Raw genomic sequence first — 144,179 nt, forward strand, 5'->3', positions numbered from 1 at the left:
GTACTTCCCGTCAACGGAAATTACTCAAAATTTAACAGAAGGAAGAGAATTAGATCTTTTACTTACATGTGAAATTTCATTTATCTATCTGAAATAGTACTCAAGTTATAGGCTTTTAAAAAATTCAAAGTAGGAAATGTACCACTTCCGGTTATCGGAAATCGCTCACAAGTTGATACGGATCTACGATTTTGATAAAATACTTATATATGAAATTTCATCAACCTAGCTGTAACGGTACTCAAGTTATCGTGTTTACACACGGACAGACAGACAGACAGACACACAGACACACAGACATACGGACAAGATTGCAAAATTATGTTTTTCCGTATCAGTGAGGTGTAAAACGTCGAGATTTGTAAAAATCTTGGGGTTTTTTTATTGCACGATTACAAGACTTTCTCTATACTTCGTATATACGAGAAAGTAAAAATGTCAGGAATATAATCTATTATATGAAGTTCAATTATGTATGTTTGTGCCAGCAAACCGCGGATATCAAAGAAATATAAGAAAATAATAGACTTCTTAGTCATAGTGTTAAACATTTAAATTAATGGTTTAAAAAGTTTAATATTGAAGCTGTTGTAAAACAATTTTCATTTTTCAAACTTATAAATAGTAATAATTGTCGGCATGTCCATCACACAAAATTTTTAAAAATCTTGAGATGTATCACATTTCACAAAAATTCTAATTGTGTCTGAAAATTATTTACATTAAATCCTTTAGTTCTTATTACTTCCTCGATGAATTAGGAAAACACAATTATTTCCCTTTGAAAACCAATACATTGGGGGGGGGGGTTACTTTTTTAATGCTGTGGTGCATAATTTCGTTTTAAACAGTGCAATAGGCTATGGATAAAAGAGGTTACTATAGTCTTTAAATGAATCAAATCCGGGCGTCCTCATGCGCTATTTGACGCCCCGGGCCTTCCCGTGTTCGCTATGGCGCCTACGTTCATTTAAGTAAGTGCAAAAGACTATGAATAAGTTGGGGTACTACAGTCGTTTAGTAAGCTGAATAAGGCGGTTCTGCCGGCGTCCCAACATGGTGCGATTTTGCGCCCCGGGCTAGACTGTGAGCACTTTGCGTTGATGTTTGTGTTTTCTTTGTGTTTGGGTTGGGTTTGCGTTTGTGGTTGGGTTTGTGTTTGTGTTTACGTTTGGATTTGGTTTGTTTTCGTTTGCTTTTTTGTTTGTGTTTTCTTTGTGTTTGTGTTATCGTTTGTGTTTGCATTTGTGTCTGCGTTTTTGTGTTATGTTTGCGTTTTTTTTTTCGGTTTTGGTTGGTTGTGGTTAAGGTGAGCGATGCCAGGTATACGCTGATTACTAAACACACATGTCATGGCTAGTGTTGTACTAGTAACTAAACCAGAGAGGCAAGGGAAGCCCAAGGAAGAAACTGAAGAGCTTTACAAGAACTTTTTCTTTGCCTCTTCAGTAAAATGCTGGATAAGAAACACATAGAGAAGTTGGAATGATTTTAAACTCCCTACGAAATGCGATTTTACGTTGGCTAAACCCCTTCAACTATATTTTTATGTATCTATATTTATCTATATTATTTATCTATGACCCGTTGTCCGTTAGACCTTTTAGGCGCAACAAATATTCTATTGACTAGATGTCTTTATTAATCCCTGTCATCTACCATCCAAATGACTTCCCCAGTGATGAACCCGTCCATTCTTCGATGTTGTCTTCCCATCAGTTCTTTTAAGTGCCTCTTTTCCTTTACCTTGTAGGAAAGTCTTGAGACGTATTTAAACCATAGCATTCAATGTTTTCGTCCAGAGAATTGTCAAAAGATGCCTAATCTACATTGCCATACAAGATGTTATCGTGATGTTCAATCAACGTTGTAAGTCAAGATGTCATCGTGAAGCTCAATCATCAAAGTACTATTCAAGATGTCTTCGTTATGCTCACTCAACAATGCAATTCAAATTCAAGATGTCATCGTGATGCTACACCAACAATCTCATTCATGATGACATGGTGATGCTCAATCAGCAATGTCATTCAAAATGTCATCATGGCGGCCAATCAAACTTGTCAGTCAAGATGTCATTTTGACATTCGCTTTATAGCAGTTAATTTTATTTTTCACAGCCTTTTGTTTAAAAAGCAATACGCAATACAATGGGCGCGACGCAACGTATTTTCTAGTTCACAGTGCGAATATTGCAGGTGGTTATAAAAAAGCAATACAATTTAACTAATGATCTTTATTTGAAAATTAATGTTAGCAGTTTCCGTGGATCAGTGTTTCTTCCAGACTTTTTTCTCCCGGGTGGGGGGGGGGGGGGGACGCATAAAACTTTCCTGGAGAGGGAGGACTTAAATTTCCGAGGGGAGGGGGGAGGAACAATAATTAAAGTCTATTAAAGTATAAATTTTCTCCCTTAAGAGGTGGATGAAAGAAACTCTGGAGAACAGGGATTGTCAATGACACTTGAATTAGCCACAAAGGCTCTTATTTATATGGTTACCAAACATTGTCCCTGGCAGACTCTTTGAGGCATATCTTCGGGGAGGGGAGGGGGCTGAGCGAAAAAGGTCTACCCCCCACCCCCAACGAAATATAATTTACATAGAAAATATATACTTTTAACAGTCTTTTTTTAGTCCGCCCCCCCCCTCGAAAATTTCAATCGATTCGATTGTCTGGACGTTTTGTTTGAGTTGTTACATATTTTGAAACAGGGACGTATATATATTTTTTAAAAAGTAAGTAAACTCGATACGGCTTTTCACGTAAGCGTGGGTCTGTAGTCTTAAATCTTACACTCCGATATTGAGGGATAGCATAAATCTAGATCTATTTTAAATCAGTGCCCACCCATCCCACTAGTTGAAGTACATATTTGTTTATAAATTATATTTGATTTGAGGGGGCACCCCCCCATTCCCTCCCCAAAGAGATGCCTAAACAGTACCTTCCAGACTTTTTCTCCGGGTGGGGGGGGGGGGGCGGACGTTGTTAAAAGTATATATTTTCTATATACTAATTCGTTGGGGGCGGGGGTACATTGCCACCATGAAGAGATGCCTGAAAGAAACACTGTGCCTGAAATATATTGAATAATATATGATTTTAATACAACAGTTTTCAAAAACTAAACGCCATTATATAACTGCCAAAACTATATTTTAAACATAATTTCAATAGATTTATTTTTAAATATCCCATCATAATTTTCACCATTCTTACTCGACATAAGCCTCTAATGATTTCTAATAGATCTAGATCTATGTGTTTTTTTTTACTTATGAACTATGCATAAACAAAAGGTTTTAATTTTGTTCATAGAGGTCAGAGAGGTCAGAAAAAATACGAGTTTAACCAACCTGCATAATTTACTACAATTTATTTTAAAATTCTGTACTCCTCTCCCAATCATATACTAATGTATTATTTGGGATTTAATGATTTAATTATAAACCATATTTAAAATAAAGTTTAGTATTATAAGTCAAATATTTGTTTCACTTCTTCTCATAACTAAGGACACACGAATGCTTGCTGCTGATTGGTCGATCTATGTTTTTGTTCAAACTTAGTGGCGGTGGTAGAGTAATGTGCCCAGACACATCCAACCTGAGAAAGCGTCATAGCATTGTTAGTACTTTAGGTTCCTGTGTGTTGTTTAAAATATTTGTTTAACATGCTGACATAGCTTTGAATTCATTTGAAAAGCTTTATTGCTTATTCGTAAGTAATTCACCACACACTCTCACACGGAATTACAATAGTAACTAGACCTACAGTTATAACTAGACTTCTCACAACATTCACACACCACAGCCACAGTAAAAAAAACAAAAACAAACATTAGACAATAGACCGTCCTAAACATCTTAACATTTTTTGGCTTTTTCTTTTATTAAGTTAAATTAGATCTAGATCTAGACACTATGTTTATTGTTCAAGTTAACTGACTATATTATTTATTTAGGCCTGCAGTTTTAATTTCTTGGCCTTGGGCCATGGTAAACCTAGAGTTCTAGATCTAGAAATCTAGTGTTTTTTCTAAATCTAGCTAGATCTAGGCTAGACTTAGTTAGATCTAATCTAGGTGATCTAGATAATACTAGATCTAGATATATCTAGATCTAGTCTTTTAAAGTCTAACTATAAAATACTAGTGTAGGCCTAATGAATAAATGTCTGTCTACTAGTACTGGAGAATCTTGTTTTGATCTAGACTAGATCGAGCAAATTGTAAGCTTTTAGAACCTAATATTAAAATTCAAAAAAAGTATCTATTGACCTAGAGTGGCTAGAGGGTCTAGTCTATATTATATCTAACCAGTAATGACTAAGTAACATTAAGATCTAGTTTAGTGCAGCAGTCTGCTTGACAATTTTAATATACTGTTGATTGGATTACTTATGACTATAATTAATTTTAACGCCTATGATATTTGTTATTTCATGTATTTATAAACTAGCTTTGACTTGAAAGATCTAAATTTAAAAACTATTTAAAAAAATAAATGTTTGGCCTACAATGTTATAAATTAATATGTGCACACAGCATGCATTACCATTAGACTTAACTACACATCTTCTCTTAGACATTACCACTTAGCTTTGCCAATTTTAAAAAATTATTAGGCCTATATTACAAAACTAGACCAACCCTAATTGTATCTTTAATGTATGCATATTTATTTATTCCCATTAAAAATCTTAGGTTAATTGATCGATTCTCGTAAGATTTTTTTAGGTTAAATTATGTGCTTTAGTCCATACAAATTTGTGTGTTAATTTTATTAATTAGGCTTCATAACAACTTAGATGGCAGATCAAATGCTAATAAAGGCTTAATAGAAATTTAGCAAGGAGAGGCTTATATTCCAATTACATTAAATTCATATATTAATTAGAATTAATTAGTTCAAACAGGATGCATATTGAGCATTACATTTTGTATTACATAGTTTTATTATTACAAGATGTATAAAAAAAAACCTTTTGTTTTAAGGTGCTTATTATTTTTTCACTTTCAGTGTTGAATGTAGTTAATAATGTGACAAAGCTCCATCCCATTGGCAAATGTAGTATAGACCAGGAGGAGCTTTAAGTAAAAATACATTTGTAGATTTAATTAATAGCAAAAGATGTCAAAGAGAAGTAAAAGCTTTAACTTGCCTCTCAAGAATATAACAGCACTGCACTCTAATACCATGTCTTACACGGGTGAATCAGGATTTTCTAATTTGACCAACTCTCCCATGTCATCCCTTGCTTTTAACTTGAGCGAGTTGTCTACTGGAAGGTAATATGTCAACTTTTTAAAAAGTTACTTCATTTACATATATATACATTTATATATATATAGATACATAGATATCTTTGTTTTGATAGAGGTGTAATAGGTTGCATTACATTTGTTTTATTTTGACATTATAGAACAACACCAAGGCTACGAAGGAAGTTATCACTGAGTAGTGTGGATACCCCTCCTGGGGACAGTGATAAGCTGCGATCTGATTGCACAGTTTCCGCTGAATCAGGTAATTATTTTTGTTTCATTGCATAATCTCATGTAACTAGTTTCCGTAACAGTTTGTAAGCTATTTTTTCATTGCTTGATTAGCATGATAAGGTGTTGGACTGGTTGTAAGGCATCAGTCAGTGGTTTAATTAGTAGATCAATGTTCAACTTGATGGTAACTGATTCATTCGTCGTGAGGCCTATTGAAATATATTTGTTCAGTAACTGATTTATTTGTTGCAAGATCTATTGAAATACATTATTCAGTAAGATCTGTATCTGCTGTTAAAGTTGTCTTCTTTGTGAAAGAGTGTACAGAGATCATATATTTTTTTCTGCAGGATGCAACATAGTTGTTCTTATACAGTTTTGAATACTGTTGTTTTATTCTGGCACTAATTTTTTTTTTAAGTTAGCCCTAATTACTCAAGCAGCAGGCAGGCCTAATATAAAATGAAACACAATCTTTTCAAATTGAGAGGATTTGGTAGATTGCCCACACTTTATTAAAAGTTCCTGTTTGAAGTATTTGTCTCCCTATGTTAAACACTGTATTTACTAATCTACCTGAGCCCTGTTTAGTTGCTAGGCCATATACTGGCTATACCTTTACATTGTGCAACATTTATCATGTTATGCAGAAAATAAATGTCTATTATACCTTAATTAAAACATTTTAATTGATAGTTTTAAACATCAATTGTTCTGAGTATGACTGTTATGTCTTGGTATGTAATAGCTAATTATTGGGCGTAACAATAGATCAACAGTGTGGATTATTTTTTAGTATTGAGTAAACCATGTTTATTGTTTCTCAAAGCTGTCTTTATACTTTTGACAGTTAAATTGTAGCTACAAAGTGTTCTTCTAAATTTTATAATGTACTGTGTAGTTCTATAATTTTAGTATAAATTATCATTCTTGTGATCTCTGTGCTGTTGGGGCCACTTCAGTTTTTTAGGTGAATGATTTGTGCTTGATCATCTTTTTTTCTTTCATTGTGGGTTGTTTCATCATCACTCCTTACACCCCTCCCGCCCCCTCTACCTTCTTCTCTCCCCTCCACCCTCCTTCCCCACACCCACATGTAAAATGTGTGCCGTGAATGAATGCTTTAGGGGCCTCACAGCATTACAATGATCCCTGGGGCAGCTGCTGAACATTTTATTGGCATTTTGGGCTTTCTTTAAGCCCGCCCTACCCCCAGCCGCCCGTAGAGATAAGGTGGGGGAGGGAGGGGGGTGTCTGATAATGCCTTTGTTCATGTGGCGTGAAGATAAGGCAGATGGCGTCACTCTAGCTTGAAGAAAATGTATTTACTACATGTAAATCAAGACAAAATTGAATAGAACAACCCCGACCCCCTCTCACAAACCTGTCTCTACTCATTGAGAACTTAGGGACCTAAAGTTATGAAAGCGATATCACAAATAGGCTGTTAGTTTTTTGTGTCTGCTGAGCAGATAAATGGATGGTTTACAGTAGTAAAGTCATTCACCGAGATGGTATGCCGATAGGTTGGCTAATTGAGGGCGCACGGTCGTCTGTGCATGTGCGGCCCATAGTCTAGTCGTGAATGGAGACGTTGATGTATGGGGCTGTATAAGATAGCCCGGGTGAGTCCCAGGACGTTGAACTGTGTCGCTCACCGACAGGTGACGTGCAGTGTCCTTATGACCCCCCCCCCCCCTCCCATCACCCAGGCTACCCCGCGATTTTATTGGATCTATAGACTTTCCTTTGTGGCTAACTGAAGCCGTTTTATACAAGTTGGACATGTTACGAATACCTCGTATGTTTTTTTTTAAATACCTATTACGAATATCGGATAGACAAGTGACACACTATTGATACTTTGCCAAATATTCTACCATCACTACCCCTTTAAGTATAAACAACCCTCATAACCCTTGGATTTCATCAACTTAGGTAGAAAAAAAAGTATATTTAATATCTTCTGTTGGTGTCCAAATGATGTGCCCACTAATATCTATCTTTTAACCTGAACACACCACCGTGTTACACAACAAGCCTGGTGTGTTGGCCTCGAGAAAATTGAATTTCGACGTCACAGCTGCGGGAAAATCCCAGTGTTCTCATTGGTTAATCATGGTATTGATTGCCCACCTCTGCATAACCGTGCTGTGTTTAGAACTGACGCCCATATCTTTTAAAAAAATTCCTGTATGACTTGTACTCAGTCGCCCACATAGTTCCACACTAACTGGTCTGATTGCCAAGTTACCTTGCACATTGCCTTGATTGTAGTATTTTTAGATGTAGGTGGAATAACAGCCTTTGACTATAGGGCGAGGCCCTATACGTTGTTCAAACTGCTGACGCTTTATGGGAAATATCGATTTGCCCAACCCACACGGCCCTGTAAATAGTATCATGGATATCTATACCTCCAACACTAATTGAACCCTAGTCGCGGCCCTAAACTCTGTTAAAATATCGTCAGTGGCGATAGTGGCGATACGTTGGTATGGCTAATCTATAAGAGCAGTTTGGTATTAACATAAAATCTCTTGTAAAGGATGAGAGTTAAATCTCAGCACAAATATGCCCCCACTCTTCCTTGGGTAAACTGACCGTGTGGGTAATAGGGCGGTCAGATGAGTCTGACCATTACCGTCATTTTGTCAATCAAATCTTGTATTTTTCTAGGCTGTTTCTCAGAGTCCCCCATAGATGACTCTCCAACATTACACAGGTAAGTTAGTATTCTTGTACGTGTGGTACGTGTGGGGGGGGGGGGGGGGACTGTGGTCTTCATGTGTCCGTGGTCTTCATGTGTCCGTGGTCTTCATGTGTCCGTGGTCTTCATGTGTCCGTGGTCTTCATGTGTCCGTGGTCTTCATGTGTCCGTGGTCTTCATGTGTCCGTGGTCTTCATGTGTCCGTGGTCTTCATGTGTCCGTGGTCTTCATGTGTCCGTGGTCTTCATGTGTCCGTGGTCTTCATGTGTCCGTGGTCTTCATGTGTCCGTGGTCTTCATGTGTCCGTGGTCTTCATGTGTCCGTGGTCTTCATGTGTCCGTGGTCTTCATGTGTCCGTGGTCTTCATGTGTCCGTGGTCTTCATGTGTCCGTGGTCTTCATGTGTCTGTTTAAATATCACACCAACACATCTTAATTAATGGTGTGCTCTAAATGTGTCAATTAATTTGGCATGACTTTACACACGTATTTAAATTCTTATTTTTTCCCCCACTAATTATTTGGTACTTATGTTTGTTTTATTTCTGTCCCATGCTCTTCACCACGTCGCGAGGCTTATCGCGAGGTTTAGCGTTATTAAAACAAACCAGCCGAGTGGGAAGCGTGGATCAATCCAGGCGACTGGGTTGTGTTCACCTACTTTTTTACCTGAACGCCAGATGGCCTTTTTTAGGTCACGATTTGTGTTTCCTGTGTTAAGACCTTTGTTGTCGCTATAGTGGCGCCAATTTCAACCTGTTGCTTCTTTCTTAGCTGTTTTTTTTTTCAAACATGTATCACGGTCTGTCAAGGCAAATGCGGTCAAGTGTACCGTCTGACTATTCCAAGCCCTTCAACTGGTGGTTTCAAAGTTTTGGTACAGCTGCCTGGCCGGTTCACCCCCACCTTACAGCTGCTTGTTGGGTCCACCCCCCCCCACCTTTTAACCTTTCACAGCTGTTTATTGCCCCCCCCCCCCACCTTCCACATGAGCGAGACAAAGATGCAACAGTTAGTTGAACGGAAAACTCCCACACGCCATGTAGAGATGACACCAAGCCACACACTTGAGTGGGAGACACATAGTTCCTGGTTTATTTGAGCGTCGTATGGCACGCTGGTAGATCCTTCAACATTTCGTGGAAACTTTTTTATTTGAAAGTTACGAAACACAACACACCATTTCCCACACCTTGCCACCACAGTAGGCTACACACTTACTTTTTGCCATCGCTTTTATGCTTCGATGAGTGGGCCGACTATGTTTAAATTAATGATGGTTGATTCCCCCCACCCTCATATTATAATTATTTCACTAAAAAGATAATTTTTTTTCAATTATGTAATGAATGTGGTTTGTAAATCCTGGTCAGCTTGATAAACAGCGGTTGTGGTTTGAAAAATTGGCTTAAAATGTCGTGTCAGTGTGTGACACGGCAGACGGCCGTACGTGGCAGTGTCCGAGTCCTTTCTCCCCGTGTTTGCTCGGGCCGGCTAAAGGATGTCCTCGTCCCGTGTCGAGGACAACTGTTGAATGCCGGCTTTATCCCCGGCCGCCCTCGACCTATTGTACCCCACTGACCATCCTCCGATAACGCCTGACCCCCGAGCCTCGCGTTACGCCACGGGGCCGTCAAGCCCGCCCAGCAGGAAGTGGCTGTAAAATAAATCACACCCCCGCCGGGGGGAGGGATGGGGTGGGCAGACGGCGAGTGACCTCGTGTAACTCAGCTGTGACCCACTGACCACTCCTTCCTTGAGGGTCGGGCCGGTATCAGCAGCGCATTGTGTGACCGTGTGGGGCGGTCATCTGTACCATCTGTAATGGACACCGCCTCGATGTACCTTTATCTCACAGAATATCTAACGCTAGGCGGTTCATCGCAGTCAAGTAGTCTCTTTCATCTGAGGCATACTTCAAACGTTACTCTACACACAAAAAGATGGGAAGACGTTTGATATCTTTTTTATGCAGATGGATTCTATAAAAAACTCCTCTGCTTCTGTAGATATACGATGGGTTTGTCTGGGCAATTATTCAACATTAAGCCAAATGTAAACACGTGTTTCAAAGTTGTTTTTTTTTTTCGTGCCCCTAATCGGAGGTCTTGGTTTGACAATGATGGACCGTGTAGGTCTCTTTTATTGTTGTAATTGATGGCAATTTGATTAAAATAGTAACTTACAGTTTTCTTAATGGAACATCCTGGACATTGCAAATAATTGCAAGGATTCAGATTAAAGTGATGATATAAATACCCCCCCCCCCCCCCCGGACACACACACACACCCCGTGAACTTCTACTAAAAGGTTCTAATGAAGTCTTTGAGATACACGGACTAGATAGGCTCTATGTGGATGTTTCACTCAAAGCAAATGGTTTGATAGCGCCACCGGGGCGTGTCTGATTGTTGTTCCACCTGCTTGAACCTTTTTGCTTGCAGGGCTAGACGATTCTAGTAGCCGTGGCAACGGTTTCCTTTTGGCATATTTCCTGTGTCTCCCCCTCCCTCCCCCACTCATCGCTCGGCTTTGGTCAACCGTTGACTTCTGGCACGCTCCCCTCTTTCTTTATCCTCTCCCCGAGCAAGCCAGCCTGGCGCCAAAACGAGGCTCAGTCGCAGACGATGGAATGGTTTTGCTCACCTCCCCCAGCGGCGCGCCATATTAAATTTACCCGATGTTCTCGTTGATTGTTATATTTGAAATGTCCCTGTTTTTAAGATGTGTCCGACTTTAAATGTGTCCGTGTTCTGTATCAGTCACGGTGCTGGGCTGAGAACTTATGTAAAATAGATAACGCAACCCACTACCCCCCACCCCGCTCGCCCCCTGTTGTTTACACCTTGTAACGTTTCACGGCAACTACGTGCTAACGCGTGACCGCGAATACTTACCCAACAATGACCTAACGCTGACCAGCGCCGTGACGTGCCTGGGCTGGTCTGACCACACGTGAAACAGATTTTCTCGTCTGACCACTTGTGAAACAAGTTTCTCCCGGCCCCGTCCATTGAGACGTGCCACTGCCGGGGTTGTTGAAAATCGACACCTTTTTATCATCAGCACCAACAACCAGAGCTGATTGGCGATTACAGCACACACAGGACTGCCTGGGGCATCATCGCCCTGGTTATGTGGGTCAGATCCAGCATGGGCCCACTTGGTTACAGTAAAACATGGTCCGATGGCCCCTTATGTAAAACATGGTCCATGGCCCCTTATGTAAAACATGGTCCATGGCCCCTTATGTAAAACATGGTCCATGGCCCCTTATGTAAAACATGGTCCATGGCCCCTTATGTAAAACTTGATCAGATGGCCTTTAGTAAAACATAGTCTGATGGCCCCTTATGTAAAACATGGTCCATGGCCCCTTATGTAAAACATGGTCTTATGGCCCCTTATGTAAAGCATGGTCTGATGGCCCCTTATGTAAAACATGGTCTTATGGCCCCTTATGTAAAACATGGCCTCATGGCCCCTTATGTAAAACATGGCCTCATGGCCCCTTATGTAAAACATGGCCTCATGGCCCCTTATGTAAAACATGGCCTCATGGCCCCTTATGTAAAACATGGCCTTATGGCCCCTTATGTAAAGCATGGTCTGATGGCCTCTTATATAAAACATGGTCTGATGGCCTTTTGTAAAACATGGCCTCATGGCCCCTTATGTAAAACATGGTCTGATGGCCTTTTGTAAACATGGACTCATGGCCCCTTATGTAAAACATGGTCTAATGGCCTTTAGTAAAACATGGTCTAATGGCCTTTAATAAAACATGGCCTCATGGCCTTTTGTAAAACATGGTCTGATGGCCTTTTGTAAAACATGGCCTCATGGCCCCTTATGTAAAACATGGCTTGATGGTCTTTTTTGCAATCATTTTTATGAAAATGTTCAGATGTTTTAAGCATAATGATTAAAACACATGTTGACTTGAATGAGTTAACACATCAAAGTGGCTTAGATATTTTACTACTTAACTCCATCTATGTTATTAGTTTAAATTATTTTCAAATACTAACATACACATTAACAAGTCAATGGTGTGTCTTGCTGATTTATTTAAACAGTAACAAACCAGATGAGCTGTGGTTATATAACTTGAATCTGAAGAATACAATTATGGTTAATTAGCATATCCTGTAATCTCAAGTGGTTGCTTATCACTGACTTATGTAAATGTGGTACTCTCTGTTTACCCTCATTGTAAGAATTGATCAGCTGGTCAGAGCCAGGGAGATCACTCTGGTTACACAACACTGGAGAGTTACTAATTAAAGACATCAAGGCACTTGTGTTCTTAGGTGGTCCAGGACCCCAGTCTTTTATCACTACTACATATAATTTACCTCCCCCTGGGCTAGATTTACAACCAAGTCTTTGTTCAGATGTGAAGAGTGAATACACTTATTTCCCTTTTCATCTGCAGCAACTTACCACTACACTTCCTTTGTACATAAAAGAAAATGTATACTCAGTAGCTTTTAAATGCACTTAAATAGACCAAAAAGAAAATAAATATATATTTACTTTAAGGGTTGTTCACTAAAATGTATTGAAAAATATATTCTTTTAATAATACATTGAAAACCTGTATTATTTGCCCATTATAAGTGTCTTCCTCTGCTATAAAATTCATATACGTTCACAAGCACTAGTGTTAGGAATTGATACCATTAATTTTGCCTTTAATTAATGCATTGGTATTGGAGATACACTTTGGAAATTGTTTTAGTAGAATTTGATTAAAAGATTTGACCAAGCTCAAACGTATTAACATGGTGTGTTAATAAATAAAAACTTGTTAAACTGTATAGCAAATATGTATGAGAGTACATCATTAACCAATTGTTTTTTCTTCCTAAAGCTTGAGCATTAAAAGATACCACTCAGAAGTTCATCCAGATATCCCTTTGGAGGCTTTTTCTTTAAAGTAAGAAACTTGATATTTCAACTCTTGTTCAAATGTAAAATACATTTTTAAAATTAATACATTTAATGAGCACATTTCTACGTTATCTATTTAATAGCATAGGACTAGAACTATTTTCAAAAAAGTTTGTCTATATTTAGAAACACCCATTAGTAAGATAACAAACAAAAAAATCAATGACTTGTTTCAGAAAAAAGACAATATCCTTCAGGAGATTCAACTCTCAGCCTGTAAGTGTGTAACTAGGTGTTGATTGATTCCTTAATTAGACATAAAGCAGGAGGATAAAAACATGCTTAATTTTAAAATTGTCCTCAGTTGCCATTATGTTTTTGTTTTGTAGCTTCCAACATTGAGGCTTGACAGCCCGACAGATTTCCTGGAGCAGGACAAGGAGGATGAGGAGAACCTTCACCATGACATTGATGGCCACCATGAAACTGATGAGAATAGCCATTACAGCAACAGGTTGTACTCTGATGAGACAATGTCACAGGACAGTGGACTGGGGCTTGAGTCTGACAGGGTAAGCTCATATATCCTTGCTAGTTATATATCACACTCTGTTGGGTCATGGCTTCAACATGTGCTATTTGGATGGATACAGGGGTCGCTTTTTGTTATGTACAAGATCTTCTATTAGAAAAATATTTTTGAAATGAAAGTTCAAATAACATAATTTAAATCACCTGAAGTGAAACTATGTAAATACTTGTGAGCAGAAATAAATATGAAAGGTTCTCAAAGAGAAAGTTTACTGGCCACTATTTGGGATGAGCACTAGTGTATATAACTAACATGTTAGTATTATTTGAAATAAAATAATTTAATTGTTGTTTTTTTCCTCCCTGTAGCGGTGTTCCATGTCCAGCTTTGATGATGCTGTCTCTTGTGTGTCTTCACCCAACCAAAAGTTGAGGGGATCCTCCTCCACATTTGATGATGTCTCATCCATATCCTCCTCTAACTCTTCTTTGAATCAATTGGATCATCTGCCATCCTTAGAAGATATTTGGAATGTAAGTCTTTGTTTTCTAGATATTCATATTTATCATTAGCTTTAGACAATACATAAAACATTTTCGTATTTAATTTTCTCTTTTAAAAAAAAATATGGTTTAAAAAATGTAAATTTCATTATTTTTAACCCCAGGATTCACCCAGTTTTAAAGCTCCTAAAGGTAAACCCCCCAAAAGATCTCGAAGTTTGATGGAAGACAAACACTATAATGAAGACACATGCTCACCAATTAAATACTCCCCTGTCAAATCTTCATCACTTCCTCGCCCATCATTCTCCAAGGCGTTATTTGCTCATGTAAGTTGATTTTATGTTATTTGAACTTTATATCATTTGTTTATAAAAATCCCATGTCCATTGAAACTAAGATAAAAGGGAACAAAAAGTTCTTGATTTGAATTATTAACCAATGTATGGATAGAAACTTTGCAGTAAGCAAAACTAATTTCTGGTTGAATTGTAGTTTGCATATTATAGCTAAAAAGTATTAAGCACTTGACTTAGTAAAAAATTCTGTCTGTAGATCCCAGAGGTGACAAATGAAAGTTTGGAAGAAAATAAAGGCAAATCTGATGATGGCTTTCAGGAACTGTTTGAGATTGAAGAGGTGAGATCTGGATACCATTTTTTTATTTTAGTCCATGTCCATTTTATTTCTATGTTAGTGTAAGGCAAGTCTTGTTTGTGTCTTAACATTCAGTGTATTTTGTTATCCTTGTAGTTGAAGAATGAGGCACATGATCAGGTATCAACTTTGATTAGTGCTACCCTTCTACATCGACCCAATGATGATGTGGAGTTGGTAGAAAATAAGCGGATCAAGTTTACCTTTGGTGGATGTCAGATTGAGACTCCCTCTGTACGTAGTGAATTTTTTTAATCATAAATATCTTTTGTGGGGAAACTTTGCCTCAAGAATATAACAACTAATATTTTTTTAACAGAGTCGACCAGTTGTAATTAGACGCGGTTTGCATAGATCCCAGTCACTGGACATCCGACCGAGACCATCCTTTAAACGCAGTGAACCTCCAGAGGATGACACCACACCTGTCCAGAACAAGAGGTGGAGGGGAGAGCAGGACATGACTGTTGTCTGCACCAACAGTGCCATCAGTGAAGTTGAACTCTCTAAGGTTGAGGTAAGGCTTGTTTCAAATTTGACAGTTTTTATTAGTCTAAATATTTGATACCAAGTACTTAATTTTAATTTCATTATTTTTTAAAATTGGAGAATTTTGGCTCAAATTATGCAAATGTTGAGTTTTAAAATAAAAGATCAATTTAGCTTTTAATATTTAATGAACTGCAAGAATTATTATTAAAATATAAAAAATATTAAATATTTAATAAATAAATATTAAAATATGAAAAAATGACTTATTTAATGGTGTTAATCAGGCTAACCAAGTTTTAAAAAAGATCCAGTGTTGTATGAAAATTCTGTTTTAAAGGTACCTCTTAGTCGGCGTTTACACAGATGTCACTCTGAAACAGAGGCTATGATTAAATCTGCAGTGACTCGCATGTTTTTGGAGCCAGATCTTATTGGAGACTGTTCAAAGGTAAAATGAAGACACTACGTGCTGAAGGAAATATCCTTAAAATTTGAGCTAATTAAAAGTTCTTAAATTTTTCCTTTGTTTTTGTTTTTAGTGTCATAAGTTGTTGAGTATTTTTGAATAGAGTTTGAATCAGAAGATTAAAAAAAATAGATACTCTTTGCTAAATTGTTATATTTTTTTGCCAGCCATACTGTCTCCCTACAATAAAAGGCAAACATCAAGATCTCAAGTCCATCACACCTGAAACAGTAAGTTATGTTTTCTTGATTAGACTGGCTGTTTCAATCCATTTATGTGTAGTTGTTGAGAGTTAGTGGGGGGGGGGGGGGGGGGGCATGCACAAATGAAGATAACTTACTCTCCAATATAAATAGTTCCACAGTAATTTTTTCTAAATTTAGATGAGGGGCCTGAAAGCACAAATCAAGCACAATAAAATCATGTTTTTGTATTTTAAAACAACCTATTTCGCTTTCAGCTGAAAATGTAACTATTTATAATTGGAAAATGCTTTCTTTCTATCAGCTGAGTCGTCTGATATATAACGAGTTTTCTGATGTTGTTGAGGAGTATCATATCATAGACTGTCGTTACCCATATGAATTTGAAGGAGGTCATATACACGTAAGTTCTAATATCTTGATCTTCTTAAAATGTGTTCCATGTGGTTTTTATACACATAAACCAACAGCTTTCTTTTTATTTCAAAATACTGCTCTATATTCTAGAATGCCGAAAATGTCTACACCAAAGAGGACGTGATTGAAAAGTATCTTAGGAGACCACTAGCAGTAAAAGATGCAAAAAAGAGAATAATCTTGGTTTTTCATTGTGAATTTTCTTCTGAAAGAGGGCCTGGTCTGTAAGTATCACTAGAACTGTGCATCGTTCATTAGTAATTAATAATTAATTCAGTTTAGGTATTTATTAAAATAATATTTTTTATGCAAATGTTAAAAATAATATGCTTGCTTTTAGATTCCGGTTCTTACGCAGTCAAGATCGTGAGACAAACAAAGAGTTCTATCCCTTCCTTCATTACCCAGAGATTTATCTACTGGAGGGTGGTTACAAGAATTTCTTTGAAAATTATTCTGTAAGTCCTTTGTAAGCAGCGGCATTTTGATGTGCAAGTTTATTATTTACTTTTTAGCTTGTGACATTTCAGATCAATAGATAAATAATTAATGCATTTTTTGTTTTTTAACATTTTGTAAAATTTGTAATTTATTTACCAGCACCTGTGTGAGCCAAGAGAGTACAAGACAATGTTTGACAAAAATCACTCTGAAGATTTGAGAAAGTTTCGTGCCAAATGCAAGTCATGGTCTGAGGATAAGTCTCAGCAGAGAACTGGTGTCCGGAATCTGAAATTCTAAGTTATTTGATGTGATGGCATGAAGGAACAAGAAGTTCTTGCCATTCAAAGAGGTTTAGCTAGAGAGTTTTGTTTTAACTAGAGAGTTTAATTTTATCATAATGTTCTTAACACTTTCAATCAGTTTATTTTAATATGAAACTTTTAAAAGATTGTACACAAATTATATATATATTTTTAGAAATTGTATTTTAGTTATATATGACAGGTTTAAATTAACTTAAAAACTTTACTTGGAAAATTGTTTTAAAATTAGAACAGACAATTCAATTCTATATAAAAAAAAATTCATGTGTTACTATATTAAAGAGAAAATGTTTCAAAAAGTTTGAATGGCAAGGCAATGCTCTTAACATCAAAAATACTTTCATGCTTTAGTATGTACATTTCATGGAACCAGTATTTCAGATGAATTTAATGTGATTTATACCAATTTCTTGTCACAGTATATATTTGACATGGGGTTTTAGGAAGATTTTACCATATATATTTACATATATACCCTGAAGTTTGGAACATTTTTTTGAGTTTTTATGAATGTGTTATTTAAGTTTGTCTGGATGTGTGATTGTTTGCTTCCAATTCTTTCTGACAAAAAGGGCTTAAAAGTAGCGAGGAAATATAAAACCCAAATGTATTCTACTTAGACTGTCTCATTGCATTTGATACAATTGTATGTAGTTCTTTAGTGGCTGGATGAATATAAAACCTGTTAACAGATTTATCCCCCCTTCCCTGTATGTCAATCATTTAGAGCTGTGTAAATCTGTGAGAACACTAATGATTTAGGGTGGAGAAGAGTGTATAGAATGAAGAATTGAATTACTTTTACAGCTTTTTAATATTTAATGTCATTTTAAAAATAAATTATTCAACACTCAGAAGTCTTTATTTTAAAATAAAGTAATTATTTTTAAAATTTCTTTCTAAATATTGTTTTATGTATTTACAGATTTTTATTCTAGTATTCATTTTCCCATTTTAACTGTTTGTGCTTCTTGATTTATTTACAACTTGGTGGTTAAAGTCAGGGTATTATGAATGCTTTGTTTAAAAAATTTATTTTTAACTCAATGCTGACAAGCAATCACTAGTTGCAAAAAATCCATTATATCATATTTACAACCATTAACAGTAAGTTATTCAAATTTTAATATTATAAAATTTTTTTTAAAAAAGGTGTTTCAATGAAAAATTTGTTATTTAAATTTAGATTTGCAAAGCATGCACATTATCACACAAATTAAGATTGGATTATAATTTAATTTTTGCTGACAATTTTTGAAAAACAGAAACATTTTTACTCGCCACCCTATATATTCTTTCATGGGTTTGAAAAACTTGTACATAATTAAATCATGTAAGGTTTGTAAAATTATATTAATTTATGGCATTAGTTGCTTGAATGTACATTTTTCATTGCTGCTTATTGTAGGTTCTTTTATTCCTAATTTACAGGGGTAAATTTGGACGTACATCTATTAAATCTGCTTCCAAGTTGTAGCTCTATATCTAAGTTTGATTCTTTTATGTAAGCTTATCTATTATATTCTGCTAGTAAATGCACCAACTAGGCTATCTGTAATGTAATAAAATTGTTATCTACAATCTAAACTGTTGTTTGAAAGTATTTCTTCAAGTCTAAACATTTTTAATTAACAATCTATACTGGTAATGGAGGAAAAAACCATCAGTTCCTGGTAGAAAGGGTACATCTAACCCTCAGGCCCAGACTAATTAATGCAGATCCTCTATACAAGTTGTGCTGTGATCAGTGTCAACATACTTAGCAGTGATGATTTACTAAATGTGCTACTGATTTAATGCATTTGTTTTTGCTCATTTAATGCAGTGTACTATTCAATTTTCTGTTAAATTAACAGGATTTTTGTTTGGTTAAATTTCTAAAATTTGTTAATGTTGATCCCTCTACTGATTATAAGTCGGTCTAGATTTTAGTCCTGCCAATTCTCTTGACTGCAGTTTATATAAGTTGAACAATTATGGCCTGAATGTTCTCTTAATTGAAATTTTTAACAAAACAAAAACACAAAAAAAACTATTTAGGAAGAAGCAGTGTATTTAAACTTTTTTTTTTAATTTGCCATATAATTTGTAGATACCAATAAATGTGAATTTGTATTATTTGCATGAGGTGTTAATACAAGACAAATTACAATAGTAAAAATGGAAAACAGCCAGTTACAAGCAACATGTGAGTAGGAAAAAGTTTACTATATATAAACTCCATCCACTTTACATTAAAATTATTCCAAATCTGTTTAAAGTTTTCCCCTACAAATAAAAAAAACTGCTAAATGTACAAAAAAAATTAGAAAAATCCTTTTTTTCTCATTAAAAGTGATTGCACAATTAAATAAGCTCTTATAAATATTCAAAATGTTTCTTTAAAAATAAATCGTATTTACTAAAAATAAAACATACAATTAGGTATAGAATTCATTAACTTTTATTCATTAATTTTTAATTTTTTTTTACAAAATCTACAAGTCAAATTGCCCATGTAACAAAATGGAAGGCTTTAAATCTTAAGAAAATTCAACAAGAATTCTTATCTATGAATTAAAAAGCTTCTTAAACAAAAGTAATTAAAGTATCAATTATTTCAAAACCCCAAAGTCTAATTTAATGAATGATCTTGATTATAAATAAAGACAACTATCCCAGGCCTTGGTTGATAGTGTAATCAAATGCAATAAGAAACTATTGTCAACATTTTGTGCTGGATATTTCTCAAAGCAGCTGTCAATGTAAACTATTAAATCAAGTGAGAGGGATTTTACCACAATAAATTAAGCATCAAGCAACAGAAAAAACATTTTCTGTGTAACTGTTAATTTTCTATTGAACTTGTTTAACACAAAAATGTTATGATTCTAAAGATTCATTTTCAGAAATAAACACAAAACTTAAACAAAGCTTATTAAAAATATGAAACCAAAGGTACAGATAAGGAGGGTGGGGCGTAGGAGTGGGAAAACAACTAGGATAAAAAAAAACAACTAGCAACTCATTTCCTTTTGTTTGTGTTAAGTTGAAACAAGCAGGGTTGTAATTTGCGAGACCTTTTTGTGTGTTTAGTCATTTTAACAAATCAGTTATTTGGAAATTAGCTGTTCAGGTACGCTAGTAGTTTAATTTTTTTTTGCCTATGTTTAACATCTTTCCAATACTAGGGGAAGGAGGGGAGAAGAGATAAATAAATACATCTTTCCCAAAAAATTGTGACCAAAATGGTTTCTGTAAGTCAAAAAAAAAAAAAAAATTAAAAAAAAAATTATAAGGTAAGCCATAAAAGCTAAGAGGGAAAAAAAAAGTTTGTAGGACAACACCTGAGATGTAAACAGTGAAGGTAACTTACAGGTGAATTAGGTCTGAAGTTGAAATGAGAAGCTAATGTGAGGTAGTCAGGTTTTTGCAAGCACTTGAGTAAATCAGGACAATTCTAAGAAATATTTTGAGACAGTATTTGAACACAGAAACTACTTTGTGCTGATTTCAGTTCTGGACATTTTCCTGTTCCCACATAGTGTTGTACCTATAGTTTTAATATACTTTAATTACAAAACGTCTTATTAAATTATTTAATTTTTTTATTTGCAAAAAAAAAAAAAAAACAACTTCAGAAACTGCATACATCTTTTAAGTAATTAAATAAAATAAATAATCTAAATCATCCTGATTTACGTTATGTTTAAAAAAAAACTGCAGTTTTTGTAGAAACGGACATAGGGGGAACATACCTTACACTACAGCTTATATATTTGGAACGTGCACAATTATAAAGTAAAATTTTTTAATACATTTACAAAAAAAAAACCATTCCACAAACTTGTTAATACAAACTGTACACTGTTGCTTCAAAACTGCATTCCAACAATTATAATTATTTCAAACAGAAACATTTTAATTATAAAATATTTGTTTACTGTACAAACTGTATGAAATACAGAAACAATATAACAGTTATTCAAAAATGTAAAAGCCAACAAAAAAAAATGAAGCTCTAGATGTAGGATAATAGACATGTAATTTTACCAAGCTGAATACAACCTTTGACACTTTACAAATATTTATAATGCAAAAATTGTAATAAAAATCAAATCAAATACTAACTTAAAAGAAATTAAAATTCTGCAGGTGGATGTAGGTAATTATATTCAATACCTGCTATTTTTTGCAATGCAATATAGAGAAACATATAAAGGACCTTAGCAACCCATGCCAATTAAGATGTTATCTTGTGATGAAGTGTTTGAGGACTATACAAGTACATACATGTAGCTTAAAAACAAAGCAAAATCCTAGATCTACCTAACATGTTCATAGTTCAAAGGTTTTGGATGAAAAATCTACATAAGAAATATTCATAAACCAGATGTAGCAAAACATGTATTATTGCTACTATTTCTATACTTTATTGCTCTCAATATAATTCATTAGCAGTAGAAATACTTTCACCTGACAAAGAATGCTAAAGGCTCTCAATTCAATACATGGGCACAAGCCTCCCAGGTCAGCCTCTGATAAAACTATGTTTATAATATCTGGGCAAGTAGAAATAAAAGTGAAAACTGTATGCCAGTTGGGGCTCTAGGATCAAAGGACCACAAGGATTTGGTGTCCTATCCTTCACCCTATCACTGATAGTCTTTAAATGATATCACTCAGCACAACTGTACAGGCCAAATTATCACTAGAAGCAGCCTATAGTTCTATCTCCTTTATGTTGTACATATCTCCTTCAAGTTCCTTTATGTTGTACATATCTCCTACAAGTTCCTTTATGTTGTACAAGCGCTAAATGGTTGTTGTTTTCGCCATGGACGATAAGCTTTATCATTAATAATATTGGTATCACATAAAATTATATGGCTACGTTAATGCAACATACACTGGACAGAACAAGTATTGCTCAGCAAAGATGAAACCAGACTCACAATTCCAGATGTCTATTCAATTAATAAATGATTTACTTAAGCCAACATTTTGTTTGTGCAATAATAATGACAAGACAATGTGGATAAAACTATAGTAAAAAAATTTTTTCATAAAAAAACGTACTGAAGAATAATCAAACATAAGTTTTTCAAATGATCTGGCATTTATTTAAAGTATATAAACTGAATACAGTATCAAATAATCAAAGCTCTAGTTAACAACCTAAGAGAAATACAGGATACAATCTTTTTGCTGGTGATGTCAATAATCTTCAAGTCCATGTAATTGATTAAAGAAAAAAAAAAATCTGCAGCTTCTCCAGTGCTGGATAAGGTAGGCAATATACATGTATGTATAGTAGTCACTTGATGATGTAGTACAACTTCTAATCAAATTTATAGATGGGGGGAGGGAGTTATATCAGACACTAAGTGTGGTAATTACAATGAAGATAAAAATTATACTGAATTATTGAGGTTTTAATAGTTAGAGAAAAGCTTTGTTATAAATCAAGCATCATTGTAGCAGCAATATTTTACCAATCTGACATTGTTATTACTTGGGTGAATACAACTCCATTCAACCACTCTTGTAAATAATGAAATGTTACAGATGTTTATGCTTATCACACTTAGATGCATTCATCTGGTTATGAACTAACAGAAATTATGCCAATATAAACTCAATCTCTATCATAATACTACACATTTCCACTACTAAACTAGGTATATATATAAATGTGTACTGCTTTGGTTACAATTGAGGATGTTATACAACAGAAAATTTAACATGCACCAATGGCTTGAAAATGAGGAACTGATACTTTCATAGAGGGAAATCATTATTCCCTACAAAGAATATTGAAGCCTGTATTGTCTAAAGATTTTATTCATTCTGAATACTGTAGTTTAAAGAGGTTAAATGTATTATCCCATTCAACACTACACAAATCCTCACCCTAGCTAAAAATCTTGGAAAAGATCTGCCTTAATATGCAGGTTGTGGTGTTTCTCATGATGTGGCCCAGATATAACAAATCACGGCAGTATTGAGCAATGAAGATGAAACAGTTAATAGACATCATCTAGGCACATGCAGACACCAACAAACAAGTGGAACAGTACTAAAATGAGCACACAAAAAATTATTTAAAAAAAAATTCAAGATGCAACATATGTATGTATGTTTGAGAATCTTTCAACTGGCCAATACATGTGAATACACAGGCACTTTATAAACTTTCCTGTGCATTGGTAAAGTCAATGTTTCCGTCTCAAGGAACAATGGATAGAGCTTGTGTTGATGGGTAATTAGGATGTCAGATGGGATCAACTGCATACTTAATCAACAGAGAGCATTTTCATTCTCTTCAGCAGTACTGGCTTCAATAGCCCATGGCTGAGCGGCCTGAGCTGGCGGGCTTTAGACCAGACAGTACAGTTCTAAATAGCTCAATCTCACTACGTTATATGGCTAAGACAGGGCTTTTGAATCAAGTATCCCAGGTCCAATTTTCACAACAAATAAAATGGATCATTACTTTTTGCCTAAATAGTACCACTAGCAGGCTCAAACTCTTCCTAATTTATCATGTGCAATATACATTTCATTTTATAAGACAAATACTGACTGACTTTGTGATAGACCAAATGACACTTCAAACTTTTCTGATAGCCCTGCTTCAACTGTGCCATGGAGGTGAAAATAAAAATTTGGTATGCATATCAAACAGTTTAGAATGGAATGAAAACAGTAGACTGACATGTGCACACAACCAAGTTGTGAGCAGACCACTGGTGTCCCCTTGGTGAGTGCACTAGCTCTAATCAGCAAAAAACAGTGAGGTTTAAACTATCATGGCATACAGCAAGAAAAATAAAGTCACCAAACTTTAATACTACATGTTTTCACACTGTACAATTTAAATGTGTATGAACACTCCATCCTACTTTTGTCAATGTTTAGTAGAGTTTTCGCACTCAATTCTTCACAGAATCAACAAACACAGTCCTAGAAGTAAGCGCAGTGGGTGCTATCAGTTTGTCAATAGATTTTCACTGTGCTATATGTTTTTCCATCATTAAAGGGGGAAGAAAAAAAATCACTAATGGTGTTTTCCTTGAACTCAAAATACTGATCACTTCCATCTAATGTAAAGAAAGGTCACAGAATTTTTTCATGATATCCTGTTTGGTATTTTAGAATTGTATAAAATGAACAAGCTCTTTATGGCATGCAATGTTCGTATTTGAATTTTTTTTTATCCATCTAAGAAAACTGGTGAAATTTTCCCACTTCTGAATTTCCCCCCCCTCAAAACTGATTCCATGAGATCCTCTGTGAAGAATGAACTTCCATCTTTGGCAAACTGTGAAGGTTTGTCACTCTCCTGTCAGGCTGTACAAAAAAGTATTGAAATGCTCTGTTTTAAAGAATAGATTGTTTAACTCCAACAGAACAGTCCCTGATTATGAAAAATGAGTAGCAATGGAATCAAATTTCTGTGAAGCCCTGTATGGGGGTGCACAATGTCAGCTCTCTGGTAAGGAAGGGTTCATCTTTCTGGGTCTACATCAGTACAGAGCCTTCAGTCTGTGCTATTCTACACATCCACTGGATTCTGTGGCATCTTGTCGGCAGATGGGACAGGTACGATTTGTCTGAAACATACATTCATTCAAAGGTTTAATTGGAACCATCATGTATTAAGGTGAACAAAGGTAGTTGAAAGAATGAGGTAACAATCTGAGATGAGTCATATACCACAAGGAGAGAAAAAAACTGTCTCAAGGGACAATATCACCCAGGAAACAAATTGACAAAAAAATAAACATTAAATTTTTACCAAGGTGATTATGTTTACACAGTTATAAAACAGCATTTAAATTTAGGCCAACTGTATGATGCAAAATAATTTTTAAAATTTGACTGGTTAGTTTTGTATGGACAAGTCTTCAAAATACCAGTCACCATTTATATGAAAAAAGTCAAAAGCTGGGTTACATTATCTATAGCTGGAACTAAAGGATAACATAGTAATGAAGTTTGAAAATATATGAATGTTTCTGACCTAACTATAAAACCATAGGTATTAAAATCTTAGATTTAATTTAAAAAAAAGATTAACTTTTCAAAATGGTACAGTTTAGTTCCAGTCTTTGCAAAATTTTAAATGTATTGGTTTGAATTTTTAAAATTGTTTATATAAAAATGTGTTCCAATCATTTAAATTTTATTTTGGCTTCATGCATGCCTACATTTATATGCTGTTTCATAGCTGTAAAATGTAAAGGTCTAACAGTTGTTTTAGGGTGAATTTTTTCCCCCCTTCGTCTAGGTGATGCTGACCCTTAAAATATGGAGAAAACATACAGAGTATAAATCAGAAATCAACGCACCTTGAGCCATTTATCCACACATTTTGCATGAAATTCATGAGAGCAGGGGAGGACACGGAGCAGCTGTTTGGCCTCAAAGTCACACATGCAGACCACGCAGGAGGTCTGGTCGGACTCGGAGCGCACGGCCTCACTGCTGAACCTGTACACAGGCAGCTGGTCAATGTCCGTCTTGGTCAGCCCTTTTTGTTTGGCCTCGCCAAGTCGTTCAGCCAAAGACAGCAGCGCCTGGGGAAGTCAAGCAAAGTTAGTATAGAGTCAGGTATAACGTCACAGTTTAATGCTCTATGGTTGGGGTTATTGAGTACAGTGTATCAATGACAAATGAGTTGATGGTTTTACCTCATAGTTCTCTACTTCCTCTGGGTTGTCCATATCCCGCCCATATTGTGGCATAGGAGGACTACCCAGCATGGCACTGTGGAGACAGGAAAACAGATTAGAAATGTGTTTTTAAAAAAATACTTGTGATTGTTTATATTTACAACAATGTTTTACATACTACACACTTAAGCCAAAGAAAAAATCTTACAGGAACTGCAGCAAAAATCCAGAGCTGTACTGCTGTTGCATGCGGACACGGCTTCTGGTGCTAGATCGCCGTGAATAGTAGCGCGATAAGGTTCCCTGTGGCAGCAGAAGGAAAAAAAAAGTTTGCTCAAGATAAGTTTTAAAAAAAATTTAAACGATTGAACAAAACATGTTAAAATAGTGGATTTTAGTGTATGATGAATGAATGAATGAAAGATGTTCAAGTTTGTTGACTTACATAAATGTCTGGCGTAGGATGAACTGTTGGCTCTTGCAGGATGACAGACTGTGATGAGGTGATGGGGTGGGGAAGGCTGTGGGGGTGACCAGTGTGTGACGGGTGGGAGGAGGCCAGGGCAGCAGCCGCGGCCGGGTGGTGGTGATGGTGGTGGTGATGATGGTGAAAGCTGGGGTGGAGGGGGTACACACTGGCACTCCTCTGGTCAGACAGCACTGAGTGGACATCTTCTTCCTGTGTACAAAGTAAAGCATCAATGAAGAACTAGGAATAAAAGAAGGGCGTTTTCATATTACATGGCATGAAATGAAATACAAAGTGAATTAGAAGGGGGTTCATCATATTACATAACACGAATAGAAATATAAAATACATAAAAAGGGGTTCATCATTTTACATAAGAATGGAAATATAAAATATATTTAAAAGGAGGTTCATCATTTTAAATAAGAATATAAAATGTTTTAGAAATGAGTTTATAATATATATATTTATAATATTACATATGAATAGATATTTAAAATGTATTAAATTGGGTACTTAAAAATAGGACTTCAGCTAAATCATAAAAAAATACATAAAAATGCTAATGAATAATTTAACTTCTCTTATTTCAATGGAGATTTGATCAATATGAGAAAAAACAAATCTAGTATTACCTGTGTACTTTGTCCATGACGTTGTTGTTGCTGGGGTTGTTGGTGAGGGTGGTGGTATGGTCTGTGCTGATGCTGGTGATGCAGTCCTGGGATGTGAGGGGGCATTGGTATGTGAGCCTGGGGGGGAGGCGGTGGTTGATGCTGGGGGTGGTGACTGGACGGTAGATATTGGGGGATGGGGTGAGGGAGGGTGCAGTGGGGGAGGGTGCAGGACTGAAGCCTCACTGGGAGGCTGGCCAGAGACCAAGAAGGCATCGCAGCTGAGCTGCCCATGTGCATCTGGGGCATGGGTGCACACATACTCAGCGGGTGGGGTGTGGCTGTAGCACACAGGGGTACATAGGGACCCATTTGCATTGGACCAGACATTGACACCTGCAGACAAACAATTTATCCTTAGGTCGAAAACATAATAACTGTTGCGAGTTTCTCATCATACTGAGTTCCTGAAGATCTTTCAGATCAATATGACTTTCTGGTTGATCTTTATGTTATTATACGATCTAGTTGATCATTGTGATCTGGTTGATCCTTAACTACAACAAAAAATGATGTTTGGCTGATCTTAGTGTACTACAGAAAATGGTAATATATGTTTGGTTGATCAAGTACAAGAGAAAATGGCAATGTCTGTCTGGTTGATCCTAAAGTACAAGAGAAAATGGCAATGTCTGTCTAGTTGATCCTTAAGTGCAAGAGAAAATGGCAATGTCTGTCTGGTTCATCCTAAAGTACAAGAGAAAATGGCAATGTCTGTCTAGTTGATCCTAAAGTACAAGAGAAAATGGCAATGTCTGTCTAGTTGATCCTTAAGTGCAAGAGAAAATGGCAATGTCTGTCTGGTTCATCCTAAAGTACAAGAGAAAATGGCAATGTCTGTCTGGTTGATCCTAAAGTACCAGAGAAAATGGCAATGTCTGTCTGGTTGATCCTAAAGTACCAGAGAAAATGGCAATGTCTGTCTGGTAGATCCTAAAGTACCAGAGAAAATGTCTATCTAGTTGATCCTTAACTAAAAGAAATGGCTTGGCCAGTGTAAATACCTGCTCAAGGTGTTCTAAGACAGAGGGTGGATGTTGTGCTGACAACATGGCTGGGTGGATCTGTCTGGCCAGGAATGCAGGGTTGGTGGCCACATGGAGGTGTGGTGGGTTGGGGGGCTGGAAGGCTCGGCGCTCATCAGGTGTGGCCGTGGTGGAAGATGTGGGGACCCTGTCGCGAGTGCGGCGGCGTGTGCTATTGCTGGAACACAAATTTAAATATTCACATTAATTTAACCTTAATTATTTTAATATAAGCATATTATTAATAGAAGTATTACAATTCTTAAATTTGACAGACAAATTAAAAACTTTTAAGTCAGTATAGTATAATTTAAAGCTGAAAAAGATTCATAAGATTATTTTTTTTTATACCATAACTAGCAACATGACAGTAATATTTACGCTCAAGATTTAGTAATGTTCAAGAGGGATGGGCTAGTCCAGTAGAGTTTGTGTTCACTAGCACAAAGTTCCCAGGTCATGCCAACAATTTGACATCCTTGAGCCAACCCAGCTCCAATGGATACCTGACTTTTTTGGGAAGGGGGTAAGTAAGGGTTGCTGGTATCACAGGATACCCTCACATGATGTGGGAAAATCCACCAAGTCTGCCAGGTAGAGGGACCTACAGGTAGCTCTAGCAATAAACATACATGTTTAAAGCAAGAATCTCTCATACACTGAGCATGTAATAGTTACTAACTAAAACACTGGTTAATTATTACATCTACAAATATCTTTCATAATGAACAAGTTTTAGCATAATTTCCTCATATCAATCAATTTATTCAGAAAATGTACAGAAAATAAACAGGTGCTTAGTCAACTACACATGAGCAGTGAATTCTATCTATACAAAAAATGTGTGTGTGTGTGTGTGTGTATGTGTGTGTGTGTGAAAACTGCATTTAAAAAAAATGAAATAAGCCAGACCTAAAGCCATATTTAAAAAGTAGATAAGTATACAAGCACACCTGATAAGTCTGTAAGAAAACTAGAAATGGGGAGGGGTAAATGAGTCACCCCACCTGTCAGTGAATGAAGGTGAAAACAGCACAGGACACTACACAGGTAGTACAGTACAGGCTTTTCAAAACAGGTTGTTGCTCACTAGGGGTTACAGTACAGTATAGGAAATGTACACAGATATCTTGGTTGGAAAAAACAATATGAATGCTAAATATTTTACAGAATTCCTAGAAAAAATGTTAAAGTATTATTTAAAACAGAAATTTGATTTTTAAGTTGTTGAATAGGATTCAAATAGTATAAAATCTAGAGGGATTGAGCTTGGGATGAATAAAATTTTAAAGTTAACTTTTTTTGTGATCTGATTCAGATCTAGGTTGGGCTATAAGTCTAAGATAGTCTAAGAACAGCATGATAAATTACATTTCATGAGTCAGAACCTACACATTGTGGATATTTTTATTAGGACATTGTTCAGTTATGGTAGGCTTACATATTACATATAATTCAATAGTAATGATCTGATTGTTGGCCATTTCTGTATCTAAGACATTCATAGAATTACATCATTAAGTCAATAATAATGCTCTAATTGATGGCTCAATGTTGATGACAACATGATTTAACTTTAAGACTATACTTAACAAATCCTCAGTAAGACTTACTGTAACTAAATCTATAGGCAAACTAACTCAACTCAATATTGAATATAGCCTAGTTATGTAGATTCTATGACTATGAAGAAACTCTGTAAAAAATAATATCCAAGGCCCTAATACTAGTAAATAAAAAAAAAACCGTCACAATAGTTACAATTATAAAAGTTGATTAAAATTTATAAATTAGTAGGCTATATTACTACCTCACTTTAAATGTCTGTAATTAATTAGTCCCAATATGTCGATTATTTCCTCCTAAATAAAACGAATTGTACACAAACCTATAAAATATGAGATAAGCCTACAATGTGCTACCCGGATTGTTGATAGGCAACTTGACATGAGTTAACCGAACCATTTACACACTACACACTCAACAATAAACACCAATGACTAAGCCTCTCTATCCTTAGCAAGCCCCTCCCCTCAAATAAGTCACCAATTAACTCCGTTTACCATATTCATAAAACAAATGCGACGACAACACGCATTTGCTCCAATTATTTAGCCGATTTTATCCTCAAGCAGCTACAAAACCCAAATACTTTCCCGAAAAAAACAACACATCATCTCGTCTTTCTTACCGCATCAATCCAGTAACACAGAACACACCGTTGTCCGTGTGTAGCGGGGTCGGACACAACTGTTCACAACGCGCCATACACGTTTACATGTTCCAGTGATCAATAGGATCGATAGGCTGACACAAGCAGAAACATGGCGATATCCACGGCTCCAGCCCAGACTGTGTACAAGCCTCGAGCCACTGAACACAACACACCGACTGACTGCCGCGGCCAGCACACGGCGTGTAGTCAGTCCAACGTCTCCTTCGCTCTTTCGTTACCGTCCTCTAGACTTTTTTTTTTCCTCTTAAAGTTTGAGTGACAGGATCGCCTAGGGATCTATCGACTGGCTTGAGCTAAAATTAACTCTCAAGGGTACCCCCGCTATAGTTGAGCTAGTCTAGCTCAGGTTGTGGACACACCAACCGTTTCCATCTGTAGGCCTAGCTCACTGCTGGGGTTTGGTTTGGTTGCAAGATTTTAAAAAAAAAATCAGCCATGTAAATACGAAACACGCAGAAAACACCCAGTTCAATACTGGCTCATTTTAATAACATGTGCACACGAGTTACGCCTCTCCCCTTTCCAAATTACACACTCCGTTTCCCTCCCTTGTCGAGTGGGGGAGATATTGCACTGGGGTACGCGCTCAAGGCTCCACCACAGCCAATCTCCCACTCATGCCAGTTAGTTACGCCCTGTCGCACCCCTCCCCACTCGGTTCTGCAGCTCCCAACCCATCCCTCCCCACCTCTGAACAAGGCCGCGTAAAGCCCTCAGAAGAATTTTTTTTAAAAATTGGAATGACCAACGAAATTTTGGATTGACCAAGAACGAAAATGTCGCATTGGCCAAGAACGAAAACTCGTACTGGCCAAGAACGAAAACTCGCATTGGTCGAGAACGAAAACTCGCATTGGTCGAGAACGAAAATTCGCATTGGTCGAGAACGAAAATTTGGTTTGACCAAGACAAATTTGAACTGACCAACCGATAGATGTGTAGCATCGAGTAGGTAATACAGTGAATGTTAAGAAACAGAACACCTGTTACTGTCGGCTGGTATGTACACCAGCCACGGCTGTACACACTACTTCAACTAGCAACCAATCCCTTTCATTTCCTCCACACCGCTACACCCCCCCCCCCTCTTCATCCATTAATCAAAAAACTAGCCTGGGGCTCGCAACATTTCTAAACTTTACCTTCTGACAAAAAAAAAACCCTTCCCTTAATTTTATTCCTTTTAAAACACAGGCAGTAGTCGAAGCCCAACCTCCCCCCCCCCCCCCCCACTTCTTTGTGGGTATTATTGGTCCTTTTAAATTCCTTCTCTCCATCCCTGGACGAAGAGAAAAACGACAGACGATCAATGGGCCCTTCACTTGCAACACACGGCCCTTCCCATTTACTTGAACAATCCGCTTGGGGAATTCGTCACAACCAGAGGCGTTGGGGGAGGGAGGGACACGGTGTGTATGTGCACGGGGGGGGGGGGAGAGAGAAGGAAAGGGGGGTAACAAACAGTACAGGTTGTACGCTGGTAGTGGACAATGGATGACCTCACTCTACGGTGACCTCACTCAGGACAAGCGGCAACGTTACGTAAAGAAATGACGTCGACCTAGATTACACTTGGCCTGCCGTCATCACTAAAGGTTATCCAGGGGCGTGTCGGGCTGTGGTGACCTTAAGTTTTCCTGACACAGTCAGGCCGACTGCGCGTGGTCCTGTTCGATGATTTAACACACCAAAATAGATGGGGACAGGCCGGGTTGGTTTTAACTCTTAGAGTGTATAGATTTTTAGGCGCTAGGGAAATAGGTTCAACTAGAAATGTAGAAGGGGAGTAGCTAGCGCCTAGATATGGTAGAATTTTATCTCAACATTTATTTTTGGATTCCTCATGCGTGTGTGAGAGAAATATTGTGTGGGGGGGGGGGGGGGGGGGAGAGAGAGAAAGATAATGTAAATGTAATGTCACCTCTACTCGTTGGCTTTCTATGACTATATTCTCCACGTTGACTCCTGAGGCCAACCACACAAACCATGGAAGTTACACTCACACAGTCCTTCAAATCGACACACTCGCACAGTCTCTCAGTCGCACACACACTATACCACACACACACACACGCCATCTTCAAGCTACACACCCACAAAGTCCCCAAAGCCACACACACACAGTCCTACAAATCAAGCACACACCCACATAGTCCCTTCAAAGGTTGAGCAGGACCCAAAATAGAGGAGAGAGAGAGAAGGCCGCATACAGTGCATGAAAACTGAGATTTCCAAAGATCTAAAAAGCAGCTTTTGGGTGTTTGAAGACGGCCTTTGTACACGGCGGCCTGGGACTGTTGGTATGGGGACGATGGAACGTTCGTCTGTGTGCCATGTTTGTGGAGGAGCAGGGGGGGGGGGGGTCGTTCTCATAATTCTCTACCCCGCGAGGGGGGGGGGGGGGGGGATATAAATTACACGAAATTTTGGAGCAGAAATTACTAGCTACGAAGTGAAGTAGCTGAAAACTGCATACGAAGTGAGGGAACAGTAAAGTATACATACGATATAAATAAACATATTTAGCTACAAGCGAAATGAACTACGTAGGAAGTGAAGGAGCAGAAATAAAATACGTGAATTGTAGCTTCATTATTAGAAATATACATCAGAATTGTACAGTTATTATGGCGAGAGAGGACGTAGATATGGACATTAAGAACTAAGGTTAAATGATGAGGGGAAAAATAATTCACAACATAAAACAATTACTAGTGTAGTTGATTGTGTGCTAGCCGTCCCCACTCTTCATTAACACGAGTACATTCGAGCTAAGAGAAACTCATTGATTAGGTGTCCGGTGCAAGACCTAATTAATTGGGCAGGGCCGAGTCATGACTATCAGAATAAAACACGCGATGAGATCAAGTTAGTTCATAATGACGGCAACGATTTATAGGGCTCTAAGCCTAACCAACTACGAGTGTGTTAATGGCCTGTTAGTAAGGTGAGCAGGAAAAAATGCAATTACAAAACCAACCAATAGAGCAGCCTCTATTATGAATGTGTGCGTTATAATGTGAGTGTGTGTGCTTATGGATGTGTATGTGTGAGTGTTTGTATGTACGTGTATCTGCGTGTTTGTATGTACTTGTATCTGCGTGTTTGTATGTACTTGCACGACACGGCGGCAATGTTTTAGCATTTACCAACGCCCAAAGTAAATTTATCAACACAAGTTACTTTGTATAGATACAGCCTAACACGTGCTAATTAAAGCAATCAGCACGTCAGTATACAAGATGGTAATGTGTGGTCTAATTTAAACCAAACTATCGGCCTACAACACTATACTGCCCTGCTGGTAACAACTGCAGCACAGACAAACGAGGTTGCTTCAGATATTTATTAACTAGAGCTAGACAACCCCAGCAGACCTACACAGGAAAAAAAACAACACATCGCCAGCAATGAGATACAGTAGCAGCAGCTGATTATTTGAAACAGCGGGGAGTCTTTCAACATTGTGAGAACCGCGCTCACACGGCCTCTCCCACCCCACGGCCCCACCCCGCGTGCTGAGATAAGGCCGGGGGAGACAGGTCTACTCCACCCACCCAAGTCCCTGTGACACCAATTACTGTACTCACACTAGGCCCTACACACACACGGTGGAGGGTGAGGACTGGAGGGAGCACACCAGGGCTGTGCAGGCATGGAGGATGCGGGTGGAGGTTTACCCCAGCCCGTCCCTGGAGAAATGCCATGAGACTGCCTGTCACATTGGACCAGGTGATGGAGGAAGTGGCCAGGGACGTGTTCACGTTCTGATCCAATTTTACTCCATTTACCCCTCGCTTAAAAAATATTTTCCGTCCCCTTCATTGGTAAACCAAGCAACCATACTTTCATTTAAAGCTATGGGTAGATTTCAGATCATTTTAATTTTTAAAATATTTTTTCTATATAAGATAGACCTATATCTATTTGGGAAAACAAACGTTTAATCTGGCAATGAGTCGACTAAATACTAAAAAGCTGGCCTAATAGAAATAAACAGAATTGGGGTCACATCCAAACGAACATCGTTTTTGTACGTGATTGTTTTGTTGGTTTCTTTCCTTTCGGTAAATCTGTGTAAGTAAAAATATAAATAATTGTACCAGTCGTGTATTTTATTTCCGTCTGAGTGGTAGACGTGTAGCTATAATTGTATATATGGTGTGAAGTCTTTTTTCCTACTATGTTGTGGCACCAGTGTATGGCAGTGCCGTGTAGAGCACGGTCCACACCAGAGAGACACCGGGCTACCATTGTCCTGTGAGACATACCGTGGCCCTACAAGCAGACGCCAGCAGCAGGTATCAGACCCAGCCCTCCAGCAACAGGTCACAGCAGTCGCACACTAGGCACGTCCCGCCTGCCCGGTAGCATTGACCTTTCAACCCTGGCCCCGAGGAGAGGGCGGGGGGAGAAACGAGGTCAAGCGTGAGAACTCTTGCTGAAAACCTCCACTCTGGTTTCATTGGCATCTGGCGCGATTTACCTCCCCTTTAAAGTTTAGTCCACCGCTGGCCAGAGTTGCAGTCCCTTGTTCACACATTTTTTTTTCCTCTCCCTTTACTAGACCGATGATTGATGCTGGGTGCCATTAATAAAAACAAACGGACATGTTCTCAAATCACACTAACCCCACACACAAAAAAAAAACAACTTTTTTTTCTACCAACACACAGAACGTGTCATTAGAATCAACCAACCCTAAGGAAATGTGACCCCCGCCATTTTTTCTTCAAGTAGACGCCCATGCACCCCCCCCCCCGGTGTCACCAGTACTTGTACTAGCTGTAGTGTTGAGTACTTGTGCAGTAAGTTTGTTGTACGCCCCTCCCGACAGCTGTTCACCAGAGATTGCAACACATTTCTACAGCAATCATTTCGCCTCAAATTGTCCCGTTCATATCCGCTAAAGGTTAGTTTGACGATTCAAACACGTCTGTGATCGTGTGTGTGTACACACTCACTGGGTACAAGATTGTTATCTTCAGGCCGGTCATTTCGTCTAGGTGAAAACATGCCATACGACAGACTGACAGGGAAGTTGTGACGCTATATTTGACGTACCGCGCACAATGGTGAATACGATCAAATTGACCAGACTCTACAAATAAACTATAGAAATTTATTTGGATTTGAAGTACTTGATTAACCACACCTACACATTCAATAGCAATGATAACGACACACTGAGGTGTGGGTTAAGGTAATGTTTTAAGCCAGCTATATCATCAACGGGTACAGAAAAAAAGATTTTTCCCCACTAGCTTTAGTAAATAGGAAAAAAAAAGAAAGCGTCTCAGTTCACATATACCGGTCCGACCATATTTTTATACCCATACTTGTTATGCATATGTAACGAAATAACCAACGGTATCAACCTGTGTATCTTGGCTACAAAAGAGGAAATAGTTGTGTCCCCTTCTATAACCGCTGGGATACAATAATAATATCCAGCCTTCAGTTGGCCAGATTTCTACACGCTCGAGAGAAAAAAAAATATACATTCTTTCGGGGAAACCCAAATTTATTTATATTCATCCAATCCCAAGTACTAGGTTTTATCCTACAAGCCGACCCGGCTCATGTTGATGAAAGAAAAGTAAGGACATTTTTAAAGGGAAAAATAAAAAGGGAGGTATTGTGTGTCGTGAATCACCAAGGGCTGCATACCTCGAGACAACTGAACGGGAGAGATGTGATGGCGGTGTAGTGTCAGATGGTGGTGTGTAGTGTCAGATGGTGGTGTGTAGTGTCAGATGGTAGTGGTGTGTAGTGTCTGATGGTGGTAGTGGTGTGTAGTGTCAGATAGTGGTGGTGGTGTGTAGTGTCAGATAGTGGTGGTGGTGTGTAGTGTCAGATGGTGGTGTGTAGTGTCAGATGGTGGTGGTGTGTATTGTCAGATGGTGGTGGTGGTGGTGTGTATTGTCAGATGGTGGTGGTGGTGTGCAGTGTCAGATGGTGGTGGTGGTGTGTAGTGTCAGATGGTGGTGGTGGTGTGTAGTGTCAGATGGTGGTGGTGGTGTGTAGTGTCAGATGGTGGTGTGTAGTGTCTGATGGCGGATGTGTAGTGTCGGATGGTGGTGGTGTGTAGTGTCAGATGGCGGTGGTGTGTAGTGTCAGATGGCGGTGGTGTGTAGTGTCAGATGGCGGTGGTGTGTAGTGTCAGATGGCGGTGGTGTGTAGTGTCAGATGGCGGTGGTGAGTAGTGTCAGATGGTGGTAGTGTAATCTCAGATGGTGGTGGTGCGAGATGGTAGTGTAAAGTCAGATGGTGGTGTGTAGTGTCTGATGGCGGTGGTGTGTAGTGTCAGATGGCGGTGGTGTTTACTGTCGAGACAGATGGTGGTGGTGTGTCCCGTGTGGGAGTTAAATCGATGCCCCCCCCCCCCCCCCACGGTGCGCACAATGTCCGATCATTGTTCTATGTTCAACTTTAACACGGCATTTATTTCCTATGCAACTGCGCGTGGATCCTACAACTGTGAAAACACGGAGCACCACGTGACTCAGGGTTGTGTATGGGTGTGTCGGCGGGGGTGTACAACGACGCAGTTGTCTACCCTATCGATTATCGGCATCGCTCTACCGAGGACGCTGAGTTTGATGGAGAAAAATTGTATAAAGCATCATTAATAAAACGATGGCCGGGGAGAATTGAATTTTTAACGCCAGCGGTTGTGTCCTGTGAGTTGGTGGAGAGGACTGGGGCCCTAGCTGTTAGTAGGCCTAACTATTCATTTAGGTAGCCAAACCTAACGGTTGACTTAGGTAGCCAAACCCAAAGGCTGATTTAGGTAGCCAAACCCAAAGGCTGATTTAGGTAGCCAAACCCAAAGGCTGATTTAGGTAGCCAAACCCAAAGGCTGATTTAGGTAGCCAAACCCAAAGGCTGATTTATGTAGCCAAACCCAAAGGCTGATTTAGGTAGCCAAACCCAAAGGCTGATTTAGGTAGCCAAACCCAAAGGCTGATTTAGGTAGCCAAACCCAAACATGCTTCAAATAAAACCCGTGGATGACTTAGTATACAAGTCAAGTCTAGAACAATCTTAGGTTAGAAATTTAGCACTCAGTGCCTTATCAAAACCCAAAATCTCGCCTCCACCACGGTCTTCGGCTAGAGAGTATCAAAGAATGTTTGTAAGAAATGTGTCACAGGCTACCCAGGGCCAATCCTAGTCGGAACCTTGATCGAGAGAGAGAAAAAAAATCTCGACTATACAATGTATTGGTCTGCTGTCAATCACACAAGAGCAACAACATTCAGTAAGTTGGTACTGTAGTATTGGCTTCAGTGTGTCGACGTACAGCTTTAAACGTGTGCACCCTGCTTGTATCACGTGTCGACGTACAGCTTTAAACGTGTGCACCCTGCATAAATCACGTGTCGAGGTACAGCTTTAAACGTGTGCACCCTGCTTATATCACGTGTCGAGGTACAGCTTTAAACGTGTGCACCCTGCATATATTACGTGTCGAGGTACAGCTTTAAACGTGTGCACCCTGCATATATTACGTGTCGAGGTACAGCTTTAAACGTGTGCACCCTGCTTATATCACGTGACGAGGTACAGCTTTAAACGTGTGCACCCTGCATATATCACGTGTCGAGGTACAGCTTTAAACGTGTGCACGTGACGAGGTACAGCTTTAAACGTGTGCACGTGACGAGGTACAGCTTTAAACGTGTGCACGTGACGAGGTACAGCTTTAAACGTGTGCACCCTGCTTATATCACGTGTCGAGGTACAGCTTTAAACGTGTGCACCCTGCATATATCACGTGTCGAGGTACAGCTTTAAACGTGTGCACGTGACGAGGTACAGCTTTAAACGTGTGCACCCTGCTTATATCACGTGTCGAGGTACAGCTTTAAACGTGTGCACCCTGCATATATCACGTGTCGAGGTACAGCTTTAAACGTGTGCACGTGACGAGGTACAGCTTTAAACGTGTGCACCCTGCATATATCACGTGACGAGGTACAGCTTTAAACGTGTGCACCCTGCTTATATCACGTGTCGAGGTACAGCTTTAAACGTGTGCACCCTGCATATATCACGTGTCGAGGTACAGCTTTAAACGTGTGCACGTGACGAGGTACAGCTTTAAACGTGTGCACGTGACGAGGTACAGCTTTAAACGTGTGCACGTGACGAGGTACAGCTTTAAACGTGTGCACGTGACGAGGTACAGCTTTAAACGTGTGCACGTGACGAGGTACAGCTTTAAACGTGTGCACCCTGCTTATATCACGTGTTGAGGTACAGCTTTAAACGTGTGCACCCTGCATATATCACGTGTCGAGGTACAGCTTTAAACGTGTGCATCCTGCATATATCACGTGTCGAGGTACAGCTTTAAACGTGTGCACGTGACGAGGTACAGCTTTAAACGTGTGCACCCTGCTTATATCACGTGTCGAGGTACAGCTTTAAACGTGTGCATCCTGCATATATCACGTGTCGAGGTACAGCTTTAAACGTGTGCACGTGACGAGGTACAGCTTTAAACGTGTGCACCCTGCTTATATCACGTGTCGAGGTACAGCTTTAAACGTGTGCACGTGACGAGGTACAGCTTTAAACGTGTGCACCCTGCTTAAATCACGTGCACTTGAAACAACGTCCACCTACAGTTCAATGAACCTTGACATCATATTTAACTACCTGGTCCAGTTTAAATAGGGGTCTTCGTTTCGTTTATGGGTTGTGGGAGTGGGGAAATGGGGGGGGGGGGAGTGAGGAGGGGGGGGGGGAGAGTGAGGAGGGGTCCGAAATTTTTTTTCTCAAACAGTTACGTCCGGTAAAAAGCAATAAAGTCAACGCAGTGTGTACATTAGTTCGGGGGGCCGAGTTGTATGCGGCGACTGAAAGAAAGTGCAGAAAAAAGCCGAAGGGAAATAACGGCCAACTAATCTGACACTGAAACAAAGAACGGCCCAGCCGGTATGTACAAGCCGGAGGGGGGAAACAAAGCGAGACAACTCGGTGGATGCAGTCACTACAAGAGGAAAGAACTCGTTGACACAAGACCCCCCCCCCTCTTCTACAAGGGTTGTAAGACGACCCACCGCACTCCCACCACAAGGGTCAGTCATTTCATGGGAGCTTAGATAAGTCTATACAATTCACTTTAACTACTCACTGCCGACCGTCATTACAACAAAGTCCCATCTTGCCTCCCCCCCCCCACCACTCTCGAACCCACGGACACCATCCAATGTTTTATAATTGCATGACGTCAGACATTTACACACAAAAAGAATCGCAAAGGCGGTTTGTGTTTGCATGCACAATTCGCCATCTTGCCAAGCGCGCTTGATTTATGTGCATATCAAAGTAGGTATATTTATCTCCGCGTAGACCAAAAAAAAAAAAAAAAAGACGAATGCACGTTAATGCAATGCACAAACACATGTGTATGCCCGTTCAGTTGACAATAAGGCATCGATCACTGACCCAACGATAAACATAGTCATCGATCATGCGTCACAAACAGCAGTGCGTCAGTTGTGAGTAGTAGGGCACTTCAGCACGACTTTCAGGGGGGGGGGGGAAAGCTGCGGGTCGACAGGAAGTTACAGGGCATGACGTCCACATCCCCACCGCAAGCTGTTACGTCCTCCCCTAACAATTACAGGGCGTCCACCCCCACCCCAAACAGTTACATGACATCCACCCCCACCCCAGTTACAGGGCATCCACCCCAGTTACATGACATCCACCCCCACCCCAAACATTTACAGGGCGTCCACCCCCACCCCAGTTACAGGGCGTCCACCCCCACCCCAGTTACATGACATCCACCCCCACCCCAAACATTTACAGGGCCGTCCACCCCCACCCCAGTTACAGGGCGTCCACCCCCACCCCAGTTACACGGTGTCCACAAACCGTTACATGGCATTTCGACTCTCCTTCCACCCACCATAAATTTTACATGGCATATTGTTCATGGAATTTAACACCCCCCCCCCCCAATGCGTATGAGCATCCCCATAGAAGTCATGACAATTTTAGGGCGAATGCTCCCCCCCCCCCCACCTCCCAGCCCTCCCCACACCCTAAAATGAATTCTCTTTGATCTACCAGCAAACACGAGATAAAAAGCAGATCAATGTACAAAGTTTCAAAGCCGTTTCAGCCCACGGACGTAATAGCTGGGCCATCAATGCTCAACACGCGTGGCTCATATAGATATACACGTCCACACAGTGGCCCACGGCCGTATTCATTTAGACAGAGGCCCCCCATCACACACACACACCTCACCAACTGCTCGTGCACGTTAATGTCCATTTTTAGTGGCCTTTAGATTAACCCTGTATACTGATTGCATTAACGAATCGATGTACAGTAGCTAAGAATATTTAATTAGCGAGCTCACATCAGCCTAGGTGGCCTCGAATTACGTGAGAAATTTAAACGCGTTGACTTAGTTCAAAGATGCTTCCACACGTTTTAAATTAAACGATTTTAACATTCATATTCAGCCAAACTAGAGCTTCAACAAAAAAAAAAAAAAAAGGTTTGGAAACTGAAATAAAATGTGAGTACATTTTTTCCTTGTTCAATCTGACGAAGACCCAGTGTCGAATCAATCTGTCATGCGTTTTTTTTCATTAAGGTTTTAACAATAGCTCCATTCTAAGAGATTTTGGAGAATCCCAGTAAAACTATCAATGTGATCGTGACCAGGACACAAACGTGTGTGGTCCTGACCACAGTACAAACGTTCTATGTGACCCCAGTACAAATGTCCTATGTAGCCCCAGTACAAACGTCCTATGTGGCCTCAGTACAAAGTCCTATGTGGCCCCAGTACAAACGTCCTATGTGGCCTCAGTACAAAGTCCTATGTGGCCCCAGTACAAACGTCCTATGTGGCCTCAGTACAAAGTCCTGTGGCCCCAGTACAAACGGACCCAGTACAAACGTTCTATGTGGCCCCAGTACAAACGTCCTATGTGGCCTCAGTACAAACGTCCTATGTGGCCTCAGTACAAACGTCCTATGTGGCCCCAGTACAAACGTCCTATGTGGCCCCAGTACAAACGTCCTATGTGGCCCCAGTACAAACGTCCTATGTGGTCCTGACCCCAGTACAAACGTCCTGTGTGGCCCCAGTACAAACGTCCTATGTGGCCCCAGTACAAACGTCCTATGTGACCCAGTACAAACGTCCTGTGTGGCCCCAGTACAAACGTCCTGTGTGACCCCAGTACAAACGTCCTGTGTGACCCCAGTACAAACGTCCTATGTGACCTCAGTACAAACGTCATATGTGACCCCAGTACAAACGTCCTATGTGGCCCCAGTACAAATGTCCTGTGTAGCCCCAGTACAAACGTCCTATGTAGCCCCAGTACAAACTTCCTGTGTGACCCCAGTACAAACGTCCTGTGTGACCCCAGTACAAACGTCCTGTATGACCCCAGTACACACGTCCTATGTAGCCCCAGTACAAACGTCCTATGTGACCCTAGTACAAACGTCATATGTGACCCCAGTACAAACGTCCTATGTGGCCCCAGTACAAATGTCCTGTGTAGCCCCAGTACAAACGTCCTATGTAGCCCCAGTACAAACTTCCTGTGTGACCCCAGTACAAACGTCCTGTGTGACCCCAGTACAAACGTCCTGTATGACCCCAGTACACACGTCCTATGTAGCCCCAGTACAAACGTCCTATGTGACCCTAGTACAAACGTCATATGTGACCCCAGTACACACGTCCTGTATGACCACAGTACACACGTCTTGGTAGTGAAACTAACACAAACGCCCTGTTACAAAGTACCAATTTTGAGACAAGCCTGGAGAAAACAAGCTTCTAACACCATAAACAACAGCATCACCAATAACAACAAAGTCTAAACTTCCACTATAGACATGATAAAATACAACTACACCCCTCTAGTACCCAACACAACCCCTGCACTCATCTGTTAATTTAAACCAGATAAACTAATACCCCCCCCCCCCACCCGTCCCTTGGTTGTGATGGTGAGTTGCACCAGCTGTGTTCTAGCATGCCTCACTTTCTTGACATGTCCAATTACACATTGAAATCTTCACTCCGTAAAACACAAGATGAGGGGGGAAAAAAACTGTTCGGGGGCCCCGCATTCTCTTTCATCCTGTCATGTCGCTCCCTCAGCATCCAGACAAAGCAGACTACAGTTTGAGCCCGCATCCTGCGATCATTTTACAAGGGGGGTAACAATGGCAATGTCGCCCAACAAGTTCGATCACTCCGTAAGTATTGAACCACAGCACCGCACGGGATTATGTCATACTGCTCGTGTATTATGGGATATCTGACATGAGAGGGGCGGGATTATAATGAAGGAGGATTAGTGTTGAGGACGTTAAGCCATGAGAACAGGGGAAGTAATGAAAGTATAATAGCTTCTTCTTGTGGGGGATCAGCTTGGATTGGTCCTAAATAGTGGCTTGACAAGTAGGTATCGTCTAAATCAGTACTTTGACCAGTAAATCTTGGTCTAAAAATAGTGGTTTGATCAGTGGGTGTTGGTCTAAAAATAGTGGTTTGATCAGTGGATCTTGGTCTAAAAATAGTGGTTTGATCAGTGGATCTTGGTCTAAAAATAGTGGTTTGATCAGTAGACCTTGGTCTAAAAATAGTGGTTTGAACAGTAGATATTGGTCTAAAATAGTGGTTTGATCAGTGGATCTTGGTCTAAAAATAGTGGTTTGATCAGTGGATCTTGGTCTAAAAATAGTGGTTTGATCAGTGGATCTTGGTCTAAAAATAGTGGTTTGATCACTGGATCTTGGTCTAAAAATAGTGGTTTGATCAGTGGATCTTGGTCTAAAAATAGTGGTTTGATCAGTAAATCTTGGTCTAATAATAGAGGTTTGATCAGTGGATCTTAATCTAAAAATAGTGGTTTGATCAGTAAATCTTGGTCTAATAATAGAGGTTTGATCAGTGGATCTTAATCTAAAAATAGTGGTTTGATCAGTGGATCTTGGTCTAAAAATAGTGGTTTGATCAGTGGATCTTAATCTAAAAATAGTGGTTTGATCAGTGGATCTAGGTCTAAACAAATTTATTTAATGAGTAGATAGTTGAATTAATATTGTTATTCAAAAATATATCCATGTTTAAATTGTGGGTTAATTAGTACATATTGATCCGAAATAATGGGCTGACGAGTGACAAGCAAAGACTGACGCTAACTTGAAGTTTAGGCGAGAACGTGTTGCAATTACCAAATAGAGATCTAGTAGAGGCTGCTCCCTATGCTGACTAGGGGTGAAGGCGGTTTATTTATATTTCCAGAGACTAGTTCCCTGCGGTAGAGGGACCACTGTATCACTGTACGGCCATCACCACTACACCGCCACCCGTGGAACAACACACCACACACCAGGTTTGACGCTCTTTATTTAACAACACAAAGGAGGTTGTCATTTTATCACAGGCTCTTCTTGGGGTGGGTAACCGTTTCACAAGAGCACATTTCCATTTTCTCTCTCTATAGCACCCCCCCTGAAGAGAGTGTGTGAGGTCACATTAGCATTTCAATCCCCAGGCTGTGGGCCCATACACAATGTGTTAACGACTCACTATCCAGAGGCTGTGGACACCTACACACCGTGCTAACAACTCACCATCCCCTACACACCGTGCTAACAACTCACCATCCAGAGGCTGTGGACACTTACATACCGTGCTAAAAACTCACCATCCTCTTACACACTATGATCGTCCCCTACACACCGTGCTAGCGACTCACCATCCAGAGGCTGTGGACACCTACACACCGTGCTAAAAGCTCACCATCCTCTTACACACTATGATCGTCCCCTACACACCGTGCTAGCGACTCACCATCCAGAGGCTGTTGACCCCTCCACACCGTGTTAACAACTCACCGTCCCGTTACACATTGTGCTAACAGCTGATCGTCCCCAACACACCGTGCCAACGACTCACTGTCCCTACACACCGTGCTAACGACTCACTGTCCCTACACACTGTGCTAACAACTCACCTTCTGCGAGGTCTCGGGGTCACTGCCCTCTCTCCTGAAGCTCGTCTGGCTGGCAACGTCCTGCGGCGATCAACCCGGGCCTCTGTCGTCAGGTCGCTGCTCCTGGTCACGTAAGGGGGAGGGCTGCTCGAGTTGGTCAGATCTTGAAGAGATGCTCCAATCTTGCGACGTTTTCGTGCTGGGCTTTCCGTCTGTTCAACAAGAGAAGAGTCCAGATTTTACAAGTAACCCACACACTTAGTACTCACATCTGCCTAAATTTCTACACATTTACAAGAAGAAAACCCTAACAACTCCCATTAATCCTCACCTCTCTACACATTTACATAATGAAGTATCGAAACACTGGCCCATTGTCTTAATCTACACTTTCACATAAGCAAGTATCTAAACATTTGCCTCCTGTCTCAATCTCTCTACACGTTCATATAAACAAGTACCTAAACATTCGCCTATTGTCTTCATCTCTCAACACATTTACATAAACGAATACATAGCTGTGGTGGGCCTATAATTACAATATCTGTGTGTATAAAACCAAGCACAGATAACACGCGATAGCATTGGATTTTCGTCTTGTACCGAGAGCCAGAGCTAAGGCTGACGCGATACTTGCAGCTATATTTAACCGGGCTTGTAGGAGCTGATACAGGCGTGTTGGTCGTGTTCAACTATTTTCAATCAATGCCAGGTTTCAATAGAAATCTATTCCCTTTCATCTCATTTGTTTTTTTTGTTTTTTAAACGTGGTGTATTAATGCACATTTTTTATAACACGATAAACATCTTTCATCCAATGAGCTTTAAAAGTAGAAGGACAACATAAAGGCATAAGGCCTCCCCACTGATAGGGCTGCCCCCCCCCCCCCCCCCCCCCAAGATAAAAAGCCTTGCAGTGTTGTGGCGCTGGCCTGAAACCAATGTCTAGTTTTACACTTGAGCATGACGGGCAGGGTTTTGCACGGTACACGTCTCACGTTAAAGTGCTGACAACAAAACACTAGACTACACAGCAAGGACTTACTGCGACACATAAACACCATAAACATTTACACAGTTAACATTTTAAAATCATTAGGTAAAGAATAAATAATCATAAATAATCACAGAAAACTGTCACCGATAACAAACCAGAGCACACAGAAGTTTATTTCTGTTTACGCCCCCCCCCCCCCCTTCCCTCCATTCTTCCCCATTCTACTCCGCACAATTTCGTGTTTACTATCAAGTTATTGGCGGGGCTGTTTGGAATTTCCAACAGCTTGGTTAAAAAACTGTGGAAACAGCCCTTCACCAATACAGGGATCTGTAGCTAAGCCTGTTCAATCTTGCGTCCATATCACAGTTTGGCGATAGGAACGTTTTATTCGAAGTTGTTTTGTTTTTTGAGAACTCTTACTTGATCGATGATTTAACTACGAGGCTAGCCTTACATCACACACCAATATCGTGGCTGATATCACACACCACTAAAATAAACCCTAATCTTAACTGGTAGTGCCTAGCCAGTAGTCGTGCCAAATTCAATGGTTACTGCGAGCTAAACTTCACATCCCAATTCAATATCGTGTCTGATATCTTCACACACCAGTAAAGTAAACGCTAGCCCTAATCTTAACTGGTATGACCTAGCCATCAGTCGTGCTAGATTCAAGTTTAGAATAACAGCCCGTCTAAATACGAGACACTGATATCAAGGGTTTCGCGTCTAAAGAAAACCATATGGAATTTGGACTTTGGCCAAAGCAATTCATTCTGGGATTCCGGATCGACTGGAACAGTTATCCCAATGGATATCTGCTCGCGGGCTGGAGCATCGTTCATCTTGTGGACAAGTTGGAACCAACGATGAAAAGGAGAAGGGGGAAAATGAAGAAAAAACGAAAAGTGTAATTGGAAGTAGTCGGCGGTTACTACTAGGTTGGGATAAAATACTGCATTAGCCTATGTGAAAGTTAATAGACGTTTACGTCAGCGTGGCTTGTATCACAAATTGTGTTGCCATAGAAACCCTTACAGGTCGTAGCCATACAAGCAACATAGATAACCAAATAAAATATTACAAGAAATAGCCAGAGTTAAGTCCTTACAGGACACGGACACTGATTTGACCTACAGGACAAGGCCACTGAATAATGTCCTTACAGGACATGGCCACTGAATGGACCTACAAGACATGGCCACTGAATTGACCTACAGGACATGGCCACTGAATAATGTCCTTACAGGACATGGCCACTGAATTGACCTACAGGACATGGCCACTGAATTGACCTACAGGACATGGCCACTGAATTGACCTACAGGACATGGCCACTGAATTGACCTACAGGACACGGCCACCGAATTGACCTACAGGATATGGCCACTGAATGTCCTTACAGGATATGGCCACTGAATAATGCCCTTACAGGACATGGCCACGATGTGTTTAAGATACCAAAGAGAAATGTTTCTCCCTTGTCCCGTCAATGTGACTTAGCCAATTTAAATTTTAAATGTCTTGTATGCTAATGTAAACCACACAACCGGCTCCCCCACCCCCAACCCAGATATTTGATCAGGAAACAGATTATTTATTTTTTTTAAAAACCGGAGCAACGTGTTACCTGCTTCTTTAAATGACCCAGTACCTAAAACGGATTACGTTAGAAAAATAAAGTTCGCATATAGATTGGCGTTTAAAAAAAACAACAAAGACTGAACCGGAAATCTATTCCGGCACAGCCGACTATTCGCGTGTTTAAGATAAATTATGCATGTCAAATGACACGGTCGAACATAATTAACTATTTATAAAATAATGGGTGAATTCTACACAGACTTTATGTGTGTATTAGAGGGAGGGAGGGAGGGAGAGAGAGAGAGAAAAACATGTACTAATTTATTAGTGCCTATTATAGTGTTGTAAGATTGATTGATTAGTCGTTATTCGAAAATGCTTTTTTTCGTACGGTGTTTTACTCAAATGTTTTCGCCCTCATCAGTTCTTTCCCTTGTTCAGTTGCCATACGAACAGAAAGCTACCTAAAAAAATCATCGGCGTTCCATCCTATAACTGTCCTCAAATGGATTGGCCCGCATCTGGCCTTTGTTACGATGTTCAATACAGGCTCTGGGTCCCCGATGAGGGGTTGTGGACTCGTGGGATTACTGGCTAGGTGAGGGGAGGGGGGGGGGGCTTGGGAATGCGAAGGTGAGATAAGCAGACATCTGGCCTGAAACCCGGGACAGCGGTCAAAGCAGGTAACGCTGGCGACTGGTGGGGTCGTGCTACCTTGGTAACAGACGTGGGTCACCGTGTGCCGGCGGTGGGAATGGGTTGACCCCCCTACCCCCAGTCCCCTCCTACAGGTTCTCTGGGATCTCCCGTTACCCACGGTGGAATTCAGGGAACGAGAACTGAGACATTGTCCCCGGGCTGTGGCGCTAGACGAGACTACCTTTCAGCAATCAATAGGCCAAATACTAATGAGGGGAGCAGGGGGACAGGTGGCGATACAATAAAAATATACAAGCTAATTAGCACTGGTAACTATAGAATATAAAAAAATCTAAAAATAATTATTCGAAAACAACGAGTTATTTTAAAAATATGTTTCTTTAAAAAAAATCAGTGTGCGAATTCAGGTTTGATTTTGAACTATATGAGCGCTTATGAAGTTCTACCATCTTTAGTTCAGTGTTCTGTGGTGATCGTTAAGATAACGTACGACCAAAATGATCGGAACGACTATTTTATAACGCGGCCATAGGGTGTGGCTTGTAATTTAACAACTGACAATGTTTCTGTGGTTTTAAGGTGGGGCTTACTTTAATGTGTGGCTGGTAATTCACCCACTGACAATTATTAACGAAGCTACAAGGTGTGGCTTGCAATATTTAAAAGTGGATATACTGTGTGGCTATTAACAGAAAGGTTGACAGTATCAAGTTTTTTAAATGAAAGAAATGTTTTAAAAACAATATGATCCGCTAAATCAGCCGAACCTAAAGTATTTGCCATGCGAAGACAGGAGTTAGGAAAGTTGTATACAGCTAGGGCTACGCAGTGTAGTTCGTGTCACCATTTGACAGCAGCACCTTACACTCCCCACCGCTGATAAAATAGTTCAACCCTAACTCAACACAATCCTCAACTTGATTTGTTTTAAACAACAGCCCTCTCCACTAATAAAGTGAATTGTTGAATAGGTCTGGAGGGGGGGGGGGGTGTATGAAGGAAGTTGAGTGGGCCAATCCAATTATTAAACATTTTCCCTCAACTATGAATCGACGACCCGCACGGCTAATTGGTGAAATAACTTACAGGATAAAGCTGCGTGCATGTACAACACGGTGTGGTTAGGTGCAGAGTACGACAATAAACCAAACACCACAGATGCTCCGTGCTGTCCTATACACGGCTGTCACGTGTCTAAGTATTGTACGAAGTGTAGGGGTAGTTTAGTCAAGATCAGAACCCTAGATACGTCAGACAACAACCACAGTCGCATTCCTCCACCGTGTTCTCAGTTTTTAGAATGTTTAAACAGTGCGTAGTGGCGGTCTACTTTTTCAAATCAAAAATCAAATGAAAACTACTGGCTGAGAACACGGGGTTGACAAAGTTCAAAGTCATTGAAAGGAAGGATGACCGTGGACACCGGGTCTCTTTTAAACGCACACCGGTCAATTTAATCAAGTGGAGGAGCTTCTAGCCCAGACTGTCACGCCGGGAAGTTGAAAAGGCTTGGAATTCTAAGCATGAAATCATTTCTTGAGGGAGGGGTGGGGGGGGGGGGCGGACAATTTTGGTTATTGATGTGAGGGAGACACTGGTGACCGATAACGTGGGATGGTCTGACACACAGGGGTTGTCAGGTGAAACGGGTCTTAAATTAACAACAGGATCTAAAAATGTGACTAATTAAGTCAGGCAGAGTGTGTACCACCTGCACATCTGCACGCAGTTTCAACCAAATAGGAAGTCAACTAACCCCCAGGGTTACCTCTAAGATGCGCGGTTGCGCGGCCGCGCAGTAGTTTTGAACCTGCCGCGCAGTCAACTTTGTAAAACATATATCTTTGTATAAGATTTTAGTACACCACGCACAGAAGCTTTTGCCCCTTAGATGGAATGTTAACCCCTCCCTCCCAATCCAACCAACAAAAAGATCGATCTATCTATCAACGAACCAACCAACCCACCAAGATGAGCACACACTTAATGATCGCTTTATGTATTTAAAAAAAAAAAATATTCGTCTTTTGTTTGTCTGGAACATTCCCTGATAACTTGAAGAATATTCCCAGATACGTGCACCATGCTCTACACTTATAGAGACAGGTACTTGAATCCTATCATTTTATGCAATCTCCATCATACGTTTAGAATAATAAACATCTTTATTAAACAAACACAGACAAAGTTGATAAACTATAACGATAAGCTATGGCCGAGTTTTAGCAGGGAAACGTAAAATTACTTTCATTATTCAAAACAAAGCTTTACCAACTCCACAAGAACAGAAACGTTAATACTTTTTTTTTAAATGCAGGGTGTGGTACACGTTATTTGATCTAGTACTATAGCACACTGTGAAGCTCAGTGATGGGGGTTAGACTAATTACCGAGCAGTGGTATGTCGGAATGCCGCATTAGTTTTGCTACTACTGGCGAGGAGAAGCGTGCTCTAAATATTGACTTGCCTATGTCAACCATGTAAATCAGAAAACCAAACGTTTGCACACAAGCACGGACCTGGCGCGCACACCGGCGGTGAAATGCCTAAGACACGATGATAAGCTGGGGCGACTGGGGGAATCATACATTTAGGGATCACCATCAACGCTAATCCGCATGGTACGGCTTTACAATACAGAATAAATGTGTTTGTACAATTAGAAAAAAAAAATACATCCAGCCTTCCAGCTGTGGATGAATATCCCAATATAATGTTGAAGGGGAGGGGGGAGGTACATAGAGCTGCCAAACAATTTGTTATTTACAGCTGGGTTGTTCCCGTCGAGCAGTCGAGATGCTCAAATGCCATGATAAGAGCGATGGCGCCAAGAAAACAAAGCCCAGCATAGGATGCAGGCACGGCAAGTACAGCCAAGTCCCCCAGAAATACATGTCATGTAAGTTTTCATCACAGGATGTTGGTGTAAGCACGGCATAAAGTCCCCCCCTCCCCAGAAATACATGTCATGTAAGTTTTCATCGCAGGAAGGTTTCAGCACGGCATAAAGTCCCCCCCCCCACCTCCCCAGAAATACATGTCATGTAAGTTTTCATCACAGGAAGTTGGTCTAAGCACGGTATGTGGTGCCTACAGTCCTAAGATTTTAGGCTTGTCGCATCTACAACGTACTAAACAAGCCAAACACAAGCGAGCATCGTTATCATACATAAAAAACACCCCCATATCTCTGTGTTTGCTTAAGCTGTGCCGCGATAAATGTGGTCAATAAACTATGAGAAGAGCAGCATGTGGGGAGGACTAGAGCCCCACACTGTGTTACCACATCAGTGGGTTGCTCTAGAGCCCCACGCCGTGTTACCACATCAGTGGGTTGCTCTAGAGCCCCACGCTGTGTTACCACATCAGTGGGTTGCTCTAGAGCCCCAGTGTTACCACATCAGTGGGTTGCTCTAGAGCCCCACACTGTGTTACCACATCAGTGGGTTGCTCTAGAGCCCCACGCCGTGTTACCACATCAGTGGGTTGCTCTAGAGCCCCACGCTGTGTTACCACATCAGTGGGTTGCTCTAGAGCCCCACGCCGTGTTACCACATCAGTGGGTTGCTCTAGAGCCCCAGTGTTACCACATCAGTGGGTTGCTCTAGAGCCCCACGCTGTGTTACCACATCAGTGGGTTGCTCTAGAGCCCCAGTGTTACCACATCAGTGGGTTGCTCTAGAGCCCCACGCTGTGTTACCACATCAGTGGGTTGCTCTAGAGCCCCACGCTGTGTTACCACATCAGTGGGTTGCTCTAGAGCCCCACGCTGTGTTACCACATCAGTGGGTTGCTCTAGAGCCCCACGCTATGTTACCACATCAGTGGGTTGCTCTAGAGCCCCACACTGTGTTACCACATCAGTGGGTTGCTCTAGAGCCCCACGATGTGTTACCACATCAGTGGGTTGCTCTAGAGCCCCACGCTGTGTTACCACATCAGTGGGTTGCTCTAGAGCCCCACGCCGTGTTACCACATCAGTGGGTTGCTCTAGAGCCCCACGCTGTGTTACCACATCAGTGGGTTGCTCTAGAGCCCCACGCCGTGTTACCACATCAGTGGGTTGCTCTAGAGCCCCACGCCGTGTTACCACATCAGTGGGTTGCTCTAGAGCCCCAGTGTTACCACATCAGTGGGTTGCTCTAGAGCCCCAGTGTTACCACATCAGTGGGTTGCTCTAGAGCCCCACGCCGTGTTACCACATCAGTGGGTTGCTCTAGAGCCCCACGCCGTGTTACCACATCAGTGGGTTGCTCTAGAGCCCCACGCTGTGTTACCACATCAGTGGGTTGCTCTAGAGCCCCACGCTGTGTTACCACATCAGTGGGTTGCTCTAGAGCCCCACGCCGTGTTACCACATCAGTGGGTTGCTCTAGAGCCCCACACTGTGTTACCACATCAGTGGGTTGCTCTAGAGCCCCACGCCGTGTTACCACATCAGTGGGTTGCTCTAGAGCCCCACGCCGTGTTACCACATCAGTGGGTTGCTCTAGAGCCCCACGCCGTGTTACCACATCAGTGGGTTGCTCTAGAGCCCCACGCCGTGTTACCACATCAGTGGGTTGCTCTAGAGCCCCAGTGTTACCACATCAGTGGGTTGCTCTAGAGCCCCAGTGTTACCACATCAGTGGGTTGCTCTAGAGCCCCACACTGTGTTACCACATCAGTGGGTTGCTCTAGAGCCCCACGCCGTGTTACCACATCAGTGGGTTGCTCTAGAGCCCCAGTGTTACCACATCAGTGGGTTGCTCTAGAGCCCCAAGCTGTGTTACCACATCAGTGGGTTGCTCTAGAGCCCCACACTGTGTTACCACATCAGTGGGTTGCTCTAGAGCCCCACGCTGTGTTACCACATCAGTGGGTTGCTCTAGAGCCCCACACTGTGTTACCACATCAGTGGGTTGCTCTAGAGCCCCACGCTGTGTTACCACATCAGTGGGTTGCTCTAGAGCCCCAGTGTTACCACATCAGTGGGTTGCTCTAGAGCCCCACGCTGTGTTACCACATCAGTGGGTTGCTCTAGAGCCCCAGTGTTACCACATCAGTGGGTTGCTCTAGAGCCCCACACTGTGTTACCACATCAGTGGGTTGCTCTAGAGCCCCAGTGTTACCACATCAGTGGGTTGCTCTAGAGCCCCACGCCGTGTTACCACATCAGTGGGTTGCTCTAGAGCCCCACGCTGTGTTACCACATCAGTGGGTTGCTCTAGAGCCCCACGATGTGTTACCACATCAGTGGGTTGCTCTAGAGCCCCACGCTGTGTTACCACATCAGTGGGTTGCTCTAGAGCCCCAGTGTTACCACATCAGTGGGTTGCTCTAGAGCCCCACGCTGTGTTACCACATCAGTGGGTTGCTCTAGAGCCCCACACTGTGTTACCACATCAGTGGGTTGCTCTAGAGCCCCAGTGTTACCACATCAGTGGGTTGCTCTAGAGCCCCACGCTGTGTTACCACATCAGTGGGTTGCTCTAGAGCCCCACACTGTGTTACCACATCAGTGGGTTGCTCTAGGGCCCCACGCCGTGTTACCACATCAGTGGGTTGCTCTACCCCCCCCCCCCCCCCCCCAGCACACGTTAACAATAGAGGGACCCCAACCTGACCCGGGGTTGCAGATTCATCCCTGGGGGAGTGCAAGCACTCGAGAGGTGAGGTGACCCACTTGCGACCCCCACCTAAAGAGGGGATGACACTATTGTCATCACCGGCGGTCTTCATTTGGGTGGTGTCAAGGTGTCGCTCTTGACTCTGATTTAAATCTTCCCACAACAAAAAATGGGATGCTATCAAATACACTGAAACCCCCAGAAAAATCTTTCATGAGTTTTTTTCCTTATTTTTTCTTGTTAAAATTCCTACTCCATTACACTTCAGTTATGTTCACTCCAGAAGTACTTAAACTACAAAACTACCCCACTGACACTACTAGAAGGAAAAAAAAAGGAAAAATTAAACATTTGTAAGTCACCGATAAAAGCTTTAAAAAAGATTTTTTAAAAACTTATCTATAGACTAACTTGAACTAAATGCGACCATCTTCTAGAAATGAAATACGAACAACACATTCTTTATACCAGCTAAATACACTGAGCTGATTAAAAATAGCTTTAAATGCGATACGACTGCACCTAATAAAGAGGTATCGGAGATACAAAAACTAAAATATGGAGGAATCTAACCTTAAATAAAAATATAAATATAAACAATGACAGTTTAGAAAGAACTCTCATCAATAAAGTAATCAAGGGGACTAGATAGAGTACAGAGCTAAAGCTGTCTGTAGCGTCTAACATACCCCATTCTCTTAGGTCTCCATGTAAATGACTAAGTGACCGTGCAGTGGTGTTTAATATTTCTTTTTTAACAATTAAGTTTAAAAATAGGCGGCCCGGAAACTTTGCGCAACCCGAAACTTTGGTAGAGTTCCAAGAATATCGAAAGTAAACAGTTTCTCAAGCCTAGGTTGCGTGAAGTAACCAGCTTCGACACACCAACAATGTGCAACTACGTGTGTTCCATGTTGGATGGATACACAACAATGTGCAACTACGTGTGTTCCATGTTGGATGGATACACAACAATGTGCAACTACGTGTGTTCCATGTTGGATGGATACACAACAATGTGCAACTACGTGTGTTCCATGTTGGATGGATACACAACAATGTGCAACTACGTGTGTTCCATGTTGGATGGATACACAACAATGTGCAACTACGTGTGTTCCATGTTGGATGGATACACAACAATGTGCAACTACGTGTGTTCCATGTTGGATGGATACACAACAATGTGCAACTACGTGTGTTCCATGTTGGATGGATACACAGAGTCACAACAATGTGCAACTACGTGTGTTCCATGTTGGATGGATACACAGAGTCACAACAATGTGCAACTACGTGTGTTCCATGTTGGATACACAAGAGTCAGACAAATTCCCATCATCAGAATTAAGATGGGGACTGGGAATGAAATGACTCAAATTTCCGAACTCAAGCCCCCCCCCCCCCCCCACCGTGCTATAGAACTAGTCTTAAAGAACGTAATTAAAAGGGACAGACTTGGCACACATCATCCCGGCTTGTTAGGGTTTCTCTAGAAAATTGATTCTAATGAATAGAGTGCTACACGAGAACAAATTTGGTGAGGTACACACACAGCTTCAGCCAACACTGCATGGTTTCTCCTTCAATCTCCCGTCTCTGGTGGGGTAGAGCTCTTTATCATCACACGGTACACTTTTAAGTAGGTTTCTACTCCATAGTTTTGCTAGGTTTCTCAACTTCTAAGTTTAGCTAGGTTTCTCTACTTCAAAACTCTGGTAGGTTTATCTACTTTCTGTACTTTAACTTAAATTTAGTTTTTTTTTTCATTCAATCTAAATGAAAACTGATGTGATTTTCAGTTTTAGGTACCTTATTAGTTTTCTGGTCCTCTTTAGTCCAGTCGCGGTAAAGAGAAAAAAAAAAGTATTTCTCCCACTTGAAAGCCCAAGTGAAGTTAAGTGAGGCAAGGTTAACGGTGATATGGGTTCAAAGAATGAAATCTCGTTTATCATTATTTCTTGACAGAAAAAGTACCATCGATTTTGTCGTTGTAAAAAATGTACAAGCTTGATTTCTTTAAAGTCAAGCTCTTGAGGTATTGTACTTGGTTTATTTCCTACCACAAGCAGCGCCAGTCCCCTACATAAACTTTCATGGCTCCAGTACTTTGTAGCATAGATTCAGGCCCGGATGCCCTACATTCACAACGTTATTGATTCTGTACAACAACGACAGAGCTAGTCATGTAACAAGCCCAGAGTTCGCTGTTTTTAAATGTCCTTTAAAAAAAAACATAACCACGCGACAATGTTTTCTTAAATTTTCCCCCCTCTCTCCATCATTAATTAATATTGGCCAAACAGAGGACGACAAAACAAAGAACACCAGCTTGTATGTGTACAGGACAACGGCAGGTCTTATGTTTAAGTGACCACCATTGAGGCATTTTAAGCCTCTTTCCGTGTAAGCCAAGTCTAAACCGAGTTTATTTGAAAATGCTGTGTTTAAAACTAAGGTTAAAGTGTACGAGAAAATAACTTCGAACAACGGTTTACTCCCCGCGGTGAAGGTTTAGTGGGTGTATGACGTTCAAGTTGAACCAAGTACTACCAACAAAGGGTTTATTCTGAGCTGAACTCAAACTGTGTCAGCATGCTTAGTATTCAGCCCAATACATGGACAATGCAGATAGCTTGATGACAACACCGTTGGGAGATAAACGCGTTGTAGATTAAACACATACAACTTCACTTTTCAGTCTTATTGTTCTAACAGATGGTTTTTGTTTTTACAGCTCAGAACTGTAGTACATGTGTGATCATTTACCACTAGATGACTCAGTCATGTTCAAATATTCCCCCCAAGCCGGACAAAAGCTGACCATTGGACAAAAGCTGACCACCACTTGCTGCAGGGTCGGTGAGTTCAACTAACAGAGCCTCCCTTTCATGGCCCAACCCAGTGCACATCAATGGTCGGGGGGCGGGGAGAAGTGACCGTTGATTCACTGACCTCCAGTCCAACCCAAATACTGACACCCAAGAGCAGTGGGAACTGACCCAGAGGTCAGTCGTCTCTCAGCACGGCATTCTGGGATGACAGTGGACACAATGCTCACCAAACAGGTCGCTTCCAGCAGGACAAAGGACGGTGTTAACACGAGAAGTGCTTGTCAACACACGAAATTTGGGGAGGGGGGGGGGGAAGAGAGGAAAGATGAGAATACAAAAATACAAATGGTATTTTTAAAAGTTTAAAATGACAGCTAGGCTGAAGAGCTGTTGTGCAAATGGCAATAGACTTTACACTTGGCAAATAAAGTCATTGGTCATAAGGTAACGACATTCCAATAAGCAAAAAAAACAACTGAATCACAATTTTTCTAAAACGAAACAACTGAATTCGACATACTGTAATTAGACTCAAACATTTTGGAGTTGCGGAAATAAATACTTATAAATGACTACAATTTTGAGCATGAGTATAGTCTTTTTGAATTGGTATGTTTACATCTGTTGTAATTTAAACAAGGTCGAAACCCCCAAGCGTTGAGTCAATGGGAGGAACCTGTTGTAAGTACAAGGCGTAAGCTCCAAGTAATGCAAGACCAGAGAATAACTTAGATCATTACTATATTAACATTTTAAAATATTCTAGCTTGTGAATTCAAACAAACATCTAGCCAACAACATAATGAACTAATTCCACTCTTCCTCCATAGTAATGAGAAAATGGAAACCAGCGGTGTTTGTGGGGAAATCTACCAGTACTCAAATTACACGGGAAAAACCTAACTCTGGGGAGACCTGAGCTTGGTGTACCTGGTTCAATGGCTACCTGTTTTAAACAGTTCACCATTTAACATGACCGTTAAGGTACCACATAGCCACACCAAACAAAACTAACCCCCTTTTTATTTTCCATGGCCTTACAGCCACACAAAACCGCTACAACACACCTTTAGAACTGAGTCTCAAAACTGATATTTTACTTCAAGCTTATCTATGGACGGTTAGCAAATGTTTGGACGTCTACCACTCCACGCCTTCTCCAGTATAAAGAAAAAAAATCTTTTTAAATGAATTCAAAATTTTAAAACTCGTTCTACTTATAATGTAAATTCTTAATCAATGTAATTGTGAGTCTTTTCTTTTTTTTTAAAAATGTGCCATGCAAACAGAATAGTTTTTATCAGGAGAAAAAATGTGAGCACACAAACCGAGCAAACACACAAGATATCTTAATAACATAGTGCGAGCTCTATAATTGCAACCTCCTCGAAACAATCTTGATTGAAGCTTGTAAAGAAAAAAAAAATAACTGAGACGAAAATCGGCCCAGAAATGGTAAACGGTTGGCTACATTTGAAAGGTTTTACTGTAACATCGACCAGTGGGGTTGTGTTGGCTGGGCTGAAAAAAAAAAGTGTGACATGGGCTTGACTGGAAATACTTTTCACGTCATCTTAGTGATATGAGGAAGGTGCAGGGGAGGGAGGGGGTCGTTTCTGTGCTGGTTCTGTCCCATGTGCTAAAACACGTCTCGATAGTGAAACTTGTATAGGCTAGACATGTGCTGACACTGCCAAGAACATACATTAGCTTGCTTTATTAAATATGATTGTTGATTTCACGTAGATACAATAGAAGGAGCGGTAATGGAATTAAATACGTCATAGTTAAAAGCCATAATTTAAATTCTAACCGATTTATTTTTGATGATAAATAGGCCTATAAAGCTAAACTTAAAATATTCGATGCAACTGTAAATTTTTTTTTTAAATCCACCAAACCAACGACAACTGATTTTGGCCTAGTTACTAAGCGAGAAGACCAACCGAGAGACCAAGCAAGCCTTATCGATTTGTACCTTATCCCGACCTGAGTAGGCCCCAGGCTGCCGGAGAAGCGCGCACAGCCCCGGGTTTCAAGCCACTGGTCTTCACTGATGAGATATCCGGCTACACTACAACAGCTTGTAATCGAAGTCTCGATGCCACATTGCCTACAGTAAAACTACGATGCTTCGAGTTCGATCTAATGCACGTTTCGATGCTACATACCGTAAAACTGCGTTGCTTTATGTTCGCCCTAATGCAAGTTTCGAAGCTAGTACCGTAAAACTGAGATGCTTTAGGTTCGACCTATCGCAAGTTTCCCAACCAATACCGTAAAACTGAGATACTGTAGGCTAGACTTAATGCAATTTTTGATGCCACATACCGTAAAACTACGATGTTTTAGTTCGACCTAATGCTAAACTAAACCCAGCAAACAATAAAGCGACAGAAGGAAAAACGAAAATACATTTCACACTTCTAAATAATATTTTTAAAAAATATGCATTGTTACAGCCAATCGAGAATTTGTGGAATTCCCGCTGACTTAATTTAGAATATCTATACTTCAAAACCTAGACACAATGAGATCGTGAAAACTAGTAAAACAATATATTACATTCGGTAAAACAAAAAACCTATACTATTTTTAAAGGGAACCTGGTTTTTTTTTAATATAACGTACTAAAAATCAGAACTGGATTTAATGTAAGATTCTAAAAAGTAACTCATAATATAATATTAAAGCCCCCATGTAAAATCCATTTTCTTTTTTAAAAAAAAGTTCCTTGGTTCAGTTCCCACACCACGTGACTGTTTCGTTTGGCCCGACAAAGTCAAGTTTGGCAAGCCCCCCGTTCTTTCCATCAACGTTATCTCCAGCCCCGGGCAGCACCGGGATCCGCCGTCTCTCGTTCCAACTGGAAAGCTCAAAGCTATTCCCTGGCGAGTTCCCCTCAATCTTTCCCCCGCCGTCCCTAGGGACGCTACAAATTTCAAACGGTTGCCACTCTACGTCTCATCACGTTCTTTCAAAGTAGAAAAAAAAAACCGGGAGTAAAGCAAGGAAGAAAGGTTGCGCAGGTCACGGCTAGAAAAATAGAGGGGGGGGGGGGGGGGGGGGGGAAGCGGCGAATGTGTATTTGTTAACTCATAAGATTTGAAAATTAACCAACAGTGCCATCTGTTTAAGTAACTGTAATTTAAAAACTCGCAATTTTACAAAATAAAGCAAACATTAAAAAAAAAACCCACACCATATGAACGAGTGAATAAATCAAAAGCAAACCAATACAAGCTACATCACGATTCAAGAGAGTTATACTAAAAATTTCTACCCAAAAATAAGGCATTGGAAGAAACGTCATCTGTTTGTCCTATTGATGTGTAAAAATCTTTGTTTCATACACACTTCAAAATAAAAATTCAATACGAAAATCAAGCTAAAAAAATCGAAAACGCCATCAGAGTTGTGTGTATGAGGCTGGGGTGGGGGGAGCTAGATGTAAATCAATGGTCCTAATATTAAAATCTATGAACTAGCGAAACCAAAGACATCGAACAATCCACCCCAACCAACAATAGAAATTATAAGCAAGTTTAAGCCGTTTCATATGAATGGCTTTTATTTCCGGATTTTTCACAAGCATTCGTGGCATTGATAGGGATCCGTTTTTGCTTGCTGGTCTAACGAAACGATTCAATGTCAGAATCGGCTGTTACAACCAAGATCTGGCTTCCAGATCAGAAATATCTTACAGCTGAAGGTGACAGTTAAACTCAACCGATGGCGTGCATGGACAACCTTCTTGATGTTTTAAAAACACATAAACGTTCACAAGACTCGAATAACTCTACTTCAGCTTACTGACCCGTAAGGACAAACATCAAACCAGCAGTTTTCGATGAAGCTTTACAACCGGAGACCAAAGTATAGTTTTTAAAAAGTCAAATTGTTTTTGCATATGTATTATTCCTTGCGGGTAGCTGCAATATAAATACAATATTCTCTTTATCTCTACTAACGTATGCCATCAAGCTGCATATATAATCAAGTACATAATAAAGACACGTGTTGTAAACAATTTTCTTGGAGTAAAGACAGCGTCTGAACGCAGTCATCTCCCATGACTAGAGAGTCACATATAGAGTAGGCGTCCTATTGGTTTTATAATAATAAAGCCGGTAGAAAATTGACGTGGGCATAGACGGGGGAACGGCGCCTACTCCCGACAACAGTAATAACAGCATCTCTGTGATCGTACGGTACTATTTAGTAATTAGCCCACCCATGACATCTAGGTTTTAATGATCAACGATCTTTTAAAGAAAAAATCAACATACAATTTATATTGTTAAGTGCTATAAATATTCCTGCCTGACGTCAATGACTGTATGGCATTAGCAGTTGTGTGTGTGGGGGGGATCACAAGGAACAGAAGACTGCGCTAATTAAACATCGTTGGCGCTGCTGGGTTGCAGGGGGTTCAGCGTATAAGAAATCAATGGCGCCAATTACTAACGTAACAATGTAAAGTGGGTTCCATTTGAAATTATTTTTGCAGGGTATTTTTTATAAAAAAAAAACTAGCTTTATTTAAACGTAATAATGAAAGGGGGGAGGGGACTCTGAAAGGGTAAAGTAATTGAACGCAATCATTCCGTCAGTACCCAGAATGCCCTGTATGTGTGGTAGGTTTGAATGCTAGTGCTATGCCGAAATCTAGCGAGCTGGTATGTGCCAAAATGTATCACTCTACAAAATACATGAACTCGGCTGGAAATATATGAACTCAGCTGGTTTGAAGGCTAATGCTAGGCTACACAAAGATTTGAAAGCTTGAAACTACGGCACCCAGTGAGAAAAAAGGCTGGGATAGTGTCACCAAGTGAGACAAAGGCTGGGATAGTGGCACCAAGTGAGAAAAAGGCTGGGATAGTGGCACCAAGTGAGACAAAGGCTGGGATAGTGGCACCAAGTGAGACAGGCTGGGATAGTGGCACCGAGTGAGACAGGCTGGGATAGTGGCACCGAGTGAGACAAAGGCTGGGATAGTGGCACCAAGTGAGACAAAGGCTGGGATAGTAGCACCAAGTGAGACAAAGGTTGGGATAGTGGCACCAAGTGAGACATTGGCTGGGATAGTAGCACCAAGTGAGGCAAAGGCTGGGATAGTAGCACCAATTGAGACAAAGGCTGGGATAGTGGCACCAAGTGAGACAAAGGTTGGGATAGTGTCACCAAGTGAGACAAAGGCTGGGATAGTGGCACCAAGTGAGACAAAGGTTGGGATAGTGGCACCAATTGAGAAAAAAGTCTGGGATAGTGTCACCAAGTGAGACAGCGGCTGGGATAGTGTCACCAAGTGAGACAGAGGCTGGGATAGTGGCATCAAGTGAGACAAAGGCTAGAATGGTGGCACATACTGAGACAAAAATTTAAAAGTTTAGCACACAGTAAGAGAAAAACTAAGAGTAACAGCGAGAAGTGAGACAAAAGCAGACGAGTGAGACTAAAGTTAAACTAAAGCTAAAAGAGTGGGAGAAGTCCAACTAAACACCATTGTTGTCACAACACTAATTAAGCCTCGCCCCGACCCACCCCTGCCCCCCACACACATAAATCGCATTTTTAAAAGACAACAGTGGGTTCCAGACTTAAAGCTTCTAAAACATCCCTCCAGGGAGCAGGGCCCCAATCCTCCCCCCCCCCTCATCCGCTCTTTCCATTGGCCCCGTTTTCCTCTGTCAAACAAGCTCGGTGAATGCACGCCAACGATAACATTGATTATGTCACTGCTGTTAGTGAGTGCATCTGCGTACCTATAATCACCCCCATCCTCTCCAAAATTTCCATGTTAAGAGGAAGGAGGGGGGTGGAGAGCACGATGCGTTCGGCAGACAAAGCTAGGAAGAAAGAGGACGCACGAGCACAGGGTTAGGAGGATGAAGGAGGGAAAGATTGATTGATGCACGGCTGAGAATGAAGAATCAATCACTCATCCAGCCATGGGTGGCGTTTAGATGACAAAAGACAAAAAAAAAATCGTTGAGTCTAGTTTGTGTAATAGGGAGGAGAATGGACGAGTTTGTGTAATAGGGAGGAGAATGGACGAGTTTGTGTAATAGGGAGGAGAATGGACGAGCTGTGTAATAGGGAGGAGAATGGACGAGTTTGTGTAATAGGGAGGAGAATGGACGAGTTTGTGTAATAGGGAGGAGAATGGACGAGTTTGTGTAATAGGGAGGAGAATGGACGAGTTTGTGTAATAGGGAGGAGAATGGACGAGTTTGTGTAATAGGGAGGAGAATGGACGAGTTTGTGTAATAGGGAGGAGAATGGACGAGTTTGTGTAATAGGGAGGAGAATGGACGAGTTTGTGTAATAGGGAGGAGAATGGACGAGTTTGTGTAATAGGGAGGAGAATGGACGAGTTTGTGTAATAGGGAGGAGAATGGACGAGTTTGTGTAATAGGGAGGAGAATGGACGAGTTTGTGTAATAGGGAGGAGAATGGACGAGATTGTGTAATAGAGAGAATGGACGAGTTTGTGTAATAGGGAGGAGAATGGACGAGTCTATGTAATAGGGAGGAGAATGGACGAGTTTTGTTATAGGGAGGAGAATGGACGAGTCTATGTAATAGGGAGGAGAATGGACGAGTTTGTGTAATAGGGAGAATGGACACGTTTGTGTAATAGGGAGGAGAATGGACACGTTTGTGTAATAGGGAGAATGGACGAGTTTGTGTAATAGGGAGGAGAATGGACGAGTTTGTGTAATAGGGAGGAGAATGGACGAGTTTGTGTAATAGGGAGAATGGACGAGTTTGTGTAATAGGGAGGAGAATCGCAGAGGGTTGAGAATGGCTTTGCTTACCGTCTGGTTATATGTTGGGAGAAAGGATGGGTTTGTTATTGGGAGAACGAAAGGAAAATGGACAACTTTGTGTGTCGGGATAAACTAAAAATGAGAAGAGAATGGTATGGTATCTGGGAGAAATAAAATGTATACCATTGTGAGAAAGGGAGTAAAAAATACCAGTTTGCATATTAGGGAGAATAGACTAGTCTGTGAAAAAAAGGAGAATGTGAGGGTGAATTAACATGGAAGCTCGTGTTCCCGGGGAGGAGAAAGGACGAAATAAGCGATTCTCTGGACTACAGCAGGGAGCTGCCACAATAAAGGAACCCAAAAGAAAAAAAAGCGGGAAGTGAACAGGAAACTCAACTGCCATTGTCTGCTACGATGTCGAAAGGAGGGGGCTGGGGGATCGCAAGAGGAAAAGGGGGAGATAAGATGACAGGGGGTGTAATTTTATAATAAAGAGAAAAAAGATGAGCTGGCCACGTGACAATGCACCAGGTTCAACATTCTTTACCCAGCTAAAAATCTATTTTATTTCTTCACTGGAAAGACTACCACTGTGCCCGTTTCATATGAATATAAAAAAAAAATACGCTACTTTTTTACATAGATCCCACTGTATCATATTGTAAGGCTATCAAAGGCCCTTAAAAATTAACCCTATGTAGCACACTAAACCATTTCATCATGAACTTAACCCCATGGCGAAGTACTTCTACCTACTACATAGCTGGAACAAAAATAAATGTTTCAGCTTGGCACGCTTAAAGTAGGTCTACATCTACACAATTTACTGTACTGACCAACTTTTCTATACGATAGGTAAAGCAAAATGTTGGGCACACTAAAGTAGGCCTACCTCTACACAATCTACTGTACTGACCAACTTTTCTATACGATAGGTAAAGCAAAATGTTGGGCACACTAAAGTAGGCCTACATCTACACAATCTACTGCACTGACCAACTTTTCTATACGATAGGTAAAGCAAAATGCTGGGTACACTTAAGTAGGTCTACATCTACACAAACTACTGCACTGACCAACTTTTCAATACGATAGCTAAAGCAAAGTGCTGGGTACACTAAAGTAGGCCTACCTCTACACAAACTAGAATCTACTGTACTGACCAACTTTTCTATACGAGAAGCAAAGCAAAGTGCTGGGCACACTAAAGTAGGCTTACATCTACTGCACTGACCAAATTCTCTATACGATAGGTAAAGCAAAGTGCTGGGCACACTAAAGTAGGCCTACATCTACACAAACTACTGCACTGACCAACTTTTCTATACGATAGGTAAAGCAAAATGCTGGGCACACTAAAGTAGGCCTACCTCTACACAAACTACTGCACTGACCAACTTTTCTATACGATAGTTAAAGCAAAGTGCTGGAACAAAAAAAAAATGTTTCAGCTAGGCACGCCGAAAAAAAACCTGAAGGCACAGTGGACGGACGTGTTTCAAGTAGGGGAAATGTAAAAACAACGGAGGGAAAAGCCATGCTTGGGCAAGTGGAGGAAATAAGGGCAAACACACGGCTTCAATTTAGGTTTCCTTTCTCATTTTAGGGTTTTCTTTGAAGCTCGACAAATACACACCGAGTGCAAACACACCGTTTTGCACACACTTGTATTTTACCAAGGGAGAAAGAAAAAGGACCCCTGCAATTTCAGACCGTCAGCCATGTTTACTAATGCACGGACCCGACTCCCAAAACGAAACAGTCGACACACATGTGACAAAACCGGGGCATCTACAATCAATGTCTCTCCCTCGCTCCCGGCTCCGTTATGCACCGCAATATCATCGGCAACATCTGGTTACTATGGCTCTGTACCGTTGGCTTGCACAAAAGCCTTTCTCTCATAATGAAGGACGGCGTGCGTGGGGATGAAGGGGTGGGGGAGGGGGAAAAGTGAAGGACTGAGTGGTGTGGCGTTTATTTTAAAATGCTATGAAGAGCAATGCAAATGAGAACTAAAAAAAAAAGCAAAAGGAAGGGGGATGGGCGGGGATAATTGCATTTCATTCACCCAGATACTACGCATGAAAGAAAGATTAAATGGAACAACTGTGACGAGCTATACTATCCATAGGTATTACAGTAACCTAAAGTAGTAGCCACTAAACTGATACTTAGAACAGATTCACTAGATTTTAAACACACACACACACACACTTATACATACATACACTATATTGCGACTTTGCCCAGATATTGCACTATTGCAAGGACAAATCAATATTTGAGTATTGGGATTCAAAGGGAAAAATCCACCCTATTTCTATCATCCATATTGGAATTAGCATAGAAAAATACCCTCTACATGGAACTGGAGCAAATGGAAAAAAAGAAGGTACCTTTCTTCCAGAGTCGTCAGCAGTTATATATCCAGAGATGACTTGAGGGGAGTGTTGCATTGGGTGGTTACCACTGTGAGAATCTAGAGTGGAGGCAGAAAAATAATGGACGTGCACAGAATGCAACACTATAGATTTTACACACATACATACGTACTGAAGCAAAAGCAATAAATACAACATCTCAGAAAGGCATGTTGATATAGCCCTGATAAAATGCTTCAATATGTGTAATTAATGTCACGCTGCAATCAACTATGTGTCAATACATTCTGACATAATCTGTAGCTTATTATATAGCCCAGTGCCATAATCAAAGATTTGGGGGGTGGGGAATGGGATAATAATCCCAGCTCTATTGGACCCCCAAATAAGGTGTTTCACATTTTACATAGTTACAGCTGTTGGTATGTTACTTATAAACATAATAATGGCTACTCTGGTGATATAGAATAGAAAATGTTCATGTTTCTCTTCAAATAAAAACAAACAAACAAAAAACCACTCAGTAAATCTCTATTTTTTATTTCATCACTAACTGGCTGTGAGGCAGTTGGCTACAGGACATTACCCCCCTGGAAAGTCCCCCCCCCCCCCCGCCCCCCCCCCGGAGCAATTACCCCCCTGTCAATTACCCCCCCCCTCTCAAGTTAGAATTCTAACTCTAACTAGAATTCTATACCTTTATACTACTTTAATCCAAACCTTAAGAAAAAGACCAAAACCTAAGCATCCACCTTAGCCTAAAACTTCACACAAAACCAAAACCAACGCTAGACACAACCCTAACCCTAACAATAACACTAGCTCTAACCCTAACCCTAACCCTAAAACCTAACCCTAACCCTAGCCCTAACCCTAAAACCTAACCCTAAACCTAGCCCTAGCCCTTACCCTAATCCTAACTTTAACCCTGTCCGGGGGGTAATGTCCTACTGGGTGGGGGGTAATTGACAGGGGGGAAATGCCCTGTTCCCGAGGCAGTTAAATTCTGTTCTACTGTATACAGCATTTACCCAATTCATTTTGTATAAATAAAAAAAAAACAGCCTATGTCCATTTTACCACAAAGTTACCATTTATGTTTACTTTTCATTAATATGAAGATAAGTCTAACTAGATCAACTTCAAAATCCACAAAAATATAAAAATTCTTTTAAAAAAAATAAAAATTCTATTGTTTCTCAAAGGAAATTGTTTTTAAATATTTGATTTACAATTTTTATTTTATTCCATGAACTGGTAATATACTTAATGGACTTGTGTCCTTAAAAATAAACCAGGTTCTGGTAATAATTTACATTTTAAAAATTGACTTAACATTCTCGAACAACAAACATTTATTAAAATCACGCAACTTTAAATATATATTTACAGATGCTAGTTTTACTAATGCTAGCTAGGGTCAAGCAGGAAATTTAAATTGTCAGTGTGACTCAAGGAAGTGAAGTACAGTGTTAAAATAGTGTTTCCTGTTGAGGTTATTTCTCATTGCTCTATGGGCTAGTCAGTGCCACATTTACAACATATGTCTGAGGTTTGGGCTGTGGCATATTTTGAACCCACATTTTAAAACTATGTTCAAAGAAACTCCATAAAAAAGTTAAGTATGGGTGACGGTTATGTCTGAGGTTTGGGCTGTGGCATATTTTTAACCCACATTTTTTAAAAACTATGTTCAAAGAAACTCCATAAAAAAGTATGGGTGACAGTTATAATTTAATGTATACAGTCAGATAAAAAAGAATGAAAAATATTTTACTGTACACACTTCTTAAATACAATAGAGAAAGGAGTGTAAACCCAAAAAGATGATAATCTCAACACAGACCACTGAGTGTATTGTGTTGGCCAATGTTCCCCTCTCCCAATAATTCCCCTCCCCCCTTATTACTATAGATCTAGCTGTAAAAAGAAATAACATGAACTAAAATTAGCTCTTATATTTAAAAAAAAAGATATGTAAATTATTACATAATTTAAAAAAAAAATACCTTTAAGCAGAGTATAGGATAGAGTTAAAGTCAATTTTAAATCAAGCCTGAATTGTACCCAACAGGTAAATATCAGAATAACCTTTCAAGCATTGGACTTCATCTCTATTCAAGTCTGCCAAATCTATTCCTCCAAACACCCACCCCATTTCACCAACTTCCTTCCCCAGAGGCAGAAAGCTGGCTGGCAATTTGATACTCTGGGAGGGTCACAGCAGGCTTGAGTGTGACAGAGGAAAGGGGAACCAGGGAATAATGGATTTACAAGGGATGGGAACATGGGAGGGGTAGGGGAAACCCTCAAGGTAAAAACCAGTGACAGAATGAAAAATGTATGCTACTTATTTAGAGACATGGAATTACATTGATTTATTGTAATAAGTTATTTTTAAAAAAGACCTGCTGTTAGCAATGCAATACCTAGTAGATAGTGATTCAAATAACATAACCATGTATATAGCAAACAAAAGTTTCAGATATTGTGTGAGGAGAACAATGGCATAATGCTATAAAATGTTTAAGATTACGCACAAAATTAATATAGAAATAATGCTAAAAAAACACTAACCATTACAAAGCTATAGATGTAAAATTTAATTTTTAGAACTGCGACAAATGAAGGAATTTAACTGAACACACTTCTTAAATAAATACAATACACAAGCACAAAGTATTTAAAGAAAAATCTTACCCTGGGCGCTTCGTCGTCTGGTGGTCTCCCTAAAATCATAAAATGGTGAAACACGAGATTCAGAAGAGGGGCTGAGGTTCGGACTTAAGTTGATGAGTGGTGGGCTATGAGTGCTTATGAGATTGTCATTACTATCAAGTGATAGGGCTGCTGCTGAAGCTGCTATATGCTCTGCTGTACTGGACAGACAAAGGTCATCTGGTCCTGGAACCAGACCCAGGCCCTCAGCGTAGCATGGCAAAAAATGATGGTGGTGGTGGCTTGGGTGACGGTGGTGATACTGGACAAGGGGAGTGTCCTGTGATGACTCTACTGGCATAATCCAAAAAAAACCTTAGAGTGATTTGATCTGAAACAAAAAAAATATTCAAATGATGGCATAGAATCATACATTATAAAAATTGCTTTCATTACATTTTCATTACAATGACAAATGTAAAACCAAACACTAAAAATTACAATACAATCATGGTACATAGAACATGTATAAAACTTTAAATCACCAACTAAAATGTAATCACAGAAATTCTTAAGGCCAAATCTCCTTTTAGAAAAATGATATTAATTTTTTTTTTAATGTAGCCTACCTAATCTTCAATACCTAGAAGGGCAAAAAAATATGCAGTAATAAATGTTAAGTTCTGTTTATGAGGTAAGTCTTAATATACAAATGGTGTTTGCACATTAGCCCTATAAAAAACGCATTCACAATCTACTTGTAACTAAAAATGCTTAACTGACTTCATTTATATAATAGACACAAATGCTGATTATAGTAGAAACCAGGCCTATTTCCATAAGTAACTTAAGTTAGAGGCACTTTCTTGTAGTAGTAGTTCAGGCTATAGATCTAGATCCTAATCGACCTAATACAAGTGTAGGAAGGGTAATTGAAAATATGTAGGCCTAAACTAAAACATAATTACATTAATTAGCCTATTATTACTTTTATCATTTAGTAAGGCATAGATTGGCATAGAAGTTGGTCTACTAAGGCTTACTAATAATAACTAATGAGATATAACTTAGGTAAGCATAAAAATCAAATGTCTGGAATCTAGGCAGTGTGTAGGTTGTGGACAAGGCTATGGACAAACTGCACAGTGGACGCAAACACTAGGATCTCTAGATCTAGATCACTAGTCAACTATTCAACTCATTGAGTGAGTCTATAGACAGTCTAGAGTCTAGCTAGAGTAGAGTCTAGTGTACTCTAGAATCTAGATCTAGATTTCTAGCTAGTTACTAGATCTAGAATCTAGATTCTAGTAGTAGATCTAGATCTAGATCTAGGTCCTAGGAACTCACTTCAAGAAATAATTCATAAAATTGTCTGCCAAACATACTAGATCTAGATTTCTAGATCTACTCTAGACTAGAAATCTAGATCTCTAGATCTAGAATCTAGTCATCTAGACTAGATCTAGTCAATCTACTCATTCTACTGATTCTAGTCTCTAGAAAGTAGAAGGTTAGATCTAGTCTAGATCTAGATCTAGTATGAAATACACACTAAGTAAGAATCTATAGATCTAAATCTATAATCTATATAGATTAGATCTAGATCTAAATCTAGTAAAGGCCTAGATACATCTAGACTATATCTAGAATCTAGAACTGTAGAAAATCAGTAAAAAAAATCAACAGCAACAGGCCTGTTTTTTACTTTGCAAAACTTAAATTTTACAGTTAAAAAAGATTCAAAAGAACAAATTGAGGCCCCAGTTTACAAAATAAAATAATATAACAAGTGATTTAACTTACTTGTTTGGTTTAAGCTAGGAAAGCATGAATGTTGTTATGCACTAAAATATTATAGAGTCTACAGTCAGCACGACGTTTAGTCCGCCTCCCCTTTAGGTTTGAAGCCCGTCCTACTGTCTAGTGGGCCGGTCGTTCAGGTTCACTCCGTGACAGGGAAGGGAAGGGCGAGAACCCAATAAGATTTTTCTGCGTTGGAAGTTAAAAAGTAAATCAACACAACGTCACATCCTGTTAAAAGCGAAGTCTATTTTAAAATCCACGTTAGCTTAGGCCAGGCCTGGCCTCCTTATTTTATCTATTTCATACACTATTATTATTACGGGTTGTTTATTATAGCTTTCTGAAATGATTTCACCACAGACCTTAACGTTGAACTCATAAAATTCCCCTTACTTTACCGAAATCCACTGACAAATAACTAAATCAAACCGATTAAAACAAGGAGTCTAATTATAAATTTAAAAGACGATTTTATTTCAGTTTTCTTCATGAGAGCAAAGTTTCTACCAGGCATCTCTTCGGAAGAGATGCATGGAAGAAAGTCTACTGCCCCCCCCCCCCACCCGAACGAAATGGAGTTTATATAGAAAACATATACTTTTACTAGTGTCCGCCCCCCTCCCCCACGAAAATATCAAGTGCGCCCCCCCCCCCAGTAACGTAGCGGGGGAGGGGGCACATATGTCCCCGGGCGCCGACCTTAGGGGGCGCCTAAATGGATTGGAAAAATAAATTGAAAGGTTGAGGGGGTGGAAATCGAAAGTTTGAGGGGGGGGGGGTGCAAATCAAAAGTTTGGGGGGGGGTGCAAATCGAAACGTTTGTCCCCGGGCACCGGGAAGGGTCGCTACGCCTCTGCGCCCAGCCCCCCCCCCCTGTGAAAAAAGTCTGGAAGAAACACTGGATGATAGTTCTGTAGATCTAGATCCAATTTTATTTTAAGAAAATAAGTTTTCAATAATACACTCTAAACCAGTGGCGTAGCCAGGAATTTGCCATGGGAGGGGTTCAAAAATATTTATATATCATATATATATATATATATATATATATATATATATATATATATATATATATATATATATATATATATATATATAGGGGTCGGGGTCCATGGGAGGGGTTATAACCCCCCCTAACCCCCCCCCCCCCCCTTGCCTACGCCACTGCTCTAAACATAAAAGCGATGTAAAACTATACTTTATTCGAACTAATCTTGGTTTCCTCTTAATCTTGGTTAATATAAGGCGTATTTATTGTCTACTTATTGATCATCTTCGGCGTATGATCTCACGCAATGCAAGCAGTACCTGTTTCCTCCCCCCCCCCCCTCTTGTCTTACTTCTTCACAAGGAGGGGGGGGGGGGTAGCGTAAAAAAGTAAAGAGCCCATTCTAAGCTTAATTGCTGAAATAGTCAAAATTTTGAAAATAAAGACAAAATTGACGTTACGGGTTTATTAAACTATTTTTACATCGATTACAAAACAGGAAAATTCATGCCGTTTAGTCGAAAGCGTTAAAATTATAAAATGGTCAACGAACCTTCTTCCTATAGAAAGGAAGCGTGGGATGGGGGTGTCGCTTTTTTTTTGACCTCGTAATCGGTAAGATTTTCACCGCATTGGTGTGTAGCAAAATTATTTAATGCATAGAAATGAAAACCATTCGAAAATTATAAATTGTGGTAACCATGTAGCCATACTTTACGTTTGAGCAATCCGTTGTCTTTTGTTACTAGGCAGAGGCGTCGCGAGGAGGGGACGGGGTGAGGACCGCACCGGGTGACCGGGTGACATCATTTAGGGGGGGGTGACACCATGGTGAAAGTTGCAAAATATATTTAGAAGAAATACGCTTTCTACCAGTTCAATTAATAATTAATTAGAGTTAATCCACCTAGATTAATAACTAACTATAGATAAACATCTTTACTATTAACTGTGCATACTTTAAAACTATCACTATTACTCGAGGCTAGTTAAGGTGGGGGGGGGGAGGAAGTGTACACCTACTACAAACTTAACAGAGGAAAAAGGTTTTGCTGAGTATTTTATATAACTGATAAGTCAATCATCGACCAGGTGACAACGAAATCTAATAATTTACGATGAAAACGATGCTTTTTTCCCGTCCACATGAATTAATTGGTGGATTAATATAATGTGCACACAAATTAACGCCATTAGACAAAATTGGAGGGGGTGACACCAATTACAACTATATATAGACCTATGTAGACCATATATATATATATATATATATATATATATATATATATATATATATATATATATATATATATATATATATACATATACTTTTATTTTTTTTTGGGGGGGGGGGGGGGGATAACACCATGAGGTGTCGCACCGGGTCACACCCGACCTAGCGACTGTTACCATGTTAAAAAATGACGTATTTCTATGTATAATTTAATATCAGAAAAACACTTTTGATAATTAGTTATATGTTTCGTGTAGTTGAAAAAGGAGTTATTCTCGAGGAGGAGTGTCGTTTGACAATATTTCGTGTTGATTGTAATAACTCACCTTTTGGTTAGCCTAAAAAATAACACCATCATGCAACCCAAAAACGAATGGACAGAACAACACAATAACACAAATGCTGCCAAAATAGCATACAGCTAAAGCCACTATTTAAAAAAGAATCTTCTGACCAATCGAAGAAAACACACTATTTTGACTACCTGTGAATGTGTGGTCAAACTTATAATCCCTCCAATTAGTGGCATATAGATATCTAGCTATATTGGCTAATATTCCATATTCACATTGGTTCCATAGATAAAAAAAAAAAAAAAAAAAAAAAAAAGAAACAACTGGACAACTGTGAGGGGATATATGGGAGTAGTTAAGTCGTTAGGAAACACACATCTTACATTTTTAGCAACGTATTATTAGTTGAAATCTTGTCAGCCGCGCGCACACACACACACACATATATATATTACATATGTATATATATCAGAAAAAAATATATACTTCTCCTCTACTCCTCCATCCACCCCACTAACACACAACTGTCACACACATATATGTAATATGCTATATTTACATAAAACTCAAATGCAAAATCAAGTTGAATCTAGTCTTCATAAAAAAATAATAAAATAAAAATAGTAGAAATAATTATAATTTCGTATCACAAATATTTCTACAAAAATGATATTTTGCCATGTTTTTTTGTCAAGGGGAATAAGCAGTTAAATTAAAAACAACACTCATACTTAACCGAGTTTTCTGTCCTTTAAAATTTTTATTTAACTGTGGTGAATTCGTTTAAGCCGTGTTACCGTATACGGTCAAGCAAATTGTATATGAGAAAAATAGAAAGAAAGAAAGAAAGCAAGGAAAAACATTTTCCGAAGGAGGGGGGGGGGGCGGACACGGGTAAAAGATTATGTCTTCTATATAAATTCTATTTCGTTCGGGGGTGGGGGATGCCTGGAAGAAACTCTGGCAGGAATGATGTCTAGAACGTATGTAGAACGTATGTAGACAGATAATTGAGGACAAGTGAGGGGGGGGGTGGACTATGGTCGGATTAAAAAAATATTCAATCTAAATTTGGAATTCAATAATTATTTTTTGTCCAGGGAGTGGGAAGACTGTCTCCTTTCCCCGGGAAATTGCCTGAAAGAACTACCTGTGCCACTCGACCCATCTCGTATAGATAGATCCAGATGTAGATCAAGAGCCCAATGCCTAGTTCTTTTTTTTTTTTTTAAATTAGGGATTTTAAATCAGCCGAAAATTTTTGAAATGTGAATGTGTGGCAGTGAAATCTATAAAAACCTGGCTATCTGGGTTATTTTCCCGCGGTTGTTGATGTTTATGTTTACCATATGGATTTTAACTAGAATCTAGATCTACATTTTCTAGATTTAGATCTAGATCTTTACTTTTATAAAGTTACCAACTGCGATACCAAAATAGGTTTATTAATATTAAACCACTTTATCTAGATCTACTAATAGATCTAGTAGGAAGTAATACTAGAACTAATAAATATTAAAACATAAAGTCATAAAGGCAAGCAATGGAAACCAAAGAGAAAGACAAGCGGAAAGCCTAAAGCAGCAAAGCTTAGTAGAGAAAGTAGTAAAGAGTCTAATCAAGTCTAATGAGAGTTGTCTGTCCTTAATTAAAAATAATTTGGTAATCATTTATTGTTAAATTATATAGATCTATAGGGTTAATTAATGGTAATAAATGAGATTTGAGAGGTAACACTGATCTACGATTTGTATTTGTCAAGAACAAAATTTAAAAATGGTTCGGTTAAACATGTATTTTTTAAAAGCAGTGTTGATATATTAATATTTTGTGAATTAGTCTCTAGATATTAGATATAGATTCTAGTTAAGTTAAAACTAGTTAAAAGTAAGATGCCTAGTTTTAAAATCATATGACCTGTGTGGAAAATGTAGTAAAGCACATCAGTAACTAAGGATAGATATTAGTTTTTCTTACTAAATCTAAAATTTACGCAATTTTCAATATAAACATGACCACTGAATAATAGACATCCATATTTAATCCATTAGGCTCTAATTTTGAAGTTTTTAGTTCATTTTAAACTAAATTACTTAATTTAATATTTATTGACACTCACTGCCATGGCCAACACATCTCTCCATGACAACTCTTCTAACCCTTGATGCTTAAGAAAACCACAAATCAGGTTAGACTTTTTAAGTGGCCATGCACCCAGAGTTCCTCACTAGTGATCTCAAATAGCGGTCACGTGGTTTTTAAAAAATAAAAATAAATTGGTTGTGATATGAGAGCCGATCTTATAAAAAAAGTGCCAACAATATTTGCTTTCTTTTTACATAGACTGATAGACTTAATAATGCTTTACTTATATGATCATTTTTGTACCTATATAGTTGATATTTTTCAAATTCTATTAATTTTAATGAAACCAACTTTTGAATTTAGCCTCCGGTCTCCAAACCAAATTTTAAAATGCTTTTCTGGCATATATAACCCTGCCACCTATTGTTTGTTGTTATGACACGGAAATCCCGCCATTTTGCGCGTGGTAAACATTTTTAAATGTAATTAGTTGAAGGTCTCTGGAATTATGCCGAAAAATCACCGGAAATCAAACGTCCGGTCCGGGCGCCATATTGTTGTTAGCAACCGACCACGCCTCCAAGTTAGCGAGAAATACTAATAGATATTGTGTAGCCAGTCCAGTTCAAGCCTATAATCCCTTTATTTCCCATTGCTCAGTTAAAATGGTAAAATAATATTATTAGAAGAGTGCATTCAGTGCCGGCATCAGGTTATTTAGCGCCCTAGGCAAAACTTATTAAAAGCGCCCCCCCCCCCACAATTTTTTTGTGCCCCGTATTATCAGAGGCGTAGCCACCCTTCCCGGCGCCCGGGGACAAACTTTTGATTTGCACCCCCCCCCCCCTCAAACTTTCAATTTGTATTTCCAACGCTACGGACAGCGCCCTAGGCGACCGCCTAGTTTGCCTTATAGGTAACGCTGGCCCTGAGTGCATTTCATGTTTTATTAAGGTTTATAATTTTGAAGTAAGACAATATCAATTTAATTAGACATAAAACTGTAGGCCTATACAGAGCAGGTAATATTTATAATAGACAATGCAACATAATTTAATGTCTTTGAAGCAGGTAGAATACGAGTAATTGGTTTAATTTATTACATATTATATTTTTTTTAAATATTGATTTTTAACTGATAATTTTTTCCCCTCTTTTTTTATGTAAAGCTGTCCAGAATGGAAGAAAAGCATCCACCTGAAACTTGTCTTGAAAAACTTACTTGCATTAAACAACACATGAAAATAAACATTAGTGAGAAGCAATATAACTCTATATCAAGAATAATAGAATCTGAAGGAAACATTAGTGAGAAGCAATATAACTCTATATCAAGAATAATAGAATCTGAAGGAAAGTCACATGAATGTGACATTTGTCATAAAATGTTTTTTTACAAACATGAACTATCTACTCATAAAAAAATTGATCATGGAGAGAGACCATATGAATGTGGTGTTTGCAATAAAAAGTATGATAGGAAAAGCTATTTGTCTACACATATCAAAATTCATTCTGAAGATAAGCAACATGAATGTGATGTTTGTCAGAAACAGTTTTTTTATAAAGCTCATTTATTTAAACATAAAAAAATCCATGTTGAAGAAGGAATACACCAATGTGATGTTTGTGGGAAACAGTTTCTAATGAAGGCTAAATTGATTCGACATAAAAAAATCCATTCTGAAGACAGGTCTTATCAATGTGATATTTGCCATAAATATTTCGTATGGACATATTCATTGAGTTACCATAAAAAGAATGTCCATTTTGGTGGCAAGCTACATGAATGTGATGTCTGTCATAAGAAATTTGTATATAAGAGTATATTATTTAAGCATCAACAAATTCATTCTGGCGTGAAGCCACTTCAGTGTCATATTTGTCTCAAAAGATTTCTTTGGAAGTTTTCCTTAATTGAACATGAGAAAAGCATTCACTATGGTGATAATCCTCATGAATGTTTTGTTTGTCATAAAAAGTTTGTCAATAAGAGTAGATTATTCAGGCATATAAAAACTCATTCTGAATGTGATGTTTGTCACAAAAAATTTCTTTGGAAGAGTACATTAAAGTTGCATAAGAAAATTATTCATTCTGATAAAAATCCATATGAATGAAACATTAAACTCTACACAATAAAAAAGATGCAGTTCTTGTATTAATTTATTAAAAAACATTGTAACTATATTTTGTTTCCTTGTGAAGTTTGACTTGTTTTTATTTTTGAAAAAAGTTTCTGAAATTTCTGAAGTTTCTACAAATTGTCAAAATGTTGTTTTAAATGAATGAGGTTGCATGCACTACAATTTATGGTGTCTTGTAATTTTACTTATTTTTAAAAATTATTACAGTTACAGTACTACATAAAATATGGTAAAGAAAAAGAATAGAATGTTTAACATTAAAAACAAAAATTATGTTTAAAAAATATGAGTAGACCAATAATAATAATATATACCTGACAATGTGATATTGTTGTAAGCCTATTTTTAATAAAATATCTAAAATTAGTAAAATGCAAGATTAAATTTAAAATAATGTCTGTTCATCTGTTATTGTAGCTCTAGATCAGGGGTCTCCAAACTTTTCAATCCGAGGGCCGCATTAACTATCAAATTTCAGTTCAGGGGCCAGTTTCTTCCAGGTATGTCTTTGGTTTTTCTGGCCAAAGTTCCTCAGCTATCACCAACAAACAATTTTTCCTCGGACAAAAAGATCTCCGCGGGCCAGATGAGAGGACTGACAGTAGTTTGGAGACCCCTGCTCTAGATGATTCAAACATGATTAAATAAATACATTTTTCATATTTTAAAAGACAATTATGTTTAATATTGTTATAATTTTGAGTAAATAATATAATTATATTAATTTTTGATTATTTTTTTATAGTTGTGAATTGGGTCAAGCAGTTTGACTTGTTGTGGTTTCTTATTAAACAATAAAATATTATAATAAAAGATTACTATTTTACTGAAAGTAACACAATTTTTTTGTGTTTAGTTTAGCTCAGAGATAATTGGTTTATGTTGTAGAGTGAAGATTTAAAGTCCGTGTTATTTCACAATGCCCATGAATTTGTTTATGCTTAATTTTGCTAAATTTTTGCTGTTTTGAATGGATGGATGAATAGGTAATACAAATTACTAAAATCAGTATTAATAATAGTCAGAAAAAGGTAAAAGTATTACTTTTTTCCTTTAATACAAAATAAAGCTTAAAACTGTTTTAAGTGAATCTATTGTCATTTTCTCTAAATTATGCAATTTCCATAATTAAAATTTTAAATATTTTTTTAAGTACAAAATTATGTCATGGATTTTTCATTGGGGGTTTGCAAAAGGTGTTTCCAAGAAATATTAATGAAATATTTCTTCCATGTAAAATAACTTGAAAGACTGGTGACCAGTTCTTTTTTTTTATTGGGAAATATGATGGAGGTTTATAGTTTATCTTTTGTTTCAGAGACTCTCTCATCAAAGTTGTTTTGTATACTAATTAAAAACAAATTTAAAAGGACAACACCGCCTTGTCTTTTAAACGTATTTTCGTCACACCAGAGGCGTAGCGACCCTTCCCGGCGCCCGGGGACAAACTTTCGATTTGCACTCCCCCACCCGCCCCCCGCCCCCCTTCAAACTTACGATTTACAACCCCCCTCAAACTTTCGATTTGCGCACCCCCCCTCCCTCGAACTTTTGATTTGTTTTTCCAACCCATTTTGGCGCCCCCTCCCTCGCTACGCCTCTGCGTCACATCTCATTATCATAAAGGGCCTATTCTAGGTCTACACAGAAAAGTAAAAACCCATACACTGCTGCATTAGCAAAATAACAAGGTATAGACTTTTCATTGCACATAAATTGTCTGACACGCTCCAAGATAATAGCCTATACATAGCTTGTATGAGGCCACCCTTTAACGACGTCACGTTTTTTAAAAAATGATTTTACCCCCCCCCCCCCCCCCCCACCCCTTCCCCCACTCGCCGTCATCACACGGCACAAAAAAGCCGTATTATCCCTCCCCTTAAATGACGTCACACCTTACCCTGAAAACCCACTTAAAAATAAAATCGTATATTTTTTTAAAACGTCGCTTACTTTATTTACGAAACAATAAAGATTGTTGTTACACTTTCTAAACACACCCTTCCTCTTGTCACACGTAGGCTATAGATCTATATAAGCAAACATTCGAAACACCCCCCTCCGCCTAGTAGTGATGTCGATCGCTTGTAAGTATACGTCGCTATATATATTTTATATATATGTATATATATATATATATATATATATATATCAGGCGGAGGGTGACACCAAGACAAAAAGATCGCAAGATATATAGAATAAATTTTAATGTTTTTTTCTCAGCTCAATCAAGGTTTAATTCGAGTTCAAAATTATTAAGTACATAAATACGATCCCGACAAGTGGGGGAAGGGGTGACACAATGCTATATCCAGCTGTACTAAGAGCCGACTATATATAGACATCGTTAGTATTAAATGTGACCATAAAGCTTTTACGGGTGGGGGGGGGGGGGTGATACACCTGCTGCAAAATTTACAGAAAAAAAATGGGAGTGACACCCGACTTGTATATATATATATATATATATATATATATATATATATATATATATATATATATATATATATATATATATATATATATAACTCGTCAGGTCTTTTCCACGACAAATTCCGGCATACCCTGCAGATTATAGGTCTTGGTTTGTTTCTTCACGAACACAATGTGTAAACATCTGTGTAAACAAAGCTGTGGCTACTCGACTCCACATGTTGACCATTGTCAAGAAAAACAACGAGATTCGTGTTTTGCAAGTGCCTCCTTGTCACCCTCTGCCCTCTACCACCACCCCATCCCATCGACGGTCCGAACTTAAACTTCCTCCCCCCACCCATGGCCATAAAGCTTTAAGTTGTATGTTTATCCTTTTGTTAAACGAAGGTGTTGATTTGTTTTGTGATTATGGGTCACACGCAAAGCCTAGGGGTGACAAGAAGGCATTTCAAGTGCATCATGCACACTTACAATTTAAAATCTGATGATTTAAGCACGTTGCGTATTTCCTCTATCTTTAACCGAAATAAGCACTACCCAAATAAAAGTAAAGATGTTTGTTAATAATAATAGTCGGTTATTTATACAGCTGGATATAGCATTGTTAACTTTAACCTAGCATTTTACATCATGGTGTGTACCCCACCTCTTCTCGGGATTTGTCAGTTTGTAGGCCTACAATAAAGACTTAAACTTAAAGTCTAATTAATCATTAATTAAATATGAAAAGGCACATTTCTTCTGTATATTTTGCGACGCTTCTGATGTCTTCATTCAATTCCGTCGGTAACGACCATTATTCAAAGCATGCTTGGTCTCCCGAAGCACAGATAATGAAAAAAAAAACATCACGCAAATATTGTTTCTCAATCAAAGACACGACCTTTCATCTCTGAGGTCGTTGTTGCTAGCTAGTAGGTCACGGTCGCTGTATAAGCTCTGACCTGTTTTTAAAAGCAATCTTTTGAAAAAAAAAACATCTGTCAAATTATCTACTCTTCGACTACTTAGATTCTAATATCAATTTGGATTAAAACAAATAATTCCGTATTTAGTTTGATGTGCCTACACTCAACTACACTCAGAGGCGTAGCGACCCTTCCCGGCGCCCGAGGACAAACTTCGATTTGCACCCCCCCCCCCCTCAACTTTCGATTTGCACCCCCCCCCCGTCAAGATTTCGATTTGCACCCCCCCCTTCAAACTTTCGATTTGCACCCCCCTCAACCTTTCAATTTATTTTTCCAACCCATTTTGGTGCCCCCTAAGGTCGGCGCCCGGGGATTTGCACCCCCCCCCCTCGATACGCTACTGACTACACTGTATAAAGTAGGGAAATGCTTGTTCTCCAGTACGGATACTGATATATACTTTTTATGACTTTTTTTTAGGCTAAAAGTCTAAGTAGAACCAAATAAGAATAGACCCATATAGCTTGTGCTCTCCCCCCCCCCCCCCAATTCTGATCGAATAATTAAAAAAAACGGATAATCTTAATAGCGGTTTGTTAAGTAGTCTAATACAAAAGTTGAGTCTAGGCATGCGGCATAGATCTAGTTGTAAAATATGGCAGGCCATTGAACACATTTTATTTTTATTGTATGGGGTAGACATATTATTAGGACCTACTATTGAGTATTGTAGAGTAGCGTAGCTAGGGAGGGCGGGTGCGGCGGCCGCCGACACTGAGGGGGCGCCAAAAGGGGTAAAAAATAAATTAATTGAAAGCTTATTTTAAGCTGAAGTATTGAATTATACCCAGCCAGTGTGGCACCAAAGCAACAACCAGTGATTGGTAAAAAGTGCCACCAACCTTTTAAACTTGGGGGGGGGCGTTTTTCCCAACTTTAACACGAATCAATATAATATAAAATATAAATGGGATGAGGCACACAATGGATAGTTCGCTTTGACTATATTTATTTAGCTTTAACTAGATATCTAGATCTATAGTATAGCGAATATATAGAGTCCTTTCATATGACGTCACGTCCGTTCGTGATACCTACGCCCGCCGCCACAGTGGTGTACACAAGACGTAAACACAATCAGCTGTTCGCCAGCGCTGGACGTGTTCACCAGCGCTGGACGCGTTCACTGTATGTAAAGAACCGCACCCGCGGAAAAGGAAAAATACATTAAAAAACTTGAACTCTTAGGAATTGAAGATCCTTATACTGTTATTGACAGTTTCGTATAAATAAATATGTGGACAAAATTTCTAAATAAAAATACTGTTAGTAATACTGTTTGCGTTTAGAGTTAAAGTAGCCGAATCTGCTCAAATGCAGTTCTCGATACTTTGTTTCATGTAAGGACAGTAAAATAATAAACTTCATTTTAATTATAAAAGATAACTATTAATAAAACAAATATGCTCGACCTTCACAAATACTAATAGTAAAAGACAAAGTCAAAAGTAATAGGCTAATAAGAATAATAAGATCTAATAGTAGGCCTAATACCTGGCTCCGCTGGGTAGACATAGAATCTAGAATCTACTTCTTTACTTAAATTTAATTACTTTAGATCTACATTCGATTCAAAATACACCCATAATAAATCAAAAGTAGTCATAATAGGCCTAATAAAGCATTTAATTATCTCTAAGATCTAAAATCTCGCTCTATTATCTAATCATTTTTTTAGCAAACGAAATTTTCTGAAATTGAAATAGATTATATGACTAGACTTAGATCTAGAATCTGCTACTTAAATTAAATTGTAAAACTTTATACAAGCATGTAGTTGATATTATTGTAGTAGAAGGCTTTAATAAATTACTAAGGCCTACCTACTTTGTTGTCTTTTTACAGCAATATGTATCTGATACTGGACTGAGTTTAATTAAATTCAAATTCATATCTAGTAATTGGTCTACTATTACTACTAAGTTTTTGTAGCCTAGTAGTACAATCTAGATCATACCAGCCAACAACAAATAACCACATTATTATTATTTGGTTAATGATTAGGCTAAATTTTTTTTTTAAATCCACTGTTTATAAAAGAAACAAATCAAGCTAGAAACATTATAAGTGAGATGGTTTAGAATAATAACAATGGACCCAGTCTACAATTGATACAATTGCAGGTCTACATAGGGCCTACAATCTAGTAGTTTACAGTAGGCACCTAGTGTGTAGATAGTATACTAGTGTGTAGCTGTCCAGAGTTAAGATTCTTAATGCCTTAATGCTTTCCCCTGATAAGCCGTGTGTGCTATAAATGACATAACATGACACCGAGGTGAGAAGTGTTGAGGGGAGAGCAGTGGGGCTTTCCCCTTTGTTCTCCCTGCTGGGCCCTGAGGGTCAAAATTATATAAGAAATACTATCTCTGTGGGGCTGGGTATCACGGAGGTGAGACATTTTCAGGGGAGGGCAGGGCAGACTCCTCTTTGGTTTTATTGTGGGCTAGATACAGGTGGGGGCAGCCATTATGAGGGTTGAACGTCAGTATTAATGTGTCTGATCACTTCCCTGCTGGATTATAAGGGTCTTAAATTGTATAACATGCTACCCAGATTGGTTATTACCCATGGATTATATTAGCCGTTGTAGTGTGGGTTTTGTAGGAGTTAAGTGGTCTCACGTTTGCTACAGTAGATAACCTATAATATATTACTGCATTTGATCAGCTTCGTCTACTTAAACTCTAAACGCAAACGGTATTATTAACAGTATTTTTATTTAGAAATTTCGGCCACATATTTATATTATCCACGAAACTGTCAATAACTGTATAAGGATCTTCAATTCCTAAGAGTTCAAGTTTTTTAACATATTTTTCCTTTTCCGCGGGCGCGATTCTTTACATACGGTGAACACGTCCAGCGCTGGTGAACACGTCCAGCGCTGGCGAACAGCTGATTGTGTTTACGTCTGATGTACACCACTGTGGCGACGGGCGTAGGTATCACGTGATTTAGGTCACGTGTTTGCAAGGACTCTATAGGACTAAGTGCTGAAGTAGTCCTATAGATTTAGATCTATAATTTGATACTTTCATAATCAAAAGCTTTGTCTACATGTCTGATCGGTGCAAAGTAGTTTAGTTAAAATAAACCGGGAGTGATCACCCCTAAACTCTCTCGAATATTCTTATATAATACTACGGGGGATGTTAACTCGGGAAATTGACATAAAATTTTAATCAATTTTTAATTACTTAAAAGTTAAACTCTTTAAAATAGAATAGAATCTCTTAGAAAAAAAGAATTGCGCACCAATTGAATGGCAAACAATATGTGTATAATAGTGCGGAATATTATTAATACTATAAAAATTCATTTGCATTTTTTTTTGGTGAGAAATCGGAAATAGCGTAAATTACTATTTCCAGTCAACGGATATTACTCAAAATTTGATAGAAGGTGAAGGCATACGTGAAATTTCGTTTATCTATCTCCAACAATACTCAAGGTATAGACTTTTGAAAAAACTAAAAATAGAATAAGTTTCACTTCCGGTTACCGGAAATCGCTGAAAAGTTGATTCAGAACTATAAATTTGATATAAATCTTATGTGTGAAATTTCATCAACCTCGCTGTAACGGTACTCAAGTTATCGTGTTCATAGACACACACATACACGCAGACATACGGACAAAATTACAAAACTATGTTTTTCCGACTCAGAGAGACAGTAAAACGTCGAGATTTGCGAAAATCTCGATTTCGATTTTTCGCACTATTACAATACTTCCTCTATACTTCTTATACGAGAAAGTAAAAATGAAAATAATGAAGAGAGGTTTTTTTTTTAAAAAAAAATCTTAGATCAATATAGGCATAATCTATGTTGTCTGGGTAGATTCGCTAAATTATATCTAGTTGAAGATTTAGTTTTTTTTAGCGAACTATAATCTATAAATACTTATCCTAATTTATAAAAGCCCAATGTGCGCACATCTCTCTCTCTCTCTCTCTCTTTCTCTGTCCGCAAAAAATTTTCGCCGGACATCACGTCAGAATCGGCAGCGATATATGGAGAATTTTTTACGGACTTTTGTTGAAAATAATATGTTAGATGTTTTAAATGTATAACCATAATTTTATTTAAAGAAGAAAAATAAAAATTTAAGGCGTATTCGAATGTAGAGAAACAGTATTATTTATGCAACCGGAAAAGCATTAATATATGTGAAAAAGAACGCATAAAACTGTGACGTCACTATTGCTTATACATTAACTATTGACGTCATCTGCCGTGTTAAGAATGAAAAGAAATGAACTATTTCATTCAAATTTGATTTAGATCTACGTACACTATGAAATGTATACAATACAATTTTTCCGGCCTAAACTCATAAAATTTATTTTATGTATTTGGATTCTAGATCTAGAGATTCTAGATCTAGACTAAATCTAAATCTAAATCTACGCAATAACTAGATCTAGACGTAGACGCTACAGCCGATCCTACACTATTCTCAACGACACTGTCGTTGAGTGGCTTATCAACAGTGTCGGTATATAATAACGCTATAGATTTTTTCTCATTTGATTCTGTCGTTGAGACTCTAATTATAGTTATAAACTGTAAAAACGAGCTAACGGAATAAAACCATTTCGATTAATTAATCGCTTAAAATATTTAATATAAGAAAAATTAAACAACCATTCATTTTACAGAGCTAATAATAATTAATATTATAAAAAATGTATCTTCTGTCTTTAAAATTGAAAATTAAATTATTTTTAGCAATATAAATTAATACAGTGGATTGCTGAATTTAATTATGATCATAGTTATGATTAATTTTAGAGATTGTATGATTAATTTATACACAATTTAGAATTACAGAATATTGATTATTCGGTATAGAAAACATTAGGGTAGAGATTACTAAACGATATAATATAGGATTATGTAATATAGAATATATTAGTATATTATTATAGAATCTAGGCTATACAACAAGTAATACATGATATGATTGCAAAATAGAAAAAATACATAATATAAAGGCCCATTTTTTAATCGAATTTAAGACTCATTTCGTTTACAATATGTTATTACAAATATAAAATTGCAGAATACGTAATAGCTATTTTTATCGAATTTATACATAGAATGTGCTATATAATCTTAAGAACATGATTATGTAGTGGCGTAGGTACAAGGTGTGCCAAGGGGCTATACCCCCCCCCCGATATATATATATATATATATATATATATATATATATATATATATATATATATATATATATATATATATACATATTTACTGTACTCAAGTAGTACCCCTAACCAGAGGCGTCACAAGGTTGGGGGGGGGGCGGGGCTGAGGACCGCGCAAGGTGGCAAAATTTCGGGGGTGACACCATGGCGAAAAATAGCAAAATATATAGAAGAAGTAAGCATTTTGCCAGTTCAATAAATGACTAATGAGAGTTAACTGTACTAATAACTGACTGCAGATAAAAAAAAAAATACAATTAACTGTGCACGTTTAAAAACTATCATTCAGGGGGGGGGGGGTGAGGGGAGATGACACAAACTGCAAAATGTACAGGTGAATACATGCTTGTTGAATTTTTGGATAACAGATTTGCTAAGCGACGACCGGAGAGAGGCTGGTACCAAAATCTAATAATATACGATGAAAACGATGCTTTTTTTCACATGAATTAATAGGTGGATTATGTGCAAAATTTGACGCCATTGGGGAAAATAGGAAGTCACCAAATGTAGCTATATATATATATATATATATATATATATATATATATATATATATATATATATATATATATATATATATATATATATATATATATATATATATATGCATATGTAGAATTATTTATATTTCTCTCTATGTATATATATAATGAAGTTTTGCTTGTTTGTTTGTGGGTTTGTTTATGTCCTCTATGCAGCACTACACCTTTCATCCTATGGCCATGCAACTTAAGTTAAGAATACCACTGGATATATTTCACAAGCACGGTGCCCCAGCAGGGCGCGAATCGATTCTATATATAGATCCCTATATAGGGTATATATACGTAAAAGTAGATTGCGGTTTAATCCCGTTCATCCGCTCGCCATAAAACTTCAGGGGAGGTTATTTTTTTTTTATTTTAACAGGGCGGCGCTTCTGGAGGGTGCAATTTTTCTCTACACAGTTTGTAAAAAACAAAACGGATGCTGTTTGACATCGTTTATCTGAGTGCCGTTAAACTTTCGAGAGTTAATGAAAACACTCACGAGAAGGTTTCTGCGAAAACAAAAATTAAAATTTATTATGGGCGTTTCCCTGGAGGGTGCGATTTTTGTTAATGAACGGCTTGGCGCCTGAAAATCCAGGGCGGCGATATTAAAACTGCATGGGGGCTAAGGTAAAAAAGCAACAACAGGCGCAGCCGCCGGCGCCCCGGATATTACGTAACCCGAAGCGCCCCGTGCTACCATGTGAACACTATGACGCCTACGTTCGTTTTTTTTTAAATTTATACACTAAAGACACGATGGGCGACAATAATTTTTGACTATATGGAATCAGGCGCGTCTGCCGGCGCCCCGGCAGGAAGCGATTTGGCGCCCTGAGATATCCTAAGGTTGTGTTAAAGAGCACTCTACAATATTGACCCTGTGGCACACGACATTCGATGACAATTCGTTTGACCCGATGCGCCACTGGCTTCGGGAGGAACACTATGAGTTTTAAAAGAGCGCCCTACAGTAGGGAAATTTTTTGTCTACTGCACCACTGGCATGTGGTCTAGCGCCCCTGTGTGGGTCCCTTATAAGCACTATTGCGCCTACGTTCGTTTTAAAGAGTGCGATACATTATGGATACAATGGGCTACTGTGTGCGGTAGAATTTGCGCCTCAACAACTATGATGAAAGCAATATAACACCGGCTTTGATTACATTTAAATTGTTTAGATTTAGAAATCAATGTCAAGCGTAAAAAAATACGTGATTGCTAATGTAATTATGGAATCCTCTTAAAATATTGCGTCAGTCTGTCTTCTGAGACCGCAGCAACGCGCGGGACGGGTACGCTGGTTTAATATATATTTCTTCTATATAAATAATTCTCTTCATGGATACCATAGAAAACACCAAGCTGTAAGCGCCCCTAGCAGCCCCCTCTCTTTCTCTCTATCCCTACCACCCCCATCCCTGCATGGTCTGGTGAGCTGTGGTTCAAGCTAAATGTTTACAATCGTAGAGCCGGGTTTAGTGACAGCTATTAGGGGCAGATAATTTAGTTTGAAACGATTTTAAACTTAGTGGAGGTAGCTCAGAGGGGGCTGCTTTCACGAGGAGGGGGGGGGGGTAGGATTTTTGGGAAAGGAGGGTGGGGAGGGGGGGGGGGTTATCGTCCTTAACGAGCTACTGATAGTGTTTTAAAGCAAATATTTTCAGTGGCAGCATTGTTACTGTCAAATTCACAAATTATGAATTACTGAATAGTAGAAAATGAAACAACTAAATAGCGGCGTATGATAGCGGCTCGTAAAATATAAAACACAATGTAAATACCTTTGTTATACCTACGGAAAATAATAATATGTAACATGGATTCCTGAAATTTTGCGCTGCTTTAATTTTTAACGTTGGGATCCTTCATCAACATCCATACTCTCCTTTAGTATGTTCAGGCTTTTTTTTTTCATTTATGGGAAGGGATGATCGGAAAGTGTGACGACACATTTTTGCTTTCATCCGTTATTTCGGGCTTTAAAAGATTGCTTTTGGTATTAATTTATTTATTAACTCAATGTTTATCGAGGTCAGTACATATTATAATAAACCGGGAGTGATCTCCCCTAAACTTTCTCGAATATTCTAATATAACACTACGGGGAATGGCAACTCGGGATATAGACATGATTTTTAATCCATTTTAAATACTTAAACTTTTTAAAATAGAATAAAACCTCGTAGAAAAAAGAATTGCACACCAAGTGAACGTCAAATAAAGATGTGCATAATAGTGCGCAACATTATTAGTACTTTATAAATTTACGTGCGTTTTTTGAGAAATCGGAAATAGCGTAAATTAGTACTTCCTGTCAACGGAAATTACTCAAAATTTGACAGAAGGTAGAGAATTAGATCTTTTACTTACATGTGAAATTTCATTTATCTATCTGCAATAGTACTCAAGTTATAGGCTTTTGAAAAATTCAAAGTAGAAAAAGTACCACTTTCGGTTATCGGAAATCACTCAAAAGTTTATACGGATCTATGATTTTGATAAAATACTTATATATGAAATTTCATCAACCTAGCTGTAACGGTACTCAAGTTATCGTGTTTACACACAGACACACACAGACACAGACATACGGACAAGATTGCAAAATTATGTTTTTCCGTATCAGTGAGGTGTAAAACGTCGAGATTTGTAAAATCTCGATTTTTTTTTTTTGCACGATTACAAGACTTTCTCTATACTTCGTATATACGAGAAAGTAAAAATGCAGTTTCAGGGGAACGGCGGAGGGGGTTATGTGTTGAGGTGTAGTGTTTTTAAAGAGAGTGGTGGGGGGGAGGGAAGCGAAGATCTGGCTTTTTGTGAAAATTTGTTACAATTAGAGAAGGGGGGTTTGGTGCAAAATCGTCTGAAGAGTGAGTCGTGGTTAATGGGTGACCACTTTATGATTGTATATTGACGTCACCATCATTTTGGGCGGTGGCTTTATGTGACGATATGTAACGAGAAAAAAGAGGGTTGAGTTAATGGCGTAGCATTTATTTTGCATTTTTTAAGGATACAAATAATAAAAAGACTGCTTATTTTGTTTTACATGTGTGACGACATTGTGTTAACCAAATGTATTGAATAGTAGGACTTACAGATTATTAGTTCTCTCCCCCCTGAAGCAATTACCCCCTGTCATTTACCCCCCGCCAAGGAGGACATCTCCCCCCCCCCCACGCACACACCTCTTAAGGTACAGCTGGGGTTAGGGTTATGGTTAGGGTTACGGCTAGGGTTAGGGTTTGGGTTAGCGTTAGGGCTAGGGTTAGAGTTAGGGTTAGCGTTCTGGCTAAGGTTAAGATTATGGTTAGGGTTACGGCTAGGGTTAGGATTAGCGTTAGGGCTAGGGTTAGAGTTAGGGTTAGAGTTTGGGCTAGGGCTAGCGTTTGTGCTAAGGTTAGGGTTATGGTTAGGGTTAGCGTTAGAGTTAGGGCTAGGGTTAGAGTTAGGGCTAGAGTTAGGGTTAGCGTTCGGGCTAAGGTTAGGGTTAGCGTTAGGGCTAAGGTTAGGGCTAGGGTTAGATTCAGAATTAGAGTTAGTGTTATGGTCAGGGTTAGGATTAAGGTTAGGATTAGGGTTAGTGTTATGGTCAAGGTTAGGCTGAAACCTAAGTCTAGAGTTGGTTTTGGTTATGTGTTAAGTTTTAGGCTGAGGTGAATGCTTAGGGTTTGGTCATTTTTTTATCGATTAGGATTAAGGAAATACATAGGTATAGAGTTTGAGTTAGGATCATAACTTGAGGCCGGGGGGGGGGGGGATTCTCCAGGGGGGTTATTGACAAGGGGTAATTGCCCCGGGGGGTAAATACGGGAGGGGGGGGGGTCTCCTCCGGGGTGGGGGTAATGTCATGTAGCCAGGTCCACTATTAGAAAGCCAAGATTCCAAACTGTGTAGCCTTATGTATGTAGGTAATCTAATCTCATACAAGTTCTTGAAAGCAACATCAAAGACGAGAAATAAAAAGAGCCATCGTTGTCGGCTTATTTAACAGGGAAGTCTTAGTCTAAATCAATCCACGACAATGTCTTTAAGACAATAAACCTTAACTTTGCTTGAAATAACAATATCGTTCTTCATTCAGTCAAACTCAACATTATGGCTTCACTGAACTTTGTCATTGAAATGCATGTGTAGTTTGAAATGTGTGTCCAGAGGCGTAGCGACCCTTCCCGGCGCCCGGGGACATACTGTCAATTTGGCGCCCCCCTCGGGAGCAAATTTTCGATTTGCACCCCCCCCTCGAACTTTTCATTTGCACCCCCCCCTCAAACTTTCGATTTGCACCCCCCCCCCCTCGAACTTTTCATTTGCACCCCCCCCTCAAACTTTCAATTTGGCGCCCCCCCCCCTAAGGTCGGCGCCCGGGGACATATGTCCCCCCCCCCGCCCCCCCCCCCCCCCCCCCCCTCGCTACGCCTCTGTGTGTGTCTGTTAAAATTGTACAGTTGATACCGAATATATCCAGCCTTTTTCTTCTTCATTCAGCTGCTTTTCTTTCTGGATTTCTTTTCTTATCTTTTGTCAATCCAAGAACAAGTGTTGTATCCCCAAGATAGGTTGCTATCCCCAACTATAGAGCCTCATCTACACGGGAGATTGAACTCAGGACTTCTCGGTTTAGCAACCACGAACTTTACAAGTTCTTGATTTTGGTATTGGCGTGTCAGTTTTCTTCTTTATTTAGTCGACATCTAAAGTTAAACAAAAACAGTTGCCTACCTCAGCAAAAATCAATGTAGGCCAATTATGGCCAGTGTAGCAATTAGCAACATCAAAGTTGATTTGGATTCCATGCAACACTCATTCCATACTTCTCTAGTGTGGAGGTCTTGCTTATTAATATTATCCTGTTTGTTTGATACTTTTCTTTAACTTAATAATATTAACCATAGACACTTTTTGCCTGGAGTACAAACTGGGTCACAGTATTCTCTGGTAAACAATTAAGTTCTTTTCCAAATATATGCTCAGCTAATAGAAACAGCATTCCTAGATTATTATTTTTTTTTTTGTTTTTTTTTTTTTAAAAGGGCTTCAGCTGTTTTAATGTCAACTTGTGCTGGGAATACTATAACTACATACAACCCTTTTCAGCTTTCAATCACTTGCATCTTATGTACAAAGTAAGAAAACCAAATACATCAAATTTTGAGAAATAATTTATTTATGAAACAATTGCATATAATTATAAAGCCAAACATTAATATATCAAGATTATTGCAATTATCACCATTTGCAGATTCTTGTTTAACTATGGTAGATGGAAGTATTAGTTGCCTTTTACATCACTTTTCACTTCCTGAAACAAAACAAAATGATTTTCTTAATCATCCATCTGAAATAATAAAATTAGCAAAAAAAAAAAATCTTTAGTTTAAATTAGTTTAAAACATCAAAACAAAACAAGAAAAAAGTGATTGAATAAGATGAATCATGGCATAGATATCTATAAAATTTTGCTTTAGTGATAAAGGGGGAAAAATTTAAGTTATTTTAAGTGAAACATAAGCTAGAGAAATAAACTATTAGGCCTAATTTAAATAATTTAATTCCTTTCTCCCAAAACACTACATGTATCCTTAAAAAAAGAAAACTTAAAATTTATCAATATTTACCTTGTGTATAAACTCTTCTGTACATCTACTGTATCAGCTTGACGCTCATTAGGTATGCCTAGTTCCTGTTGAGCAGTTAAGACAGATTAAGTAAATAATTCAAATTTGTAAGACAAACCACTAAATGATACTGTTTTATATATATATATATATATATATATATATATATATATATATATATATATATATATATAGGCCTATATATATATATATATATATATATATATATATATATATATATATATATATATATATATATATCCTTCCTGCAAATCAGCATATTTTGCAAAACAAATATTTAAAAAAATACATAATGATATTGTATCAATCATCACCACTGACTTGGTTTTACTAGGTAAAATATTTTTTTAAATACAATATTTATACAAATAAAAATCTATCTCAATCAACATGTTCAAAATAAACCAAAGCAAACTTGTGATAACTTACCTGATTAATGTTTGAGAGGATTCACCCAGTTCTCGCCACTGAAGCAGATTAGATGCATGTGTTATTACACTTGTGATATACTGATTGCCATTTTGTGTACTTTTAGTCCTGGAGATCTATGTTGTAGGCATAGACTGTTAAACCTGGATAGTAATATTATAGAAGTAAATTATATCTAGTATAATATAAATATTTTAAAATATAAATGACACTAAATTATATTTATCATTATTGGAAATAAAAATGGTACAATTAAGTTATAAAAAAACAAATTATAAAATTTAAAGCAGCTTATTAATAATTGTCATACCTTTTCCTACTTTTATGTCAAATGTAAGAGGTAATAGAGAAAGAACATCTTGTGTCATTTAGTATGCTGTAGTCTTTTTACTGGTAAAAATCAGATCTTCCCTTTTTTTTGGATGAACCTGTAAAAGAGAAATTACAACATGGATAAACACAATGAATATCATATCTAATCCTCAACTAGTTATCACCCCAATCCTAACCTCATTTTTTAAAACCAATTTCTAAATATGTTTTCAGAACAAATGTATGTTAAGTCTACCTATTTTAATGTTCAGAATACTAATATTTATCAAAACTACCTCCAGTTGAAATTCAAGATACCTTTATAAAAAGTTATTATGACTTTAACTTTGTGTAGTTGTTATTTAGGCTATTTGTTTAATTTATATTATTTAAATTAATATTTCATGCCTTGTTTTAAAAAGATCTACAAGTCTACTTTTGATTTTATGGTATAATCTGATAAAAATTAGGCTGCTACATCTGAAAACTAAGGTCAATGCAAAGACTTCCAAATTAACGATAAGTAGGCTTGTATAGATATTGTATATAATTACTAGCCCAATAGTATTACTCTACGACCAATGTATAGGACTTAATGTATCAGACCTAATTCCTATAATTAGGCCTACTAATTATTAAATAATTAATAGATCTAACAGTAGGATAATTACAATTATGGGCCTTAGCTGACATAGAGAGCTGAATACTTAACTAAACATTTTTAAAAATTATAGTAAGCTAAGTGAGTTGAATTATTTTATTTAGATAGGCCTAGGCTATAATATACTCTATAGCAGTCTATAGTGATAGTCGCAGAGTAGCGTATATCATAATAATTTCAAATTAAATCTATAAGCAACATTAAGCCTCTGCCTTGTTGCCTAATTAACTAATTAAAAACTAAAGCCTATTAAGCCTTTTCCTAATAAGCCTTTGGCCTAATTTAAATAACAGCCTATAGGCCCTATAATATATAAATAGGCTAAACTACTTGTAAGACCTAATCGACTAATGACTTAGAGAGTGCTAGGCCCCTTTCCGATATTATATAATTATAATAATTGCTTGATCAATATCATAATATCTAACACTGATTACATTAATTTACATAAGGCTATACCATCTTAACTATGACTAATACTTTTTCTACTAATAAAATAGGCTATCTCTAGTTTAAACTTAGGCCTAATAGTAATTAGTAATTATAATTAAGTAGGCCATTTTATGACATTTATAAAATTTTTAGTAGATGGCCGAACCTTAAATTTAAATACTAAAATAGATTTAGCATACTATGCCTATTGTTGGTCTAATTAATAATTTATTTTTCATTTAGAATTTTAGATCTCCAAAAGATAGGCCTAGGTCCTAAATAAATTATTTTTATTTTATTGAGCCCGCCTTAATGTATAAGATGTGATCTGTTTTTTTAATAAAAATAACCCTACACAATACTAGTGATTTAACTAATATCTAGTACTACTTTAGGCCTATTTAATTATTTATTAGTAGGCTGAATAAAATCTAAAGCTATAAGGCCTACTTTATTACTATATTTGCCTATTATTCTATAATTAATTTATGTTTTCTTTCAATACATAGTAGATCCTGTGGTACCTCAACATTCTAGTGCCTCGACATACCAGATTTTTTAAATACGAGCAGTTGAGCGAGTAATATTTCGCTTTGAGTTACGCGCAAAATTTGAGATACCGTATTTCACAGTTCATGTAAAAGAAATACCCCCAAAAAGATGCAAATGATTATTTATCGCAGCTATTTAATTATAATAATAAGCGTCTTACTCATATTTGCAGCATTATGAAAGGGAGAAAGAAATAAACTTCCTAAACAAGTTTTATTTTAAGCTACCAGCACATGAAAGTGACTTAAATTAAGCATGGCAAAAAAGAAGAGAAAAGCTGTCACGAAAATTAAGCTAACGTAATAATTTTATTTAGTATTTAGGCCTTACGTTTAAGTCTTAAGTGCAACAATGCTCAGTGAATTTTAGCCATTAATGGCATTAAGTTTAGGAATGATGTGTACTCTCAGTACTTGTGTAGCTTTAACTTTAGTATATTTTTAATATTTTTTAGACCTAAGCCTAATCTTGTAGATATAGATCTACAAACAATTTGAAAATAGAAGAGATTTAAAATTGAGTAGATCTAGATACTAAATGCTAAAGGACAGCTATGCCACAGAAATAATTATCTTTCTATCTAGTCAATCTAGACTAGTGACTAGATCTAGCTAGTGCTACTGAAAAATTACTAGATTTTCTAGATCTAGATTCTATCATTTACTTTCGACGCACTAGGCATACTTTTAACTTTTTCTCTCTAGTCAATAATGTAGATTTCTAGATCTAAATGTAAATCCTGATCTTGTAGATTTGATTTACGTAGGTTTTACATCAGTGTAAATCGTTGATCAAGTAGATCTAGTCTAGATCTGGACTAGCTCTCGTCAAAACAAAATGGCTGGAATATTAGCTTCAAAACACCTACAGTTTATGCTTTCCTAATTGTGGAGAGCATGTTTAATTATTGTTTTATTTTCAACGACAGTGTTGACTGAGAAACCACCAAAGGGTTTTATTCTCAGCGACACAGTCGGAGAGAGGCTCAACGATTCTGTCGTTGAGATGATCCGCATGGGGTGGACGCTAAGATCTAGATTTAGACTCTAACTTCTCTAAAATCAATTCCAAAAATAAATTTCTATATTAGGACTAAACTATTTCAAGACTTATTTATTTTATACAAAATCTTTGTTTGGAACTGGCTAATTTGGGATAAAAAATTAATTTGAAAGAATAGGCATATTCGCGTAAGTTAAGATTTTAAAATACGTGTTTCATTCTCCGTATTTTATAAGGTGCCTAAATAGCGGAGATGTTAGTGTACATTAAACCACGCAGGTGGTGCAGGTTCGAGACACAGCAAGTCAACTTGGTTAATGTATTCTTTTTTATTATGCTCGGGCTAAACTTAAAAAAAAAATTCTTTTAGGAATCTAGATCTAGATCTAGATTGTCGGGTGTCCGATAGGGCACTTCCCGGCGCCGCAGGCGCTTCAAATTTGGCATGATCTTGCCTTGGTGCGACAGAACACGGGGGCCGGTTGGCCGAAAAGTCTACGATGTGGGGGTCAAAACTGACCTCGACTGACCGGTACCTTATATGAGCTATAAATCGAAAAAAAATGTCCACGGAGGAACCTCTTCATAACTCTTGAGGTCGTAGACCGACCTTCGGGCGAATTAATTAAGCATTCAAATTCTCAATGTTTTCGAAAGCCTAAGCGAAGCTGGGCAGCATGCCTAGTAACTACATAAAAGGAAAATTTCCAGCTCGTGACTAGAAACTGTACTTTCTGATGTCAGAAAGAAAGGTCAACACTAAAAATAAACGGCTTTTCATTGGTCTAAACTACGTCATCATCTGTTGAGGTGGAAAACTATGAAGAAGGAAAGACATTTTGTTTACGAGCGATGTTTGTGGCAGTTTTATTTTACTTTACGTTGATACAAGTGTGACATTTTGTTTTCATCAGTATTGATTAAGAATTCTGAATAAATAGTTAATCTAATAGACTACAAATTAAAAAGTTATTGTTCACATTTAAAGTGAAACAAATCGACCAACGTCAGTTGTGGGTAAGCAAAATTTGTCAGTCGACGATGGCGTTCGCTGTTTTTGTTGTTTCCGTCCTTGGGCTTGCCCTAATTTCTATCGTCGTCAATAATATTTTCTGATAGCATCTAGATCTAGAGGCTAGGGATGATTTTAGATAACGATGTCCGATAATAGACTATTCCATAAAATAGGTGTGTTTGGTTGTTAGTAGAATTGTAATCTTGACCAATTTTATATTTAAGAAATTAATGGAGCGAGCGAGTTGTAAAAAAAAACACTCCATTTTTATTTTATATTTTATTATTTAGCGTATTTTTAAGTATTTTATTCCCCGCTTCACGTTCACCTCCAGTTGAGCGTATTTTATTATAAACACAACCGAAACACACAAAAAACGTTAGGAAATAACTCTCCCTATTTCTTTATGAAATTTTGGTTTAGTTTTTAAAATTGATTTTTAGGCCTAGACTAGACTGTCACTAGATTCTAGACCTAGAGATCTAGATCTATGTTCGTGTCAGTTACGATTTTCATGTCAATAGCTAAAGTAGAAACTGCATAATTAATGATAATTGCAAGGCATGATTCTATAAAATATAAATTAACTTACATGAACTCACAATGACCCTATGCTATGACGTATGCTGATAATTATTATTAAAGTCAATGTGAACTCACTGTGAACCCTTGACCAAATAGGGATTTTTCTCCCGCTGACGATCACACACTATTTAATTGGAACTGTAATGCTTAGGCCTATTTATATTTTTTACCTTTTCTAATTAAAACACATTCATATAAAAATAAGTAGATCTATAGGGCCTATCTATCATGTAATGATTCTAATCCTAGTGTTTCCTAACATTTTTGTTTGTTTTGGTTGTGTTTATAATAAAATACGCTCAACTGGAGGTGAACGTGAAGTAGCAAATAAAATACGCTAAAATGGAGTTTTACCCCTTCCATCATGTTGTTGACATGGAATAAAAATGTTTTTTTAGATTCAGCAAACAAAAGGGACTGAAAAAAAGAATAAAAATTAAAATCTTGAACCTAAAATTAATTCATAAATTTTATATTTTTAGAATCAATGCTATAAAAGTTGCAAATCCAGAGAACTTGAAAATAATTTGATGAGTTTAAGGCTACATTTCTATTTATTTTCATCAAGCCTAAGTTAGAATTGGATGTTTCACTTTCGTAAGACAAATATCGATTTGCTGTACAGGAACTGTGATTGATAACTATTTGTTTACAAAACTTTGCAGATAAAGTTTTTAAATAACAATGCAAATTTAAGTACATATTAATTTAAGTAGTAAATACATGTCACTTAAAACAGCAAATAGTATAACATCCAATCTCAGCTGATTTCTTTAAGTTTTAGATTATTCTATAGGCCTATTGTAAAATCTTAAGTTCATAAAATCCTGTTCAAAACATGGTTTAATAGTAAAAATATCTTTCAGAGTCTGTTTAGTAGGCTTTATTATTTGGAGAAAGCTAGGCCTACTATTAGTATCTGATGATGCAATGTTGATTTATGTAAAATAATTACAACTTTTCTGTGAACCATCTTTTTATCAAACAAAATTGCTTCTTTTTATCTTAACAACAGATAATCAGTGAAAATGCCTTCAGCAGCCAGACAAAGACTCCCTGCTGACTTGTGGCGCCAAGGACAAAGAAAACATTCAAGTACAAGTCCAGGGCTATTTTACAATAGTCAAGATATTCAAGCCAATCCTGGACAAATTGATGTTATTGAGGAAAAATTACGTCAAGGCAACAAATCTAATCACAAATCACATAAAAGGCAGTTTAATGGTAGAGGAAGTCCCCGTTCTTTGCCTCGCAGAGGAAGTTCAGAAACACTGAACATGGATCTTTCAGACTCTGATAGCAGCAGTAGTAGTGCTGGTGTTTTATCAAGCTCTGCAAAATCTGAAGGCTTTGTCAGTTTCATTCCTGCCTCTGAAGTTTGTGATGCTTATGCTATGGAGTCCTCTGTTGCACCTCACCCAAGTCAATTACCTTTCCCACCCCTTGAATGGCTTCAATCATCACCCATGCGTTCATCCCCACCCACAATTGGTGGTTTTTCACTGAAAACAATTTTGGCTTGCCATCTGGCTGCCTAGTGATAATGGCACTCTTTGGACACTGAAGTTTGATGTGTATTGCTCTAATGGACAACGAATTTTTCACTCAACTGACTGAGATATGCTTACGATTCTTAAAACTCACTATTTATTTATCTTCAATAAGTTGCTTTTGTTAGGCTACATTTTAGAATATGAAACAAAATACAAGTTATATGTAACATTTATTTGGAATTATGTAAATTCAAGGTTAATTAATTTTCCTTCTCTCGTGTTCTAATTTTTGGGCATATAAATTTGTTTGCTAGGTAGGGGTAGGGGGTACATATTAAAATATTCTTTAATGCTTCTTCTCATCCTTTTTATCTTTTTTGTTCAAAGTAGATTTCTTGATTATCTTTTACTTTGAATTGAGTCTCCTTGTGGTAATATGCCTGTTCATATTTCATCTTGAATGACAATGACAAGTTTTAAATCTTGTTACTATCCAATGATATGTGTTCATGTTAATGATGTGACTTAATTTTTAAAATGACATTTTCTTTGTTAGTGTAATTTAATGCCAGTTAAGTAATTTATTAAAACATTTTATTCAAAGATACGATTTCATGGATTGCTAGAGGCATACAATATTTAAAGGAATCATTTTTATATAGATTTTTTACTTTTAACCATTTTAAAATCAACTAGTGTTTAATTTTAATTTTGTTTTTAATTACTTCCAGAGTGTAGCTAATTTTCATATGAAACAAAAATACTCTTTGTCACTTAAAACATATTCTCTGTTTTTATGAATGTCATTTTTAACAGAAAAATTGGACTGAACTATCAAGAAAATTTTGTTCTACATACAAAATTATCGAAACAAAATGTATTTTTAGCCAGCACTTTACATGCTGCTAATTTTTTTAAACAAAAATTACAGTGGCTCCTTATTTTAAAGGACAAAAATTTCTTGTTTATTGAAAGTCTGATTTTATGAATGAATGAATTGTGAATTATAATGAACAGAGTAATTTGTATAATGCACATTCCACATTTGGTGCTTTTAAATCTTGTGTAGTGATGCTATTAAATTACTAGTAATATCAACACTACATATGATTTTATCACTTACAATCAATAGCATAACAACCTATTCCGTGGGATCAATCCATGCTATTAATGATTAAAAACTGATTTAACTTGACAAAATGTGTGAGTGTGACTGGTATGTTGTTTGAATGAAAATTGTTTATACTGTACATTATAAAACTTTTATATACTTCATCATTTTTCATCATTCATCTATGCGGCCAGTATTGTGATGGCATTTGCTCTGTAATGCAGTGAGATTTTAGCTTTACACATTTAGTATGAAAAAGCAAAGTACTGAATTATTGGCAGCACTATTGTGTTGCATGTTTTGTTTTTTCATGCAAAGTGGTATTGTGAAGTCATCTCATATTTTGCTTGACCTTGGAAAAATGCATTTTACATAATTATGTTAATGGCAGTTTAAAATGTGGAGTATCTTGTTTATATGGCAATAATAATGTATTTATAATGAAAACTCGTTAAAACTCATTTTTATGAAGAGAAAAAAAGGCAAACATATTCTTAAAAAAGAAAATAAAAAGAATATACTCAAAGGGAGTAAAAAAAAAAACCAAAAAAAAAAAAAAAAAAAAAGAAAAACTCCCTTTATATTCTAGTATTAGTAATTTATAAAAATTTGTTCTTGCTTTTTAGCTCATGTCTTAACTCACAATTTAAATATAGTGTAACTAGAAGAAAAAAATGTAATTCTTAAAAAACTGCACATTTCTAGTGTGGTTAATTGAAATTTTAATGATTTGTCCTAATTAACAAATGAAGTACAAAGTTAAAATGCTTTCTATACACAAACCTGTTGTTTACATGTAATTAATATTACTCTAAATGTACTAGTTAAGAAAGATTCTCCAAGTTTTAACTTGTTGGAAAATACTGGTGATGATTGTTGACATGTATTATGTATCATGGTTGGATTGAGAAACAAAGGTTTTGATGGATGTACATTAAAATAGTGTTATGTGGTAAATCAATTGTTAATATAACTTAACTTAAAAAGTCTATGACTTCAGAAAGTTCAACAAGTTATATTCTAATGGCATGCGATCAGCTTTAAAAGACTAAAACAGAAAGTATAAGTTTTGACAGGATATTTTGTTGCTGGCCGTAACAGATTTCATTGTTCATTGTATTCATATATTCCATTGCACAATTTTGATATAAAGCATATTACCACAAGGACACATTACTTTCTGCAGCAGTCTATCTTTTTTTTTTTTGGGCCCTTTTCAGGGCCCTCCACTGTTCCAGAAGTTATTGATCTTCAGACTAATAAAACCAAACTTCTAAATTCTATTCTTTAAATCTTTTCCTGTTGTTGTATGTCTGTGGCGTATCAAATTCTAATCACTTTTATAGGATGAAGCTAAATATTGCATTTGAAAGCTATTCATCTGTATAATACCCATTCTGCTGCTTTCGCCAATGATTGGTAACTTTTAGTAAAGGTTGTTCTACAATGTATGCAGTGGTTTCTGTGAAGAAATATTTATGGAGTACCTGGTATGTATCTTAAATTGCAAATGAAGGAACAACATTGAACTTTCTTTGGTAAAAATAAATATTTTACATGTAAGTCTCATTGCTAATGACAAAATAACTACATTGTAATTAAACCATTTTATTAAAATAGTCATTGTAGATTTATAGGTAATGTTTATATATATATATATATATATATATATATATATATATATATATATATATATATAATATGTCATGTCATGTCATGTTTGCCTGTCGTCCCTACTGGGACATAGGCCGCTGACAAGAGCTTTCCAGACGTCTCTGTCCAGGGCTAGTCTCTCCAACTGTCCCCAGGTGTATCCAATCTTCTTGGTGTCTTCTTCCAGGTCACGTCTCCAGGTCTTTCTTGGTCTGCCTCTCTTCCTCCTGCCTTGTGGATTCCAGGTGAGGGCCTGTCTTGTTATGCTGGATACAGGCTTCCTGAGTGTGTGGCCAATCCATTTCCATTTTCTCTGGAGGATCTCTACTTCCACTGGCAGTTGATTTGTCCGTTGCCATAGAACATCATTTCTGATGGTTTTAGGCCAGCGAATTCGCAGGATCTTTCTGAGACATGCGTTTATAAATGATTGTATTTTCTTCTTATTTATAGCAGTTATTCTCCATGTCTCGGCTCCATAGAGTAAAACAGGTTTTACTAGTGTGTTGAAGATCCGGATTTTTATTCTAAGGGTTAAATCTCCCGAACCCCAAACATTTTTTAGTTGGTTGAAGACTGCTCTTGCCTTACCCGTCCTTATTTTTATGTCTGCTTCTGTCCCACCTTGCTTATCAACAATACTTCCAAGGTAGGTGAATCTATCCACTTCTTCTAGGGCTTCTTCTGCCAGTGTTATAGGGTTGTTGTTTGATGCATTGACTTTGAGAACTTTACTTTTCCCTCTGTGGATGTTCAAACCCAGGCTTGTAGAAAAATTTGCAACCCATATATGTATGTATGTATATATATAATATGTATGTATGTATATATATATAATATGTATGTATGTATATATATATAATATGTATGTATGTATATATATATATAATATGTATGTATGTATATATATATAATATGTATGTATGTATGTATATATATAATATGTATGTATGTATATATATATGTATATGTATGTATGTATATATATATAATATGTATGTATGTATATATATATATGTATGTATGTATATATATATGTGTATGTATGTATATATATATGTATATGTATGTATGTATATATATATGTATGTATGTATATATATATATGTATGTATGTATATATATTTATGTATGTATGTATATATATATGTATATATATATATATATATATATATATGTATATGTATATATATATATATATATATATATATATATATATATATATATATATATATATATATATGTAAAAAATTATTGATTTTCTTCTTAAAGGTTGTGTACCCTTATAGGACTTCCATGGAACAGGAGTAAAAGAGCTTGACCATGAGTAGGTATTAGTGCAAAAAAATTACTTTAAACGAAAGACAGGTCCTTTACTTTTGAGTTGAATGCATTTTACTTTACATCAACTTTTAATAGGTTTCACAAATGCTATCATGAAATACAACTGACATGGAACTGTTTGCATTATCCAAGATATCAACGTAAGTGGTTGCAAATGTTTTTTAGAGCTTAGATCACAGGTACCAACCTTAATTGGGTTGCGACTTCTATCTTTAAAAGCCAAGAGACCTGCATATTCTATAAACTTGCAATTCTAATAAGCTAATTTTAAAAATAAATATATTTTTATTTTTAATCTAATGTGATGCCATGTCATTATTATACATTATATTAGTTAATATTTTTTAAATGAAGGAAAGTTAAATGTACGCTTGCAGAGATGTAAGCTTACTTAATATAGACATTATTAAATGGGGTATGAATAGGTGACAGCATGGTCAGGAAGGAGAGCATTTGCTTGCCAACTCCAAAAGTTCTGTGTTAGAACCCTGAGCAGATGAGGCTTGTTAGTTAGGGACAGCAACCCATCTAGGAGAGAAAACTACATAAACTACTTCTGCCTTGCAGATTGTTCTTCGGTGACCAAAGGCTATGTATGCACATTCAGAAAGAAACAAAGAGCTGAAGTTGGAGCTATATTGCACATAACAGGTTGACATACTTGTGCTGGAGGAAATTCACTTCAATATTCAGGGATGTGACTTGACTGATTTTTTTTGAGGAAATCCTTTTTTTCAATTTGAGCTTTAGTTTTCCCCCTCGCCTCTATCAAAATCCATACCTTTTCAGATAGTTGTTTAGAGCCGCCATACCTTTTCAGATAGTTGTTTAGAGCCGCCAGATATTATCTAATGATTTTTCACTTTGCTTGGGAAACAAGTTCTCTTTTTTTTAAAGCAGAGTTGTGACCAAAGTTTAACTGAACATGCAAACTAACATAGATAGCTCTTCTGAAGAAATCTGGGTAATTATTCATGCATTTCATCTGCATGTTTACAAGTGTTGTGTCCAAGTGTAAATGAAAGTATAGAATCTACTGGGACAATTTAATTTCTATTAAGTTCAAGTTAGCAAAAAGTAATTTAAGTGGTATTTACACTGCATGCCAAGCCAAAGGTTGAGGTCTTTGATTAGCAAGATGATCAGTGTTTCTTCCAGACTTTTTTCTCCGGGGGGGCACTTGAAATCTTCGGGGGGGCGGTAAACTTTCTTCGGGGGGGCGGACACTGTTAAAAGTATATATTTTCTATATAAATGATACAAATTTCATTTCGTTCGGGGGGGCGGTAAAAATTTTTCGGGGGGGCTTTGCCCCCCCGAAGAGATGCCTGGAAGAAACTCTGAAGATGATTCTTCCACTAAAACTTAGTACTGGTAATTTTAAGGCCGATTCTAGTCGGAATAAGACACGCATGCGATACGCATGCGCAATGGAGAGAAACTACGACTTAGCGGCGATGTTTTCGATTGTACTGCGCATGCGTGTGTTTACAACCGCAGAACCCTAATACCAACCCTAATCCTATCCTTAACCCTATCCCTAATCCTATCCCTATCCCTCATTCTAGCCCTAACCCTAGGTCACTGCGCATGCGCAGAACTATCTTTTGCCGAAAAATCTTATTCCGAGTAGACACTTCGTAATTTTAAACCCAAGCAGTCTTTGTCAATAAAGCTACATTCAACCCCATACTTTACTGTATTTCAATTTTTTGTGTGAAGTGGCACATCCTAACAAGAACTGCCATAGACCTTGACTCTTAACTTATTTAAAAAGTGTGAGCTATTTTCAAAAGTGAAAGGTTTGTGGTAGCATTACTAATACAATGTGGATGTGCATCCATCCTCCAATTTAACTTGTCAAATATTTTTGAAAACATTTGATTATATTTGGTTTGGAATACACAACTAACCCTATACCTGTGAAGTAACTTTTAGTAGGTACCAAAATTCATTTTCAAATTACAAGACATTCACTCATATAACTTGCACCAGGCTTAAAAACATAAGAGTCGAAAAACACACCAAAACTTTATTGTATTAATAGTTAATTGCATGTATGTTTGAATGTTGAAAGTTAGCTGTTACTGAGCATGAATGAATGCTTAATGTTTTGGTATAAACATTTGTACAAATGGTTGATTAATAAAATATATACAAAAAAAAAAACAACTCAGGTGGTTTATAGCTACACAATGTCTAATTCTAGGATAAAACCGTACTTAATATAAATTTAAAAAAAAAAGATCATACTGTAATAGCAATAAGATTAAAAAAAAAACCAACAGCATAAAAAACATTTCTACAGTATTTATACATAGGTATGTAGATCAGATCTAGGTAAGTCTGCAAGTAATATAAGTGACACCGACTACTGATATTCTGAAGATTAATTAGGTGCCTTAGACCAACTTTTTAAACACATTTTAAAAAGACAGCTACTCCATGTTTGCATGCAGCACTCAGAGTGTATTTTTAATTGAAAACTGAACAATAAAATATAGCATTCAAACTGCAAGGTACATGATGCATTCAACCCTTCATTGAAATCGATCTGGGATGTTTTTCTAAATAATATATAAGATCATAAAGGTTCTCTACACTATGTTGTAAAATACCAGTCTAAAAATGTTGCTAATGTACTGAGGTAAGGCACAGGAAAATAAAATGGGACTACTTTAATAAATGCATAAACCTATTAAGGCACAAACTATTACTACTTTTCTTTATATATGATTATAATCATGACTTTATGGGTATCTATAAAATATAGATGAATATTTACAGTTTAATATTATGCTCTGTACAAAAACATTACAGAGATGAAAAATGTATTTTAGTCCTTGAAATAATTTGAAAATATATTTTTTTAGCAAAAATAACTTCATTGTAACAAATTTAATAAGAGCAGAGATATAATTAATAATAAAATAAATTGATACAAAGGCATAAATAATTTAAACAGTTAAAATACATACACCAGAAGACTCAGATAAAATAAAAGAGAATTGTACATGCTTACTACCAATGAAATAGACAGTTTATTCCAAGTTTTTTTTTAGAAGCTGCAGTTTAATTAATAGTTAACAAATCTTAACAATCACAACTATTCAATCAAATCACAGTTAAGTCTAAGCTCTTTTACACACGACTCTTACATCCAAATGAAATTAAGATCCTAAGTTGCACATTAGTTTTTGTAAGTGGAAATCAAACCAGCTGAAGGCACAACACTGCTGCGACAATTAGGTCGAGACAATCCAATCTGAAAAAAAAAGTGTAAATATTTAAGATTATATGATGAACAAATGCATTAAAAAAAAAAAGTTTTTAATGTGATAAACTTAAACATGTAAAATTAATATAGGACTACCTTTGTTTCAACTCAAAATGCATTATACAAAACATTACTTTTCCATTATTAAACATTTAATTATTTTTGATAATAAAAATACTTTAGAAGCAAATCATTGTTTCTCATAATCTAATGAAAAAACATCGCATACCTACTATAGTAAATTTATACTAACAGAGCAATGATATAGAAATGAAATTCACCAAGGAGAATGATGTACAGTCTTAGAGAATAAAACTGTCAATTTTACATGTCTTATGAAATGCCATACCAAAACTTTGTACTTCTTAATTGTAAAGGCGAATAAATATAATATTTTAAAAACTATTGACATTCATTTACTTTTAAAAATTCGTTTACAAAAAAAAAAATATTACAGAACAATTAGCAAGCTAGGTAAAGCATGCTAAGTTAGCATGCTCACCTGAAAACTAGTCCCTAAAGGTGCTCAGAAATGTTCTGCACTTGGCGAGGATGCTTTGGAAGCGCTCACAAAATTCTAATAAAAAGATAACATTTAAAAAAATATATTATAAAACATAAAAATCTACTAGGCAAGTTTTCCTATCCTGTCTTTTAACGAAAATTACTTAGCATTTCAAAATAGAATAAAAGGAAAGCAACTACTTCTATTTAAAAAAAATAACAACAAAAGTTAACTTGAAATATTAAATTGAGTTAACAGTAAACACAACACAGCACAACACCTGGGTCTAGGTGGTCTCTTGAGACTGAATTTAAATATACAAGTATTTCTCATTAAGTTAAAAAAAGTAAAAAGCATAGCTGCGGTATTTAGGTGCCAATTTAAATGCAGTTGTGCTAAAATTACTAGCTAGTTAAAAACTACTCACACCAAATATTCCAAGAAACCAAATAAGCCCGGTGCAAAATAATTAATACACTAATGGTTAACGTTAAACATAACCAGCCAAGCAGCTTTATTTGTTTTAGTCTTAGATGAAAAAAATTGCTTAGAAATTAAAAATCTCAGTTATGTTATATTATTTTAAAGAAATAAAGCTGCTTGGGAATGGCAATAAATAAATTCAGAAATAAAAGAAGCGTACAGCAAAGTCGTGGTAGGATCCATGGGAAGCCAAGGTAGAGATGCCATGATCATCGCTGCTTACCGTCGTGTGTGAGAAAACATCTCGAGACTTGCGACGGCTGGTGCTTGCCTTACGTTCAGTGTCTGCTTTTCTCATTAATCGTGCAGACCTCCTTTTTTTGGTAGAACTATTTAGGGGTGTCTAAGAGAATAATGCACATCTCTCTATCAGTTCCACAATTCTTATTTATTATTAGGTGTCTGTATAATTATTAACTTATCTATGGATTTGTAATTAAAATACACCCCCCTTTACTCTTTTCAGTCTTTATTTTAAAAGGTAACCCCCATTCCAGTTACTTTTCTGAAATAAACTGAGTAAGAAAAGTTTACACATATAAGGCACATTAAAAGATGCAGAAACAAGGTTAGTAAAAATTAGAATTAAACAACACTCATTTGGCTTCATTTTGGCTATAAACGTTTTATAAAATAATTGCCAACCTTAGGGGTATAAAGAGGTCGACGACCAAATGGTGAATGTATAACAGTGCTGTGTTGAAACCTACTGCTGTTTGGTAACTTGCTAGTAGTGTTAGGTGTCTTTGGTATTTCATTCAGCTGTTTGTGTGAATAAGAAATTTATTAAGTGTTAGTAGCAATTAAAATCAAACTTTTTCAACTCTGTTAATACCTTTAATGACAAAAACATGTTACTTGAGGTTAGAAATGAACAAAAACAAGAAACAATTTAAAAGAATTTCACCCTGCCATACTGAACTTTAACCTTCACAGATACAGAGGGACTTGCTTCAACCTAGGGTTTCCACAAGACCAGAGCACAAAAGACATGAGTAACAATGTAACTGTACAATTTTACATACAACAAAAATTAAATGCACATATACCATCGTTATCTATGAGGACAAAAAATGTGTTATGTATGAATATTAACAATAACAGTAGCGCAATAAAAACATACTTTTCTAGCTTTAAGAGGTGTGCGCATGGGTGTGTTTGTAGCTGGTGGAGCCCTTCGCTTACTGGGAGTTTGTGTGACAGATTTGCTTCCATACAGAATTTCGTCCTGTGTTTGTTTTGCTCTTGCTTTGAGCTGTGGAACAAGTTTCTTAAAAATTTAATGGCTTATTAAGTATAATGTTTCTATAGTATATAAATAAAGCAGACAGTGCCATTACCAATCAAAATTTGTAAAAATTTAGATGTCTTTTGAAAGACAAGAAAATTTAAAAGTGAGAGTCAAGCTTCATACAGAAATATAAAGCTATAGCCAATAGTTAAAAGAAAACATTTATCAAGAGATGATTGGCAACAACACTGTTACTAAAAATATTTATACTAGCTGTCATGGCCCTGCACTTGCCTCTGTGAAAAACCTATCTGTAAAGAAATGTTAATTATGTGTTTAAGCAGCATATACCCAGGTTTAAGAAATAGATTACTTTCCAAAGCTGCATGTTTGAGAAAATCGTGCATAACTCTAAACCTAACTCAACCCTAAGCACAATGAAAACCAAACAAAAATGCAAAGGTGTACAAACACACAATACAGACTAATATCAATTTTCTAAACCGAAATTTCAACCCTTATATATTAGACTTTACGCTAGACCAGTGCCTATTACTCACATTTAGTCGCTTCACCTAGACCTAAATGAGCAGTGGAACATTCCACCCATGGCCAAGTTAAATTATCAAAAACACTTTGTTTATATTTAGTATCATTGTGTGAAGAAAATGTATGCTCCTAGGCTTAGCTGAATGGAATCTGCAAGTGGAAATATACACGACTGAGCATATGGGAATGGAATCAGAAATCCGTGGCTGCAAAGATCGGAGCAAAAAATAAGATTTTATAACTTAGGTAAATTAACATCAGCAACATACCCTCGATTGCTTTTGTTGTTCCTTCTGGAGATGAAAATTTTCCCATTGAGATTTAACATACTGTGGAAATCTTTCACCATTGACAAGAAATTCTTTGTTGTTTTCAGTTTCCCATTTTGTAATAGCCTCAGCCACATCATCTTCCACCTGAAAATGTAGTACAGAAGACTGGTTAAATAAAAATACATTAGCACTAAGCATGTAACCTATAAACATAATGCAGACTCAGCTATCAAACTACCACATGCTAGTTCTGCCACTAAGTTAAAACTGGACACAAATAAACTAGTATTACAACATCCAGCTACAATATAATTAATAAAAATTGTAATTAAAAGCAACCTTTGGTAAATCTTTCATAAGCTTTTTTCTAGCTTTTTCTTCCTGCAGCAATTTTCCACCTCTGTCATTGAAAAATCTATTTGGATCACTGGCTTTTTCCTACATAAAAGAAAGCAACAATGATTTATAACCCATATTATTTTTTTGTACCAGCCTGCTGGAAAATATATACTTATAGTGTCTGTTGTACACACCAAAAAACAAGACTAAAGGTCATGCATGTTAAATTGCAAGAAGGAAGAAATTATTTATTTTATAGATACTACAAAAATATACAAGTTAGCAAGGAAACAGAGGTATCTCACCTCAAAAGCAACCATATTTTTAAACAACACATCTCTTTGTGCAATCTTTTCAAGAATGTCTCTGTGTGTATTGTAATAACCCCTCAGCTTTTCAAGCTCTTGTTCGTGAGCTTGTAGTATCTCTTCTGAACATTCCTCTGAAATATTAAAAAAGTCAAATTTAGATTTAACACATTTTTTTCTTTTACTGACAACAAAAATACATATTAAAATATGTTCAAAGCAACTCACTTTCTTTAAAAGCTGTGAATTTATCTTGTTGCTCCTTGCTGAAATAACACTTTTCCCACCATGTAACCAATTCATTTCTTATTCCATCGACAAATCTTTGCATATTTTGAAATTTTAGGAGTTCACAAGCTTCAATTTGATCTTTGAGAGAGGAAATAGTTCTCTTTCCATGCCCTTCATTGTTCAGTTCAAATGCTTCTCGATCTATGTCTGGTGTTTCTAAGCGGTTCCACAGTGCTTTAAGACGATCCCACAGGTCGGACGTTTCACGTTTCATTTCACTGTCTTTCTTAACAAGCTATTAGAAATAGGAATCTATGACAGTTAAAACTATTACAAAAGAAATAAAATTGCAACAAAATAAACGAAAGCACCCGAGATTCTGTTGTTAATAGAAAATGTTTTTACCTCATCATGCAATTGCTTCAAACTTTCCATATTTTTAATAGATAACAAAAAGCTATCATCATCTTCACAAATTAAATCACGACCAAATGAGGTGTCTGGATCACTTTCCATCACATGATACAATTCCACAACTTTTGCTTTTAGTGAAACAAATTCTGTGTATCTCTTTTCCTTTAAAAAAGAAGAAAGGGTGCATTTGATTAACAGTCAACCTGAAGAAATTCTTGATTTTGCAACTAAGAAACAAAATTTTAAGAACTATTTTCTCAGCATTTGACTTAACTAAAAGATGCCATTGACCCGAAAGTATTTAAAAATAAATTCTAATCCTAAAATACAAAATTTTAAAATCTACCTTCTCAGCATTTAAATTGTTTACATGTTTCTCCATCTCTCTAAGCTGCTCTAGACTAGGTACAGTCCCCGAAGGAATGTAATAGGGCGTAGTACACATCACATCACACAAGTACTGATCTCTTGAATGGAGTTCCTTGTATTTTGACAACCTGTCATTTTTTTCTTTTGTCATTGTCTCCACTTTTCCTCTTAAAATTTTTTCTTTCTGCACCATAGTCATGTTGCCAGGCAACTACAGAAATAATTTATACATTAACATTTACAACTAATGTACATTTTATACATAAGTACAAAGTATAAGTAAATTAACTGTTTCTTTAACTTCAAAGTTTTAACAAATAGTAAAACAGAACACTTACTTTTACTTGTGGAAGAGAAAGCTCTTCACATAGCTGGCTTAACTTCTCTACAAAGTCTTCAATAGTTTTTTCCAATTTATTCATTAGAAGCTCCTCTTCTTTAACCATATCTTGTGTTAAGTTTTTAACATGGGCCACAGCTGTTTCACCACGAGCTTTTTTCTGTGACTCATCAATACCCATCTTATCCCATATGTGGTATAATGACTGTACAGTGGCATCAGTGACTTTGTTGAAAGCATACCGCATTTGTTCTTTTGAAGGACTAAGGAGCCTAAAAGTAAAAATTATCATAAGTGACTCATAGTCAGTAGGCTTAATATAAAATATTAAATTTTTAGAATATAGGTCAAAACTACAAGAATTCTAGCACAAAAATCATTTTAAAAATCAAGTCTAAAGATAAATATTTAGTGAATTAAATAATAAAAAAGTCAGGGGCCTAACCCTTGCTAATGAAGGAAAAAAAGGTGATTTCATTTATTATTTTGTATAAAACTTTAGGTAGATTCTAGCCGGAAAAAGATATGCATGCGCAATGGAGAGAAACTACGACTTTCCTTCGCAGCGATGTTTTTGATGGTACTGCGCATGCAGGTGTTTACAAACAAAGCGGAGAACTCTAACCCTATCCGCGGCCTATCCCTACCTCAGCTATTAAGTTCACTGCGCATGCGCAGAACTATCTTTTGCCGACCAAATGGAGACGCTGGGGGAAAAATCTTTTCTGAGTAGGCTAGTCACTTCAAAAACTTAAGGCAGGCTTAGGCCGGCTTAGGGCTTAGAGTTAAGACTCCAGACTCCAGTATTTTTTTAAAATAGATCTCTAGTATTCTCTAGATCTAGCATGATTCTTAGTCTAGATCTAGTATCTAGCTCTTCAAATTACAAATACAAAAACTAAGAAGTTAAGAACTTAAAAGAAGACTTTTAAAAAACTTTTATTACTTTTAATACATTTTTAAAAATCATTTGCCAGACTGCTGAAACTTGAGTGTAGAGTTCACTAGAGTAGAGCTACTACTAGACATAGATTTAACTAGATTTCTAGATCTACTACTGACCTAGATATCTAGAGAGATTCTAGTCTAGAATCTATATTGAAACTATTATATTCTACTCTAGATCTGAAGTCTACGCTACGCCGCTCGCTAAGCTACAGTAATATTTCCAGACTAGGTCACTAGAGTAGAGGAGAGGTCTACTAACTTAAACTAGACTAGACCTAGAGATTCTCTAGTTTAGATCTGTTATGCTACAGTAAAAACAGCAATAGTTTCCATTTCTAGTCGCTAAACAAGTCTTTGAATATCTACTTACCCTTGACCATCCATTTTCAAGCTTTAAAACAATTAAAACAATAGAACAGGCAATAAGAATCACAAAACTCTCATGTTGACAAAAATCGTATTTTGAACAAGGCGCATGAGAAGGTATTTTTGATTGGATAATAATAATTTTCCCGTCATTCACCGGAAACGAACAATGCGCTTTAAAAGTTCTCAAACTAGGCCTATGCTAAGACCTAAGACTGGGCCTTAGTCCATCTTCTATTTTAAATTCCGAAAGACCTACTGATATGTTAACCTATTATTGAGCATGGTCAACTAGATTGAACTCAAAGGGGATAGTGGATGGTTACCATTTTGTCAGTGTTGTAAGCAGAGGCGTAGCGAGGGCGAGGCGGGGGTGCGGGTGACACCATTTAGGGGGTGACACCATGTCAAAAATTTGCAAAATGTACAGAAGAAAAATGCTTTTTTGCCAGTTCCATTAAAGTTTAATTTAAGTTAAATAGTTTTTTAAGTACAAATTGACAACTATTACCAAGGGGGTGGGGGGGGGGGGGGACACATTGACGTAAACGTGCTAACTATAGAGAAAACAATGCTACATTCAGGTGTATTATTAACAGACTTTAGATAAACATCGTTACTATTAAGTCTTCAGTGATTAAAGGTTATACACATACATGTACGCGTATATAGCATACATTTAAATTATAGGCCTATGTTGGTCGACACATACACATTCTAACACACACAAACACACACACACACACACACACATATATATATATATATATATATATATATATATATATATATATATATATATATATATATACACTTTGTTTCTTTGGGGGGGGGGGGTGACACCACGAAGTGCCGCACCGGGTTACATCCGACCTTGCGATGCCACTGGTTGTATGGGGTCAATGTAAATATAGGAGTAATGTTATAATAATTTAAAGCTCCTTTTGATTTTCTTCATTCTTATTTTCTGGTTTAGTGTGACGATAGGTAGAGAAAAGCAGAGGCGTAGCGACCCCTCCCGGCGCCCGGGGACAAACTTTCAATTAGGCGCCACCCCCCCCCCCCCATCCATATATTTTTTAATGTTTATAATTCAAAACTCCAGTATGTACCGCCCCCAATCGGTACATTGAGAAATGTACAAATTTGTTTAAAACGAGTGTTATCGTTTATGATGAACTCCTAAGGGGTCATCCATGTATGACGTACACACACATTTAGTAGACCTCTCAAAACATGCTGCAAAATTACTAATTCATTTACATCATTACTAGGCATAAATAATAATTTAGAGTTAAACTTTTCCAAGATATCCGTAAGTTTACCGTGTGAATGTGCTAAGACTAAACTAAAATTTCACTTTATTGAAAGAGTGATCGCGCATAGATTTTAAGGGTTTTTTACCTACTATTTTCCAGAAAGAGTCAGAGATTACAGGTAGTCATAATTTAAAAAAAAATTGAAGATGTCATTTGTGGCTGTCTAGCTATCAACGATTATATGGGTTCGTGTAAAATCGGGTAATCAACGTGACGTCATTATATTACTTTTACTCAACTTTACGCTACTCATGTTTCTATAACAAAGCACCTCTCCCCCTTTTTTGTGGTCGCGCCGGTAGATGCATGTAGTGTAGTTTGACCGTTGAATCAAGCAGTACCCCAGGGCATTTATTTCATCCAAGCATGAGGACCATTGCCTACAAAGTCACGGGTTACTTTACAAATTGCAATATACAATTCATAACAAAACGACAAATCAGAAATGTTAAACAAAGTCAGTTAAAAAAAAAATCAAAAACAATTATAGGCCATTTACGCCACTGATCCTGGCGGCCTATTCGAATTTTTTTCCTGGCGACTCACGGGGACTTTCCCTGGTGTACAGTCCACCCCTGCCCCTACCACCTTGTCATATGTGGAAGACCCCAAAATTAATTAATTAAAATTAATCATCTTAATAAATATTTTCTAAGTAATAACACCAGTGGTGTAGCGAGGTCGGGTGTCACCCGGTGCGGCACTTAATGGTGTCACCCCCCAGAGGCGTAGCGACCGTTCCCGGGGACAAACTTTCAAGTTTTCGATTTGCACCCCCCCCCCCCAAACTTTCGATTTGCACCCCCCCCCCCCTCAAGTTTTTCTCTATATATTTTGCTATTTTTTGCCTTGGTGTCACCCCCCTAAATGGTGTCACCCGGTGCGGTCCGCACCCCCGCCCCCCCCCCTCGCTACGCCCCTGAATAACACTTATCCAAGAAGGTCGCCAATATGTCTAAAGGTAATTAAAAAAAAGTTATTTTAATAGAACAATGAAATTATTTTTGAATGCACTTCGTGTCTCATTTTAAACATTAACATTTGTAACCAAATCTTTTACAATGTTTCCATTTAGCCTCATTTAACTAATGTTTAGATGTGGGCTAAGTGATATCTAAATTGAGAGAGGTTAAAATGGAGGCAGTACTTTTGCAGCAGTACCTCAGTCTAGGCAAGTAGTTACGGGGCAGGGGGGGGGGTTGTGAAATCAATATAAATCGTCGATACTGTGCTAGTTATCGATACACTAACGCCGACAGTATTTAACGTTGTCGTTGATCAATCTGTACAAGGGACCCAAAGGTAAATCGATCGATCGAACCGCCATGTATATTCCTGCTTGGACAGGCTGAGTAGGAATTAAAACTCCAGGGTAAAAGGTTACGTTCTGCCTAAATAGATTTTAAAAATCAAAACAATAACTGGACGTTGCTTTGTCTGGAACTAAAATTTTATTGTGTTGTCAAACTTCGAGGTAAGATTTTAATTCCTTAACGACTATATTTAATTAAGATTAATCAACGTTATTAGTTGTGAACTAAAACTGTAGTTAAGCAGCCATTCGATTTTTATTTCTTTCGTTAGCTGTTAAAGTGGGATTTAATTCCAAAGTTGTTGTATCGCCGAGTTAGTGACTTGTGTTAGAGTGTAGATTTATTCAGTTGTTTAGTGTTGTCATAGCAAAAGCCTTGTTGATATTGGCAAGAACAAAGAGGAGTAAAAACATTCAGAAGAGAACGTTGTTTCTTGGTGTGTTAAAGTTTGATTATTCTTTTGTGGAAAAAAATATCGATTTTTCTTTGCGTGTGTTATGAACACACCAAAATAAACAGCGTAGGTCTGATTAGAAGAATTAAAGAATTAAATGGTAGTTTAACAAAAAAAAATATGTATGTATCCTTTTTTTTTTTAAATAAAAAACAATATTTTTTCCCTTGTAATGCCAACTTATTCAAAGCATGTAGGTCCAAATAGGTTTCGTATTTTTCACACTCTGCCTGGAATTAAATTCTTTTATTACGTTTGATACATATACTTACTTATATTCAAAAGGGTGTATTCGTAATGTTTATAGTTATTATATGGAGCCTTTGAAGAGATTGGGTTCGAGTCTCTGAGTCCACCCAGCTGTGATGGGTACCTGACTAATGTTTAGGAAATAAAAGCGACCGGTTATAGTGCTGACCGCACTATCCCTTCATATGCCGAGGTAGACAGAAACTGATGAAAGGGCAACAACTGGTTGAAGAGGCTAGAACAGGGGTCTCCAAACTACGGCCCGCGGGCCGGATGCGGCCCTCGAGGCCCTCTCGTCCGGCCCGCGGAGATCTTTTTGTTTACGGAAAAAAACGTTTGTTGGTGATGGCTGAGGAACTTTGCCCAGAAAAATCAAAGACATGCCTGGAAGAAACTGACCCCCGAACTGAAATTTGATAATTAATGCGGCCCTCGGACTGAAAAGTTTGGAGACCCCTGGGCTAGAACATAGCTAAACATTTCGGCTCACATTGAGGACTTCGGGTTGTGCTTCAATGAAAAATGTCGCTCAGAACAACCCCCAGCTTTTAAAAGTTTGAAATAAGAATGAAAAGTAATACATGCACCATATTTTATATACAGTTTTATATTGTAAGCACTAAACTGCTGTTAAAATCGAGTGCCGTTTCTCAACAGATACCATGGAGTTCTCAAAATTTCGCCAAAGCGGGGACCTCAGTGACATCATCGTCCTGGTGGACAGCCAGGAGCACAAGCTCCACAGGTTCCCGCTCTTCGCCAGGTCCGACTACTTCTGCGAGCTAGCGCGCTCAAAGACGGGATCAAACGACCCGCCCAAGATTGACCTGAAAGATTTTCCGGGCGGCAACGCCATCTTTAAACTGGTGGCAGATTTCTGCTACAACATGCCGGTCAAGGTCACGACCACCAACGCGGTTGAAGTGCGCTGCGCGGCGGAGTACCTGAAGATGCTCGGCGGCGGGAATTTGTCAGAGGTCGCGGATAAATATTTGAAAGATGCACTCACGTCGGCTCGGCTAAATCGGTCAACGATGACGGTGCTGACGTTATTAGCCCACTGCAACAACGCCGGGGAATTAGCCAAGACGACGGGTTTAGTTGACAACTGCGTCGACGCTTTCGCGGAATGTTGGGCCAAAGCCACGTCACACGTTTCAATCGGCAAGGGCGCCGCGTTTACCAAAGTATCCAGCAGTAATGAGGTCAAATCAGCTTTCAAACGAGTTCAGGACAGTGGTCTTCTACACAACTCGGACAAACTAGACGAGGTTAGCGTTAAGCACTTGATTGCATTGAGGTACGATTGGTTCGCCGCCATCTTGTCTAAAGCACGCGCCCAAGGTGTAAGTTGGAGCGAGCTAGGTACAATAACAGTACACTTTATATCGGCTATTTTGTTGATGGATGCGCAGAAAGAGACGGAAGAGGCAAATCAAAACTCCACAAAAGGAGAAAAAGAAGATAAAGACGCAGAGACAAGTAAAGCGGGGACGGACGGGAAAAAGACAACGAAGAAAATCTCGAAGAAAAAGGAAATGGACGAGGAAGAAAAGTTATGGCAGGGCTTAAGCGAATACAACAAAAAATGCAAGGTCGGCGAAATACTTGACGCTGTTGTCTTAGTTCTTCCCGAGCAGGCCTTTACAGTACCTTTAGTAACTATCGATTGGCTGACCAAGGTAAATAACTCTTGATTACACTAGATCAGTGGCGTAGCGAGGGGGGTGGAGGGGGGTGCGGACCTCACCTGGTGACACCATTTAGTGGGGGGGGGGGGGGGTTAACACCAAGGCAAAAATTAGCAAAATTTATAGAGAAAAATGATAATTCCACTTAATGAAGTGATGAATTCGAGTGTTAAAAAGTCTTTTTAAAGGAAATTTGACAAATCCCGACAAGGGTGGAGGGGGGGGGGGGGGTTGCAAATCGAAAGTTTGAGGGGGGGGGTGCGCAAATCGAAAGTTTGAGGGGGGTGCAAATGGAAATTGAAAGTTTGTCCCCGGGCGCCGGGAAGGGTCGCTACGCCTCTGGGGGGGGGGCACACCATTAAGTGCCGCACCGGGTGACACCCGACCTCGCTATGCCATTGCACTAGATCTAAGTGTAGCTGTTTACTCATAGTCCATCTAAACCAGATCATGGCGTTTATAAACATGTAGCACATATCTTTTAATATTATATATGAAGTCGGAAAATATTTAAATTTAGAATGTTTCTGCATATTACTGTTTGAACCCCCCCCCCCCTCCCCCAATCCCTTAACAGTAAAATTTAAAAAAAAACAACCTAGTTCCAGCTATTCTCCACCCACTGGCATGAATGGCGTATCGTATATCTAACAGCATAGTAGTGTATGTCACCCAGTGAATAGGAAAAAAATCTACAGGTTATTTTTTAACCTGTCAGCCATTTGGTCAGGCCGCATTAAAACAACTTGAAGAGAGCCGTGGTTGTAGGTCTTACATTACACACCTCAAGAGATAGGCTCAATGACGGTGTGGTCTTTCCCTTTTTACCCGACCAGTCTTGTACAGTAATAGCTGTTTAGTTTTATGCTGACGTCAGGTTTTTTAAAATTGTTTTTTTTTGTTTGTTAATCCCATGGCATTAGTGGATCTAGACTTTCATTTGCCTTTGTTTATGTGAAAGGGTGGCGGGGGAGGGGGAAAGAGCGGGCTAGGTAGATTTATATAAATAAGTAGGACTAGGGGAGGGGTTAAACTCCATGCCCCTAGATCTGCCCACAGCTTTACACACAGACACATATATACACACATACATACATACACAAACACGTACGCACACACACGCACGTACGCACACACACATGTTTATCCGTATGTTTTTTCACACGTGGTCTGATAATTATGCAGTATGAAAGATGAAATATTAGTAACGCTCCTAATTAAAAACATTAAATATAAAATAAAAACATTTCTAATTAAAATTGTTTCCCTTTACTCATAGTAAAAAATTTAGGTAGGGAAATTAATTTAAAAAAAAGTCCGACGTAGCTGTGAATGATATTGATAACTATAGCTTGTTTGTATGCACCTTGTATCATATCTGCTACCCCAGGTCTTACGGGTGGCTACGGTGCATAAATGCGCGTGCAAGGATGTACTCGTGCGAGTAGCGGCCGACCTGATGAGCAGACTGGAGGCGGAGGACTTGAGCACCGTGTCCCCGTCGGTCCTACACGATGTCCTAGTCAGCACCAGCACCGAGCCGGGTGCTAAAAGTCCCCAGGCTGAACGGGCGAGCCGACTCGTTGATACCTACATGGAGCAGATGGCGACAAAGGTATTTAGTTCTTTCTTAAAAACTAGTTCAGTGAATGTGTAGCTACACGCACAAAATAACACGGAAATACTGGTATACGGCACACACACCCGTTGATACCTACATGGAGCTGATGGCGACAAAGGTATCTAGTTCTCTCTTGACCAGTTCAGTGAATGTGTAGCTACACGCACAAAACAACACAGTACTATTTCTAGTATACAGTACTAGTATACGGCACCCGTTGATATCTACCTAGAGAAGATGGCGATACAGGTATATAGTTCTATTTGAACCACTTCAATAATAATAATAATAATTCGCACCCATTAAATTACATAAGAGATTGGTATTGGGTTTGTCATGATTGAGCGGCGTGGCACTCAATTGCTAACCCGATAATCTCAAGTTGGATTTTCGAGTTTGAATGTGCATTGTATATCTGAGTCCACCCAGCTCAGTTCTGTACCCTATTAAAGTTGGGGAAAGTAAAGACGGCTGGAAAGTGCTGATACGGTGGAATTAAAATGTGTTTAAAAAGTAACAAAAATGTTTTCGTGACATCCTCAATAACCCACGTTTCTAAGAAATATACAAATTATGCATTAAAATTATCAAGAGTTTATTTTCAAATATGTATCACTTCTCAATTATGTTAAATATTTTATCTAGGGTATTTTGACTGCAGAAACGTTTCGTCTTTTGGCCTCTGCAACCAACAAATCAACCAGGACTTCCCATGATTCCTTGTATGAGGTTTTGGAGTTCGTTTTGAAATCAGGTTTGGCTATTTTAACCGATGACATCAATATTTACATTTTAAATAATGCATAAACATTTTTAGAATGTGTAAATGGTTTAAAAATTTTTTTTTAACAGAAAAAGATAAATTAACCAAAGAGCAGAAGGACGAGCTAACGGCTCTTGTGAACTTTGAACTGTTAAATGAGACCAGCCTTCAGAAAGCGTTGGACAATGAAGTTACCCCAGCAGCTGTCGTGGCGAGAAGCGCCATTAAGCTCTGTTCACGTCTGCGCTCTGAGCTTGCTTCCGTCAAGTACAACACGCAGGGAGATGAGTTCCAGAAATATAATGGAGATTTAGCCGGAAGTGGGCGAACAGGCATCGAGATTCATCCACCTGTGATGGTCCAGCCCAAACACTTCACCAGTTTCTCTTCGCGGAACTTGGATTCAGGTACTTCTTCCGCTCACAGTGCAGCATATAAACCTTTATATACCATCTACAACTTCCTTCCAGGTTTTTATGTTCTTAGTTAGCTATTTTTACCCATTTCTTTCCAACTCTTCTCGCCTGCTCGTATAGTTCATCTGTTTTAATGGTCTCGACATACAAGGGGTACTGTAGTCTGCACTATGTGCAGCCGCCTTTGCTTTCCAAACGTGAGTCTGGATTTGAACTCGAGACTCTCGGGTTAGATGTCTAGCGTTCTCCCCAACTTGTCCTATGTTCAGTTTATTTTCTTTGCTTGCTTCTCGGTCCTCCCATGTCAATATTTTGGGTGTTTTATAACAGAAGTTTACCGAATGTAGTATTTTCCCTATGTAGTGTAGTATATGACAGGTAGAGGCAGCTAAACCGTTTGCTACAGAAAATTTGCTTTACTTATTGTTAGTTTGTGTGAATACAAATCGGTGGTCTTTCCCTTTTCACGTAAATAGGGCTTTATCGAAAGTGGGAAATGAATAACCAATAAAAATGTCTTGAGCGAAATGTTTGATATTTGAGTCTTGACTCAAGTCGGGGAAAGTAAAATCTGGGCATAGTGGTGACAATACCTAGATCTGAAATTCCTACTATTAACCACGCTGGTCATAGTGCTGGCCATGCACTGCCTTTACGTTTGGTACAAAGAAACATGACCTCTCTCCATCTGTTCTCTGGACCTTAATGTCATTTTTAATCCACCTTACATGACTAAGAGAACAATAAAGAGCTCCACGAGTTGTGTGTGTGTATTGCAGGTTTTACCGAGACCTCTGACAGTCACCGAGGGCGATCACCACTGGAACCGTTGCGTCTGGAGGACGAAACCTCCTCAGACGATCACGCCAGCGACCCAGTGAAGGCAGCCCAGAGCATCCTGATGGCGGCACGGCAACGGCTGGCACTTCCGGTCTACACGGGTCACAGACTGTCTCGTCTGTCTCCTCCCTCCTCCGGGGGTCACGTGTACCGCCACGCCCTCCACAGAGGGCTGGTGGAGGAGGATACGGGCCTGGAGGAAGATTTAGACTACAAGTACGACAGGCCGTTCCGCAGCCTTGACCCCAGGGTTCGTTATCACCGAATCTGGCTACAGGCCCTTAACGGACAGAGGAGTGGGACTTACTTCCCCTACACTAGCTATCATAGATTTTAAAGACAAGGACGCACTTTTACGTATTAGAGATCAATACTTCTGAAATCATTGGAAGTCTTAGCTATCATAGATTTTAAAGACAAGGACGCACTTTTACTTATTAGAGATCAATGCTTCTTAAATCATTGGAAGTCTTTACTGTCATAGATTTTAAAGACAAGGACGCACTTTTACGTATTAGAGAACAACGCTTCTTAAATCATTGCAAGTCTTAGCTGTCATAGATTTTAAAGACAAGGACGCACTTTTTCGTATTAGAGAACAACGCTTCTTAAATCATTGAAAGTCAGATTTTAGCTGTCATAGATTTCAAAGACATTGACGCGCCTTTTAAATGTAGATCATCATGCTTCAAAAAGTATAGAGAATAAGATATTAGTTATCATACATTTAAAAGACATTGACGAGCTTTTTCATCATGCTTTAAAAGCATAGCGAATAAGAGTTTTTATCATAGTTTAAAGACATTGGAGTGCTTTTTCATTATAGATAATCATGCTTTAAAAAGCTTAGCGAATAAGAGCTTAGATATCATGGAGTTTAAATACATTGGCGTGGTTTTTCATCATAGTGCTAAATTTCATAAGCATAGCGAATAAAATTCTTAGTCTAAACTGTTAGAGCCTTGATTGATCCTAGCTTAATCCTAACACTGTAGCGTTAATCACTATAATCCTCTACCAAACTTTAGCTAATTAAGTAACAAGCTGGTTTGCTTTAAGTCTTACAGATTTTTTACCAATTGTAGTTTTGATATATACTTGACAAATACCTGACATTTGTTCTCTGACAAGTCCTTTTAGGATGTGTAGTTGATTCTTACGAAGCTAGAAATACTTCAGGTATAATTACATAGCTGAAGTTCCCGTTATTAAAAGATAAAGAAAATTTAAAGGCAAAGAATGGCACAATGGGTAAATCAAAATGCTAGTCTCTATAGTGAGACGCTTCATAGAGAGTTGGCCCTATGTAGTTACAAACATGGTATGCATTGTAAATACGATTGAGTACAGTTATAATTGGTTAAGATTTTTTTTAGATCATGTTCTTTAAATAAGCACGCAGTATTGAATTATGCTGTAATCACATTTGATAATTTATATCAATTTTTTCCCGTGATATCAGTTATACCAGCTACTTATTAAAAATAATTTGCCAAGGGAAAGCACTTACAAACATAACATAATTTTTTAATCTGTTGTCTCCCTTTTCCTTATTAGAATATCATCTACACCAGGGGTTCCCAACCTTTTTTTTTTAACTCTAGAGCACATTCTAAAATATCGGTAGGGTGGCGGGAACCACCTATTTTAAATCGACAAACTCCTTCCAGAGGCGTAGCGACCCTTCCCGTCACCCCGGGACACCCCCCCCCCCCCTCAAATTTTCGATTTGCACCCCCGTTCTCAAATTTTCGATTTGCACCCCCCCCTCAAATGTTCGATTTCCATCCCCTTCAACCTTTCAATAATGTTTATGAAAAAAATTCTGTCTCTGTCGAATAGTGAGAGGCGGGCACATACGAATCGTTCGGCGGGCGCCATGGCGCCCGCGGGCACGGGGTTGGGAACCCCTGATCTACACCTTTCTTTTAGCCGTGTTGTTTACTATTTAGTATAATAATACTATTTAATCTGAAAATAGTTTTTTTTTAAAAAGTTAAGCCTCATTTAATTGTAAAGCAAAAAAAAAAAAGGTAAATTTCAATCGTATGTTTCGGCTACAAGAGCAAGCTCCCAATTTTTCCGCTGCTTCTAATCAGTGCAGGTTTCGTGATTGCGACGGGAAGTCACAGAGGGCCTATATATACTTGTATATATATATATATATATATATATATATATATATATATATATATATATATATATATATATATATATATATATATATATATATATATATATATATATATATATATATATATATATATATATATATATATATATATATATATATATATATATATATATATATATATATATATATATATATATATATACCGCCCACACAGCACTTTAAAAATATGCGCCATCATTTTAATTCATTACTCTTCCTTCAAGACACACTTTTACCTTTGTCCTCAATATTGATAATGTGCTACATTAAAAAAAAACAACAAGTGTAATTAGTTTGTGTAGCCTATAATACAGCTACGTTTATTTAAGGTATTTCATGAGATATTGTTTTACTGAGTGTGCATAAGTTTTGATTGTTTGTAAAGTGTATCTGTGACTATCATATCTCATGTTGTATTTCGACACCTAGACTGTGATAAAAATATTTTTATTTTTTACAAATAAAACGGCTGTGATTTATCATGTCTTGTCATCATTATAGGCTACATTAGTTTAAAATTGACACTTTTTTTTAGAACAACATGAACTATATTATTGTAACGGTTATGTTTTATAATAAACTTATACAATACTAATCATAAAGGGAATTCTTCTAAAGTACTTTTCTGAGTATTCGTCTGAATATTTTTTAGGGTTTAGGGGTCATCCATAAATGACGTCACGCTTTTTTGGACGATTTTTAACTACCCCCTCCCCCTCCCCCCGTCACACGTCGTCACAAAAAGCCAGACCCCCCTAAAATGACGTCACACCTCAGCTTGCAACCCCCCTCAAAATTGCTTTTGAATTTTTTTTAAACATCGATATTTGTCTAAAATCTTGTCTGAACTCTTTCAAAATAGAGTATTTTGATCAGTTCCTATTACAATTTATTGTAACAGTTTTCTAAAACGCTAAATTACGTCTAAAATTTGTTTTCTAACATTGCTTTTTTATAATGCAAAAGTGTGACGTCGCACCATCTTAACCTCCCCCATCCCCCTCATCACACATCGTCACAAAAATACGGACCCCCCCCCCTCCCCCCTACGAGTTTGACGTCATTAATGGACGACCCCCTAATTGCTACTGGGAAGGGGCACTTGAAACTTTCGGGAGGGGTGTATCTAAATTTTCGTAGTGGTGGTACTGGTTAAAGAATATATTTTCTCAATAAATTATATATATGTATATTTAACCTTTTGTCTATGGGGAAATACCTATGGAGAAATATCTTAAATAAACTCAGTTATCGTGAAAAATGTGATACAGGAACTGTAAGGCGCAATACAATAGGCCACACAAATCAAACCAACATTTTATGGCAGGCTGAATACAAGCTTTATGCTGTCAGTATGTTTAGTTATATGTGATTTGACTAGCTGTGGACACTGAGACAAATTTAAGAGTTGTCGATTTCCCCATCCCTCGCCTCCCCACCCCCTGGTTTTAAAAATATAATTTTTAACATTAAGTACTTTGGTATTCAAAGCCATAAAAGAAAAGTTGGTCTCCTTAAAAAATAATGTACCAAAACAAGCAAAGGTCACCTCTAAAAACAAACGTAGGTCACCTCTAAAAACAAACGTAGGTCACCCAGGGGCGTAGCGACCCCTTCCGGCGCTATGGGACAAAGTTTCAATTGGGCGCCCCCACATATTTTTTATATTTATTATTCAAAACTGCAGCTAAAATGAGCTTTTAATTTTTTTTCAACCCATTTAGGCGCCCCTAGGGTCGGCGCCAGGAGACATATGTACCCCCCCCCCCCATCGCATCAGAGGCCACCTCTAACAAACAAACGTAGTTCCCCTCTAATACAACTAACGTAGATCACCTCTAAAACAAACGTAGGTCACCCGTAATACAACAAACGTTGGTCCCCCCCAATACAACAAACGTAGGTCACCTCTGTCAAACAAACGTAGGTTACCCCTAATACAACAAACGTAGGTCACCTCTGTCAAACAAACGTAGGTTACCCCTAATACAACAAACGCCAAGTTTATATGGTTCAGCACTGTGTATATGCACTATGCAGTCATTTATAAAGTGACTTGATAACTTACTACATATAAATAGAGAAATGATAAAATCCAATAATTTATCACACATTTATTCATTCTCTTCAAAATGTACATATTGTGCCTAAAAATAAAAGCGATGACGATTTCATTCCATTAAAGAGATGTTGTTATGGATTTAAAAAAAAATGCGTTAACAATGAAGCGCACTATCCTTATTATATAATCAACACATCATAAAAATAAAAGTTATTAAAAGCCATAACTACACATTTAAAGTATACATCTTCTATTTTCTATTTTCATGACATGGCTATAAGACAGTATAAGAAGAGAAGGCGTTGGACCATTTACCGGGTATACGTTACGGCTATGTGGATTGTATGGTGACACTGACGTTAGGTCCTAATACACACCCAACATGTTTGTTAAAGTATAGTTTAATTTATTCAGTAAACTACTCTTCTGGTTTGCATGAAGTACATTTGGTAAACATGTTTTCCTATAGATAACATTTCGATGAAAACTTTTTCTACCGTGTTTAAAATGTCTCGATACAGATTCAGAGACATCACATGCTGACAAAATAAGTGGATCATGGAACAAACTCAAATGGACATGAATTTTTAAACCGTTAGATCTATATATAGCTCATCTCTTTCTCTTTTAGAAGTATATTCAGTGTTGGCATGGGCCCTATAGATATTCACGTATACATAATTGTATATACTATAGATATTGGCTATATAGGGCTTATAGGTTTTTTGTTTTTATATATACTATTTATTTACTTAAAATAATTTATACAAATATAGTAGCCTATATTAATTATATTTACACATTATATTCCCGAATTAGACTGTAGCTCTGATAATCAACTTAATTAAATTATTACCGTAACATTGAAAATACATGACTTATTAACAACTATTATAATAATTTTTTTCAGATCAATATTCTGGCTGAGCAAAATTCTCAACTTATCTTATTTCGTAGTAAGCTGAGGTATTTTTATTTACCGAAGTAATTTACGATGAAACGTTATTTATACGACACACTTCATGACCCAGTCGTTAATGGCCGAAATCTCAACTTGGTATTGATTATGTACATGGTCTGTCATTGTAAGAATGTAGATTTATATGGGCAGCGAATTGTCAGGTAGGTTGACACATTGACAAACACATAAGGGGACATATAAGATATTCTGAAGCATAAGATCCTGCATTCCTGGGTATAACATTGTCTTTATTTTGAACGATATACGTCGTTATTACATTTAAAATTAGATTTTTTTTTTAAAACGTGAGATTAACACCTAGAGAGAAAATCAATACAGTTGTTGAGATTCTAATGCACACGCTTTCGCTTTATCACATGTACTATTGATTGCTTTTCTAATGAACATTATACTTTAAACGTCATTACCGAATACCGAGACGAGCCTGGGGAGAAACAGTTGTGTTTGGAGCATTGTCATTTAATATATATAAAATTATATTTGGATTAAATGTCGGATTAACGCGCAATATGAAGATCAGTGTAATTGTTGAGATTCTAAAGCGTACGATCTCGCGTTCCGAGGTATAAAGTTATCCTTCTGTCGGACGTCTTTCAACCAGGTCATGATCTGTGAGGCTTTGTTTAAATAACCACTGGTAGACGCGGTTGTTTTTCTTGCAGACGCCGCGTCTTGAGACTCCTGTGACTCTGCTGCTTTAAGGCTTGGTGGCGCGGAGTTTGAGAGTGTGGTTGCGTCAGAGCTCGTATTGTTGTTGTTGTAGGTGGTGTTGTTGTTGTAGTTGGTTTGAAAACTCAACCTGCCGGAAGTAGACATTGGTCTACTTGTGCGGGCATTGTAAATACTTTTATGTAGATAGCTTCTAGCAGGAAGGCTTAGGATAAAATCGTTTTTGGTCGAGGGTTTGGTAGAGTTGGGACTTATAATTTTTCCGTCCCCGTTAATATGAAGCTGGGTAAGTTCCACTATCTGCGACTGTTCTTCTTCTTTACTGGTGACTGTTGAAGTGGTGTATTGAGACCCTGAGCTGGGTAGATGCTTGCCTTCGGCAAAACGCAATGGAAGTTTTTTCGGGGGTAGGTGAACTGTTTTAACCCAGGAGCTAACGTGGTTATTGTTTTTTTCTGACCAGCATTGTTTGGACGACTCGTTGTCTTGTTTATTTCTTGATGGGGACATTTCCGTGTCGAATACTTTATGCAAAGCGTTACTTTTATCTGAAATGTCCGTTTTTTCAGGCGAATTTGAAGTGGTTTCTGTAAGCTCTGAATCAATTGCAATGTCTGTACCATTTTCTGTTTGAGCGGAAGTTCCGTTTTCATAACAACCTGGTTGTTCTACTTCATTTTTACTATCACCAACAATATTTCCAGGTTCGTTTCGTGAATCGGCGTTTAGCGTTACACTTTTACACTTGACAGGCGGAAGTGTGACGGGCTCTGTCAAGCCTATCAATTTTCTCATGTTTTGTTTTGCCAGTTCATCGAGCGGGTAGGGTACCTTCATGCTCTGTTGGTGACTCGTACCATAACTCTCGCTGCTATAACGATAACGAACGGAAGAAGAATCTGCGTCGTCGGAGTCCGTTTCAGTTGTTCCAAACGTAACTCTTTTTTTGGTTGCTCCACTTACCGAAACGATGCGGGATTCAGAGAGGGGGACATTTCTTAAGTCCAGTCTTTCGGAAACAGTCGATGTTTTAAGAATCCCTTTGATTTTCCCACCGACGCTTCTTACGTTCGGTGTTTGATTGTTTCTTAAAAATTTTGGGTCTGCTGTAACTGGCCAGTCAAACCAGTCTAAAGGATAAACCGCATGTCCATTAGGGAAAGGCCTGTCGTTGTTAACCTGAGATCGATAGAAGGCGGACTCTTCCGTCCATTTGTTGCTTTTGTTATCAATAGTGTAGTTGGTTTCCTTATAAGGTGATCTCCAGTATGACGACATTGTTACGTCATGTCACGTTATTAACACGTATGTCAGGTGAAAGATGATTTCCATAGTAACTATGTAGAGTTTTATCTGTGGAGTTAATACGAACGATAAATATTGACACAATAGGCATTACATTTATAAAATAAAATCTGATCATGTAGGATATTTTGTTACTTGAAAACCGTTACACAACCATGTATAAATAAATATTTTTTACATAATTATTATAGTCATCTAATGCACTTGAGAAAATAGAGCTACAGAATGTATAAATAATCATAGGCTGTATTCCTATCTACCTTAAACCATATAGCCTTTAAGAACTAAACCGGTTTTAAATATTTTTTATGCAAAAAATCAAGTAGGGCCTATGGATTGAAATGATATGCTAATTAGTAGTTCTAGAAATAAAAACAAACAAACAAAAAACCAAACTTGGTTAGCCTAAGTACGACACAGAAACGTAGCACAAGCGAAATGTCAGTGTGCCAATTAAGTGTTGTTTATTGTATAGTGTCTAGACAGCTCTGCCCTACGTATTTTTGTCTGGGAGAAAAGTCAAGCTGTATCATACAAACGGAGAAATTGGCGCAGTTTCATGCATAACGGTAATAAAAAAAAAAGCCCACATGCGCGATTTCCATTAATACCCTTAACAGGCTTCTAACGGAGCCATTGAACGAAATCAAAAGCCAGAGAACGGCTTAAATCATTAATGCGTTACATTTATTATTCTTGTTCCACGGCGGTATTCAGCAGGACACGAATTTGTTCAATCGAAAAAAAAAATAATCAATCGTATTGACATGTGAAAGAGTTCTTTGACATCAGGAGAGCCGTGGTCTGATTGCAGGAACACGAGGCAGAGATTTGGCCTGGAAGTTTTGGAAGGAATCATTTGAAGGGGGTAGCATACACCAACTGTAACAAGATATGTTATTGGAGGAATAATTTAGAATTAAAATTCAATAACAACAAAACAAGAATATTCCTGCATAAAATAAAATAAAAATGAAAATAAAATCCCAAATGGCATGTGCTGTGAAAACAAAGCTAATGACATTTTAATGAATTAATTACATTTTGTGTGTGATCTTTGACAGACAACATTGATTTGAGTAAAATAAGCAGGACAACTGTTTTATAGCTTGCCCGTTTTACAGTATTTACTAATGGCTCACCCAGAACTAAATAACCAATTATAGCTTGTCTGTTTTACAGCATTTACTAATGGCTCACCCAGAACTAAATAACCAAGATCTAACATTGTTTGGTTAAAAAATACCTGTGTATTTTTCCCTCGACCAACAAGGAATCGTTCCTCTTCTAATATAATACCAATACCATAGCACACGTTAACGATACAATGAAGGCTACATTATCGACTAAGCAATTATATAACATGTGTTTATACCAACCATCAAAACAAAACACGTTTGACCTAATTAGGGATTGTAAATTATACTTACACTAATTAATTAAGTCTGTATTCCTTCACGTTTGTATGAAAAATAAATCAACAAAACGAATTAAATCGTTATTGTGTGTACTTAAATACAAATGTTTTCCTTATCGTTATCTACCGACTTAAACTCTTCATGTATCCAGTCCGTATTCGCGTAGTGGCAGACGGCACTGATAGATAAATCGGTACACGCTTTGTTGATTAGATCTGTATCGCTACATTGCCTACGGTTCAACTAGAGTTATCGGACATTGAACGATTCGGTCGCCTGGAGTTGTCGGTCCTAGAATGAAATCTTGAGCGTAAGAATATATTCTTATTCACAGCCGGGGGTAAAATAGGTCGGATTAACTGTGTGTTGGGCTGGGGCAGCGTAAAAAAAGGCACCGTTATGGCCTATGACAAATTCACTTGAAAAACAGATTTATAAAAATGTGTTGTTTAATCCCCAGAATATATTATATTATGTGTTTTACCGATTTCATAATATATCCACACACATACTTATATACACTGGCGTAGTCAAGGACGTTCGGGGGACTTGAAATTTTCGGGAGGGGGGGGGGGGGTAGACTTTTTTTCGGGGGGGGGGGGGGGGCGGACACTGTTAAAAGTATATATTTTCTATATAAATTATATAAATTTCATTTCATTCGGGGGGGGGGGGGGCGGTAGAGAGATGCCGAAGAGATGCCTGGAAGAAACTCTGGTCATAAATCATAATTTGCGTTTACTATATATATATATATATATATATATATATATATATATATATATATATATATATATATATATATGTGAACACATTTTGATCCCCCACTAATTAAAATCCTGCCTATACTTTTTTGACGATTTACCCCCCCCCCTCCCTTTCCATAGTCACACGTCGTCACAAATAGTCAGACATCGATAAAAATAACATCGATTTATTTCTAGAATATTGACTGAGCCCGGTCGACATCAAGATTGTTAATCGATTTCTATAACAATTTACAAAAACCGTTTTCTAAAACGCGAAACAATAGCTAAAATTATGCGTTCAGCATTGCTTTTCTAAAAATACTAATGTGTAACGTCACACTATTTGAGCCCCCCCCCCCCCCCCCCCCCCCGTCCTTTCCCAATCACATATGATCTCAAAATTACGAACCCCGACCCTCTGAAAGATTGAAGTCATACTTATTGACGAACCAATAACGTTCCTGCACAAATGGGATTGCGAGATTCTGCATTTAATGACCGCGTTAAAAGTGTGTGTGTGGGGGGGGGGGGGGAATGGAGATCTGCAGAAGAGACTAGCAGGAGAAGTTGCCTTTAAAAAAACAAATTTTTCTAAATAAGTTCTAAATATATTTTATATGATTAGTATAATTTTTTAAATCCTCTGGATAATTTTGTTGTCAGCAAATGATATATTTTAGAAATACTTGAGCAATCATTCCGAATAAGTTTACAGCCATAATTTACTAAAACACACACTCAACAAACCCTATTGTAAAAATCTGGTCTATGCGTATAAGCATCATAATTTACCACAAACTAATTATGCAGAACCAACGGCTTCATTATTAATATTATGTGGGTGGCTATATTATTATATGATTATAATATATATATGGGCTAGGGGCAGAGGCGTAGCGACCCTTCCCGGCGCCCGGGGACATACTTTCAATTTGGCGCCCCCCTCGGGAGCAAATTTTCGATTTGCACCCCCCCTCAAACTTTCGATTTGCACCCCCCCCCCCTCGAACTTTTCATTTGCACCCTCCCCCTCAAACTTTCGATTTGCACCCCCCTCGAACACTTTTCATTTGCACCCCCCCTCAAACTTTCAATTTGGCGCCCCCCCCCCCCTAAGGTCGGCGCCCGGGGACATATGTCCCCCCCCGCCCTCCCCCCCCTCGCTACGCCTCTGGTTAGGGGTCATCCATAAATGACGTCACACTCGTAGGGAGGAGGGGGGTCCGTAATTTTGTGACGATGTGTGATAAGGGGGAGGGGGGGGGGGTTCAGATGTTGCGACGTCACATTTTTGCATTATAAAAAAGCAATGTTAGAAAACGAATTTTAGACGTTATTTCGCGTTTTAAATAACTGTTTTAATAAATTGTAATAGTTTAGACAAGATTTTGGAAAAAATATCGATGTTTAAAAAAAATTCAACTGCAATTTTGAGGGGGGTTGTAGGTTGAGGTGTGACGTCATTTTAGGGGGGGGGGGGTCTGGCTTTTTGTGACAACGTGTGATGGAGGGGGGGGGGGGAGGTAAAAATCGTCAAAAAAGCGTGACGTCATTTATGGATGACCCCCCCTACAATGACTGTTACTTATACTTATAGGCATAATAGTATTCTACAATATAAACACATATTTAAATAACTTGTCGTGTAAGAGAGCGGAACCGGAGAATAGAGAGCAAAGTCAAAGTATTTTATTCGAGTGCGGATTCCCCCTCCCACCCCGCAACAACAACAAATAATAATAATAATAATAATAATAATAATAAATAGGTTTCTCATTTCTGTTTAATGCAAGATTTCGATTTTTAAGAAAACCAAAATTTAACTAGGTCTAGAAAGTTCTTGGAATCACCTCCCCTAGAAAACATCTTCTGTTAAAAAAAATTTTTAGTAGTAAAATAGCACGGTAGGAGACCTAGACAACAAGTGCAAGTCAGTAGTCTGTTAGTAACTTAGTTATCTAGCTCAGTGACAACACAACAACGGTAATTAATTGAATCTAGATCTAGATTAGATCTAGATCTAGCTTCGCTTTCAACTTTCATCTCTTAAGATTTTAATATATTAGGCTCTAGATTAGTCTAGATTCTATATAGAATCTACTTCAGGCAGAATTTAATAATGGTGGCAGGAGGGCAGCTATCCGTGAAAATTTTACCGCGACCGATTCACAGTGATATTTGTCTTATTTGATGCAGGCTTTACAGACGTTTCGTTTACACAATTAAAACTTACAATTTTTCCATCCCTAGACATTCTGATGATTTGTCAACGTCACCATCTTTGTATCGACTTAGAATACCACCTTGTTCGAAACCGCTGCGGCTTGAAATACCGTCGATAGATCAACTTATTTCTTTTGTGTTGAACACAGAGGTAGCCTGCCATCACAAACATATATTATTATATTGTAGTGTTGCATAGTCCTTTTGTTTTATTGCGTAGCAGAATGAACCCCCCCCCCCCCCCCGGTGTTGTGTTGACCATCCGGCAGGTTTGTTGCATATATATAATATATTTAATAGGTCAGGCCTAAAGAGGGGGGAAGGTCTATGTACTCATTGAAACCAAGTGAAAATTAATTCATAGAGGTATTGACCTTGAATGACGTTGTGGCATGCGGGTATACTTTTCCCCCTTGTAAAATCAAGGCAGTATGATATTAAGGTCGCGCTGTGTCTTGTCACGATGTAGACTTAATGAGTAAAAGTGGGACGGCTCGAAATGTATGATAATACTATTAATGATTGCACAATGGGCTGATTTATTCTTTTATAGCTGCGCAATGGGGTTAAAGTTAAATTATTCATCTGATAAAACTATTTGGTCGAGCATTTGCGCTCCAGGCGGGTTGTCAGAGGTCGTACAACTGTAAAAAAAAAAAAATAGATCTTTAGTTTAATTAAGTTGTACTGCACTCTAATTTTTAGAGCTTGCTAACAATAGCTTTTCTCACTTGAATAAAAAGTAGATCTAGATCTAATTGTTTTTTAGTTTTAGTATGCTTATATTAGGCCTAAGAAGGGCTATATAATAAGCTGTTGCTGTATGTTATTATTGTTTTATTTATTATGCCTATTTTAGATTTTATTTTTTTATCCACTAATAGTAATAAGAATGTGATTTAATATAAGGTTAAACATCATTAAACTAGTAATATTTTCTGTTTGAACCCTTTTCAATGCCAGAAAACTTATAAAACATTCTTCACATTTTGCTATGCAGAAAAGATTGTTAAGAGCTTGATTAACACTTTAAAAAAATACATACAAATACATATGCAAACACAATTTTTTTTGAGTTGCCATGTTTTGTCAGGGAAAAGATGTGGCTAGGCTAAAGTTAGTGTGGTGAAATTAGAAAAAAATAATACCCACATAATATGCTGTTAAATTGTTTTTATTTCAACATTTTTAATAAAAATAAAAATCACATACAATCTTTAAATTGCTTTAAAATATTTAAATGAATTATCTTGTCACAAAAAATTCAAAGTAATGCATTGTTGCAAAAAAAAAATTACATTTTATGTACTTCTCTATTCTAATTAATTACAATTGGTTATTTTCAAGATTACCAACGATATGATATAATAAAATGCTTAGTGGTTTTCAACTATACTCAACATAAGCTGTAACACTCTTATGGCTAAAAGAAGGTTAAGATCTGCATGATTAATTATTGCTGTAGAGGAATACAGAATTCTAGAAAGACTTCAGCAGATCAGTCTTAGCAGTCCAACAGTTTAAAAACTACTGTCTACACCCTGCTTGAATCGGCTATTTGTGTGCCTATTTGCGATTACATGACATTTTACTAATATCTACTAAATCTACTAAAAATGCAGACTAAATTAATTTCCATTTTAAAACTAATTATATTTTATTTATTATTACAGATAATTTGTGTGTCAACATGGAGGATATTGGGTCTAAACTACCAGAAAAAGAACAAACTGACCAGGTTGAAAATCACACTGATGCTGAGGAAAAAATATCAAATGATGAAACGGAAAGTGAAGACATTTCATTAAGTTCTCGAGTGAATGGTTGTGAAAGCCCTGAGCTAAACAGTGAGCAGTTAAATATAGATGATGATGATGAAGGGAACAGTAGTGACAGCATGCCAGACTTAATTTGGCCAGAAAAAAAGACAAAGAAAAAGACAGGTTTGACATCATCAACCTCGAGAGACACAGGTTTCTGTTCTGATAGCACAGGTAACACACCCAGTCCTGACAATGCCAGCCGGAAAATTGAAGAAACTATTAGTAAAAGCAGCTCAGATGGCTCAACGGCAACCCCAGATGATGAGGAATCACAAGCTGATGAAGAAAGAGATGGTGTGCTTGATATTTTGGGAAATGGCTTGTTAAAGAAAAAGGTAAAGTCCTAGAATTACTTCATTTACTTTATAATGAATACATACTTTATAATGAATACAGAGATGTAGTTCTAGCATGAAAAAATGCTTTTGAAAATTCGGACTAATAAACTCTCCATTAAAAAAATATTGAAGGTACTAACAGAAGGCAAAGGTGTTGATACCCGTCCTAGTAATGGAGACAGAGTCACATTGAAAGTAGATGGCCTTTTACATGATGGAACACATGTAGATACTGGGGAGATTTCTTTTATTCTCAATGATGGAGATGTGATCCTTGGTAAGATGCTATAGAACTTAATTTTTTATCAATAAAGATGTATTAAGGAACACTTTACAGAGTTTGTAGGAACAGTTTTATTTTCCATCAATAAATAAAAATTGTTTTCTTGTAGCATTTGACATAGCAGTTGCACTGATGGAGGCTGGTGAAACATGTGAATTGTTTACTGCATCTAAATATGCTTATGGTTCAATAGGGAGGTAACTGCTCTGTTTTTTTTTGTGTGTGTTTGGAAATAAATAAAGTTATCTATCATTGTAGTACCCAATTTTCTTATGTACTTGTTGATGTGTGAAAAATTATTTATTCTAGACAACCAGACATTCCAAAAGATGCAGATATAACTTACACACTTGAGCTGTTGAGTATTGAACCTTCACCTGAAATTTCAACATTGAAGTTTGAACAACGGCTTAAATTAGGGTAAGAGAACTACTCCTTTTTACGTTTAAGTTAGATACAAGAAATTTTGCTATTAGTAACATAGAGATGATTTTAAAATATGACAAAAAAGCATATCCTCTTAAATATCTAACTTTCCTGTCTTTTGAAGAAATCACTGGGAAGAAATGTAAAGGGCACACACAGAATTCTTTCCCTTCTAGTAAATGCAGTCTAAAAAATATTTTGGCGACGAAGACATGATGCAAATACCCATCAAGATTAAATGATTGATGGATAATCTAGAGAGAATTGTCTACTAATCGTGTTAAAATATAATTCACTTTTTTCTTAATATTGTAGAGAAGACAAACGAGAGAGAGGCAACTATTTATTTGGTCGAGCAGACTACTCAGGGGCCATCAATTCATATAACAAGTATGGTATTTTCATAATCTGATGATTTAAAATAATTTACATAGTGAAAAGAGGCTTTAGAATATCCTTATATTTTTGTAAATATGTAAAAAAATATTGTTTGCAGATATTATGTCGAATTTGTTAAATAGTAAATACTTTATACTGTATACATGAATAAGAATAAAACAAATTCATTCTTTAGAAATTTAAAAATAAATTTTTTTGACCAAAATGTTTTTCAGGGCAATTAAACTTTTAGCAGATTCAGATTACAATGCAAGTCTTGATGAAGCTGCTAGAAATTGTATGACGGAGGCGTGGGTCAAATGCTACAATAACATGGCAGCTTGTCAGTTAAAGGTATGGTCAAAACCTTGTTTCTAAATACGTAACATTCCTTTACCTTTTAATAATGCTATTTGAAATGCAATAGCAGAGAATAGTTAACCAAACAATAAGGTTGTTGTCTGTGGACAAAGAAACTCATTAGCTATAGCTAGCATCTCAATTGACTGTTAGGTCTAAAAAAATAATTCTGTTTTACTCCCTTGGTATGTTTAACAACATTGTATTTAAAAAAAAATTCTGATTGTTTTTATCCAATGTACATTATTATTAGATTGAAGCACATGATGCAGCCATAAGATCATGTGAAAAAGTTTTGTCTCAACAGAGGAACAACATTAAAGCTTTGTTTAGGATAGGAAAGGTAAGTTTTTGTAGTTGGAAATGTTAGTCCCTCTAAACTCAGTATACCAGCATAAAATAGCTATTCTCTTTTTTACTTTTTTGCAGAGAAAGCATGGGTAAACATGCAAAAAATCAAAATTTTGACAAATCTTGTCTTTACACCTACATGTCTAAATATTTATCCATTTTGTATTTTTATGTCACCTTTGGTACTTACTCTGCTCCTGGTTTTTCAAAAGCCGATAATTTCAGTATTGTCTGAGTTAGGTAGACGAAAAATTTCATATATGTGTAAAATCTTACACCAAAATTACTTTCAATTTTTTAGTGACCTCTGTTTTTAGAAGTGGTACGTTACTTAGTTTACTATATTTCTGATTTCCTAACTATTGACAGATAATTTGAGTACCGTTTCAGTTGGGTGTGGACGAATATTTATTTGTATAAGCTCCTGTTAGTAAATTTCTTCATTCTTTATTACTGTTTTTTGACCTGTCTTAACAATTAGTGTGTAGCACGGTGTAAGCAATATTAGTACTCTCATAGAGACAGTTTCATGGGACATAAGGTTGTAATTAGGTAGGGTCTCCTGTCTTAATGTTGCTAAATGATATATAAACAGAGATTATTAAGTTTTCACTTTTTTACAGAAATCTGTATTTAATTGTGTTGAAGTTAATCCCTTCCAACATTACAATTAAAAGAGAAAACAGAAAAATTATCCCCTGAAAATAAATACTTTTCTTGCAGAGTGATTTTCCAAAATATGTCAGAAAACTTCCTCCTGAATCCATTTTTTTTCTTTTTTAAAAATTAATATTAAAAAAGAGAAGACAAATGTATTTGAAGAACTTTATGTATGAATAAAAAATGTGCCAAGACTTGAGCAGTTCTCATTAGGTTACTCTAACACAATTTTATTTACTGGTACATTTTAGGTTTACATGCTCCATAACCTAAACCACATCCCACCCTCTTTCATTGATTGTGCTTATAGTGAGATCTATGATAAGCCTATGACACTTGACTGACACTTAACTATGTTGTTAATTAATATTTAATTTTGGATTAATTTCTTTTGCGTAAAAAAACTTAATTGTCATTGGGATGACATAAATGTAAAAAAGTAGTTAATATTAGATTAATATTGTGTAAGCTATGGTACTAACACTTTACTATATTTTTGCTCTCAGAATTTATCAGGGCCCAATAATAGTGTTTAAATGTAGATTTCAATTATTATAAAATTTTCATTGCAGTTTTAACTTTCACCTTAAAAACCAAAAGAATAGGTCTACCTTCAATTATTTGAAACTCTCCCTCCCCTATTATTTTACTGCTTAGATGTGCTTGCTTACATCTTTGTATAAAATATATTATTTATAGATAGTAATTTTTACAAATAATTGTTTTAGCTTTATCAAAATGTAATTTTTTTATAAACAATATTACATTAAATTATCTATCACTAGGCTTATGCAGCAAAGGGTGATATTGAACTGGCTATAGACTTTGTGCGTCAAGCAATTAAACTAGATCCAGATTCCAAACTGTTACACCAAGAGATGCTTAGCCTGACTCGGAGGAAGAAAAAGGAAACGGCAACAGAGAGAGAACTTTATCAACGAATGTTGGGTGTAAAACCAGGGGACAAAAATGTTTCTCCCAGCAAGCCCAAGTCTTCTAGTTCTGTGAGTAACTATTTTAGGCATTGAGTTTTTGTTTTATGTCATGGGATTGGCGTGGACGAGTTGGTAAAGCTCAGGGTTGCTAAACTGAAAAGTCTTGTGTTTGAACCCCTGGGCAGATGAGGCTCGATAGCTGAATACATCAACTCTTCTTGGAGAAAAAATCCAAAATTAAACAACTGCTGCCTTGTAGTTTGTTCTTGGGTGGAAAAAGGCTATGGAAGCAAATACAAAAAGAAAAGCAGGCTAAGATCTCAGTTGACTGGCTTTATGGCACGTAACAAGTTGACATGTAATACTCAATTGTGTTGGAGGGAATCCCTTCTAACATTAAAAATTAAAATTGAAGAAGAAGAAAAAGTTTTATGTCTTAGAAATGTTCTAGTTCTGTGAGTAACTATTTATGTTCACCACAAATATTCTTCTTTTTTTTGAGTAAAAGTTTTTTTGTGCTCCAGAATTGTTCTAGTTTGTCACTTTAGTAACAGGTGTTATGTTTGAATGAAAACTGCCTGTTATTATTATCATCCATGAGTGCATGCTTTCTTGGTGCATAAGTTGCTTTAGACTGTGTGCTAAGTACATATCCTGTTTCTTATATGCTCGTAATAGATGATCTTTTTCTTTTTGCTAGTCAGAAGCCGCAAATATACATGTAAATTAATTAAATTGAAATAGTTGTCTGCATGAGGTGATAGATTTGATGTGTTTCTTAAAAATAGACAAACAAAATACAATGTTTTATGGACTCAGCACTGTGTAGAAAAATTGCTATTTTCCCCCTTTGAATCTTGTTTTATGATTTGTTGACTGTGTACTTGCAGCTGATCAAATGGACTCTACTAGCAGGAGGTGTGGCAGCAGTGTTGGTGTCAGTCAGCCTTTCACTCTACAGGGGCTCCTGAGTTCCAGCACAATCTGTCTGACTGCTAAAGTGTATGGAAGAAGTTTTGACTGTGAGAAACTGATCAGAGAATACAACCTGCAGCTTTTTGATCATGGCGTGTAACATGAACTTGTGATTGATTCATTGATGAATATATTGATCCTTGCTACAACCTCATTACTGGATCTAGTAACAGAGTGAATTAATTTGGATGGATTTCTATGCTGCAATGTTAATTTATTCTTTGTTAAATTTTTAATGCAATAATTTTTCTTTTTATTTGAAAGAAGCATGTTAGTTTAGCAATTTAGTTTAGCGTATTATTTGTGACAATTCAAGGTCACTGTTTGTTATAAAAAAATTGACAGTTATTACCCTTGTTTTTAAAAAAAATGTTTATTGTTTTATCAAATTTAAAAACCATTGATTGGCCATTTCATTATTTGGAAGTTTATTTTTATTATATTTTAAAGTCAAATTTTTGAGTTCACTGCCTTAAAATGTAAAGCAGAATTATTTTAAAATTGTGTAAAAATGTTTGTGAAAGGGTGTATTTGAATGATTTTACATTTTAAAACTTTTTTAATATATCAAATAATTTATTAAAAATAATTCCAGCATAAAAAAAAGAGTTAAAAGGCTTGGTCCTTATTTTATACCTTTTAATAAATCACAGAGTGATACAGTTCTCTTCTTTTTACCACATTTGTTGCTTCATGACCTTTGTTAAATTTTTTTACATGTTTATTGTATTCTTTTAAGCAGAAACTAATAGCTTCATTGTTTAGTCTTGCCATTGTTTTATTTGCTATTTCCACCTACATTTATTCCAAATACTTGGTGTAGCCCACACATATATAACAATATATATATATGTCTTAAAAAGCTAATTAAGTTAGATAATGTTAAATTGATAATGTGTAAATGTACTAATGAAGTACTTTGTTAAATACGAATTTTATAAAGCTGTTGTGATTGTAACTTTTCTTAATGTTCCAATCAAGTATTCCACCTTTTTACTGCAGTTATTGTTATGATACCAGACAGATATTTTTCATCAATTCTTAACCAAGTTTTACCCTCCAACTGCTAATGCATGTTTTTAAAACAAATTTTAAAAAAACTTTCACCAACAAAATAATAATCAACTCCTTTAGGAAATTCAGTACTAAGTTGTCATAGTGTGACTTATTATTCATATAAAAACCCCAGTTTATCTATTGTATACATTTTTAAAGCAAATTACTATAGTTGTAGCATAGTATTCATTTGCATGAAGCAGCACCAAAGCAGAATGTGACATTGCTGTATTCATGATGAGACACATTGGCATTTAGTTTTACATTTTAGGTGAAATTTAGTGTCTAAGTTGGAGTGGATTATGACGTTGATTCACTTAATTTGTTTTGCTTTTTTTTAAGCCTCAGAAAATGAAATCCCACACTGTAACAAAGCTCTTATCTAATAAGAGTGACTGCCGCTTAGTATCTTGTTGCAGAGACCACTTCGTATATTTTCTGGCTAGTTTTATTTGTCATTTAATAAGTAACAGTCTGTCAGCTGTTCTGTGAGAATTACTGCCCTTAAACCACACATGTTGACACAATTCTGCCATCTCCTGTTCAATAAGATTGACTGCACTGCCCTTAATGTCTGGTTTCCTTAAGCATGTAGTGTTTGATTATAAAATTTATAAATTTCAATTTCTGTCAAGCCATAATTTGTAACATTGATAGATATTTTTGAATTTTATCAATAGCTGGAAATGGCGATGGTAAATATGATTTAAATGCTATAACAATTCCACAATGAAATATTTCTTGTTGCCTTTACAAGGCAGCAGTTCTATAACTGCTGAATAAGGAATATAATCTTGGTATTTTAAAACATATATACATGACAGTTGAAGAATTTATGTAACCACAGAACTTTAAGTTCTAACCAAATGTATGGCTTGTTTTTTAATAGATTATTATTACATTTCATCCTAAAGAATCGTATAATGATAATAAAGTTGATGATGGATGGTCCTAAATCTTTTCCATTGGTGGTCCAAATGTTCTTGAATTATTCATAACATACATCTTAGATTAGGTAGATTGTCAGTTTTAAAACATTGTGCCTGCTGCATGTAGAGCTTGTGAATGGAGCTCTTGGTAGTGTCAGTGTTTAATAACTTCATGTGGTTTCATGTTGTTTTTTACACTGTCGCCATGCTTTTTTACAATATTTAACTGTTCACTTTGACAAGAGATAGTGAAATCAATATAATTTATTTTTAATGTTTGTCTTAATCAAATGAATACATTTTTTTATTTTTTAAGGCAGCTATTGTACATCGTTTGAATCTAGCAGAAAGTAGGTTAGTGTGTTTGCAGGATGTTTCCCTAGACTTGACATCTTGCTGTAAACATGATACGGCCTGTTGCTCTAGAAAAGAAATGACAAATTGCTCTAGACATGACATAATTCTTGACTTCTTTAAACAAAAGTTAGCTATTTTCTCTCTTTTTGTTAAAACTGTAACTGATTTATTCTATTAGAGCAGGAATACTTAATTCAAACAATCTGTTCCATATGATGTCACAACCACTTTCTCAATCAGCCCCAACTCAAAGCTCACAATCTTCAAGCATTTTTCTATTTTTATATCTAGTTTGCTAAATATATAATTTAGACAAACCTAATAAACCTAATGTCCTTGTTTGTTTTTGTAAGTTGCAGATTTGCAATACACAAGCTGATGTTGAAATTAGAATATCATACATCTAAACAACTATCTAAACTAACTAGCATGCTGTAACTAGAATTTACATATAGTTCTAGACCTGCATGTTCTTCTAGACATGCATGCTCTTCTAGAACTACATGTTTTTCTAGTTTTAACTATGATTGAGGAGCTAGATATCATGTACTGCCTTTACTAAAACAGACATTCCACTTGTGGAACTTATTGTTGTGAACAGAATTTTTTTTTTTTTTTTACTTGAATACATCATTTTACAAAAACTTGGTCTTTGTTTAATTGTGTAGCTATAAATTGTGCCCTTGGGGCAGGTAAATTTACCTGTTTTAGTGACCTCGGCATATAAAGGAATATTGGAGGCAGCATTATGTAGGGACGCCTTTTCTTTCTTTTACGTTAGTCAGGTACCCATCAGCAATAAGTGGACTTGGGAACGTCATGCAGTCCTGACAACTTGAGAACTTTGGGTTGTCAGTCGGGCACCCTACCGCTCGACCACGCCGTCCCTAGCTTGATCATCCTGGTTGGTAACCTCCCATTTGACACCCTACAAGTAAAATATCACATTTATTTATCTTTATTTTTTAGCGCAATTTCCATTCTGGAGAATTGCGTTTATTAACTCGTCATTTCTGGGGATGGATGAATGAATGTATGGATGAATGTGTGTCCGGGCTTTAAGTCGTATCTCCTCCTCAACGAAGCAATATCGATGACTTGTTCCAAAAGCAATTATGTTAAGCAAGTTACGAGAATGAGCATAGGCCATAAAAATTCCGGGTTTCTTTCATGTATTTCCCGGAAAAGCCAAAAAACCTCGAAAAAATTCAGTTTTTGGCCCATATCTCGGCAACCAGACCGCTTAGCGACTTGAAACATGTACCAATCGATTCCTGCCATAATTTAGAACAATATTGCCGAAGAAAGTTTTCAAAAATATCCTCTCGTTCGGTCACAAATTTTAAAATTACATAAACACCTACAAACCGATCGTTCTTCTAGCTTGGACGCACCCCAGCAATATACGTCAGAGCTATTTTTAGATAACATAAGGAAATTGCGCATAAATGTCACTAGACTTTTTTATTAACTTGTTTAAACCATTTATTTATAGATATTACTTTTGTTTTTATGGAAGTTAATATTTAAACACGCTTTTGTGGCTTCTTCAACTAGTCCATTTGTTTATCTCTGCAAGATGCAAGAGAAGACCCAGATCAAATTTTAAATTTGTGTACGGGTTGCACTTAATTTAAATTCTCCGTGTTTGTTCGTAGTAAGTTTTTAAAGTGCACGTCCGCATTTTTTGACACCCTGTACAGTTGTTAAAGCAAATCCAATTCAAACTCTTGAGGCGAAGTATTACTTCAAGGCGAAAGTCGCTGCACTTAAATCTTAAATAAACCGGGAGTGATCTCCCCTAAACTTTCTCGAATATTCTTATATAAAACAACAAGGGATGGCAACTCGGGATATAGACATGATTTTTAATCCATTATTAAATACTAAAACTTTTAAAAATAGAATAGAATCTCGTAAAAAAAACTATTGCACACCAAGTGAACGCCAAATAAAATGCGCATAATGGTGCGGAATATTATTAGTACTTTATAAATTCACATGCTTTTTTTTTTAGAAATGGGAAATAGCGTAAATTAATACTTCCGGTCAACAGAAATTACTCAAAATTTGACAAATGGTAGAAAATTAGATCTTTTACTTACATATGAAATTTCATTTATCTATCAGAAATAGTACTCAAGTTATAGGCTTTTGAGAAATTCAAAGTAAGAAAAAGTTCCACTTCCGGTTATCGGAAATCACTCAAAAGTTGATACGGATCTACGATTTTGATATAATACTTATGTATGAAATTTCATCAACCTAGCTGTAACGTTACTCAAGTTATCGTGTTTATATACAGACACACAGAGACATATGGACAAGATTGCAAAACTATGTTTTTCCGACTCAGGGAGCTTTAACACGCCGAGATTTACAAAAAGATTTACAAAAGACTTTCTCTATACTTCGTATATACGAGAAAGAAAAAAAGTAACAACAAAAAACATCACATTGATCGCACTTTTACATCAGTGCGACCATATCAAAGTGGGTCGCAATTCAAAGTTCAAGCAAAGAAAAAATAAAGATCGTACTGTTAGATTAAATAAAACAAAGACCATCACAACAAGCCGCACTTTTTCTTTAAATTATTTGTTCGGGTGTGAGCCAGCCCTTACAATTTAGGCTTTTACCCAGTTTTGATAGCGTGTCTATAGGCCTGTGTGTTTGTATGTATGTATGTATATGATACTAGAGTATCGTTACAGTTAGATTAGCGAAATTTGATACATAAGTATCAGATCCTTTGTGTTGATTTTAAAACAACTTGTGTCATTTTCAGATAACCGAAAGTTTTACTTCACTGTTTCCAGTTTCTCTTCTTCTTCTTCGTTCTTAATTTTTTAGTGTTGGAAGGTATCGAGCCTTATCTGCCAGATTGTTGGAACTGGAGACTCGAATTTATCAACCATGAGCTTTTTGTCGACTCGACCAGTTTCTCAAAAAAAAAAAAAACCAAAAAAAAAAAAAAAAACAACAACCACGGAATATGAAAATTTGATATCATATTCTCACAAAGTAACTTATTCTAAGCACTTTTTGTCTGTATGCGGTTTTGTCACACACTTTTATACCATACAATATTCAGATTCCACTGCAAATGGAATTACTTTTATATACCAGTAAACGAGAAAGTTTCTTGGGATCATTCTCCCGATTTATTTGAGAACCGTTCACGTAGATCTCAATTATTGGAGATTTCATTCATTGTCGTTTGTAAATTGTATAGCTTGTGACCTAGTTTTGGCTTGCAAGGCTGGTTACGATTGCCAAGCCGCACTAGGCCCATGTGTTTATATGTGTTCACATGTGCGCGTATGTGTGTAATCACTGAATTTTAATTTTAAATATTCTTCATAACCAGCGGTGATTCAGTCAGAGTTTACATCTAGTTTCTGGCACACTGACCCAATTGTTGGCTTCGTTCATTCAACGGTCGCGGCTGTGCTGTCATTTTTATTAATTTCTATGGCGTCCACTGAGAAAAAATTGGAGAAGTATTAGCCTAACTAACATTTTTAAAAAATCGTGAGCGGTGTTATTTTAAAGGGATGCTTAAAGATTTGACGTGTTTCCTGTCTTTTTTTAACTAAGCAAAATAATAATAATAAAAATATTACCCACATTTTAAAATATTTACTTTCTTATTGAAAAATGTTAACAAATATTATATAGTTAATATAGCACTAGGCCGGTCTACGCCCGGTTGTCGTTCAAAAGTAAGAAACAACAGGTGGGATTGCATAATTTAAATCA

The 144,179-nt window shown here is 37.4% G+C and overlaps 6 protein-coding genes and 2 long non-coding RNA genes across 14 annotated transcripts; 5 read left to right on the top strand and 3 right to left on the bottom strand.

Moving 5' to 3' along the window:
• The first annotated feature begins 3,555 nt into the window (after positions 1-3,555).
• On the top strand, positions 3,556-18,875 carry LOC131943153 (M-phase inducer phosphatase 1-B). 2 transcript variants are annotated; one of them, XM_059303162.1, is made up of 18 exons: positions 3,556-3,630; positions 5,025-5,293; positions 5,428-5,531; positions 8,183-8,228; positions 13,090-13,155; positions 13,346-13,385; positions 13,499-13,681; positions 14,010-14,174; positions 14,309-14,473; positions 14,700-14,783; positions 14,898-15,035; positions 15,121-15,318; positions 15,631-15,741; positions 15,927-15,989; positions 16,267-16,365; positions 16,470-16,603; positions 16,720-16,837; positions 16,980-18,875. In XM_059303162.1, the coding sequence occupies exons 2-18, from the start codon at positions 5,136-5,138 to the stop codon at positions 17,118-17,120; spliced, it is 2,013 nt and encodes a 670-aa protein (XP_059159145.1). In that variant the 5' UTR covers positions 3,556-3,630; positions 5,025-5,135; the 3' UTR covers positions 17,121-18,875. The 2 variants fall into 2 exon arrangements, with proteins under 2 accessions (XP_059159145.1, XP_059159143.1); XM_059303160.1 differs by having other exon boundaries at positions 3,580-3,723.
• A 5,514-nt stretch (positions 18,876-24,389) lies between these two features.
• On the bottom strand, positions 24,390-69,682 carry LOC131943155 (RING finger protein 44). Its single transcript, XM_059303169.1, has 11 exons — positions 69,526-69,682; positions 67,762-68,110; positions 65,077-65,159; positions 44,232-44,422; positions 27,951-28,149; positions 26,908-27,282; positions 26,249-26,482; positions 26,012-26,106; positions 25,822-25,897; positions 25,480-25,707; positions 24,390-24,741 (listed from the first exon to the last, which is right to left on the bottom strand). Exons 2-11 carry the CDS (start codon positions 68,078-68,080, stop codon positions 24,679-24,681), a joined length of 1,863 nt encoding a protein of 620 aa, XP_059159152.1. The 5' UTR covers positions 68,081-68,110; positions 69,526-69,682; the 3' UTR covers positions 24,390-24,678.
• A 20,904-nt stretch (positions 69,683-90,586) lies between these two features.
• Positions 90,587-94,470, bottom strand: LOC131943158 (uncharacterized). The gene is made up of 5 exons (XR_009386854.1): positions 94,149-94,470; positions 91,818-91,935; positions 91,508-91,650; positions 91,058-91,122; positions 90,587-90,741 (listed from the first exon to the last, which is right to left on the bottom strand). It is a non-coding gene; the product is annotated as an uncharacterized LOC131943158 (long non-coding RNA).
• Positions 94,471-95,249: 779 nt separating this feature from the next.
• On the top strand, positions 95,250-99,242 carry LOC131943156 (uncharacterized). The gene is made up of 2 exons (XM_059303170.1): positions 95,250-95,483; positions 97,082-99,242. The coding sequence occupies exon 2, from the start codon at positions 97,095-97,097 to the stop codon at positions 97,602-97,604; it is 510 nt and encodes a 169-aa protein (XP_059159153.1). The 5' UTR covers positions 95,250-95,483; positions 97,082-97,094; the 3' UTR covers positions 97,605-99,242.
• Positions 99,243-101,581: 2,339 nt separating this feature from the next.
• Positions 101,582-102,804, top strand: LOC131943159 (uncharacterized). Its single transcript, XR_009386855.1, has 3 exons — positions 101,582-101,650; positions 101,743-101,807; positions 102,235-102,804. It is a non-coding gene; the product is annotated as an uncharacterized LOC131943159 (long non-coding RNA).
• Positions 102,805-103,693: 889 nt separating this feature from the next.
• LOC131943154 (protein regulator of cytokinesis 1) lies at positions 103,694-111,418 on the bottom strand. 6 transcript variants are annotated; one of them, XM_059303168.1, is made up of 13 exons: positions 111,304-111,418; positions 109,984-110,257; positions 109,623-109,856; positions 109,268-109,438; positions 108,860-109,157; positions 108,629-108,765; positions 108,324-108,422; positions 107,982-108,128; positions 107,056-107,202; positions 106,578-106,694; positions 106,156-106,275; positions 105,447-105,521; positions 103,694-104,932 (listed from the first exon to the last, which is right to left on the bottom strand). In XM_059303168.1, the coding sequence occupies exons 1-12, from the start codon at positions 111,315-111,317 to the stop codon at positions 105,471-105,473; spliced, it is 1,809 nt and encodes a 602-aa protein (XP_059159151.1). In that variant the 5' UTR covers positions 111,318-111,418; the 3' UTR covers positions 103,694-104,932; positions 105,447-105,470. The 6 variants fall into 6 exon arrangements, with proteins under 6 accessions (XP_059159151.1, XP_059159148.1, XP_059159147.1 ...); XM_059303165.1 differs by having other exon boundaries at positions 106,093-106,275; XM_059303164.1 differs by lacking the exon at positions 105,447-105,521 and having other exon boundaries at positions 106,093-106,275; positions 107,056-107,187.
• A 2,479-nt stretch (positions 111,419-113,897) lies between these two features.
• Positions 113,898-120,322, top strand: LOC131943160 (uncharacterized). The gene is made up of 6 exons (XM_059303171.1): positions 113,898-114,092; positions 115,292-116,316; positions 117,716-117,940; positions 118,592-118,700; positions 118,799-119,116; positions 119,905-120,322. Exons 2-6 carry the CDS (start codon positions 115,297-115,299, stop codon positions 120,300-120,302), a joined length of 2,070 nt encoding a protein of 689 aa, XP_059159154.1. The 5' UTR covers positions 113,898-114,092; positions 115,292-115,296; the 3' UTR covers positions 120,303-120,322.
• Positions 120,323-126,615: 6,293 nt separating this feature from the next.
• On the top strand, positions 126,616-141,043 carry LOC131943161 (peptidyl-prolyl cis-trans isomerase FKBP8). Its single transcript, XM_059303173.1, has 10 exons — positions 126,616-126,673; positions 133,220-133,704; positions 133,840-133,984; positions 134,100-134,187; positions 134,300-134,410; positions 134,732-134,806; positions 135,031-135,148; positions 135,408-135,497; positions 136,951-137,169; positions 137,991-141,043. Exons 2-10 carry the CDS (start codon positions 133,237-133,239, stop codon positions 138,069-138,071), a joined length of 1,395 nt encoding a protein of 464 aa, XP_059159156.1. The 5' UTR covers positions 126,616-126,673; positions 133,220-133,236; the 3' UTR covers positions 138,072-141,043.
• Positions 141,044-144,179: the final 3,136 nt, after the last annotated feature.

The sequence above is a fragment of the Physella acuta genome, unplaced genomic scaffold (genome assembly GCF_028476545.2).
Source record: "Physella acuta isolate Inbredline_101_S28 unplaced genomic scaffold, ASM2847654v3 ptg000443l, whole genome shotgun sequence".
Lineage (NCBI taxonomy): Eukaryota > Metazoa > Mollusca > Gastropoda > Physidae > Physella > Physella acuta.

What these genes read in the sequence shown, in the direction of transcription:
- LOC131943153 (XM_059303162.1), top strand. Translation starts at nt 5,136, where the DNA reads ATGTCAAAGAGAAGTAAAAGCTTTAACTTGCCTCTCAAGAATATAACA. An exon ending in AGTCCATCACACCTGAAACA is followed by an intron (nt 15,990 to 16,266) that starts GTAAGTTATGTT and finishes TCTTTCTATCAG; the next exon opens with CTGAGTCGTCTGATATATAA. An exon ending in TCTGAAAGAGGGCCTGGTCT is followed by an intron (nt 16,604 to 16,719) that starts GTAAGTATCACT and finishes GCTTGCTTTTAG; the next exon opens with ATTCCGGTTCTTACGCAGTC.
- LOC131943155 (XM_059303169.1), bottom strand. Translation starts at nt 68,080, where the DNA reads ATGCCAGTAGAGTCATCACAGGACACTCCCCTTGTCCAGTATCACCAC. An exon ending in CAGACGACGAAGCGCCCAGG is followed by an intron (nt 65,160 to 67,761) that starts GTAAGATTTTTC and finishes CCTCCACTCTAG; the next exon opens with ATTCTCACAGTGGTAACCAC. An exon ending in CTGACGACTCTGGAAGAAAG is followed by an intron (nt 44,423 to 65,076) that starts GTACCTTCTTTT and finishes CTTGTTGAACAG; the next exon opens with ACGGAAAGCCCAGCACGAAA.
- LOC131943156 (XM_059303170.1), top strand. Translation starts at nt 97,095, where the DNA reads ATGCCTTCAGCAGCCAGACAAAGACTCCCTGCTGACTTGTGGCGCCAA.
- LOC131943154 (XM_059303163.1), bottom strand. An exon ending in ATTCACAGCTTTTAAAGAAA is followed by an intron (nt 108,766 to 108,859) that starts GTGAGTTGCTTT and finishes TTAATATTTCAG; the next exon opens with AGGAATGTTCAGAAGAGATA. An exon ending in AACAACAAAAGCAATCGAGG is followed by an intron (nt 107,203 to 107,981) that starts GTATGTTGCTGA and finishes TAAATTTTTAAG; the next exon opens with AAACTTGTTCCACAGCTCAA.
- LOC131943160 (XM_059303171.1), top strand. Translation starts at nt 115,297, where the DNA reads ATGGAGTTCTCAAAATTTCGCCAAAGCGGGGACCTCAGTGACATCATC. An exon ending in GGAGTTCGTTTTGAAATCAG is followed by an intron (nt 118,701 to 118,798) that starts GTTTGGCTATTT and finishes TTTTTTTAACAG; the next exon opens with AAAAAGATAAATTAACCAAA. An exon ending in TTCGCGGAACTTGGATTCAG is followed by an intron (nt 119,117 to 119,904) that starts GTACTTCTTCCG and finishes TGTGTATTGCAG; the next exon opens with GTTTTACCGAGACCTCTGAC.
- LOC131943161 (XM_059303173.1), top strand. Translation starts at nt 133,237, where the DNA reads ATGGAGGATATTGGGTCTAAACTACCAGAAAAAGAACAAACTGACCAG. An exon ending in TGGCAGCTTGTCAGTTAAAG is followed by an intron (nt 135,149 to 135,407) that starts GTATGGTCAAAA and finishes CATTATTATTAG; the next exon opens with ATTGAAGCACATGATGCAGC. An exon ending in AGCCCAAGTCTTCTAGTTCT is followed by an intron (nt 137,170 to 137,990) that starts GTGAGTAACTAT and finishes GTGTACTTGCAG; the next exon opens with CTGATCAAATGGACTCTACT.